Source organism: Camellia sinensis, chromosome 14 (genome assembly GCF_055761805.1).
Source record: "Camellia sinensis isolate YWXY chromosome 14, ASM5576180v1, whole genome shotgun sequence".
NCBI lineage: Eukaryota > Viridiplantae > Streptophyta > Magnoliopsida > Ericales > Theaceae > Camellia > Camellia sinensis.
Window position 1 is genome coordinate 108,270,132 of NC_138974.1, and position 144,179 is coordinate 108,414,310.

The 144,179-nt window shown below is 38.6% G+C and overlaps 2 protein-coding genes across 3 annotated transcripts; one reads left to right on the forward strand and one right to left on the reverse strand.

Moving 5' to 3' along the window:
- Nucleotides 1-42,341: 42,341 nt before the first annotated feature.
- LOC114284800 (uncharacterized) lies at nt 42,342-73,772 on the reverse strand. Of its 2 annotated transcripts, none has more exons than XM_028227749.2 (12): nt 72,526-73,772; nt 71,652-71,854; nt 71,381-71,578; nt 70,726-70,797; nt 62,159-62,254; nt 47,758-47,837; nt 47,493-47,568; nt 46,941-47,151; nt 46,334-46,527; nt 43,869-43,977; nt 43,550-43,639; nt 42,342-43,163 (listed from the first exon to the last, which is right to left on the reverse strand). In XM_028227749.2, the coding sequence occupies exons 1-12, from the start codon at nt 73,055-73,057 to the stop codon at nt 42,418-42,420; spliced, it is 2,607 nt and encodes an 868-aa protein (XP_028083550.2). In that variant the 5' UTR covers nt 73,058-73,772; the 3' UTR covers nt 42,342-42,417. The 2 variants fall into 2 exon arrangements, with proteins under 2 accessions (XP_028083550.2, XP_028083548.2); XM_028227747.2 differs by having other exon boundaries at nt 43,857-43,977; nt 72,526-73,221.
- A 2,192-nt stretch (nt 73,773-75,964) lies between these two features.
- Nucleotides 75,965-78,214, forward strand: LOC114284804 (uncharacterized). The gene is made up of 5 exons (XM_082905189.1): nt 75,965-76,296; nt 76,402-76,569; nt 76,854-77,007; nt 77,500-77,967; nt 78,041-78,214. Exons 1-5 carry the CDS (start codon nt 75,965-75,967, stop codon nt 78,212-78,214), a joined length of 1,296 nt encoding a protein of 431 aa, XP_082761315.1.
- Nucleotides 78,215-144,179: the final 65,965 nt, after the last annotated feature.

Below are 144,179 nucleotides of genomic sequence, written 5' to 3' on the forward strand. Positions count from 1 at the left end.
GTTTGGTTTTTATTTGTGTGTCACAGCTTGTTTAGGCTTGGTTTGTTTTTTTGGTAAGAGATTTATTTTATTAGACAAAGAATATGTACATTTAATGCAAAAATGGGGAAATTTTCCAACACATAGACTCTCCTAGGAGTTCAATATCTATTATCTTCTCTAAAATAGAGGATTAGTCAAATTTATTTGAAAAGTTTTTAAAAAAATTATCTCAAACTTCACGCAAGAGTATCAACAAAATTTCAATATATATGTATATATATGGTTGGAATTCATAGATTCTATTTTATTTGTAAAACTTTGGTGTATCAAATAGAGGCATTAGCATAAAATTAGGGATTAAATGGTTGGTGCGATTGCCCCCCCCCCCCTTTTTTTTCTTTCCTTCAATGGTTTATTATCATTTGTTACTTCAAGTTTTCATCGTCAAATGTTTTTTCTTTAACTATCACTATTTTTTTGCAGATTTCTGAACTTTTAAGCTTATAAGAGAGGAAGGAATCTAGGGAGTTAGGAAGAGATGCCTTCAAAATCAAAGAAACATTCGAAATCAATAACCAAGCTCTTACATGTTGACCAGTCTGTATCTCCTCAAAGTTCATCATGTTCAACACCACGTCCAAAATCAGAAGTTAGTGAAAACCGTGTATGTATTAAGCATACTACACTACTAGTTTTTTTATCATTAAACCATACCTACTGTAAGGGAATGTGTTTGATAGAGGATAGGGGTTTTGAATTACAACAAGGGAAATTTAAAAACAGTCACAGCCCCATACTACACTACCAATTTTCTGATCATTAAACCATACCTACTGTAAGGGAATGTGTTTGATGGAGGTTACTTTTTGGGGTTTGAATTGCAGCAAGGGAAATTCAAAAAGAGACACAGCCATAAGCCAAAAACAAAAACAGAGAGAGAATGGGAGAGGCAAAAGCAAAAACAACACAGCCGAGTTCTCAACAATTCTAAAATAATTCTCAGCCGAAAAAAAAACACTGAAAGACTGAAGTAATTCTCAATAGCACCTTACGATGAACAGCCAAGTCCGAAGGGTTGTAAGGGAAGTAGAAATCATTGATCTAAACCATTAATATAAATTTAGGATTCATCTTAGCCATTCAAACTGTAACACCCTAAAATAAATGCCATAAATCGGCCTCCAACAACATATGCACAATGACATAAACAAAGTATTAATCTTTCATAAATCAGAGTTAATTTACAAAAGTGACACATGTAATATACATTCATAAGCCCTACCCTGAATCTATAGCGTGTGATACCAACTTAATGCTCAATGAAATAAATACCCTACAGGCTTACATCTTTCCAAGACTGTGCTTGGTTATAAAAAAAGAGAGAAAGTTTTAAGATTCATACATATAAAGCCCTAGGCTTGTAAAAATATTAAATACAAAATGACAAAATAGAGCCTTCAGCTCCCACGTCCTCCCAAGCTAAGTCCTTGGAGGAGGCATGTCACCAGCACCTGAAAATGGTTTCCTAAGTAGGGTGAGCCAAAGCCCAGTAGAAATAATCTAACACAATATATGAATATTAACAAAGATATAAGTATGATGCACATATTCAATTCCCAAATGACAAATCTTTTACAACTTTTCCGAAACCATGTTCTGTCAAACTTACATCTAAATTCACTAGTTATACCCACTTCATTTAGTCAATCAAACAGAGGATACACATCATGGGCCTCCAACCAACATAATTATCATACAAAATGCATTCACTTGCCATTTTATGAAAATTTCGTCCGCGGGTATCGGTACCCATGTATATGTGCGGTTTTCGGGACATTCACGTTGGACACACATGCTAACTTACTTTAATGGAGTCCATCACTTTTCCCTTCCCAAACATGGAGTACATCCCTTTTCTCCTCCCAAACATCATACATATACAATGTATGTAAATCATAATCATATTCAATGATAATGGCTAAGAGATTCATTTCAATTTGCCTAATCCACATGCAATTTCTACAATAATCCTAACCATCCTCCACCAATAGCTCAAAATAGATATTTCTAAACAGATATACAATCTTTATAATAGGTAAATTGTCCAAATTTCCATAGGTGTGAGATAATACATTTCTAATTCCACCATTTATAAAACATCCATCCAATTTTATATTCCCAATACCAATTCCAATATTTATACAAAATAATTAATCAAAACATTTTAGTGTAAAATCCCATTTTTCCCAATGTCATCCCAAACACCAAAATCAACCATTTTAACACAACGTAAGCTCATATCTACTTCCATAACCATTTCCGATACGTTCATTCGAAAACCCTCTTTTGATTTTAACCCAAACCTTAGGCTTGTTCAAAATCACAATAAGTCTCAACATTTCTTACCCATCAACAAATAACCAAGTTAAAACTCATAGAAGAGTCGAGAAAATCCCTATTTCAAAGTCAGAAGATGAGCAAAGCAAAGGGGAACTTCAAAGACACTGAAACCCACTTTTATTTCGATGAAAAGAGAGCCCACAACATGCTCTATCATTTTCTCAAAGGCACTAGAGTAGAGAACCCAACGGATCTAGATGAAATAGTAGAGAGAAAATGAGTTTTAGAGAAAGACTCAAAATCAAGGGTTTTGGAGAGTTTTAGAGAGAGAAAGAGATGAAAAAGTGATGTAAAATGTGGTTGTTACGAATTAATATACGCACAGTCCACTCGAGCACAAGAGTTGACGCTCGAGCGCCAGACACAATAAGTTGTTCCGCTCGAGCACAAGAAGTGACGCTCAAGAGTAGAATACACACATCCAGTAGTTTTGCAGACAGAGGAACATCGCTTAAGCGCAAGAATGGCCGCTCGAGTGCACACCCGCTCGAGCGTAGAATACACTCTCCCAGCAGTTTTGCAGACATGCAAAGGTACTGAGAGTTTGCAAAGCCCGCTCAAGCGCAAGAAGTGTCGCTCGAGCGGAGGAGCAAATATCTAGGCAACAAAAGTTTGGAAACTAAGTAACCAACATGTCCCAAACGCAACCACAACAACTCAAAAGCCAAGTTTAAGGAGATATAAGAGAAGTAATACATATACAACAACATGGAACCAAGAAATCCGAGTCCAAGATGCAAAAAGGGTTAGGTTAAAATCGAAATCGCTATAACTTCCCCCCTTAAAGAATTTCATCGCCGAAATTACTAATTAAGTTTCAAAACCAAGCTTTAACCAATTACCATAATGATTGAAAATCAATTTCAACCTCATGACCTATCCACCCGTCATTTGATCCCATCACATGAAGAATGAATTCTTGATACTGAATACACAACTCCTTTTCCAAAACATATGCAATGTTTACATTAAATCCATGTTTTCAAAACATACACAACATACAACATGTTTTCATATCCTCGAAACATATACAACGCTTTCATATTTCATTAATATAATCAAAATTAAAATACATGTTCAAACATTAACGAACAAGTCTGAATACTTCTCATGGACTTCCAACTCACGTTTCCAAGTTGCTTCCTCAACCCCGTGATGTTTCCATAATACCTTAACCAAGGGGATCATCTTGTCTCGCAAGACTTGGTCTCGAGTACCCAAGACTCTCACTAGTCTCTCCTCATATGAGGCATCCTCATCTACCTCTAAGTCTGTCCAATCCAACACATGTAATGGATCCGGCTCATACTTTCGAAGCATGCTAATATGGAACACATCATGAACCCCGGAAAGATATGACGGGAAGGCCAAACGATAAGCTACCTCCCCAATCTGCTCAAGGATCTCAAAAGGCTTAATGAATCAAGGGGACAACTTCCTACTCTTTCCAAACCTCATCAAACCCCTACTAAGTGATATCTTCAAAAAGACATGATCTCCCACCTCAAAAGACAAGTGTCTCCTTCCACGATTGGCATAACTCTTTTGGCGACTCTGGGTTGTAGCCAACCTCTTACAAATAAGTGCAACCTTCTCCGTCATTTCTCGGACTAACTCTGGGCCCATCATTGATGCATCACCCACCCCGGCCCAATACATAGGAGATCTACACGGTCGGCCATACAAGGCCTCAAACGATGCCATACCAATGCATGATTGGAAGCTATTATTATAGGCAAACTCCACTAAGGGCAAGTGTCTCTCCCACGAACCCTTAAAGTCAATGACACAACCCTGAAGCATACCCTCTATTATCAAAATTGTGCACTCTAACTGCCCGTCAGTCTGAGGATGATACGCCGTGCTAAAGGTCAGTCTCGTGCCCAAGGCACTCTGTAAACTCTACCACAACCGGGCCGTAAAACATGGATCTCTATCCAAAACAATCGTCATTGGGACACCGTGCAACCTCACTATGTCCCTAATGTAAATATCGGCAAAATACTCTACCAAGTCACTTATGCACATTGGTATAAAGTGCATTGACTTAGTCAACTGGTCAACTACCACCCAAATGGAATTACTACCCCGTTGAGTCCTCGAAAGACCCACAACAAAGTCCATCGTGACATGCTCCTACTTCCACTCAGCTATAGGCAACAAGGGTTGTAACAAACCCACTAGCCTTTGATGCTCGGCCTTCACTTATTAACAAGTAAGGCATTTTGACACAAACATAACCACATCCTTATTCATTTCCTTTCACCAAAACTGGCAGTTAAAGTCGTGATACATCTTTGTGCCTCCTGGATGCACTGCAAGGCAAGAATTGTGAAACTCTTACAGTACTTCCTCTCTCAGTAAGACTCCGGCACGAAAAGACGGTCAAGATATCTAACACTCGAATCGGAATACACGTTCAAGCCTCTTTCTACCTTCCCATTGGAAATCTTTTCCCGGAGGGATTCTACCTCTAGGTCACCCTTTTGTGCTTCTATCACTCGGTTCACAAGTGTAGGTTATGCAATTATCAAAAACAAAGCTGCAGACTCAACAGACTCGCCAAGATGCAAGTCAAACTCCCCAATAATACCCAACATCTCCCATTTCTGGATGGTAATACTAGCTACACTGCTAATGGATTTCTTACTCAGTGTCAGCCACAACATTGGCCTTCTCCGGATGATAATGTAACTCAAAATCATAATCTTCTATAAACTCCGTCCACCTCCTCTACCTCAAATTCAATTCTTTCTATGTAAACAGATGTTTCAGATTCTTAAGATCAGAAAACACTTTGAACTTCTCACCATACAGATAATGCCTCCAAATCTTCAAAGCAAAGATCCCCACCGTTAAATCTAGGTCATGAGTAGGGTAGTTTCTCTCATGTGTTTTCAACTGCTGTGAGCCATATATTACTACCTTCCCCTCTTGCACCAAAACACAACCCAAGCCTTCCCGTGAGGCATCACAATACATAGAATAGCCCAAATCCCTCTCCGGAATAATCAATATTGGAGCAATGGTAAGTTTAATCTTAAGCTCTTGGAACAACTTCTCCCAGGTCTCGCTCCACACAAACTTAGCTCCTTTTCTCGTCAATCTAGTCAAAGGTGAAGCTAATCTAGAGAAATCCTTCCAAAATCTACGATAATACCTGGCCAACCCTAAAAAACTACGGATCTCAAAAGCATTCTTAGGTTGTTCCCAATCTTGCATTGCCTCTATCTTGGATGAATCTACAGTGACCCCTTCCTCGGATAACACATGGCCTAAGAACTTGACCTCTCTCAACAAGAATTCACATTTTCCAAACTTAGCATATAGCTTGTGGGCTCTAAGCAACTTGAGCACTACTCGCAAGTGTTCCTCGTGCTCCTCCTCAAAGGGTGAGTAAATCAAGATGTCGTCTACGAAGCGGTCTAGGAACTCGCAAAAGATCCGGTTCATCAAATCCATAAACACAACTGGTGCATTGGTTAGCCCAAAAGACATCACCAGAAACTCATAATGGCCATACTGTGTACGAAATACCATCGTCGGGATATCCTCCTCCCTTACTCTCAATTGGTGATAACCCGATCTTAGGTCTATCTTAGAGAAACAACAAGACCCCTTTAACTGATCAAACAAATCATCTATATAAGGCATTGGGTACTTGTTCTTGACAATTACCTGGTTCAACTTCCGGTAATCTATATAAAGTCGTAATGCACCATCTTTCTTTTTGGCAAAAAGAGTCGATGCTCCCCAAGGTGAAGTACTAGGACGAATAAAACCCTTATCTAACAATTCCTGGAGTTGAATCTTCAACTCACTCAACTCGGTAGGAGCAAATCGTTATGGTGCCATAGAAATCGGTGTCGTGCTAGGCACTAGATCAATAAAGAACTCGATCTCACGGTGAGGTGGTAAACTAGTAAGATCCTCCGAAAAAACATCCGGGTATTCATAAACTACCCTTGGCAACTCAACTTGGATTTCATCACACTCCGTGCTTAAGAAGTTGGCAAGAAGGAAACTAAGCTCGCTTCATCTACGCGGATCATACACCGTTGATAAGACTCTATCCACCCGATCCCCCAAGAAATAAAAGCAATCACTGCCCAAGGTACATACAGTAACCCTTTGGCAGTAGCAATCTATAATAGCCCGATATCATGACAACTAGTCTATACCCAATATAACATCAAAACTAGACATATCAATCAACACCAATGCAAAAGGAAGTCGGCTATCAGCAACCTCTATATCACAACCTCGACACCCCTGCTTCAAAACAACCTCACCACTAATAGGTGACTCTACACAGATAGGAGATGCTAACTGAGCCAACTCTAACCCCAAAACTGAAACAAATGCAGACGTCATAAAAGAATGGGATGCACTTGTATCAATCAACACATTAGCAATCGAATTACAAAACAAGAAGGTACCTCTCACTACCGAAGGCGCTGGTACTAGATCTGGCACGATAACAGCATACACACGCCCTGTAGGTCTCTGCTCAACCTGCTCACCCCTCGGAGCATAAGCCCGATGCACCGATTGAGTCGAAGAGGCTCCATGATTGGCCCTCGAGGCCTGTGTTGACTGTGTAGGCTGGTGGCTCTGTGTCTACCTCGAACCAGACGCACCGGGTGTACCACCCATTTATGGGCAAAACCTCTTCATATGCCCCACCTGCCCACACTGATAACAAGTGAGTGGCTAGCCTCTCCCCTGACTTTGGCTCTGAGAACGAGCCGAAGACGATGCAGATCATTGCCCTCCTCCCCTCTGCAGGAAAGTAGGAGACTTGTGGCCCAACATACCACACTTGTAACAAGTAAAATCTCCCTGACCACCTCTCCCAGAACTCAAACTCGGCACTGGAAAGGTGAACCTCGACTGAGCTCTCTGGGACAGCTGTGGGTTAGAACCCCTCTATCTCTTATTGTCCCCTTGAATATCCTGGCTCCTCTTAGAGCCCCTCATCATCTCCTCCTCTATCTACATCATGGTCTCCAGATGAGCCACCGCCTCCACAAGGCGTCCATAGTCCCTAATCATCGACCAAGCCACTTTAAACATGAGCCCGATCCTCAATCTCTTCTCAAACTCCAAACAACGGTGCTCCTCTGTCAACGCTAGCTCTGGTGCAAACCTAGAGAGGCTAATAAAGGTGATCTTAAACTCGGCTACCGAAATGTTCAACTGCACCAGCTTGGAAAATTGGTCCCTCAACTTCTCCCTAACCATGGGAGGTAGAAACTTGTCTTGGAAGGCGCTGACAAAAGCCTCCGAAGTCACTCCAATGCACCCATACGCATACTTCCACCAATAACCCGCGTCTCCCTTTAGCTGAAAGGATGCCATGGTCACTCTCAATTGGTCATCCTCGATGCCAAGCATCTCGAACGTCTTCACTATTTGCTCTAGCCACTCATCTGCCTTCAGTGGCTTCTTGGGATCACCCAAAACTCATCCGGGTTAGACAAGAAAAACTCCCACTTGAAAAAAGACGGTCCCGTTTCAATAACATGGGCCTGGACTTGACTCTCAGCTCTGAGAATGTCCATGGATTCCTGCAAAGCTCCGATCATTTCGCTGCTAAGGCGTCCATGGGCTGTTGACCAACTGGTTCGACCACATTGGCCTGACTAATTCTTTCTTCCTGTGCCAGAATCTCATCCTGTAAAGGTACCTCATGCCTTCTAGGCCTACCACGCATACCACCACCACGTACACGTCCTGACATCCTAATGAAGGTAACAAAATAAATTAGCACATTTACAAATGTGCCGAAGCTAACTCATTCGTGTTCTAATGCGGTGGACAACAGTAATTCACTCCGCATAAGCACGTAGTCACGTCAACACATACAAATTTCATTTCCAAATAATGACCATCCTAAGGCATTGCTAGAGTTCCAATTAGAAATAGCAGTGATCAAGTACTCTTCTAATAAGACTTCTAGAAACTCGTAGACTCAATTAACATCTTAGAAATTTAATCACATACCCTTATAACCACATAAACATGATATCATATAAGCACACATCGTTCATACTAAAGTCTCCAGCAAGCGAAACAAACCCATTGTGGTACTAACCACTTCCCACGTACCCAAAGTATTCAAACCCTGTACGCTCTGATACCAAGTTGTAACATCCTAAAATAAATGCCATAAATTGACCCCCAACGACATATGAACAATGACATAAACAAAGTAGTAATCTTTCATAAATCGTTGTTAATTTACAAAAGTGATACATGCAATATACATTCATAAGCTCTACCTTGAATCTATAGCATATGATACCAACTTAATGCTCAACGAAATAAATGCCCTAGAGGCTTACATCTTTCCAAGACTATGCTTGGTTACAACAAAAGAGAGAATTTTAAGCTCCATACATATAAAGCCCTAAGCTTGTACAAATATTAAATACAAAATGACAAAACAAAGCCTTCAGCTCCCAGGTCCTCCCAAGCTAAGTCCTTGGAGGAGTCATGTCACCAGCACCTGAAAATGGTTTCTCAAATAGGGTGAGCCAAAGCCCAATAGAAACAATCTAACACAATATATGAATATTAACAAAGATGTAAGTATGATGCACATATTCAATTCCCAAATGACAAATCTTTTACAACTTTTCTGAAACCATATTATGTCAAACTTACATATCAATTCACTAGTTATACCCACTTCATTTAGTCAATCAAACAGAGGATACACCCTATGGGCCTCCAACCAACATAATTATCATACAAAATACATTCACTTGCCATTTTATGAAAACTTTGTCCGCGGAAATCGACACCCATGTATACGCGTGGTTTTTGGGACTTTTACCCTAGACACATAGGCCAACTTAGTTTAATGAAGTCCATCCCCTTTCTCCTCCCAAACATGGAGTACATCCCCTTTTTTCTCTAAAACATCATACACATATAATGTATATAAATCATAATCATATTCAATGATAATGGCTAAGACATTCGTTTCAATTTGCCTAATCCACATGCAATTTCTACAACAATTATGGCTATCCTCCACCGATAGCCCAAAATAGATATACAATTTTTATAACTAGTAAATTGTCCAAATTTTCATAGGTACGGGATAATACATTTCTAATTCCACCATTTATATAAACATTCATCCAATTTCATATTCCCAATACCAATTCCATTATTTATATAAAATAATTATTCAAGACATTTTAGGGTAAAACCCCCGTTTTCCCAATCTCATCTCAAACACCAAAATCAACCATTTTAACACAACATAAGCTCATATATACTTCCATAACCATTTCTGATACGTTCATTCAAAAACCCCTTTTCTAATTTTAACCCAAACCCTAGGCTTGTTCAATATCACAACAAGTCTCAACATTTCTTACCCATCAACAAATAACCAAGTTAAAACTCATACGAAAGTGGAGAAAGTCCCTACTTCAAAGTTAGAAGACAGGCAAAGCAAAGGAGAACTTCAAAGACACTGAAACCCACTTTTGTTTGGATGAAAAAAGAGCCCACGACTTCTACCCAACGGATCTATGTGAAATAGTATAGAGAAGATGAGCTTTAGAAAGAGAAACTTAAGATCTAGGGTTTTGGAGAGTTTTAGAGAGACAAAGAGATGAAAAAGTGATGAAAATGTGGCTGTTATGAACTGATATATGCGCAGTCCACTCAAGCACAAGAGTTGACGCTTGAGCGTCAGACACAATAAGTTATTCTGCTCGAGCGCAAGAAGTGACTCTTGAGTGCAGAATACACACATCTAGTAGTTTTACAGATAGGAGAACGTCACTCGAGCGCACACCCACTCGAGCATAGAATACACTCTCCCAGTAGTTTTGCAGACCTGCAAAAGTACTGAGAGTTTACAAAACCCGCTCGAGCGCAAGAAGTGCTACTCGAGCGGAGGAGCGAAAATTTGGGCAACAAAAGTTTTGAAACCAAGTAACCAATTTGTCCTAAATGCAACCACAACAACTCAAAAGCCAAATTTAAGGAGATGCAAGAGAAGTAATACATATACAACAACACGGAACCAAGAAACCCGAGTCCAAGATGCAAAAAGGGTCGAGTTAAAACCGGAATCGCTATATAAATGAAATGTATCTCTTAAACATTTTGATACATTTAAAAAAAACAGCCCTGCTTTATTATCTAGATTTTTTTAGAATTGTTTGGAAATTATCAAAACTTAAACCCAACTCAATAATGCTTTTCCCCAACTATTCAGACAGCTATATGAAAATATACAAAACGTAAGATCCAAAAAAAAATTGGTAACTACATGATGGTTATGAATGTAGCATGTATTCAAATACATTAGTATGATGCAATATGCTTCCTTGCAATATTAACTTGTTGTGTTGACTAGGGGAAAAAATTTACGATGATGATATGACAATATTATGGATACATGATACATTACGCAGTAATTATTATATAAGTATAATTACAAATCTCAACCTATGTAAATGTGACAGGTACACATTATATTAAAATAGAAAATTTCATTTCAATAGTAAAATTCAAGATCTTACCGACACTCGATTGGGGGACTACCTCCCTGTGTGCCTCTATATCAGCATCAAGTGGCCGTGAGTGTTGGGTCTCCACATTGTCACATGAATCCCCATTCGAAACAAAAATTGCCTCGTGCGAAGGTTGAAGAGATGATTGTGCCAATCATTTTGGTGGCATTGGTAAGCTATAAAAAACATAATACAAAAGCATAAACCATAAATAAATAAAAATTGATAAGTAAAACATGTATATGGAAATATAAAGATAGTATTAACAAAGCATCATTAACGAATATATTGCTACCAGAAATAATAACAAAAATTAGATATTATACGTATAGTACCTCATCGTCAACACTTTCAAAGGACTCAGCATCAGTATCATCCTCATGATCTAATGGTATGTAGTCATCATCATCTACCTCAACCCTAATGTTCTTTCCCTTCTAATTAACAAGTTGGGCTGAGTAGAACCCATCAAAGAAGCTACTATATGCTTCAATTGTAGAGCATCAATTTTCTTATTATTCTTCTTGATTGTCTTATCGCTTTCCATTTCGTACTTTGTTCGCTTCTGTTTCTCTAGAAAACCTGGTTTGATCCATTGTTTCTCCCCTTTGGCCATTTTGGTAATTAAAAAGCATAAATTGATATAAAACATAAAATATAAAGCAGAATATTTACTTGAAGAGACAAAACAAAATATAGCATAACCATATAATGCATAAAAAACATATGTCCATATAGAAAATACAAAACAAAAACTACATGTCGTAATCCATATCAGGATCCATATCATCATCAAGTATGTCAATGTAAACACCCCATTTTTGACCGACCTTAAGACTCAGACGTCATCGACTGAGCGCTCGGTGATAGTGCATGTTGTGCTCATTTCGAGTCTCCGAAGTTTTTGGCTGAGTGCCTTGCCTCCGGGCCTCTGAACTCTTTGTGTTTTGGCTCGGTTTGTGGACCAAGCCTTATTGCTCTTCCCTGGAGGGAGGGAGTGGCCTTGGAGACCACCTCTTTGTGGTCGTAGACCACTTTTCGTGGTCGTAGACCATTTCTCCTGCTTGGAGACTAGTTTCTAATTTTCAGAGCCTTCGGTTGCGCGCCTTGTCTCGGGACTGCTTAACGTTCTCCGTTTGGCTTGGTTTTTGAACCATGCCTTGTTGCCTCTGCCTAAAGGGACACTGTGGTCTGGGAGACCACTTTTGTGGTCGTGAACCACTTTTGGTGCTCGTAGACTAGTTTTCGGGTCTCTCGGCTGCGCGCTTTGTCTCCCGAACTTTCGTCTTGCATCCTTTCTGGTTTGTTTTTGGTGAAAACCTTGTTTTCCTTGTTTGGAAGGTGGCACAAGGGTGGGAGACCAGTTCTTCCCCTTGGAGACCACTTTTCTTCCCGCTAGCCAGTTTTCTGGTCGGCCAACTGGTCTCCTTGGTCTTTAGGCCACCTTTTCTGGTCGGCCACCACACCACTGCATTGTTTTCATGATGTAGACCTTCTCCCCCATGGCCGACCACTTTTTGTCTTGGGAGACCACTTGTGGTGGTCGGCCGACCACTATAAGTAGCTGGCCGACCACTTCAAGTGGTCAGCTACTTTTCATCACCTTTTTGGAGATATTTTTAGGCCAGCTGTTACAGTTGGAAGGCACAGAAGCCATCTTCCATACACATCTATGGAGGAATGGCTTGTCCAACAAGCTTGTTGCTTGTTCTCTATAAGAGAGAATCCCCCCCTCCTCTTCCAGGTTCAGATTTTCTTGCTTGAGTTATACATATACACCTTTGTATTTATATTTCTCTTGTTCTTCATTTTTGTGTTCAAAAGTGCCTTTTTATCACACTTTAACACACAAACACACACTCAAACATCATCCTTTTGTTGCTAAGGCTTCTTGAGGTTTGTTTTGGAGTTTTTGGACTAGTTTGAGCTCAAAGAAGTTGCTGGAGTTACAGCTTTGAAGGTGTTCTTCAAGGGTGAGAAACTAGCCCTTTAAACCCTTGTTTTTCTTAAGCTTTTGGACCTATTTGCATGATGATTTAAGCTTAACTTTTTACTGCAAAAAGTTCTGATTTTTGGTCCTTAAAATGTTTGTTTAAGGTCACTTTTGTGTTGGGGGTAGTCTACCCCCTCTTATGCCTTGTTAGGCCTTGTTTTGAACCTTCCTTTTAAGCTTTGGGATCACCTTGTTTTGGCCTTCTCACCACTAAAACTCAGAGAAATTTTAGTGGTGGAAATGGTGTTTTGAGGTCCCAAAAAGGAGACGGTCATCCCCTCTCCTTGTGTCTTGAATACTTGCTTCATTTGCGTCATGTTTGAGCATGTTTGTTAAGCTTGTGTTGACTTGTTCTTAGCTTGTTTTGGGGTTATTTTGGCATGGCATACCACTATTTTGACTTGGTTTTGTCACCTCATGCATGCCTTATACACTTGTAGTGTATTTCTCACAAACTAGTCTTGTATGCTTCATGAAGTAGCATGTCTTTCTAGCTTGTTTTGAGTCCATTTCAGCATGTTCTTGGTGTTGTTTTACCATGTTATACCTCTGTTAAGGTTTGGTTTAATGGCCCCTTGCATGCTCCATACACTTGTAGTATAATTCCATGAACTAGCCTAATGTGTACCATGCTTTAGACTATCATTCTAGCATGTTTTTTTGGCTTAACTCTAAGAAGATTTTGTCCATGTTTTAGCATGCTTAAGCTCTGATTTGTGTTGTCTTGGTCATGCATGCCATGCTTTGTATAGCTATAGTGCATTCTAGCTTGTTAGCTTTGTGTTTTGAGTCCACTAGCATGCATTGCTTGGCCTCTTTGAATGATTTGGCATCATTTGTAATGTGATTTCAATCCATGTTTCATGTTCACACACTTGCACTTGTCACTTATTCCATGCTTTAAAGGGTTGGTCCTTTATGCCTTAAACATGGGTCATTGCATATGCCTTCATGCCTAAGCTTGCGAGCTATCATTTCAAAGTGTTTTTGGGGTTATTTTGCCATGATATAACTCTAATTTTTGTTAGTTAAGTCATCTCATGCGTGGTCTTGATAGGTGTAGTGTAATCCTCCCTTTTGGCCTTGTATACATCATGCCTTATGCCCTTTATCCTAGCTTGTTTTGGCTTCCTTCCATGCATGTTTTAGACTCATTTTGACATGTTCTAGGACTACTTTGGGTTGCCTCGACCATATGCTTCATGTTTTGTATAGCTATAGTTCAAGTGCTTATGCTAGCTTTGAGTTTTGAGCACCATAGCATGCTTCATTTGCATCGTGTGTATGATTTGGCATCATTTATCATGATATTTCAAAGCTTGTAGCATTGCTATGTTCCCACTTCTTTCATGCTTTGAATGCCTTTAAGGGTTATACATTGTTGCCTAACTTGTGGCTTAGCTTGTATGCTTGCATGCCTAAGTCCTTGAGCCTCCATCTCAGCATATTTTGGTCTTTGTTTAGACCCATTTGAGCTCTATCCATGATTGGTTCATGCATTTGTGCCATGTATTGCATGCCCCCTTTGTAGTCCTCTTTACTAGCTTTGTGCCTCAAGGACTTTTGCATGCCTTATTTGTGTTGTTTGAATGATTTGGCATAATTTCTTACCTTATTTCAGTGCATTTAGTGTTGTTACACTTCCATGTTTATCACTTCTTCAATGTGCTTGAGAGTTGTATTCTTAGGCCTACTTGATAGGCCAATGCATGTGCATGCTTGCCTTGCCCTTTTGTGCCTTAGTATCTTTTTTTATGGCCACTGATTTGGGCATGACTGAGGTCTGTCCATTTTGGTTTAAGTCCATCAAGCATGTTATGTGAATGGTGTTACATTGCATCATGTTGTTGCATGCTTATGTTGCCTTGCATTGTGTATGCATGCATTAGCATCGTTTGCATGTCATTAGCTTTGCTAAGTTGATTATGTCACATTGTATTGAGTATGCCATGTTATTGTTTGTATTGTGTATGCCATGTTACATTGCATGTTTGCATTTGTTTGGATTAGGTGTTAGTCCAAACACGAGAAGCTAGGGATGTTTCATACTTGAAGTGATGAAACGTGCTTCAATTCTCGGTCGCCGACGCTCTTGATCAAGCATGATAGAGTTTTAGGCTTTATGTGTTTATGTGTGCATTCATTTCATATTGATTGTGCAATTTGGCTTCTCGGCCATCATGAATTGAAATGCGCGATTGGTGGCCCGAGGGTCAAGAACCACACTCCTTTGAGCTTATGAAATGATAGGGAGGGTGATTGTGCACACATACCTTACAAATACATTGCCATGCCCTTTCTTGCTCTCTGTTGCAGCAAACTGGAGAAGTGCAGCAAAACTGGTCGGCCGGCCAGAAGAACTAGCTGGCCGACCACTTTTTTTGGTCTGCAGCAATGGAAAGTGGTCGGCCAGTGGCTGGAAACATCCCTAGGTGGTCGGCCATGCTCCTGTAGGTCCCTAAGGTGAGTTAGAAACTTTCTGGAGCTTGGTGCAAGGTTCTGAGAACAGTTGCAAACAGAGGCAAATCGAGGCATCGCGACGGATTTCCGAACGAGGTGACCGGGCATGCATACTCTTCTCCCTCTGAGGACATTGCTTTAATGCTTTCCTTAGCTAGTTTATGCTTTGGTTCTGTACCTAAGTAGTTAATGCATTTAGCTACTTATTTGTGTTGTAATAACTAGTTAGTTAACTTATAGGTTAATTAGCTTCGTTTTGTACTTAATTAGTCAACTTGTTAGTTAATTAGTTTTGTGATGTAATGAGTAGTTTAATTAGCTTAGATTAGGTAGTTAGCTTCTTATTCGGACCCTCCATCGAGAGGGCCAACTGTTGTAATAAGCGTGCGTGTGTGTGATGCATGTCTTCTAACCCCCATTTCGTTCTCCTTTTACTTAACCGCTTACGATGGTTAGTTTTAGGGCATATTTTGATTAGCATTCCTTATGCTTGCATGCGTGCATCCATTCATCTGTATTGCATGCACCTGGCTCGGCGCACCATACTAACTGCATTGTATTTCAATTCCAATTTGAATACATGTACCAAGTTGCATTTCACATGCCATTCTAGATAGCCGAGCTTATCTTAGCTGCATTTTGCCTGTGTTGCATTAGCCATCTTAACATGAACTAGGATCATGCATGATTTCTAACTAATTTTCTGTTTTGGCTCGGAGTATACTGTGAGTGTTTATGCTTTAGCATACTGCATGTGTGTTATTGATTGCCATGTTTAGCATGCTTTCCATGAAGCTACTTGCTTAGTTGATTAACTGCATGAATGCCTATGGATGAAGGTTGGATTACTTGAATTGGAACAATTCATTGAAATCCGCAATTTAGCCTACTTACGAGTAGCAAACTTCAAACCGTTTTTCAAACAAGCGAATATGTAATGTTTTGTTCCAACTTAGGCGATCTAGTCTATACTTGTATGCTGTGCGCATCACACAGTAAGGTTAGATTAATAACCGGAATAAGAACACATGTGTTTTCAAAAACAAAATATCATGTTAGTAAAGGCCGACCTTTGATCGGGCGAACGGGGGTGCACATTGCATGACCTTCCCCTCTCGTACCCAAGTTCCCGAGCCGAGGCAATTTTAGTGATGACGGACACATGGCCTTAGGCACGAGTCAGGGTTTCCTAAATTTCCCAAAATAAAACATTTAGGTGGCGACTCTATATTTGGCAAAGTAGTCCATGTTTGGCACTTCTTTATAAAAATCAGTTTTCCAAAACGATTTGCTGGATTTTGACTCTTTGGTGATTTATCGGTCTTGCATTGCACCTTGCGAGATTATATTCAGAACCGTGACATTAAGTCTGAACTTGTAGTAGCCTAGAACAAAATGAATTCACACCCTCGCATGCGGCGGGGAGTTCTCTGGGCGGTCTACAATCTAGTTCTTCATCTTCTTTATCATCTCTACCATCTCTCATTGTTTTATTCGAAATAACCTCAGCTTCAATATCATCCTTATGAAATCGAATAATATATTCAATGTTGATTGGGACAACTGAGTTAATGTTTTCTTGTTGGAATGCATCATTAAATTCTAGTTGATCCGGTGGTTCTCCATCACCAATCTCTGGTACATCAAACACACCCCTATGTTAGACCTGTTGCACGACTTGCCAAGGTTGCCCCCATTTGGTGTCATTCAGGTAGAACACTTGTTTAGCTTGACTAGGTAAGATAAAAGGGTCAGATTGATACCATCGACTTGTGACATCGATGCTTGTGCAATACGTGTTAGCTCGTACAGTTCTACTTCTACTAGTGTTGCCAGTGTTGTACCATTCACATTGGAACAAAACAACTTTATTTTGACACATGTACTCAAACTCCCAAATATTGCACAAGTGACCATAGAATTCGTGCATCTCTCTCTTGTAGTCCCCTTTGGTAAGCACACCACTATTTTGACTCTTATGACGATTGTCTAATTCCTTGGTATGGAATCTTACACCATTGATTATACAACCCGAGTACTAGAAAATTGGGACCATTCGCTAATGACCACAATTCTTTGGTTGCTTCTGGTGCCTCATCAACTCTGAATCTATTTACCTACATCCACATGCAATATGCAACACTTGAATTATGTTAGTAATGTTTGAATTTTATACAAGCCTAATAGTGTTTAGGCAATTGTGAAAATTCAAAAATGACTTACATATTCTTTGAACCACTTCGGAAATTCCTTCTATTGTATCTAAGTTATATCTTGTCCAATGGAAATTTGTAACAAATTATTGTGTTCCTTACTCAAATAGTTTTGGTTAATAAGTGAAATACTACTATTATTAATAACTAATAACATGAAAAATGTTAAAATATATATAATTATAATAAACATGTACTGAAGATACTTCTCAATCTTAGGGCTATTGTACAATAAGAACCAATGAGCAATATCACGAAGTTCCTGTGACATCTCAACATGCTTTCTGATTTGGCCAATAGGACGGGCAGTTTCGGTGAATATTGTCAAACCTTGATGACAGACTCAATAATCTTCATTTCGTGCATCTTGATTATGCACGGTTTCAATCCCTTCAAGATACATTGTGCAAAAAGTAATGTACTCCTTGACAATGTAAGCCTCTGTAATAGAACCTTCTGGTCGAGCTCGGTTGGTGACAAACTTTTTTAAAGCTCTAAGAAACCTTGAAGAGATAACCAATTAGGAGTAAGGTTAGGCACATAACATAATCTATACCTTTTATTTCAAAGAACAATTTTAGAAATTACCTTTCAATCGGGTACATCCACCGATATTGCACAGATCCTCCGAGAATAGTCTCACGTGGCAAGTGAATGGACAAATGAACCATCACATCAAAGAAGGCTAGAGGAAAGATCTTTTCAAACTTACATAGCATGAGTACTATGAGTTCCTCTAATTTCTCCATTTCACTTCGTTTCAGTGTCCTTAAGCATAGATATTAAAAGAAGCTACCTAACTCAAAAAGTGTTGTACTGATCTCTTTATCCACGTAACTACGCATCCCAATAGGAAGAATTCGTTGTATAAGTACATGGCAGTCATGGCTTTTCAATCTTGTTAATCTACCATTTTTTGCAGTCGCGTACCTATCTGGATACTTGACTGATTTTAAGAATTCAAAGAAACCCTCTCTCTCTCTCTCTCTCTCTCTCTCTCTCTCTCTTTTGGGGTCAGTGAGAAGCTGGCTCGAGGCATGACATTTGATCCATCGGGATTTTGTGTCAGCCACAATTCTTTCCTTATATTCATATCTTGCAATTCCATGCGTACCTTATATGTATCCCTGTTCTTCCCATCAATTCCCAACATAGTTCCAAAAACATTTTCACTAAAGTTCTTTACCACATGCATGACATCAATGTTGTGTTAAAGCCTCATTTTCTTCTAATACAGTAGCTCATATAAGATGCTTACCTTTGTCCAATTTGGGTTCTGATGAGATCTTTTCTTGTTGCTTGGATGCTTTCCATATGTGACACCCGTCAGGCAATCCAATTGTTCTTCAATCTTTTCTATCGGTATCACCAAAGATCTCTTCCGTTTTTCATGCTTGCCATTATATGCTCTACTCTTTCACCTTTCTGGGTGGTCTTCAGGCAAGTTGCATCGATGGTTAGTGTACGCAGTCTTACTTAAAGATTCAAAATATGGTTCATCATTACAAGTGTAACAAGAATAATGACCCTTTGTTCTCCATCTAGACATGTCACCAAATGTGGGCCAATCATGTATTGTCCACAACAAAGCTGCACGCATGCAAAAAGTTTCACCAGTTGAGGCATCATAGGTTAATGTACCATTTTTCCACAATTCATCCACTAAAGGTCTCATGTAGACATCAATATCAATTCCTGGTTGTGATTCACCATGAATAAGTAATGACAACATGAAAAATGGATCCTTCATAGCCAACCATAGTGGCGAGTTGTGCGAAATGAGTACGACAGGCCACAAACTATATGAGTTATTCATATTTCTAAAAAGGTTGAACCCATCAGTAGCCAACCCTAGCCACACATTTCGAGGCTCCAAGGCGAATTCAAGATGTTGTGAATCGAATTCCTTCCACTCATAACTATCTGTAGAATGCCTCAATACACCATCATCTAAACGTTTTTCCTTGAACCATTTCACATCCTCGGCTCTCTTCCTCGACATGTACAACCTTTTCAATCTCAGTGTTAACAGGAAGTATCGAAGGACCTTCCGAGAGATCTTCTTACCTCTGCCATGATTTGTCTTGTATCTAGAAGTCTTACAATTTGGACATTTATCCAGTGTTGCATTCTCCTTCTAAAAGAGCACATAATTGTTTACACAAGCATCAATGAGCTCGTATGAAAGACCCAATTCACATAGTATTTTTTTAGCTTCATAAGTTGACTTTGGAACCAAATTATCCTTTGGTAAAAGTTTTGTTAAAAACTCTAGCAGCATGTCAGTTGACTCATTACTCCAATGGTTTGTTACCTTCATATTACGTATCTCGATGACAAACTTTAATAAAGTATAATTTGTGCAACCTGGGAACACCTCACGTTTGGCATCATTCAACAATTTATCAAAATTGCGAACCTTCTCCTCCTGGGTTGTATTAGTTGATTCCCCTCTTATTTGATCTTCCACTAAGGCATCAATACCTCCCAAAACCACCTTGCCCTCAATGGGTATATCATGATGATGAGCCTCGTTTGATTCATGGGGTTCCCCATGCATGTGCCAGATAGTGTAAGTTGGAATAATCCCATGTTGCAGCAAATGAATTTGAACAATTTGAAAATTTTGTCGAACAACATTCACACACTTTCGATAAGGGCACAAATTTTTACCATCTGAATCGATAAATGCCATTCCAAAACGAAGAAATGATATTACCCCACCATAATATGACTGACTTATCCTTCCATGAACTATGCCACCTAGTGCAATCTAACTCTTGTCCATGTTTGACTATGCCGAGTTAAATAAAGTTAGGTGAATAGGACAAATTTTATATATATAAAAATAAAAAATAAATATTTTAATTAAAAAAAAAGTTGAAGTTCAATGATTATACCGAGTTAATAAATGACAACCACACGTAAATCACATGAGGAAATAGACAAAGCAATTTAGCATAAATAGGAGAGGTATTCAAAACCAAAACAGAACCCAGAGCAACATAACCTTCACTAAGAAGACAAATAACATAATTCAGAGAAAATTTAACCAATAAAGCAGTTAGCTAAGAGTAAAAAGCAGACAACATGGCACAGAAAGAAAACCCACAATATACCACATTGAGTTTCTAAAGCAGTCAATTTAAGTACTCAAATATCCAAATGCAAAACCTTATGATTGAACTGCACGTGTTTAGAAAAATATATATGCCCCAAACACCAAAGTTGACACATATATCAACAAATTGGGATATTGAAAAAAGAATACATTGGGAAACAATAAGTAATCTGGCTCACATTGCACTCGGGAAACAAAATGTGATTAAATTCTGCATAGGAACTCAATAATGTACTTAAGGAGCTATGCATATAAGAAATGAATGATGCCAATTGATAGCCACACGCAACAATTCCAATGAGTGCCCCGAGACTAAAATGTAGCACTTATGGCCTGTTACTGCAGTTCATACTCTGTTTGATTTTTTTCTTTACTCAACCATTAAAACTGAAGTTAAGAGGTTAAATCATTAAAACTCAACCATTAAAACTGAAAGCATTAGTTTAAGACTCATGAAAAATGTTTAATCTGAAGTTAAGAGGTTAAATCTTATTATTTTGGTGATAGAAACTGTAAATTTAGCTAAAAATAGAAACTTAACTCTAGAACAAGATAGATGGAGAAAATTTGATAAAAATAGAGGCTAGTCCCAATGCACGAGACTCTATTGTTGAGGGTCCCAAAGAGGGTCAAATGTGCGCAGTGTTATCCCTGCATGTCAAGAGGTTGTTTCCGTGGTTTGAATCAATGATGCCCAAATTGTAATGGAGCACCTTTACCATTACACTAAGGCCCACCCTATCAAAATTTAGGGTTAATAAAAAGGTTTCAAAATGCTTTTACAAAACCTATCAAATTCAGACAGCTTAACATACTGTAATGGCCATAAGTACTGGTGTGAAAGTGCCCTGGTCGACAATGCAAGCAATTTTTCATCACACTAATATATCAGCCTACTACAGATACTATTTCAATGATAGCGTTACATAACAATATCAGTGATTTTCTAAAGCCAGTCAAAACTTTCCAACATAACAAGGAAATTTCTCAAGAAAGAAAAAATAGGGAAACAAAACAGTTTGCACAATTACTTGGTATTAGTAAACATAATTAAATAGATAACAAATTTATGGAGTTGGAGTAGCATAATCAAGCCACGTCACCTAATGAACGTTCGCTAGAAATCTATTGACAATCCTTCTTTTTCCCATTCTATCTACAACAGATAATCAGTTAACTTCTTTGAGGGTTAACCCCCTCCCCCCCCCCCTCCCCAAGTCATTATTTCATCAATATGTTATTTAGAAACCTATTCAATAAGGAAAAACTATGAAAGCAACAGAAGTCAATCAATGTTGTGAAAACAACCAAGCAAATAAGTAATTGTCTACCTGCCTACCAAGGATAAACATTAACAATCAAATGAATCACGTCTCAATCTCAAATGGGTCAAAAGCCAAGCGACTATGAATCCACTCGTTAGGCCTCTCTGATCCTCCTCTTGATGGGCCTCGTCTCCTGTACAATGGTTTACATGTTTGCGTCAGTGGCTTTGAGACCCACCAAAGTTTCTTCAAATTTAGAGTCTTTGGCATTTGTTGGGGGTGATTTGGAGGGAGAAAGTGGGAAGTGTTGTAGAGGGATCGAGATTTTGGAGCTAAGTGGGGAGTGTTGTAGAGGGATCGAGATTTTGGAGCTGTGGGGGGCTGCTGTGAAGTGGTGTTCTGAATTCAAGTTCAATTCTTCTGAGAAATGCTGTAAGGCTTGTAAGGCCATGTGTACTAGGAATCATGGGCCTTGTTTGTGTGATTCTTGGGTGTTTTATGGGAATTGGGAGGCTTGTCGCAAGCAAATCGGTGAGGTGAGTTATAATTTGACGATTGCTTTCACAGATTTTTTAATGATTTGATTGAATTTGATCTTTTTGGGTGGATGATTTGATTGATTGAATTTGATCATTTGGTGTGTTATTGTGGTTACTCTGTTTGAATTGGTTTTTTATTCTAAATTGTTTGTGATGGTCAATTGATACAATTCGACAGTGCATTAGTCAGACTTCGATGAGAATTTAACTAGATTTAGTTGTATGAAAAGATTTCACAGCTTGGGCTTTAGTATTAGTTGTGGGCAACAATTCAGTTATGTGACTTAGAATTTGATGTTTGCTTTTATAGAGTTTTGAATAATTTGATGAATTTGATCATTTGGTTTATGTTTTTAGTGGTTGTGTTTGGTTTTTGATTTTGTTAAAATTGTTTGTGCTGGTCAATTGATACAATTTGGCAATGCACTAGTTAGATTTTGATGGCATTCAACTAGATTTAGTTGTCTAAAAATATTTCACAATATGTGATTTAGGCAGGATTCTTTGTTGTGGGATTGCCCTAAGGCTAAGGGGAAGTTTTCTATATCCTCATTTTATGGTGCGCTTGTTCATGTAGAGGTTGTTGTATTCCCTTGGAGATGTGTTTGGGTGTCAGGTACGTCATCCAAGGTTGCCTTTTTTGTGTGGACAACCATGTTAGGACGTATCTTGACCTTGGATAATTTGATTCGTAGTGGCCACATTTTGGTCAATTGGTGTTGTTTGTGTTGTGGTGCTGCGGAGTCAGTGGACCATTTGTTGGTTCATTGCCTAGTCATTTCCCGTCTTTTGATGTTGCTTGTTGCAACCTTTGGCTTGACTTGGGTGCAGCCGCATTCAGTTACGGCAGTTATGCAAAGCTGGGCTGGGGGGGTCGAGTTGGGAGGAGGCGTCAGAAGGCCTGGGTGCTCACTTCTCATTGTCTTCTATGATTGGTGTGGTTGGAGCGTAATAGGCTTGTTTTCCAAGGAGTGTCTCACTCAGTCCCTTGGTTAGAGAGTCATCTTCTTACAATTTTGTTTAGTTTGGTGACACACTTAGTCAATCTTGATGTTTTGGCTTTTTTAGATTTTGTGAAGGATTTGATTTGTTAATTCTTTGAGCCCTAGTGACTTTCAATTTTGTATCTTTTTGCATCTTCTTGATACTTTTCTAATAAAGTTTGGTTATTTATCAAAATAAATAAAATAAAAAATATATATATTTACAGACATTATACCGAGATTTTAAAATCATCCAAATGCTGTTTAGTAAAGTTCCTCCTTCGTTTGATTAGAAATGGACTTTTGGGACATATTTTAAGAAGTTGTTCACGATTTCATAAAATGCAGTATTCAGAATTTTTTTCCTAATAAAACATTGATAATGTCATTTCTTTCATGTTCTTGATGTAGTGCTGGTTGAAGAAAAAGAAGGATACCTTAGCCCCTGAAAGGCAACAAGTAGGAACCAAAGTCAGTTGGACTTCTGGCCTTATCTTTGGAAAAGGAGAGGTATACAAGATTAGGGAACTTTTTTGTCAGTTTCCATACCATTTTTCATTTTTTGTACATAAATGATAATATATTCCATTCTACACTACATATGAGATTCTACATATGGATTACATTTGTTTTTGATGTAGTGCTCCCATCATTCGGTACTCTTGTGTCCATTTTTCAAAAGAATGAACAAAAAAAGATTTACATACTTTTGACAAGCATGTGAATTGATTAGACTGGTTGCAATGACATTTAATTTAAGAAGATATTCACCAGTAAAAAGACGGAAATAAACTTGAGCAATTATTGGTTTCCCTATAGCAAAATTAGATATGTCAATAATTTGCGTATAGGATTTCATTATAATGTGTTGAAATGATACAATCTAGATTGAAATTTTGGAGGTATATCTAATATATTTGGAAATACCACACATTCATTTTACCATGTATTTAACCTATGTTTTGCCAAGGGAAAAAAAAAACAAGAGAGAGAGAGAGAGAGAGAGAGAGGAAAATCTTAATTTAGATGTAGTATAACAAAATTTATTGTCACTCTGACTTATTGATAAAGTTATCCTATATGAGTTGTTCTTTTATGAAAAACTTTGCATCTATGGGATGTGTTCTACTATTAAATGGAACACATTATAATTAAAAATATGCATCTATTGACGAAAATAAATTTCGTCACCTATCATTTTTATTTCTTTATTATACGTAACAAAATTTATAATTCTTCATGGATTATTCTTATTTAGTGATGAAATTTTTTTTTTCAATAATTTTCGTCACCATAGATATATATATTCACAATAAAAAGATTTACAAGAGAAATTCAGAAGAAGAAGAAAAAAAAAAAAAGCACAACAAACCAACCAGTACACTAACAACAATTCCACCAAATCACATAACAGAAGTAAAGATAATAACATCAACCAAGCACATATCTAAAAGGGTTGTTAATCTTCATAATTGATATCCAACAACCACAACAACAACTAACAATCATAAACCACCTAAACATATAGATATCCAGAGAGCAAGAAAGATTCAAACTTGCTTATGATAGATATAAACATAAGTAAGGCCACACTTTTACTACAGTAGTGACAGTTCCAGCACCCACACAAGATAAAATCTGTCTTCTTCTTCAAAGAACAGAATGAAACCAGAGCAAAATTCAACTCTCTCTCTCTCTCTCTCTCTCTTTCTCTCTCTCTGTCTATTCTCTTCCTCAAATCTTCGTTATTTTCTTTCATTTTTATTTCATTGTACTCACAAGACCAATGTCTTCCACTTTCTCAACTCAAATAAAGTAACCCAAATATATTTAAGAAATTTCTATTCAGATAAAACAACAAATTTTTTTATTCCAATTTTTTTTTTCCAAATATTTGTTCAATATAATGAAATGAAGCACAACTCAACAGAATCAAATCCCTATTTTATAAATCTAATCCCTGAACAGAGTATTAATGGCTAACAATTAACTACCAAAAAATACCCAAAAAATACATATAAACTTGAAAACCCAAATGATAAATCAAACCTTTTAAATTGCTCAATAAAGAAAACAATTCCAAATTTATTTACCAAATCAACAATAAAGCCAAATTATAAGCTAAAAAATTTGCGAAGATTGAAAACCCATAAAATCAAAAATGTTTGAAAACAACACTAGTTGTACCCATTTGTTTTGCTCAGACTACATTGCCAAACATATCGCAGTGAAAATTCAAGAGAATATATCAATGGTGAAGTGTCCAGAATTGAATTGTGAAGGGGTTTTACAGCCTGAGTCATGTCGTCTCATTATATCTAAATTTGTGTTTGATTGGTGGAAAATGCGCTGTGTGAATGGATCATTCTTGTTTCTCAGAATTTTTACTATCCTTTTAAGGACTGTTTGGCTGTGATGGTAGTGAGGTTGTGACTGTCTGAGTGCCCTAATTGTAACTCAAATAAATTGATGCAATACCAAAAAAAAAAATAGAGAAAAAAAGTACTGGGGTTTGATACAGAGAGGGGAGCCCTGTTTATACAAGACGGGCCGACTGTAGTGTCAACATTGAAGGTGGAGTAGCGAGGGCAAAGAGGGAGAGCAAAGAGGTATTACGTACATTTGTTTTGATATATATATATATATATAGAGAGAGAGAGAGAGAGATGATAAATAGGAAAGAGGCAAAACAAAAATTAAAACCCTATTTTGAGAGAGAGATGATAAACAGAAAAGGCGTAAAAAAAATTAATACGTTTTTTTTTTCATTTCCGCTCAATACATCAAAACTTTCCCATCAAAATTAGTGACAACATTATTTCCTTATCAAAAGATCTCAAAAATATTAAAAATTATTGGTGACGAAAATATATTCCTCACAAATAATTTTATAATTAGTGACAAATTTTTTTCTTACCAAAAGTTTCAAAAATTTGGCGCCACCCAAAAAATTAGCAGGAAAATTTTTGGTGATGAAACTTAATTTTTCCTCACCTAAAAGGAAGTAATTATTGACGAAAATAAATTCGTCACCTATTATTTTTATTTTTTTTTATTATATGTGACAAAATTTATAAATTCCTCACAAATTATTCTTATTTAGTGACAAAATTTATTTTCTTCACTAGTTTTCATCACCATAGGTTACTTTTGTTGTAGTGATCCCTTTTTTATCAAAACTGGCGACTAAGGTCGTGATCATCTTTGTGCCTCCAAGATGTACCACAAGGCGTGAATGGTAAAACTCTTAGAGTAGCTCCCCTCGACAAGACCCCAGAAGACAGTCAATGTATCTAACACTCGAGTCAAAATACACGTTCATGCCTTTCTCTACCTTCCCACTAGAGATCTTCTTTTGGAGGGTTTCTACCTCAAGATCACCCATCTGTGCTTCTATAGCCTGATTCACAATTGTAGGTTGTGCAACGCAGTAAACAAATTAGCTAACTCAACGAACGCGCCGAGATACAAGTCATGTCACACCCCAAATCCGGGCATGACCGGCCGTGGCCCATAGGGACTTAGCCCAAGGCACACGTACACCTAAACATGAACCCAAAACTATAAAGAATAAATGTGATGATAGCCCAGAAATAAATAAATCAAAACTCAATCCAATGGCATGCCACAAGTGCAAAACAAGTCATAACCAACTTCCTAAAAATATATATATATATATACTAAATGGGACACAAACCGCCCACAAAATAAAATAATTCTAAATAAAACCCAACCACAATGTATGCGCAAAACCCGACAAAGCAACCTAAAACAAATTAAATAAATGCCCTAGAGGTCCATGCAATTGAGTCCCTGTTACGCCATGAGTCCACTCTAAGTCCTCCTAACACCTGGAATTGGTAAATAACTAAGTCAGCTGATAGCTCAATGAGTAGCAACATGGATAGTATATATAGTTTTGAAAACAGGGTTCAATTCCAAAATAAGATATATATCACAGAAACTAGATTGACATACAGTTTTGATAAAGATAATTTGTTTCAAAAAGAAAGTTCCACAATTCAACAGTTAAACTACTCATGTCTCGCAAGAACGTGATAAATGACATTTTCCACTTAAAACAGATTACAACATGAACACCAATAATCTTTTGGGTACCAAGAAAAAAACAAATAATATGCCACACAGTTCTCAAGGCTATAAGCCTCGTTGGATCCAATGCCAAACTAAGAGTCATCCTCAAGGTGGCAACCTCAGCCTTTTCTCTAAGACGATCCGATTGAAGGTCACCTAGCTTTTTTTTAAGGTCTTTTCCTTACAATCGTTGAGCACTAGAGTCATCACGGTCCAATCCGAATCTATTCCCTAGTGACCAGAGTCACCACACACAGTGGAATAATTTTCCTGGACTAAATACACATATGGTCCCAATAATCAATACACATCAGTTTCGCAAAACATGGTAGTTCATCATTATAAACATGAGACCAAAACAAATAGTTTGCAGTATGCCAAGTTCACACATGTTTCAGAAATAATTTGATTCCATTGATATTATAATAATTTATCAAAACAGTTTAGTCCTAAAAACAACAATTTATTTTTCCAACAGTTCAAGGTAGGGGAACATTTATAAAAATACGTAGTATGAAACTACTCACCTAGAACGAAATAATGTAATCCTCGAATTGAGTATAAAAGTCCAACTAGTGCCCTGAACCAAGTATGAAGACTACACGTCACTACTAATTTGAAAATACTAAAGAGAATAATAAACTAAGTACCCCACACTAAAGCGCACTAACACAGCTCAACCCCACTCACCGTTACTCTTAAATAATACCTAAGTTAATGTTCTTCAAGGTCTAAAATCACCCAAGACATGGGTTCCGATCGAAACTTAACTAAAAGTGACTTTAAGATAAAACAGAGTTTTTCCAATCTATTTGCTAACTTTGAAAATTAAAAACCCACTCCACGTTGTTCGAAAAATTTTAAAACCCTCCAGATACCAACTAATATATCCTAAGTTTCAAACCCAATTGGTTTCACATGATTTCCCTATCAAAATAATTATTTACAATTAATTATGCCCAAACAGATTGTTTTCTGCAGCACTTTAAAGAAATTGACGGTTCTCTTAGTATGCATGAGCAATCAACGCAAGGCCAAAAATGTAGGAAACTAGACTCATAACCGGTTCTAATGACCCTAATTTGATAATTTTTGGATTTATACCCAAACAGAACAACACTCCTGAAATTACTGTTTAAAACCAGTTTTCTGGACAGATTTGAACGCATCAGATTATACGGATTTTGACTCCCAAAAATTATGAAAAAATTCAAATATGCAATTCAATATGTAATTAATCTACCGTAAAAATTTCAGTTCAAAATTCCTCCATTTGATATGATTCCTCAAAATTTAAAGTTTATGTTTTTAGGATCAAGAATTTCCATCCACCATTGCAACCCAAAACTTCCCAGCAACCCATTTACACAAGAAAATCCATTATTAAATACTAATACCTCTCTCTTTAACTCCTTCACAGCATAACCAAACCACCAATTCATTATAAAGAAATAAGAAAACACACACCTGCATGCCCAACAATATCTTTGCCACAGATGCACCACTCTTACGCACAAACCAACCGAGATACACATGTAATATATTTGACTACCCAATTAACTCTATTGTTACATTAGTATAAGTATGTATGTAGGCATATCTATATAAAATAATCCCAAAACCGACCAGCCACACAACCCTCACAACGGCACAAGGAATTAAATAAAGAAAATAAAAACAAAAAGAAAGGTAGTGAGGAAGATTACCTTGCTAATAGACACCACAAAACTGAAACAAGCAGTCTCTTTCCCTCTCCCATTTCTCTATATCTCATGGCTTCTACTAGGATAGTTAAGAAAAGGATTGATATCTCACCATTAGGGTTTTATCCACCTTAATAAATTTTCAAAATGACCCCTTACTAACTAGTTCATTATTATTATTATTGTTGTTACTATCATTAAGATTATTATCAATAGTCTTAAAAATTGTGGACTTCCATAAAAATTTATTTATAGTTTAAAAATTAATTAAAGATCCCCAAAATATTTAATTTGCACTTTAGGATTTACCATCAAAATATTTGAAATTGTAAAATTATTATTATTACTATTTAATTATTTACTTAAATTTTATTTTTTTTATATTCGGGTTCTCACAAGTCAAACTCACCAATGGCACCCAACATCTCTCATTCCCAGATGGCAATACTAGCTATACTGCTAAAGGATTTCCTACTTAATGTAGTGATCCCAGTTTTGATCCTTCTTTCATGTTTTGCCACTTCGACTGGGCTGATCGGAGATCGAGCTGCCCGATCAGCTCGCGGGTTCCAAGGGGTAGCGCCCCCTTGGCAGGTTCGAGGGCAGCGCCTTGGCGGGGTACAGGGGCAATGCCCTCGAAGCAAAAATACAAAATGCATTCAAAGTTGCTTGTCCGCTCGAGCAGCTGTTTATGCGCTCGAGCGAAAAATGCTTGGTTTCAAAAATTTGACATGTCTGCAAAAGTACTGGGAAGGTGTATTCGATGCTTGAGCAGGGCTTTCCATGCTCAAGCGGACCATGTTATATCAATTCGCGAATCTGATATTTCAGATCGCTTTTGTATGTCTCTCTCTCTCAAAACATTTCCTCTCCCTTCTCTATACTTTTCCCTACACCAAATTGGATCAAAACCTTGATTTCTCAAGATCCATTAGAGTTCTGTCATAGGTTCTTCATCAAAGTTGGTTAACTTCTCAAAGGCTTCGTTGTGTGCGGTGAAGATCGAGTATTAACACCGTTGATTTTGGAGATTTTATCTCATTTCTTCTTCAAAACTTGAGGTAGAGATTTTCTTAGAGTTATATATATGTTTTTGCAAGATCTATATGATTTTCGAAATCATCTTTCGATAGCTTTGAAAATTGATTGTTGATTCAAGAAGTTGAGCGATTTTGAAAGTGGGTTTGTCTTTCGTTCTTTTAAAATGATTTTATAGGTTTTGATCTTCGTTGATTGAAAAAAATATGATTTTGGAAAGTTTTCTTCCAAAGATTTGAGTTATATGGTTTTGGTGAGAAAACCTAGAATTTGGAGATTTTTTTTAAGAGACTGAAAATCCATGAATGATATTGTTATATTTATTTTGTGTGTCAAAATAAATGGATCTTTGAAAATTTTCTTATTTATATTTATATAAATGATGAATTTCAGGGAATATGAGAATTATTATTCATTTTGGAAATTATTATTCAAAACGTTGAAATAGTCTTCAAATGACTAATTGTTGAGGATACTTGAGAAGAGAGAATTGTGTTATTCTTTGGATAATGAATTGAAATAAAAGTATTTATATTCATCTTGTGTTGTTAGCATATCAATTCATTTGATTACATTAAACTTTGAAAGTTGATTTGAAAACTTGCATTGAGAAAAGAATATTGAGAAACAAGTTTTCATGGAATGGTTTTGGGGTAAATATGTTGGTAAGTCTTGATAGATGATGTAGATGATATTGAATAAGTTGGCCTGAGAGTCCGAGGTGAAAGACCGAAAACCCGTGCGGATAGGTGTCAGCCTTCCAGTTAATACCGGTAAAAATGACAAATTGGTAGCACTTGTATAGTCTACTTGTAGACACCAACCTAGGGATTACCAGAGTCGTATATACCACTCTTGAAATGAATTGTTAAGTTTTAAAGAATTGAAATTGCATGACATCATTGAGCATGATGGTTTTCAAAGATGAAGATGTGATTTTCTTTCAAAAGGGCATAGCATGGCATGTGCATTTCACCTCTTGAGACTTGCATAAAATGTATATACTTTGTTAAGGATTTCCTACTGGCCTTTATGCTCACCCTACGGGATTTTGTGCAGAAAAAGATGTGGTGATACCGCCTAACTAAAGGCGAGGAAATGTGTGTTGAGAGTACGAGGCTCTCATTTTGCTGTGACTTGTGTGTAAGCCAAGGGCTGTATGTGTGTGGATTTGAATAACCATTTTTTGTAACCAGGCTCAAGCCTAAGAAACTTGTAAACTCTTGGGGGTATTTATTTGTTTATTTACTTGTTGTTGGATTAATGTATTGTTACATGAAGAACTATTGTATCATGTAATGTAAGTTTGGAGGTTTATATTCAATTTTCCTTGAAAGAGCCATGATTGTTGTATTATCATTTGGGCTAGAAATTTGGGGCGTTACAACTTGGTATCAGAGCTACCGGGTTTGAACACTTGGAGCTCGTGGGAAGTGGTTGTTTAACCAGAATGGGTTCATTTAGCATGCTTAGGAAGTGTTATGCATTTTGTGACTATGTGATAACGTGCTTATGTGACTAAATGGGTGTGGGACTGGACTTTTGGGATGTTGTTTGTGCCTGTTAAATTCCTTGAGGTCTCATTAGAAGGGTACTTAATCAATACTCGTTCTACTAAGAATTCTTGGTTTTTCGTGGGACGGATTTCATTGTAGAAGAATAGTCCGTATGTGTTTACATGACTAAGTGCTTATGTGAAGTGAAATTGAATTGTGTATATGGTAGAGAAATAAATGGAATTGTTGTAGTTGAATGTGTGAGTCAAGTTACGAGTATATATGAGTTAATGTGCTAAATTATTTCTCTTGTGTCCTTTATTAGGATGTCAGGAAGGGGTCAACTCCATGGTGGTAGAGGCGGGAGGCATGGTAGGGCTTGCCGAGGTGTGCATAAGGTACCGGTCCATAGGGTTCTGGTGCAAGAAGAAGGGTTCGGCCAAGCTAATATGGTCGAGCAAGCAGGCCAAGCTAATGTGGTCGAGCAGGTGGGACAAGTGGGTCAAACCGCAATGGGGGCCCTGGCTCGAGAAATGGCAGGGGTTTTAAGGGACTCTATGAACTTGTTGAGGGTGGAGAATCAAGCCCGAGAGAACACCGTGGAGTCAAGGGCAAGTTTCCTTACTATAGAGTTTTTACGGGCCAAACCGGATGAGTTCCATGGTGGTCCTGAGCCTAAGAAAGCAGATAAGTGGCTCGAACAAACTATGAAGACATTTGCGATGCTTGACATCGAAGATAGTGAACTAAGAGTGACTCTAGTGAGTTACTACCTTAAGGGAGACGCGGGTCAATGGTGGAAATATGCCAAGGGTAGAGTGGAGCCGACATGGGAAGCCTTTGCGGTTGCTTTCCAAGATAAGTATATACCTCCCACTGGTAGGGAGAGATTAAGGCAAGAGTTTAAAGACCTCAAACAACTCGACATGCCCATGGCCGAGTTTGAGGCAGTCTTCTCTAGTTTATCCAGATTTGAGCTAGAGTTGGTGGCAATGGAAGAGCGCCGTTGCATTGAATTTGAAAAGAAATTGAAAACAAAAATTAAGTTCAAGCATGTCGGAAATATGATTCGGGAATATGACCGTCTTGTGGAGACAGCAACACACATAGAAATTTTCATACAAGCCGAGGAGGAGAGGCTTCAGAGTTCAAGGTCTAGGGGCCAAGAGTCTCAAGGAGACTATAGGCAAAACAAGAAGAGCAGGAACACCTATCCTTCCCAGTCCCAACCACAGCAATCTAGAACCACTTTTCCTTTGCCTAGTGCGAGTCCGATATAAAGTGCATCGAGAAGCTTCTCGTGTTTCAAGTGTGGCCAACTAGGTCACAAATCCTTCTCATGCCCACAGAAAGGAGAAGGGCAGTTAATGTTACCACCACCTAACCGATTTCAAAGTCAGTCTCAGTCTCAGAATAAAGGTCAAGGGTTTAATTGTTATCAGTGTGGTCAGCGGGGGCATATGAAGAGAACTTGCCCACAGTTGGGAGGCGTATCTAGCGCATCAGGGTTGAGGCAGACTCAGAGCCACCAGCAAGCTCAATCAGTCCAAGCTTTGCGAGTTAATCAGGGAGGCTCAATCAGTACAACAAGCCTATGCTCCGAGAGGGGAGCAAGTTAATCAGGGGCCACAGGGGCGAGTCTATGCTGTTACCGTGCCAGAGTAGTTGCCAAAATCCTCAGTTGTGAGAGGGATTTTTGTTATGTGTAATTATTTGGCTAATGTATTGATAGACACGGGTGCGTCCCATTCATTTATATCTACTGCATTTGCTTCTGCATTGGGGTTAGAGGTAGCACGGTTAGTGCCTCCACTCAGAGTAGAGTCACCTATTGGGGGTACGGTTGATTTAGACTGGGGTTGTCGTGATTGTGAAATAGAAGTTGCCGAGCATCGACTTCCGTTTGCTTTTGTATTGCTAGATATGTTGAGTTTTGATGACATTTTAGGCATGGACTGGTTGTGTTCTTACCAAGCTGTGATTGGTTGTTACCGTCAGAAAGTTACGGTGTGCACTTTGAGTGGTGATCGTTTCTATTTTCTGGGGAACCGAGTTGATAGAGCCTTGTCGCCAATTGTTGACCCTCGTAGTAGGAGAAAACTTAGTGGCCTTCTGGCAACTCTCTTGGATAGTGAGAGTGATGGGGCTCGTGTTGAGTTACCAAGGGTAGTTTGTGAATACCCGGATGTCTTTTCAGAAGATCTTACTAGTTTACCACCTCACCGGGAGATCGAGTTCTCCATTGAATTAGTGTCTAGCACGGCACCGATTTCCATGTCAGCGTATAGATTTACACCCGCCGAATTACATAAGTTGAAGATTCAACTTCAAGAGCTTTTAAATAAGGGCTTTATTCGTCCTAGTACATCACCTTGGGGAGCACCGGCTCTCTTTGCGAAGAAGCAGGGTGGATCGTTGCGGTTGTGTATTGATTATCGCTAGTTGAATAGAGTTACAGTTAAGAACAAGTATCCTCTACCCAGAATAGATGATTTGTTTGACCAACTTAGAGGGTCTCGTTGCTTCTCAAAAATAGATTTGATTTCGGGGTACCATCAGTTGAGAGTTCGGGATGAGGACATTCAAAAAATGGCCTTCCGTACGCGTTATGGCCACTATGAATTCCTTGTAATGCCTTTTAGGTTAACCAATGCGCCTGCTTCCTTTATGGATTTGATGAACAGAATTTTTCGGGAATACTTGGACCGTTTTGTGGTCGTCTTTGTGGACGACATATTGATTTATTCAACCTCCAAGGAGGAACACGAGACTCACTTGCGGGTAGTGCTGGGTTTATTTAGTGAGCACCAATTGTATGCCAAATTTGAGAAATGCGAGTTTTGGTTAACTGAGGTGAAGTTTTTGGGGCATGTAGTGTCTAGAGAGGGAGTAATTGTGGACTCCTCAAAGATAAATGTCGTACAGGATTAGGAACAACCCAAGAATGTTTTTGAAATTCGGAGTTTCTTGGGATTAGCAGGGTATTGTCGATGTTTTGTAAGGGACTTCTCTAGACTAGTTGCACCTCAAATTTGTGTGGAGTGAGGCTTGTGAAAAGTCATTCCAAGAGCTTAAGACTAGATTGACTACCGCACTGGTTTTGATTATTCCGAAAAGGGGTTTGAATTACACTGTCTATTGTGATGCCGGGGATGAACTTGGTTGTGTCTTGATGCAAGAGGGAAAAGTTGTGGCCTATGGATCACGACAATTGAAAACTCACGAGAAGAATTCCCCACCCATGATTTAGAACTAGCGGCGGTGATTTTTGCCTTGAAAATTTGAAGGCAATACTTGTATGGTGAGAAGTTTGAGGTTTTCTCCGATCATAAGAGTCTAAAGTATTTGTTTTCTCAGAAAGACTTGAATTTATGACAACGGAGGTGGATGGAATTTATGAAGGATTATGACTTTGAGTTACACTATCATCCCAGGAATGCCAATGTAGTGGCCGATGCTTTGAGTCAAAAATCTGTGAGTAGTTTGGCAAGTGTGGCCATTCGGGAATGGGATATGCTAGATGTTATTGGCAAGTTTGATTTGCACTTGGATGAGTCTGGAGAGAGTGCTACCTTATTTACTTTGAATGCTCAACCTACCTTGGTTAGTAAGGTTATAAAGGCACAACGAGGAGACCGTGATGTGGAATCAATCCGTGTTAAGATTTTCAATGGGAAGGAAGAAAAAGGTTTGAACATTCACTCGGATCTAAGTGCACATTACCTAGACTGTTTGTTTGTACCAAAATCTTGTAGAGAGGAAGCACTTCGGGAGTTCCATCACTCACACCTTGCAGTACACCTAGGAGGCACTAAAATGTATCATGATCTTAGTCGTCAATTTTGGTGGAGGGGTATGAAACGGGATGTCGCTTTATTTGTATCGAAGTGCCTTACTTGTCAACAAGTGAAGGCCGAACACCAAAGACCAGCGGGTTTGTTACAACCCTTACCGATAGCTGAGTGGAAATGGGAGCGTGTTACCATGGATTTTGTAGTTGGGCTTCCTAGAACACAGCGAGGCAATGATGCCATTTGGGTGATTGTTGATAGGTTGACTAAGTCTACACATTTCATTCCGATGTGCACCAATGACTCAGCTGAACGCTTGGCAGAATTGTGCATTAGAGAGATAGTTTGACTTCATGGAGTCCTTGCAACTATTGTGTCGGATAGGGATCCTCGTTTTACTGCACAGTTATGGCAAAGCCTTCAAGAGGCGTTGGGAACTAAGTTGACTCTTAGCACCGTTTATCATCCTCAAACCGATGGACAGTCGGAACGTACCATTTAGATTTTGGAGGACGTGCTTAGAGCTTGTGTCCTTGATTTTAAGGGACCTTAGGAAAAGCACTTACCATTGATTGAGTCTACTTACAACCATAGTTACCAAGCTAGTATTGGGATGGCACCATTTGAGGCCTTGCATGGCCGACCTTGTAGACTATCGGTTTGTTTGGCCGAAGAGGGTGATGTACCGTTACTGGGTCCAGAAATTGTTAGAGAGACAACCGAGAAAGTTGTTCTCATTTGGAAGAGGTTAGCTACGGCCCAAAGCCGACAAAAGAGTTATGCCGATAAGAGGAGATGACCTTTATCTTTTAAAGTTGGTGACTATGTGTTTCTAAAAATCTCACCAAGGTGAGGTTTGATGAGATTTGGTAAGAGTGGTAAATTATCTCCAAGGTTCATTGGGCCTTTTGAGAGCTTAGAGCGAATTGGGGAAGTGGCATACCAGTTAGCTTTACCGCCACAACTTTCAGGAGTTCACAACGTATTTCATATATCTATGCTTAGGAAGTATGAAACCGACCCTTCTCATGTTCTTGATTGGGTTAACTTGGAGGTAGATGAGAATGTCTCTTACGAAGAACGACCGGTTCAAATATTAGATACTCGGGAGCAAGTGCTACAGGGCAAAACTATACCGTTGGTAAAAGTGTTGTGGAGACACCATGGGGTTGAAGAAACGACATGGGAACGGGAGGCAGAAGTCCACTCCAAATATCTGGATTTGTTTGAAAATGCTTAAGTTGCTTTTCCTTGTAATATTCCCTAGTGTTGAGGAAAACGTATTTAAAGTTGTTAACCACATGTTGATATGTGTGTTGTTGTTTTAAGCATAAGATTGTTGCCAGTTGCCATTACTTTTTAGGAAATTTCAAGTTTACGCATATTTGGGAGGTTGTTGTTAATGAGATAACCATGGTGGAAATTGTGGAATTTGGTTGAGAGTTAGTATTGTGATTTGAAAATGAAATAATGTGGCTTTGATCGCTAGAAACCCCTTTGTTTGGGTAGTTTGATTTGAAATTTCGGGGACAAAATTCTTTAAGGGGGGAAGGTTGTAGCGATCCCAGTTTCGATCCTTCTTTCATGTTTTGCCACTTCGACTGGGCCGGTCGGGGATCGAGCTGCCCGGTCAGCTCGTGGGGGTCCAGGGGCAGCGCCCCTTGGCGGGTCCGAGGGCAGCGCCCTGGCGGGGTCAAGGGGCAGTGCCCCTGAAGCAAAAATACAAAATGCATTCGAAGTTGCTTGTTTGCTCAAGCGGCCGTTTATGCGCTCAAGCGGAGAATGTTTGGTTTCAGAAGTTTGACCTATCTGGAAAAGTACTGGGAAGGTGTATTCGACGCTCGAGCGAGGCTTTCCACGCTCAAGCGGACCATGTTATATCAATTCGTGAATCTGATATTTCAAATCACTTTTGTATATCTCTCTTTCTCTAAAAACATTTCCTCTCCCTTCTCTCTACTTTTCCCTACGCTAAATTAGATCAGAACCTTGATTTCTCAAGATCCATTAGAGTTCTGTCATAGATTCTTCATCAAAGTTGGTTAACTTCTCGAGGGCTTCGTTATGTGCGGTAAAGATCGAGTTTCGACACCATTGATTTTGGGGGTTTCATCTCATTTCTTCTCCAAAACTTGAGGTAGGGATTTTCTTAGAGTTATATATATGTTTTTGCAAGATCTATATGATTTTCGAAATCATCTTTCGATAGCTTTGAAAAATAATTGTTGATTCAAGAAGTTGAGTGATTTTGAAAGTGGGTTTGTTTCTTGTTCTTTTAAAATGATCTTATGGGTTTTGATCTTCATTGATTGAAGAAAAGATAATTTTGGAAAGTTTTCTTTCAAAAGATTTGAGTTGTATAATTTTGATGAGAAAACCTAGAATTTGTGGATTTTTTTTAAGAGACTGAAAATCCATGAATGATATTGTTATATTTATTTTGTGTGTCAAAATAAATGGATCTTTGGAAAAAATTTTATTTATATTTATATAAATGATGAATTTCAGGGAATATGAGAATTATTGTTCATTTTGGAAATTATTGTTCAAAACGTTGAAATAGTCTTAAAATGACTAATTGTTGAAGATACTTGAGAAGAGGGAATTGTGTTATTCTTTGAATGATGAACTGGAATAAAAGTATTTATAGTCATCTTGTGTTATTGGCATATCAATTCATTTGATTATATTAAACTTTGAAAGTTGATTTGAAAACTTGCATTGAGAAAAGAATGTTGAGAAACAAGTTTTCATGGAATGGTTTTGGGGTAAATAAATTAGTTGGCCTGAGAGTAGATGATATTGAATAAGTTGGTCTGAGAGTCCGGGGTGAAAAACCGAAAACCCGTGCGGATAGGTGTCGAGCCTTCCGATTAATACCGGTAAAAATGACAAATTGGTAGCACTTGTATAGTCTACTTGCAGACACCGACCTAGGGATTACCAGAGTCGTATTTACCGCTCTTGAAATGAATTGTTAAGTTTTGAAGAATTGAAATTGCATGACATCATTGAGCATGATGGTTTTCAAAGATGAAGATGTGATTTTCTTTCAAAAGGGCATAGCATGGCATGTGCATTTCATCTCTTGAGACTTGTATAAAATATATATCCTTTGTTAAGGATTTCCTATTGGGCTTTATGCTCACCCTACGGGATTTTGTGCAGGAAAAGATGTGGTGATGTCGCCTAACTAAAGGCGAGGAAATGTGTGTTGAAAGTACGAAACTCTCATTTTGCTATGACTCTGTGTGTAAGCCAAGGGTTGTATGTGTGTGGATTTGAATAACCGTTTTGTGTAACCAGGCTCAAGCCTTGGAAACTTGTAAACCCTTGGGGGCATTTATTTGTTTATTTACTTGTTGTTGGATTAATGTATTGTTGCATGTAGAACTATTGTATCATGTAATGTAAGTTTGGAGATTTATATTCGGTTTTTCTTGAAAGAGCCATGATTGTTGTATTATCATTTGGGTTAGAAATTTGGGACATTACACTTAAGGTATCGGCCACTACATTGGCCTTCCCCTGATGATAGTGTAACTCAAAATCGTAATCCTCTATCAACTCCATCCACCTCCTCTGCCTTAAATTCAAATCCTTCTATGAGAATAGATGCTTCAAACTCTAAGTAAATAAGAATTATATAGGAGTGTTTAGATATTAAAAATATCAAATATTATTATTTAGACAGTCACCTAAAAAATAATATATTTGTTGAGGATACTTTTATGCCACTTTAAATATTATTTTCTTTCTATCCAATTGATAGTAAAAACTAATTAAATTTTTTTTAGGGCATCCTAATCAAACATAATGCAATAATCTCCAATTCTTATTTGAGAGTAATGATATACAAATAGAATTGGAAAAATTATAATAAAAAATAAATAATAAATAAAAATACCTAGAGGTTGAACCTTGTAACAAAATATATTCTAAATTTTTAATTTTGTCAATTTAAGCCAAAAACTTTTGATTTTCTTTCAATCTAAATCATTTGCCTATTTTTGTTAAGTAAAATAAATGAAATATACATATATTAGTCATTAAATTATACATAAATTATATTTTAGATATTTTCTATACACTTAAGTTGAGTTTAATGACTAAATATAATTTTTTTTGTTTGTCCCTTTTATTTAACAAAAATAGACAAATAGTTTAGATTGAAAAGAAACGAAAAATTTAGAATTTAAATTAATGAAATTAAAAATTCAGAATTTATTTTGTTTCATGATTCAAACCTTGGGATTTTTCTTTTTCCAATAGAATTTTATACAAATTTATATATAGAACAGTATAACTTCTTCTGGTTATTTCATTTTCAATAAAAATACAATCTATCATTGTCTTCATAATTTAAAAAACGTCATTGACACTTCATTATTAATAATTTTTTTTCCCTTTATAAATTTTTTATTGTAGCTGTGAAATTTAAATTTACTACAAAAATTATTATATTTGTAAAACATAAATTTATTACAATAGTGTCCGGTGCAATTTTTTTCCAGTATATATATATTGTCAGGATGGGTACTTAAGGATGCATTAAATAAGAAGGTTATAATAATTTTATTTTTTAAATTTTGAGAATTTGTATAAAATTATTTTTACAACTTCTGTTTACAATTTATTAAGTAGAAGTAATTTAAACAAATTTTTAAAAAAAAAAAAGTTGACTACTTAAAAATGGAGAAAATAGTGTTGTTGATATCTATTTTCTGATTATTAATTTTCAATTTATAAAAATTGTACCAAAAATACCCTATATATCTAATATTTTCTTAATGGATAAAACTGTAACACATTGTTTTGAGGTTAACATGTGCAACCGGCTTAGTAATATCTATATATACATATTTACCAGCTCAAGTACATCAACCCTATTTTAAAACCTAAATTTTTTTGCAGAAGGCTGTAAGCATTCATTCTGAAGGGCTAGCGTGCAAGAGGAATATGATGTTTTGCTTGCTCAAGGAAATTGGTATCTATTCACCTCCTTCTCTAATGTCTATACTATAGGTTGTCAATGGGTGTTTAAGGTTAAAAAACACTCTATTTGGTTGTTTTTATTTTCTCAAGACTTTTTTGATCTTGTATTTATTTTTGATAGAACTTTTGTCCAAGCCTATATCTAGGTTTATAGCCTTTGGGAGAAAGATGCAAAATTTTGGCTGTATTGGTGTGTTAATTTTCTACAATGTCAAAATGTTAGGAAAGACTATGATGACTTTATGGTTTTGTTTGAAAGATGTGTACTCTAAATTGACTTTCAAACTAACATAATAAACAAGGTAAATTCTATCTATCTTCTTCGTTGCCTAACTTCTCATTGTTCTCTTTTTGTTGCTTAATTTGATAAAAATAGTAGAACAGAAATAGTATAAAGCTCCTTTCCTTCATCCGTTCTTCTTCTGTCTAAGGCAAAGGTGAATCCCTCATACTGTATCTGGTCGAGCTGCCTTGGCTGGTGGTACATTAAGTATATCAGCATATTGCTTGTTCGGTATGGTACACATCTGTCAAGGTCAATCAAGTAATAGAATTCATTCCCACTATCTAAGGAATAAGCAGATTGCATAGATTGATTTTACAAAATACTTTTAGTCCAATTGTGAAGTAACTAACTATTAGGACGTCTCTCACTTTTGCTCTTCAACATCAATTTTCTTTGAAGCAATTGGATGTCTAAAATGCTTTCTTGCATGGTGTAATTACTCAGGATGTTTATGTGACACAGCCACCTGGGTATATTGATTCTATCTTCTCCACGTTTCTGCAGCCTCTTGGTTTTGTTAATAATGAGGAAGACACAATTTTTTTTTCCCGATCAGGTTGAGATACTATTCTTCTTCCAATTTATGTGAATGATATCATACTGAATGGTAGTAACTCAATGTTTGTTTTCCTCACTATTAGTGGGATTGAAAGTGGAGGAAACTTGTGGAGTTCACTGAATTACTAGCCCGGTGTTGGATTGCAGGATAAGGATAAGGAGAAAGAGATTGGAGGGGGTGAGCATATAGATCTCACCGGATAATTCAATTCTGTGTTTGTTTTCCATGGTACTAAACTCTAGATCTAGATAATTTTAATACTAGTATGGAAGATTAAATAGAGGAAAATTGGAGGATTAAATAATATCATAGGTAATGTGATATCAGAAGAATGATGCCTCTCTGAATTATTTTTTTTCTTCATCCAACAATAAAAAATAATTATATATTTTTATTTCATTCTAATAAAATATAATATCTCACTCTTTCTATCCAATCATTTATCCCATCTATTATCACATGGTATAACTTATCTCTCATAATCCTATCATATATCCAATCTTTCATCCCATCTAATCTCACGGTATAGCTTATCACTCATAATCCTATTAATAATCTCTTCGTATCTAATCCCATAAAAAAATAATCCAGCAATCAAACAGAAGATTTAGCATATGTTAAACTCAACTTTGGGACAAAATTAGCTATGAAAGACCTAATTTAATAGGAATTGAAGTTCAGACTCATCCTGGTGGATTGTTTTCTTATCTCTAGTCTAAAAACACCAAAACCAAAAATCAAAATCAAAATAAAAAAAAAATGAAAGTGTCGAAAATAGTGAAGGATGGGTAATTCAATGATATTGTTAATCCCATGACATGAAGTCAAGACATTAATCTCATCCATAATCTTACAGTAAAATAAAATTATGATAACAGATAGCTATAAGAAGAAATTATATTAGTAGTTTTCCATCATTGCAATTCCAGTCTTCCCTACCTCCCACCCTATGTTTTCAAGATTGAAAATTAAAATACAGAGTATAAGATTCATCCCTTAAGCTAAGTAAAGGAGTAAGAAGAAAATTCCTTTTCACCCCTTTTGCCACAAAACTGATGGGATGATAGTTGCTAATTCCATCTTTCATTGAAAAGCTGGTTGCCTGTTCAAATTCAGCATCCGATGATTCAGGTTTGCAGCTGAGCTTGATGCTTGAACCAGGTTCATAGCCCACACCACTATACATAAAGCAACCCTGGTTGCTTTCGGACTCCATTGAAACTGTATCAGGCTTCCCATTTAGTCCAGCAACCAAACGGAAAACAGAACTGCTTCCATCAGCTGAATCTGCAACTACAAGGCTTTTTTCTGTTCCTTGGTGCGAAATAACCATACCAGGAAAATCAAACGGTTCAAGCATTACTGATTTCCCAACAGCATCTTTCGGTTCTGAAAATTCTGAGGATGTCGAGTCATTTAAGATGAGTCTAAAAGTGGCTCTCACGGAAGAATCAGTGCCCGGCTCAGGAAACTTCTCCATTGTAATTGACTGGTTCGAGTTTGTGAGGGCAAATGTTGAATTTCCAGAGTCTTGGGAAAGAGAAATCAAGTGAGAGTTGTAAGCAGCGGGAATTGGAGTTATCCAGTCCGAAAGGGAAGAAGATGACTCTGTTTTGACGTCCCAGTCTCCACTGGTCAGACCAGCAAGTAGGTAGGGCCCATAAAGAATTGCCTGAATAGAAGCATACTCCGGCCGTTCATCTGAAGTTTTATCAAAATAATTCTTCAATTATTGCCGATACAAAAGCTTCCAGAAATTTCTCTATGCATATATACACACTAGTGGTGGGCAAATACAATGAGCATGCACAATTTTAAATCTAATTTTTTGCACAGTTTGATGCATGAGGCAAACACAGCAATTTTGGGCAGTGTGATGACTGAGAAAAACCATTTAGCAGTTACTAGATGTGGAGGAAAATTTTGGAAAAAGCAAAAAGCGTGACGACATTCACATCAAATGGAGTGTGCGCTTTATATAATGGAATAGATAGAATAGATAAATATATACATATACATATAATCTCATGCATGTTGTAGCCTAGGAGTCCTATCGGTCATCTAATATTATGAGAGCATTGCAATACCTTTAATGGCCTCGGTTCTTAAACTTATTGGCAGTTCAAGAGTTATTTTGTCACCAGCGCTCCATTTTCTAGTGACTGATAAGAAGTTGCCTGCATCAGAAGTACGAAAATATGAGCTCTATGCTTCGCTTCAAAGTTGCAACAAGTGAAGTTAAATTGGAACTTGCTGTTAACTGAAGGTTTATTTCATCTATGTGGAATAATTGTCATAAGAAATGAAAAGATTCACGTCTCGGGAGAAAAGGACTTGAAAAAGTAGGAGCAAAATTCAGTAAGGAGTAAGGACTAAAGAGAGAGAGAGAGAGACCAAAGTTCACACCTGGAGCTGGTAGTGACAAATCCTGACCATTTAATACTGCCTTCGCATCATTTGAGTATGTCCAGAGCGGTATACGTAAATACAAGGTTGATGTTAGACCTGGCCCTTCCTGCATAAACCAGAATCAGATAACTCAGGTGAGCAAGCACTTGAACTAATAAAATAACATTAACTCAAATAGGATCTTAACAATTCTCTATTTGATTCCAAAAATTGGAAAAGTTTGGTATTTGACCAATCATGTTGTAAAGAATGTGAAATTCTGATATCTTCTTTTCTGTTTCCTCTTCTTTTTGGAACATAGAGAGTGGTAAAGAAAATTCTATATGGTCCATTTTATTCAGCTAGTTCTGCTTGGAATCACCTATCAAGTCCATTTATAAGCTACGTTATATGGACTTGGGTATTAGTGTCAGGTGGAGGTGTTAGAGGTCTGACCCATCAAACCTCAAATTTAAAAGAACACAGACTTGGTAAAAAGGATCATATTATTATACTTCTAATCCATTATGTGAGTCAAAATAATGTTAGATATAATATATAAGCTCAAAAAGGCATTTTACTCATTTTATAAAAATTATACCATAATATATACATATATGTTAGTGTTATATACAAATTTATAAAACGTGTCCAATGAAAGTCCTAGACACATTCCACACTCCTCCAACTTAGATGTCCAACACAGATATTTGATTTATTTTCAAAATTTCATGTAATATAGTTACTATGTGATTTACCCTGAATGAAGTACTAGAGGAATAAATCATTCCTACAACAAAAAGGGTAAATTACCAACATGTCCTAGTTTTAGGACTTATTACCCATTAAGTCCTATTAATAAATTTATCAAATCTCTCTTTTTTTATGAATAAATTTACAGTGATAAATTTATCAGTAAGGACTATAAAGTAAATAAGTCTAATTAATATGACTAATTAGTAAGTGCCCCTACCAAGAAAGTAGCAGGAACCATCACGTGACGAGTTCATTGCTTTTTATTAGGACTACATTTGGTTTAACATACTTTCAGTCATATCTATGTTTCCATAGCATAGATGCACCTTAATTCATGTTGGTGAAAAATGACCGCCTTTTGAGAGAACATGCCCAAACCTAAGTTTGCACTTCCTTTTTGCTTTAATATCCTAGTAACTAAGGTATAAATTAATATACTAATTGTTTGTTAAGATAATTGTATAAAGGGAGAGAAGACAAAAGAGAGAGAGAAAAGAAAATATCTGTATATTGAATAATGTTGTATAATATTGTTGTATTGAACTATTACAATACGTGGTCTATATATAGGACTTATATGAAATGCTAATCAAGAAATTTTGAGAATAAGGAAACCTATAGACATATGAAACCTAACAAATATGAAAAATAATATATTCTAGACATGCTTTAATAGCCCCCCTCAAACTCAAGTAGGTAAACTAACTTGAGTTTGAAAGAACAAAATAAAAAATAAATGAGAGTTTATTGTATGGCAAACGAAAGAGCTTGCCAAGGGAAATTGAGAAGAGTCTGTTGCTAGGGAAAACGATAAGGGTCTACTAAGGGCAATTGAGAAGAGTCCATTGCTAGGGAAAACGAAAGAGCCTACGAGGGGCGATTGAGAAGAGTCTACCGGTAGGGCAAACAATAAGGGCCTGCTAGGGGTGATTTTGAATGGCGTGTTTATTGTGAGAGGGGCCTTGGGAGGCAATTGATTTAATGGGCATTGGGAGACGCTTAAAAAGGAATGGATGTTGAACCAGCAGACGTGGCACACACGTAACTTATGACATGGTGCTGAACAATGATGACAACAGATGAAAGAGTGTGTTGAGGGCAGCTTATGACAGGGTGTGCCAGAGGAGGCTTAGGTGGTGCGCCAAGGGGTGGTTTAGATGGTTCATATGGTGTATCATGATATAGGTTTTAAGATAGAAACATATTTGAGGTTGAAAGGAAGAGAACTGAGAGAGAATGCAGCAGCACAAAAAAATAAATAAATCAATAAATAAATAAAAATAAATGGATTTTGATCCGGATTCAGATCTAGATTGAAGGAGTAGAAGATTGAGATTTGATGGCCGCAGTAGAGGTGATGGTTGGTTGGTTGGTTGCTGGAGATTGGGATTAACATCGGTATGTGTTGAGACTCCAGCTGGCAGCGAAGGTAAGGTTGCCAATCGGCCAGCCGCCGGTGAATCAAAAAGATGGGCCGGATCTTATAGCTTTGATACCATGTTAAGATAATTGTATATATATATATATAGAGAGAGAGAGAGGAGAATATTTGTATATTGAATAATGTTGTATAATATTGTTGTATTGAACTATTATAATACATATAGGATTTATATGGAGTGCTAATCAAAAAACCATCAGAATAAGGAAGCCTATAGAAATATAAAAACCTAACAGATATGGAAAATAATATATTCTAGATATGTTTTAACATTGTTAAAAGTTACCTGTGAAAGAATCGTCAACGTCACGTGAAGGTGAGGATTCCATGAAACAGCAGGCTCTACTTTCTGATTTAGCAAAATCTGTCCAGATGTCCAATTTAGTGAGCTCGATATGTACTGAATGATGTAAAGACCTGGAACTTTGCCTGCTTCTTCAAAGTATATTGAATCTCCCAACTTTGAGAATGACTCAATTCCTAAAGAAGCCAGGAAAAATAAACCATCAAATTGATAGAACACCATGGAAAACATTTGCAATAGATATAAAGGTAGAACACTAGGCTAGTTCAAAGAATCAAAACAACAACTGATTTAGAAATAAAATCATTTGTCATGGATATGAAAGATAAATAGCAAACCACAAAGGTACAAAGAAGCTCAAAAAGAATATCTGAACAATTTGGAATATCATGGTTCATGAAACAACCACAGAGACTTGCAGGAAAGAAAAAAGAAAAAGAGAAAAAGAAAATCTAAGGTTTCATGGTGCAGTTAAAAAAATTTCTGCCAAACTTTGGATTTTCTTTGAAACAACCAGAGATTTCAAAAATAATTAAAAAAATAATAATGAAAAATGTTGAAAAGAAATATTGAGGTTTCAATTCCACACCAGTCCCATAGCAGCACCAAAAAGTAATGAACTTTGTTCCCCATCCATGGTAGCTTCTGGCCTTGGAAGCTCCTTTGCCTTGTGGGAGCATGTAGATCATCACTCCAGGCTCCCTTCCTCTTTGGATGCTTAGCACACCATTCGTCAGAGCCCTCTCATAGTAATCTGCATATACCATTTCCTTGGTCCATCTAAACAAGTGGCGTGAAACCTACAATATAGCATGTCAATGCATGATCGAATACAGCAACACTATAATTTACATAATAATATGAAAACTTTCAGGTCAATGACTGATGGCAGTGCCCTGCCACTGACAAAAAAATGCATGATACTCCAAAGTTGGACAGAGATCGGTATGAACTCTCTTAGTCAAGATCTAAAAAGTTTCCAACCACCGTTCTAAATTATCATAACATGTAGATGTTGAAAAAATTAAAATTAAAATTCACTCCATTTGGTCCATAAAATATAATAATGTTGTCATAGAATAAACTCAAATCTAACTGCCACTTTCTCCCTCAACAATTGAAAGATAAAAAATCAGAATACCTTCAGCATATTATATGTTGTACAGGATTCTTCATTCTCAGCTTGTAGAGTGTTTGCTAGTCTCTTTGGATCTGACCTGTACATAGGTTGAGAAAGGAGAATAACACAACCCAGGATCAAAATGAGCATTAAAGGAAACAAGCAAACGGGTAGACATAAAAACTTGTCACTAATACAAATGTAACCAGAAAATGGCAGATTAAAGTAAGGGGAACAGAGCTTATTTATCAATATGCTATATTCAAAATGTCAGGCAGTCATATACCAGAACTCGCTGACTGACGTGCCTCCAGTTGCATAGCTGTGAGAAGAATTAACAATTTCCATGAAGAAAGTCCCTATTTCCTGGAAAAACAGCATTTTAAGTTTCAAAAGATGCTCTCTTTCAGAAAAACTTGAAAACAAAAAGCAATGAAACTACTACATACGTGCTCTCCAAACTAATTTCTACGGTTGCCCCATTTGGGAACCCAATTCAATTCAGAAAATGGTGGCATCTTTAGGAACTTTCAAGGGATTACATGCCTGTTTGGTATTGTTTTTCAAAGCCCAGGAGCAATTGGTGAATCTATGACCCCAATATGGCACAACATATTATGTGCTGAAAAGGGGCAAAAATGTTTTGGAAATTTTTTTGTTTTTACAAAGATTCTAAAAATGGGCAATTTTCAAGAAACTAAAAAAGGTCTAACCACATAGGGGCAACCTCTGGGGCTAGACCCTAAGGAGCCAAGGCCCCAGAGGTCACCATTTTGGGTGGTTGCTACAGAGCAGGGCCACTCAACCCTATAACAGTAAGTCACGGACTCGCACACAGTGTTAGGAAACCAATTATATTAGGAAGACCATTTCTTTTCAATTACTATCTAATCAATTTAGGAAGTCTAATTATATTAGGAAGTCTATGTTATTTTTCTTATATAAAGATGCTTATTGTAATGGTTTTGAGGAGATTGAATAATATTAAGAGTTTAGGTGGCTAATCCCCAATTCAAAGGATTGTTGGTGGCTGATCCCCAATCAAAGGATCAAATTCAGGGTCTAGGACCCCATCGTCTGGTATCAGAGCATTCGATCTTTGAGCTTTCATCTCTTCCTACTCTACCATTCATCATCATCAACATGACTGTTTAGGAACTTGAGGAACAAGTTGCTACTCTTACTACTAGGATGGACGTGATGTCTACCAATATGCAAGAGTCGATACGTGATAGACAAACCAATAATACCATTCTTCAAAATATCCAAGCATTGTTGCAGGATAGGCAATGTGAAGCTCGCCTTCCCCAACCTGGCATCAATCTTAATCTACCTATACAACGTGACGACGACGATCGGCGTGCTGGTCCAAATTTTCAGGGTCGAACTCTCCAAATTGATTTTCCAAAATTTAATGGTACTGATCCTAAAGGGTGGTTATTTCAAGTTGAACAATATCAAGAACTTAATGGTGTTTTAGACACACAGATGGTTCCTTTGGCTACAGTGCACCTTCAAGGCGATGCTATTTCTTGGTATCGCTAGATTAAACAGTCCCTTGGGGTTTTGACTTGGCAACAATTTTCTCAAGCCATATGCACCCGTTTTGGTTCTCGACAACACATCGATCCTTATAGTTCATTAGCCAAACTGTCTCAGATTGGCACTATTCGTGAATTTTTTACGGCGTTTGAGCGACTTGCTAATATGGTTCTAGGTTTGCTTGAGTCGCATCAAATTAGTATTCTTTCTGGACTTTGTGCCGACATAAGGGTTGGTGTTCGTTTGCTTTGTCCAATGAGTCTAACAGAGACCTTTGAATTAGCACTTGGCCAAGAGGATGCAATTATAGCAACCATCGCACATAATATGACCAAGACTATTTCTCGTCCATCTTCTTCACAGCCTTCTAACATATCTTATGTACCTAAGCTTGTTAACCAATTAACATCCTTACCTACTGGTGTTAAACATTTGTCATGGATTGAACAGAAGGAACGACGTGAGAAGGGTCTTTGTTTTAATCGCGATGAGATTTATAAGCCTAGTCATCGATGCTAAAAGCCACAATTATCTCTCTTGGAAGGTGAACTGGAGGTCGAAGTTGAGGACTTTGAATCTGAAACTGTAGTTGGTGGTGTCCCAGAACCCCCAACTTCTGAAATTTCGTTATATGCTCTTATGGGGTCAACTCGACCTGAAACAATGCGCATCAGCGGCACTCTAAAAAATTAACCTATTACAGTCCTCATCAACTCTGGTTCCACACATAATTTTATCCATCCTTCTATTGCTAAACAGTGTGGTTATTTTATTCAAAGGGACAAATCTTTACGAGTCATGGTGGCTGATGGTGGATTTTAAATAGCTTGGGTAAGTGTTCTGATGTTCAACTTAATTTACAAGGCTATATAGTTTCCACCGAAAATTTTCTTTTGACTATTAGTGGCTGTGAGGTGGTTTTGGGAGCACAATGGTTACATTCATTAGGCTTAATTGCTTGGGATTTTTGCAATTTAACCATGAAATTTCAAGTCGCAGATCAAGAGTTCACTTTGGTTGGTGATGGTTCTCCTACCGTCATGCTTATGGGTAATGGCTTGGTACATCTTTTATAGCGTGAGCGCCACGAGGTCCTTTTACAATTAAATTTTAATTTTCTGCTACCTCCAACTATACCTTCTAAAGTGCATGTTGATGTTGCAGCTATTCTTTCTTAATTTTTGGATATTTGGTACACCCACAACTCTTCCACCTGTCAGGTCTCATGATCATCATATTTCCCTTGTACCTGGGTCTTCACTGGTGATGTGCGTGCTTATCGGTATCCTCACTTCCAAAAAGATGATATCGAAAAAGTGGTTCAGGAGTTACGAGAGGCTAGCCTTATTCGTCATGGCTCAAGTCCATATTTGTCTCCAGTTTTGTTGGTTCGCAAAAAAGATGGTTCCTGGCGTATGTGTGTTGATTATCATGCACTTCATAAAATTACAATCAAAGATCGCTTCCCTATTCTAGTGGTAGAAGAGCTACTTGATGAGTTACATGGTGCGACTATATTTTCTAAGTTAGATCTTTGTTTTGGATATCATCAAATTAGGGTGCAAGAGCCAAATATTCCCAAGACAGCGTTTTGCACACATGATGGCCATTATGAATTTTTGGTCATGTCATTTGGCCTTTCTAATGTTCCTGCTACGTTCCAAAGTTTAATGAACGATCTCTTTCGTTCTTACTTATGTAAGTTTGTGCTTGTTTTTTTTTCGATGATATTTTGGTGTATAGTGCTTCCCTTTCAGATCATATTCCCCATTTATCGATCGTTTTTGGTATTTTGCGTGCTAATCACCTATTTGTGAAAGAATCAAAATGCTCCTTTACTGAAAGCTCAATTGGGTATCTTGGCCATATTATTTCAGCTCAGGGCGTGTCAGTTGACAGTGACAAAATTGCTAGTGTTTTCAAGTGGCCTATTCCATCCTTCATTAAGGGTATTCGTGGATTTCTTGGCTTAACCGGTTATTAAGGCAAATTTGTAAAAAACTATGGCAAAATCAGTGCACCTTTGACCCAACTACTAAAGATAGATTCTTTTGTTTGAAATGATGTCGATGCTGTTGCTTTTTCTAATTTGAAGTTGGCCTTAACAACAGCTCCAGTGTTAGCGTTGCCTAATTTCTCTAAAGAATTTTCTATTGAGTGTGATGCTTCGAGCAATGGTTTAGGCGCTATTCTCATGCAAGGATGTCATTCTATTGCATATTTTAGCAAGGCTCTTTCTAGTAGAAATTTGAATCTCTCAATTTATGATAAAGAGATGCTTGCTATTGTTTGTGCGGTCCAAAAATGGCATCCTCATTTATTAGGCCGTCACTTAAAAATTTATACAGATCGTCGAATTCTAAAATATTTTTTGGAACAACGAATTTCTTCCCTTGAACAACAAAATTCGTTGTCTAAATTATTGGGCTACAACTGTTGCCCAGGACTTGACAATAAGGCTGCCGATGCCTTATCTCGTGTCCATGAGCCATCAAGTCTTCTTGCCTTATCTTCCTCTATTTTTTCTGCTATTGATGATATTATTTGTGAGTGCCATGCGTGCTATTATTAATGGTCTTCAACACTCTTCTTCGCCTAAGAAGCACTATTCTTATGTTGATGGCATTCTTTACTATAAAGGTCGCATTGTGGTTGTTCCATCTTCTCCTTGGTGTTCTAAGTTACTGCATGAATTTCATGCAACTCCAACAAGAGGTCATTCTGGGTTCTTACGCACATACAAATGTCTACATCATAATTTTTATTGGCCTGGTATGAAAGGAGCAACAAAAACTTTTATTGCTCAATGTGATGTATGTCGACGCAACAAGACAGAAGCTATTTCGCCCCCTGGACTTCTTAGCCCTTTGCCAATCCCTAATGATGTGTGGCTTGATTTATCGATGGACTTTATTGAGGGATTGCCATCTTCACATTAGAAAATTACAATTTTAGTTGTTTTGTATCACCTCCAAATATGCTCACTTTAGTGCTCTTTCTCATCCTTAATCCACCACTACTATTGCTGATGTTTTTGTCAGAGATATTGTTCGCTTGCATGGCATGCCTCGTACAATTGTCAATGATAGAGACCCCATCTTTCTTAGTAATTTTTGGGAAGCCTTCTTCACTATGCAGGGTACGTAATTATGTCGGAGTTCGGCTTATCACCCTCAATCTGATGGTCAAACCAAGGTTGCTAACCGCACTTTAGAGTGTTATTTCGATGTTTTGTGGGTCAAAAAACTCACGATTGGTCCCGCTGGTTGCCTTGGGCTGAATGGTGGTACAATACCACTTATCATTCTGCTATTCAAATGACTTCATTTGAGGCTTTCTATAGCTGCCCTCCACCTTTAGTTTCGGCTTATCTTCCTGGTACGACTGATGTTCATACAGTTGACCTTGCTTTACGGCATCGCGATCGTACTTTGCAACTTTTAAAGGATCATCTGCAATCTGCTCAAGCTCGTATGAAATTCTATGCTGATGTCAATCGAACTGAACGCCGTTTTCCTATGAATGATTGGGTTTTTTTGTGGTTGCAAACTTATCGCCAGTCTACAGCTGCATCGTGTCATGATTCCAAGCTTTCTTCCCATTTTTATGGACCTTTTCGCATTATTGCGCAGGTTGGTTTTGTTGCTTACAAGTTGGACCTTCCTGAAGGGTGTCGCATACATCCCGTTTTTCATGTCTCTGCCTTTAAGTTAAAGTTGGGAGCAAATGTTACTTCCAACGCCTACTTACCTTCTCTTGCTGATGTTTCTAAATGGGTGCCTGAGAAAATTTTAGATCGCGACATCTTCAAGCAGAACAATCAAGCTGCCACACGTTGGCTCATTTAGTGGAATGGGTCATTCTGTTAATGAAGCTACTTGGGAAGACCATGCTGCTTTTTGTGTTCGTTATCCCGATTTTCCAGCTTGAGGACAAGTTGTGATTCTAGTGCGGTCGAATGTTATGAAACCAACTATGTTAGGAATTCTACTTCTTTTCAATTACTATCTAATCAATTTAGGAAGTCTAATTATATTAGGAAGTCTATGTTATTTTTCTTATATAAAGATGCTTATTGTAATGGTTTTGAGGAGATTGAATAATATTAAGAGTTTAGGTGGCTAATCCCTAATTGAAAGGATTATTGGTGGCTGATCCCCAATCAAAGGATCAAATTTAGGGTCTAGGACCCTATCACACAGGTGGGGATTCGAACCCACACTTCTGACACTTGGTACGATTCGCCCAGGCCTAGAAGGCTTGTCCTACCAATCATATGTGTTGTCGCCCTGGTGGCTAGCCACGGGGAGAGTAGAACTTGGGACCTCAGGGCTTTTACATGTTTTTCTAAATCAATCCAACATTCAAATGAGGCCTAATAAAATTATATATTATATGGTTTGAAATTTCACATGCCACTCAAGCAATTTCCGAGCAAGCTTCTCTGGATTTCTATCCTACAAAAAAGCACTCGAGTAGTTTTTGAGCGGCTCTCTGGACTGCTCTGCAGATGCCATCATTTGAGTGCCCTTATAGCAAGTTTTTCATGGGGCTTATTGTTTGTTCAGGCCAAGATCACTTGAGCACCCATCAGCCCTAATTTTTCGATAATTATGTGCCACGGGGATGGACTCCCCTCCATACCTCATCTCTCCATACTCTTCTTATTAGGTTTAATTCTCAATCCGTACTAATGATTCGAACCATCTATCTCGTAGGTTTCGCAATAAAGGTGATCCACACAAAAAATGAGTTTCATTGGACATTTACAAATACTAGTGGTTGGGCACGTGTTGCACATGGCACGTGATTTTTATCAATTGTTAGTACTGTAATTATACGTGTCTCTTAAATTGGTGTGTGATATGAATATAAAGTATGGAGACTTATATAGGTAAATTGATCTGTATCCAAAATACAATTAAGCAAGAAATGAATATATACTAGGCTAAAAATTTTAAATGGTAAATGAGAAATTTTATAAACATAAACATTAATTTATAGTTAGATTGTTGAGATCACAATATCATCTTAAAACAATAAGCAATAAACAGGTCTTTTAAATATATAGTATTACACAATTTTTTTTTCTATCAACTTCCCACTTCAATTTTCCTTAATCCGTACCTATAATACAATTGAAGGTATGAAATTAATTGCACAATTACACAATTTTGTTTAATAGTTCATCTCATAATACAAATTCATTTAACCCACTATTGTATATTATTTTTTTACTATTGGTGTAAGAATGCATTAATATCAATATGTAATATATTTTTATATATCAAAAGTTGTTGAGTCTCGTTTCTTATGTTACGAATATTTTGCATGATGAAAAATATAACATTAGTCATTAGTATACAATTGCTATACAATTGTCGTGAAAAAAATAAATAAATAAAGTACAATTATTATTGTGATGTAGGTGTTTTGCAAAGTTTTGGTTTATTATTGAAAGTGTTTATTGTGGACATTTGTTTGTACGACATATGTATATATATGTATTGAACATAAGTTGATAGGAGAACAATACACAATTCCGCAATTTTTTCCTAGCAAATATAAATATATTACTAAAGTGATACATGTTAGAAAATTAAAGTATCCAATGGTAATATAACATTACAGATTGACGATATATGAATACAGTAACATATATAAATTTATATTTATATTTTATTTATATGTATATATGTAGACATTGATATATATATAAGATATCACAAAACTAATATGTGAGATCTTTTGCAACAATATAATACAGGTAACAATGATAAGGTAATTATTCATAATCAAACAGTTGGTCATAATGTAGATGTTTAGCGTTACATTTTGTGTGTATGCACCATTTTTTAATTACATTATTAAATTCACATAAAAATTGAAAGGAATTTGTGAATAATTTGTGTAAAATTAGATATTAGTGAAGAAAGATTTTAAAAAAGAGAAGTTCATAGTTTTTGGTTTGGTTTTTCAAACTTTTGTTTTGAATTTTTTGGTTTTTATGTGTTTTTTTTTTTTTAACCTTTGATACTGTTTTTTTAATAACCCTTTTAATTTTCTTTTAGATTCACTTAATTTAATATTTTTTATTTTTTAATTTTACTTTTAGATTTAGATTCACTTAATCTAAACACACTTAGAAAATAATTTTTTGTGTATTCTTTTTGAAAATAATAATAATAATAATAATAATAATAATAATAATAATAATAATAATAATAATAATAATAATAACAAAAAAAATATAATATGTTTGAATTTATAAATTTTTTTTTACCAATATGTTACTTTTTAATTCTATTTAGATTATTAGATATTAGATTTTCATGTAAATGTATAATTTAAATATAAAATAAGAAGAAATTCCAGCATCTTTAACACTAAAACTGAGAAAATATGAAAAATCAAAAACTAAAAAACAGATTTAAAAAATAAAACTAACGAAAGTGGTTATTGTTTAGAATTTTGACATCATATCTTGGTTATTAAAGTACAATGTAAAATATTATAGTTCATAAAATATAATTTAAACAAACAGAAAGTGTGTGAAGATATCTTGCTAATTTTTGAGATGCAACACAAATCCCTGTTATAAAAATGCATGCGTTTTCCTCTGTTTAAATTCGAACGATTGCATACAACTTTAAGATTCAATCAAAATTATTCATAATGATTTGATCAATGATGGACAATTGTAAATATTATTTATATCAGTATAGAAGTAGACTCATAAAATAAAAAAGAGTAATTATTTTTTATTTTTCAATCATCATCGATGTAAAAAATATGGAGACTTTTTTTTTTTTTTTTTTTTTTTTTAAGGAAGGAGACAATTTGTTATAAGGCTCTTGGAAGTAGATATATTATTTTTGAGTGTTCAACTCTAAAAATAAAGAGATGGTTTGTTTATATAGGACTCTTCATGACTTTTAGAAAATATAGTAGGTTTGAGAGTGTAAAATTGGGATTTAAAAAAAGTAAAAAACATGATAAACTCTTCACACTTTTTTAATAGTAGTAGATAAGAAAAAAAAATCATATTTTGTTTTATAAAATGAAAGACAAATGTGATTGTAAACTTAAACCATTCATTTTTTAAAATAAAATGCCATTTACTCATATGCTCATAATTATCCGATGAAGTTAATTTTTTGCATGAATAACTTTTACTGTGATGTCTACATTACTGAATGGAAAAAAATTTATTGCTTGGGGTTGCTCCCTTAAACTCTATTTAGGGGGAAGGGAAAAGCCCATTAGCTCTCATCTTATACTACCCAGCTTGCAAAGACAGATCCTACACGTGCCCAGTGAGATATAGATAATTGCAATATTCTAGGATGGATGTTCAATTCCATGGAGGATCGTATTTACCATATGTTTCTTTATTACGACATAGTTCATAGTCTTTGGCGTTCCATGTCTCAAATATATACATATGGCTCATAATGATGTTCATATCTTTGAGCTCTATCAGGACATTACTTGTGCCTCTCAATCTACTTTAGGTTTCCCTATGGCAGAGTTCATTGGATACCTTCAAGCCTATTGGGATGAATTGGCTTAATATGAGCCTTTAACTAAATTACTAGCAGACGCTGCCGCTCTTATATCCACACACCTTGCTCACCAACACACTTATCAGTTTCTGATGGGTTAAACTCCGAGTTTGAATCTATTCGAACTCAGATTTTAAACACTTCACCCATGCCATCCCTATATGAGGCCTTCGCCACCATTGATAATAATGAGCGTCGTTGGCGTCTGGTTCAACCTACCACTACTCCAGTGACTCCTATCTTATTTGATCAAATGGCCCTTTTCGCAAACTCTAGTCCTCAGGGTTCTACTGGTTCAATTACCAGTCATCATTGTGGGGCTCCTGGTCATGTCAAGGCTCATTGCTTCAAACTTTATCTTGAATTAAGGCACCAATCTCCTTGCACTTATGGTTCTGGCACACCTCGCACTGCTACTTTAGTGGAGGCCACTCCTACTTCTGTGTCTCCGAGTATCCCTACTTTATAGCAATTACAGACTCAAATTTGGCCAACTTCAAACTCAGCTTGGGGATTTTATCACTCTTTCTTCTGGCCCATCATCCTTCACTGCTGCTATTCTTGCTACGGGTTCTTCTACTGCTTTCCATGTTCGTTTTGCTAGTCCCTCATGGGTTTTGGATTCTAGGGCTAATAATCATATGATGGGTGAGTTTTTCTTTCTTTTATCTCTCGTCCCTACTACTGTAGAACAATCTGTTTGTGTTGTCGATGGGTCTTTATCCTCTGTTCATAATAAGGATCTAGTGTCTTTATCTCCTGATATTACTCTATCCTCTGTATTGCATGCTCCTAATTTCGCATATAATCTCCTGTCAGTTAGTTGGCTTGCCAAGACCTTCAATTGTGCGGTTATTTTCTTACCTTCTTCATGTCTCTTACAGGACTTGAGTTCAAAGAGGATTTTTGGCAAAGGCTATGAGCGCGTGATGGACTTTACTACTTTAGGGATCCACCAGACCAACATTTTTCTACTTTAGCTAGTTTTCAAGTGTCTGTTTTGCCTACTTCTATATCTTTTGTTTTTAATGTTCAAACTTTAGAATTGTGGCATGCTCGTATGAGTCATATCAATTTTCCATACTTATGTCAAATTTTTCCTTTATTAAATAAAGGTTGCAAAGATTCTAAGTTCCATTATGTGGTTTGTTAATTATCCAAACATATTCGTACTAGTTACATACCTCGTATGACTCGTGCCCCTAGTGTTTTTAGCCTTATACATTCCGATGTTCAGTTTTTGCAATGGTTAAGAATCAATTTCGTACAATTGTTATGAATATCCTTTCTGATAATGGTGGGAAATATATTTCCAATGCATTTTGTTCCCATCTAAATCAGACTGGTACTCTTCAACAACTTACGTGTCCTCGGACTCCTGAGCAAAATGGTGTTGTCAAACATAAAAACCATCATATTATGTCTGTTGTGAGGTGTTTCCTTCATGGTATGAGTGTCCATAAGTCCTGTTGCCATATGACTATCTTCACCTTTGTCTATCTTATTAATAGGACCCCTAGTCGTGTGTTGTAGGGTCTTATCCCGTTTCATGTTCTTATGTCCCACACTAATCTATTTCCTCTCCTACATCATGTCTTTGGTTGTACCTATTTTGTTCAGGATCGGAATCCTGCTCGTACAAAGTTGGATGACACGTTTATTCATTGGGTCTTGTAGGGGTATTTTTCCATGTCAAAAGGGTATAAGTGTTTTGATCTTGTGTCTCGTCACTTCCACCACACCTTGGATGCTACTTTCTGTGAAGATCACCCATTTTTTAATACTAACCCTCCTTTGCAGGCTTCCACTCCCGTTAGTTCTAATGTTCACCCTATTCCTATTTTAGACGAGGTTACGGATAAGGTTGTTCCCCCTCCTCATTCTCCACCTTTGCCTCCTTCCCCTCCCTCCATTGTAGGTATCCTCTCGTCGCCCCTGGCTCTTAGCTACCCCCTACCACCTCTCTAGTCTTTGGGTCAGGTACTTCTTCTCATTTACATATGTCCCTTCTACCTCCTCGTCGTAATCTCTCCCAGGATCAACATCCTCCAGACCATTGGGGTTATTTGAGTAGTACTAATCATCCCATTTCCTAGTATCTTTCATATGACAGGGTCTCCCCTACATATCGTTCTTTTCTTGGCAAGCTTGATTCAGAGGCCATTCCTCGTTCTATGTCAGAGGCCTTTCAGAATCCAAAATGGGTGGAGGCTATGCAGGCTGAGATGAAAGCTTTAAAGCATAATCATATTTGGGATCTGGTTTCTTTACCTTCTACTGAGAGTACAGTGGGCTACAAATGGGTATTCACTATGACGTATCTAGCTGATGGCTCTACTGACTGCTAGCAAGCCCGCTTGGTGGTCAAGGGCTTCACCCAGGTTCCTAGCAAGGATTTTGGAGTCACTTTTGCTCCTGTTTCCAAGCTTACCTCCGTTCATCTTCTCATCAACATCCCATTCTTGGCCTCTTCATCAGGTTGATGTCAATAATACCTTTCTTCATGGGGATCTTCTTAAGACGATTTATATGGCATCTCCTCTTGGTTTTCAAGTAGAGGGAGAGTATTCAGGGAAAGTGTGTCGATTGCGCAAGTCTTTGTATGACTTGAAACAATCTCCATGAGCTTGGTTTGGTCATTTCAGTTTTGTCATCATCTCCATGGGGCTTGTTCAGTGCCAGTCATACCATACTTGCTTCATTCATAGTAATTCGGCAGGCCAGTGTATAGTCTTGCTGGTTTATGTGAACAATATTATTCTCACAAGTGATGATTCGGTAGGCATTGATCAAGTAAAAGGGGATTTGGGGCACACCTTTGATATTAAGGATTTGGGAAGTCTCAAGTATTTTCTAGGGATTGAGGTGACTCACTCACGGTAGGGGATTTTCTTATCTTAGAGAAAGTATACTTTTGACTTACTTGAGGATATTGATATGTTAGGATGTAAACCTGATTTTACTCCTATGGATCCCAATGTCAAGCTCACATCAAAGTCTGGCGAGTTGCTAGAGGACCCAAGTATGTATCAGCACAGCACCTTGTTAGGTATCTTATTTATTTGACCAACACTAGACCTGACTTGACATTTGCAGTCAGCGTTGTTAGTCAATTCATGCATGCACCTTGTACAAAACATCTTGATGCGGTTCATCACATTTTGAGATATTTGAAGATTTCTCCTGGCTTAGGATTATTCTTTACAGCCGATCCTCAATCTGGATTCTTTTGTTTCACTTATGCTAACTATGCAGGATCTAAAATTGATAGGCGTTCTACTTCTGGCTTCTGTACTTTTTATGGTGATCAGCTTATATCAGGGAAAAGTAAGAAGCATGCAGTTGTTTCTAGGTCTTCTGCAGAAGCTGAGTATCGGGCTATGGCACAGGGAACACGTGAGATTCTATGGCTTTGTTCTATTATAGCAGAGTTGGGATTTGAAGAGCCTACTCCTGCCTCTTTGTTTTTTGATAACAAGTATGCTATTATGTTGTCTTCTGATTTTGTCCTACATTAGCGTACTAAGAATATAGAGGTTAATATACATTTTATTCGAGAAAAGATTCTAACTGGTATTGTGAGTCCATCCTTTGTCTCTCCATCTCAGTAGTTAGCGAACATGTTCACAAAGTCTAAGGGAACGACATTGCTGTAGTCATCCATTGGCAAGCTGTGTTTGTTGAAAATCTTCACACTAGCTTAAGGGAGAGTATTGGATATAGGAATTAGAGTATATCGAATCTTTTTATTTTTAGTAGATTGTATAAAATCTGGGATTTTTTTATCATGGATTTAGTGTCTTGTTTATATTATTTTCTAAATTATATCAAATATCTATTATATACATGGCTTTTACCTTATTCACAGATAAACCAATTCATTCATTTTATTTTTTTCCACATTGTATGCAGGACAATTTATGTTAAATTAATTTTGCCATTAAAAGCTATCCTAGACTAATGCAATATGCTCAAACCTAAGAAGCACAAACACAAACACGGACACGGGATACGGTGATTTCCAAAAAAAAATGAAAATACAAACAATGCGGAGACTTGGCAATAAAATATTATTTCATATATTTTTATTTGCTATGTAGATTAATATTACATCCACAAACAATCAAAATTCACAAAAACTAATAGTACTTCGATATTAGGAAAAAAAATCATTTTTAATTAACACTTATCATTTATATATTTTTTTATGAATGATCTATTAAGTATTTAAATATAAGAAAAAAGAATAAACATTCAATATCCAACATTCATCAAAAGCACTACAGAAATGGGAAAAGAAAAGTTACTTGGCATGTCCCCGGAGTATCCCTAAAAAAAAAAAATTAAATAAAGGGACATGTCACATGGTGTGTCTCATATGTGTATGTGTTCCCGCCGTGTCCCTGTATCTGACATGACTGACACTTATTTTGAAGTGTTCATACTAAAAATATAACTTTAGTAGGAATGGAATCACAATTGCATACTCTGGTGATCTACAATCAATGACAATTGGTCACACTGACCGATACTATTAGTCTAGATAACCTAGCCCACGTTATCTATGAAAATCGCCAACAAACTACAATTAACGGCTATGTTTTCAAAAACTATCATTTCCATTTCCAGACATGCAAAGGAAAACCAAAAAAGAAATCTAAAACAATGGAAAATGATACGAAACAGACCCCTTTTTCCACTCAAGCCATATGAATTACTATCACATAAAAAATTCCGGCTCATTGAAACGCCTTGCAGATGAGGTTTCCTTGGATTTGCATCATTATTTTGACCGAAGGTAACTCTACTTGCGTGGTGTTGGAATGAATGAACAAATCGAAGTCTTGGTCCTTGCTCTTGCTCTAATTTGATGAAATAGATTTTGGTTTTCTTGGGTCTCCCAATAAGCATCAAGATATTCTAGCCAGAGACAGGTGGTTGTCAAATTTGAGTAGTTTAGAGGTCATTTTAGTCCTTGATATTGTTGCGGCTTATCTACTGTCAAGGACTGAAGAGTTGTATTCCTATCATTTTCTATTAGAGCATCTCCAATGCATTAGGCATATAATACTTATTAGTTAAACTGCCTAGTGTGATTCATTTTTTTTAATTCCAATGCACTAGGCATATGATTAGGCATTTTGGCTCAACTCATATTCACTAGCTACATGTAGCTAGCCTTCAACGCTAGGCAAAATGTATTCAATCATTAGGATCATTTCCTTCCATCTTTGTTGTTGACGTGGCATTCTATAAAATTAATAATATTTGGATCAATAGCTAAAATAAAGAGCGTGGTTGGAGTAAAAACATAAAACAGTTGATAGGCAAAATAAAATATATACTTTATAGTAATATTTAGATAGGTAAAATGCCTACTACCATTGGAGATGCTCTTAGCTAGTTGCACCATTTCTACTTTTAGAAAGTTTCTCATCCTTCTCCCTTTGTACCCACTCATAAGCTTCTACAACACTATTGTTTGGTGTTTCTTGTTTTTATCCACATCATTTGTAAAAAAATAAAATAAATAAATAAAAAAAGACAGACATGACATTGAAACAAATTACAGCTGTTTACCTTATAGAGTGAATCACCAGTAACTTCATATCGCATTTGAGATCCAATAACAATTGGAATATGAGTATTGGCATGAAATCCAGAAATATCATCAGCCTATATGTAAAAGACAAAAGAAAATAAGGAATATCGTTACAAAAAAAGGAAAAAAGAAAATCACATTTACTTAAGAGTTAGACATCATCAAAGATATTCAAACAAGGTTTCAAACTTTCACTTTGACACAGATATCAGTCTTATGAAGAAGCATAATTAGCATGTTGAATAAAGCCTGTTCATTTTGTGGGGCCAGGTGTTGGAACAACAGATCGTAACATGTGTCACTCTCTTACACATTTTCGTTCGTACAAAGATGTCTTTCTTATATAGCATACTGGCGTTAATAGTGAGCACTGGAAGGCCAAGTTTATTAATGGCCTACCGAATCTATTTTCAGAGAAAATCATAAAGAAGCTTAGGGATAAGCATGATGGATTGCAAATCCCTTAGCACCAGTACACATGTGGCCAATTAATTGCCATAGTTATCCAGGAAGGTCTAGCACTCTGTAATGATCTTAAATTTTAGTATCAAATGAAGAAATAGAATTTAACTAGATGTAAGTAATTAGGATAATTTTGTGATCAATTTGCCTATGACACCAAAATTCAATATCCTAAATCTAAAAAGAAACAACGAAAAATAAAACCTTATACAAAATCTTAGAAGGAAAAAAGCAGTATTTTCCCAACAAAAGATATTTTAGTCAGCAAATTAAATCATCAACCTCTACCTATCAGAAGACAGATAAATCTAAAGCAAAATGCTATAATTGTGGAGTACCAACAAATAGTGACTATGGAATTCTAAATTAGAATCTGACTCTGATAATACAACATCAGAAGATGAACATCACAATTGTCTTTGTTCATCAAATATTAATCAATTTTCTATTCCTAAAAACAATTATTGGAAAGCAATAGTTGAAATGAATAGTTTAAATTTTGGAGGGCCAAGTATTAATGTCTTAACCGATCAGCAGAAAGATTTAATTAAGCGCAAGACGACATATTCCGGATGTCGTCGGAGCCTTTTTGATTCATTGTTTCCTACTGCTAAAAATGGAAAGAGGTTGCCCAACCAATATTTCCAGTAAATCAACAGAGAAATGCTGCTAGTAGGGAGAGGCAACTAGACGACTGGATCAAGTAGCAGGGAGGCATGTCGAAACACAAATCCTTATGCCAAATCAACAATGTATAAGTGTTATAGATGCAAAAATCCTGGCCATCGCTCTCATGTGTGCCCAGAATGGAGAACAATTAATTTAGCCAAAAAGGAACATGAAATTGGGACTGATGAAGAAGCAGAGTATGAGGGTGATAAGTATAATGGGACTGAATTTGCAATAGAACAGGGAGAATGAGTCAACTGTGTAGTGCAAAGGGTTGTATTTGCACCAAAAACAGAGCACCTTAGTCAACATCATAGTATTTTTCAATATTGTTATTCTACAAATCAAAAGGTATGTGACCTTATCATGGACAACGAAAGCTGTGAAAATTTGGTGGCTATGTGATTGGTAGAGGACCTGAAGTTGTCACTTGAACCTGGCTAGATTTAAAAAAAAAAAGACCTTCTGCAAAGGTAACTGAAATATGTAAGGTACCTATTTCTATTGGCAAAAATTATAAATTAGATGTATTATGTGATGTAGTTGATATGGATGCTAGTCATGTATTGCTCGGCAAACCTTGGCAATTTGATGTGGATGTTACATTTAGGGAGCAAGAAAACACTTATGTGTTCAACTGGGGGTCTCATAAAATTGTTATGAGTCCTTTAAAGCAACACACAGTGCCTCTAAAAGTAGAATGGAAGTCTTTCCTCACTATGGCCAGTTCAAAGGCCGAGTTTGTGGTAGATACGAAAGCCTCACAAAGAGGTATATGCTATGGTGGAGAAAACAATGGTACTTGAGGTTAAGGAGAAAACAATAATCCTAAATCCTCAGAAAATTCAACCATTACTGGAGGAATTCAAGGAGCTTTGCTGCTGATGATTTGCTAGATGACCTTCCACCAGTGAGGGACATTCAGCATTAGATTGTTTTTGTACCAAGAGAAGGTTTACCGAACCTACCACTCTACAAAATGAGTCCAAAAGAGAGTGAGATTCTGCGAGAGAAAATCGAAGAGTTGCTATGAAATGCGTATTCATGAAAGCCTGAGTCCCTGTGCTATACTTGCATTATTAACGCCAAAGAAAGATGGAAGTTGGCGAATATGTGTAGACAGTTGAGCCATGAACAAGATTACCATCAAGTACAGATTTCTCATTCCCTAACTAGATGATATGTTGGACATACTGGAAGGATCAAAGTGGTTCTCAAAGATCGATCTGCGAAGTGAGTACCATCAAATTCGGATTCGTCTTGGAGATGAGTGGAAAACAACATTCAAGACAAATGATGCTTTGTATGAATGGTTGGGTTATGCCATTCGGCCTCTCCAATGCTCCCAGCACTTTTGTGAGAGTTATGCATCAGGTATTATGGCCTTTCACTAGAAAATTCAGAGTTTTTTTTATTTTTTATTTTTATTTTGATGACATCTTAATCTACAGTAAATCAAAGGACGACCACATAGCACATTTGCAAGATGTGTTCACAACACTGGAGGTAAGCAAGCTGTACATTAACCGTAAGAAGTGAAGTTTCTTAACAAGTATTTTGTTGTTCTTGGGTTATGTTGTTAGTTAGGAGGGCATTCATGTGGATCAAGAGAAGGTTCGAGCCATCCAAGAGTGGGCAACACCCAAGACTGTTAGTGATGTTTGGAGTTTCCATGGGTTGGCTACATTCTATGGGCATTTCATTCGGAGTTTCAGCACTATTGTATCACCAATAACAAAGTTCTTGAATAAAGGAAAATTTATGTGGGTTGATGATGCAGAGAAGAGCTTTTTGTTTATCAAAGAGAAGTTAGACACTGCACCAGTGCTAGCTTTGCCCAATTTTGAAAAGATCTTTGACGTAGAGTGTGATGCTAGTGGTGTGGGAATCGGGACTATCTTGTCTCAAGAACATAAGCTAGTGGCCTTTTTCAGTGAAAAATTAAGTGAAGCTCGGCAAAAATGGAGTATTTATGATCAAGAATTTTATGCAGTGGTTCGAGCTTTGAAGCATTGGGAACATTACCTGATACAGTGAGTTTGTTTTGCATACTGATCATCAAGCCTTAAAGTTTATTAACAACTAGAAGCACCTGGATAACATGCACGTAAGATGGCCTGCTTTCCTTCAGAAATTTCCTTTTACTATTCGACACAAATAAGGGGTTCTAAATCGAGTTACAGATGCATTGAGTCGATGGGCTAGCTTATTAGTCACGTTGACACATGAGATTGTGGGTTTTGAGTTCTTGAAAAGCCTTTATCAAGTTGACGATGACTTCAAGGAGATATGGGCCAAGTGTATTCAAAGACACCCAGTCACCAATTTCCACATAATTGAAGGATATCTATTTTGAGGAAATCGCTTGTGCATTCCCCGTGCCTCTTTGCGAGAGAAATTGATTTGGGATCTCCATGGCAGTCACTTAAGTGGACATTTGGGCAAGGACAAGACTGTTGCAAGTATGGAAGAATGATATTTCTAGCCTCAGTTGAAGCAAGATGTTGGCAATTTTGTGAGGAAGTGTTACATTTGCCAGGTATCCAAAGGATAATCTCAAAATACTGGCCTATAAATGCCTTTACTTGTTCCTAACAACATTTAGGAAGACTTGTCGATGGACTTTGTATTGGGACTTCCTTGTAACCAACATGGAGTTGATTCTATGTTCGTGGTGGTTGACAGGTTTTCAAAGATGGCACATTTTATTCCTTGTCGAAAGACTTCAGACGACTCTCATGTGGCTCAATTATTCTTTCGAGAAGTAGTTCGCTTGCATGGAGTACCTCTCAATCCATTACTTCAGATCATGGGTGACTTTGTGAAAGATATTTGACACTGCCTTGAATTATAGTTCAACCACGTATCCTCAAACAGATGATCAAACGAAGGTGACTAATAGAACTTTGGGAAATTTGGTTCACAGCATTTGTGGAGACAAACCAAAGCAATGGGATCTGGCTTTGCCTCAAGCAGAATTCGCATATAATAACGCAGTTCACAGTGCCATACAAAAGTCACCATTCTCTTTGGTGTATGTGACACCACCAAAGCATGCAGTGGACTTGCGACGCTTGTCTCTCGAGGTCCAGGAGTGAGTATTGTGGATGAAACCATGGCCAAACAAGCCCAAGCAATCCATGAAGAAGTAAAACAAAAGCTGGAGAAGACAAATGCCAAGTATAAGGAAGCTATAGACAACCATGGGTGCCCCAAACTATTCAAGGAAGAAGATTCAGTGATGGTATTTTTGCGCAAAGACAAGTTTTCAGTTGGTGCATACAACAAATTGAAGCCTCGGAAGTATGGTCTATATAAGGTGTTGAAGAAAATCAATTTATGTGATTGAGCTACCAGAAGACATGAAGATTTCCAAGATCTTTAATGTTGTTGATTTATATGAGTATCATGGTGAAGAACCTCTCTATCCAGAATCGAACTCGAGGTCGAGTTCTCTCCGAGAAGAAGGGTCTTATGTAGAACAAGTAGCGGAGGAATTCTAGGAACAACTGGATCGGCAAAAGACAAGGAATAAGCCATATTGAGAGTAGTAGTGACACTTTTGTGACGAAATTAGAATCATCTCAAATTTGATAGTCTGATCATAAACGGCATCTTAAATCAAATTTATTGTCGCCTCGATGATGATGAAGGGTGGATTTTAGCAAAATTCCTTCATTTAGGCCCTCAAATCAGTGATTTTGCCATTTTAGGAAAGTTTTGTTTTCGAAATAACTTTATTTTGAGAAGTCCATTTTTAGCGCCTTCTATTTTGGTGCATTTCTATTGTTTCCTAGTATTTATATTTGGGCTTAACTCAAAGTTTCTATTTTTGGCAATTTTCTGTTTATCTTCATGTCTAACAAGGAATTAGCCTAATTCCTTGTTTTCTTATTTAGTTAGGGTTTAGCTCATTATAAAAAAGGATATATGCCTTAGGGCAAATCAACTGTTATTCAATATAATTTTGTTTCTCTTTGAGCATTCTCTCCTCCTTGTGGATTCAAAGTGTTCTTCGTTTGCTAGAACAATATCTAGCCTCGTGTGACATATTCCGATGTGTTAGAAATCATTGGTAATTATTCAAAAGATTAAAAAGGGAAAAAATGATGAAAAGCAGAGAGACAAGAGCATTCCATACGTTGATTTCTCCTTTGATGTGGATGTCAATGGAGAATTAATGTTTAAAAAGGTTGCCAGACTAAATGAAAATTCCAAGGAGTTGATTATTAAAATGATAATGCTGATTTCCTTAGTAGTCATGATTAGATTGAACAAATGGTTACAAAGATTGGCGAGAGCCAGAAGGTTACAAATAAGGAGTGATTTATTAGCCTCCATGAGGATAGGGAGCTTAGAAGGCTTCATTGCTCAAGCAATGATTAGCATTTGAAGAGGGGATTGACTGTGGATAAGTGTTATGTTAAGGTTATTGGTGGAAGCTTGAGTGGGAAAAGTAAGGTTTCCAAGAACCCTCTTGGTGCCTTCTTTGTCTGTATGGAAGATTTTAGGACAAAGCTAAAGGAAGAGGGAAGAGCATCTTGATACACTTCAGTTGTGGTTATTGGCGAAGCCGGAGAGATTAATTGGAAATCCATGTATGACCCTGAAAAGGAACCCTTTGTGTAGTTGGCACTATATTGATGTATTTTCGTAGTTGGGTGTGGTTACTTACACTTCTTGGGACTTTGAAGTTATCTTATGTTCTATTCATTTATTATTACTTGGGATATGTCCCCCCAACAAGTTCTCTAATACAATCTTCTCTGTTGCTTATAAAAAATTTATGTATCAAATAGGTTATTGTTTAGGGCCCCTTAATGCACTCTTGTGTTTGATAAGTGTGCCCAATGAGTTTTCAGGTACTGAAAAACCGATAAACCATATTGATTAATATCAAATTAGTTTAAATAATCAAATTCCTATAAGAGAATTTCCCTTTTTGTATGACATATATATATGTAGAGCCGTCTCGAGGCCTAAGCCACTATGAGATATATACATATATATATTGACATGCAACTTCTCTTCTCCTTTTCTATGTCTCCCATCTCTCATCTTCCTTGTAGGTATCTAAATCAGCACTCAAAATTCCCAGAAGCGAGTTAGTTTAGAGAAATCTGACTAGAAGAGCTTGCTTTTTTCATGAGATTTACAGCAATAACTTCACACAAGAAATAATTCCATATGAAATAAGGCATTGAATGCTTGTTGTTCTGATGAAAAATTTAGATCAATAAATTAGAACAAAAAATGGACAGTTTTTGTGAGTCAATATTTAATAGATGATTATGCTTGCAATAACACTGTATATTATCATGATGGAGGTTACATTACAGTCAAAGAAAACAAACAAATTTATGATTAATGGAATATTACTAATCAACTAAAAAAACGAGCTTATGGAGAACTGATCCTACAATCTGTCACGAGAAGGTCAAGGACGACACAAATGAATCCAAGACCATATGTAAGTAGTTTTAGTCTTATACCCAAGCACTAGGAAAATAGGTTAAACATGGCAACTTTAAAGTCAAAATGGAAACAACGGAATTTGGATCTTATATTACCACATTAAAAAGGATCTTTTTGATTATTTTTGAGTGATCTAAAACTCTATAAATGGGTGGAGAGCTTTCTAAACCATACAATACATTATGGCTCTAAAACAGAGTATATCACTACTGAAGTACAAATTACAGAATTAATGTGAAGGGTCTTGTTCTCTCTTCGTGTGTGTTCTAGGAGATCTTCTTTCTTCTCTAGCTTTATTTAATTCTTCCTCTCTTGCCTTGTCCTTTCCAAGGATCAAAAATTCATTTTGGTATGTTTTTTGGTTAGCTTGGAAACGGAAATGATTCAAACATAAGAATATATTTCAAAACAAAAATTAGAGCCTTCATAAATGTTAATACGTTCTTAATAATTAAAAAAATTGAATGTATTTGAGGTCTATGAATATAACATGTTCATAACGGAAACAATTTAAAGGACTAATTTGGAAGGAATGGGGGGTTTTCCATTGTAAGAAAAAGTTTTTTTTAAAAAAAAAAAATTAAAAATTAGTAGCATTATGAATGAGAAGAAAAAAAAAAATACCAGCGACAATCTTTGTAAAGAAAAAGTACTTTACATTCACAAACAAGTAATTTTGTCTCACCCATTAACTTGTTTTTTCATTTTCAAATTTTTTAAAAATAATTAGTAAAATAGAGAAATTGAAATTCTATTAATAAATTTGTGATATGGTTAAAATTTTGGTAATGTTATACAATTTGAAATTAAAGGGAGGCCATTGTAATTGCGTTAAAATTGTGGGACTCGCTATAATTCTTCAAACCTTAGGGGAGGTCAATGTAATTTACCCATTTTAATATTTTCTTTCATCTCAAATCTTTTCTTGACAAAAAATTGCATATGGAAATGAGTATTGTTGGATAGGCTGATAGGTATCGAAACTTAAAACAACTCTCTATTTGGGTATTGTTATGTGGCGTTGCAGTATGTTTTGGTGGAAACATTGGACTTTTAGCATTCCACTAATGTTTCATTTGGTTTATGAGGAAACGGAAACATTTCTACCGTATTGATGGAAAAGAATTGAAATTTTGTTCCTTGGTCTCCTTTCCCTTTTCTCTTCTTCTCCCCTCTTTTATTTTTTTTTATTGTTTCTAGGAATGGTTTAGGCACAAGGGATAAGATCTCAAAGACTAAAACATGTCAAGTTTAATAGTGAACTGGTTTTAGGTTGTTCCATAATGGTCATTTTAGGTTGTTCCACAATGGTCATACATAATACGCATGCCTTTTGAGAAAGAGAAAAGTCATGATTTGATGCAACCTAGACCAATTATAGCATAGAAACAAGTAAGTCATTCAATCTAAGTTGAGGGTGCCAAATGACAAGAGGAAGGCAAAAGATTACATAGGTTGGGGCTGTGAGTTTGACTTCATTGAGAAACGATCTAGTTTTACATAGAGGTGACTAGAGAACTGATTGATGTAGTTGACATTAAGTAATTTGCTATCTAAGGAGCACTGTTTTCGCATCAATTTCCCATCAATTTTTCATGTTAGAATTGTTCAAGTAGTGCAATATTTCAATAATCAAGGGCAGCTGGTTTTATTACCGCATCCTTGCTATAAAGTTGGAATGTACACTACTCTCAACATCCAAAGTCCAACTCGATATCTATCTCCATTATTTCTATATCCGGCAAACTATGACATGTATGCATAACAAACTATTATTCCATGTTATCAATTTTATGCACAAATAGTTCAAGAATCTAGTGGCATCTTTGGACAGTCCTATTCACTGCTTGTATGCCATCACCACATTGATGCAAAAATTTAATACAATCTATTTACCAGTAGAAGTTTAAAGTAATTAAACAAAAAAAGTGATAATTACCTGTATTGCAAGCAATCCTAGAAAGCAGGGTTTGTCAAAAAGGTGAGCCAACAATAAATGTTTTGAATCTCCCTACACATAGTCACAACAAACAAACGGCCATGTCAAAAAATAAGTTTGAAATTATTAGAGAATTTGCAGATACAGAAAAAACACTATAGTGATAATCTACGAATGACTAACAACACTTCAGTATCCCTTCTTCCCAAACCCCCCAATCCCAATGAAAAAGAACTATTAAACCAAAATCCCTGACCAATTGTGACAATTTACAAAAATCTCATAAAGTGTTGCCATTTATCAAACCAGCTTTTACAGCTCTATATAGGGAATTTGGGATTGTTAAATGACATTAGTTTGTTCAATGCAATATTTGGTGGAATTAAGGGCATAATCGCACTACAGATATTCAAAGAAGATGCCAAATTCTTTGCAGAATTGCAGATTGGATGAAACTCCTTTTGCAGATTGCCATAATGCTATATAGGAAGTGAATATGTGATGTTTATGATTCCTTTTGCTATTACATGGAATTTCCAAATGCCTTATGAACCCAGTCATTCGGGCTGATATTTGATACAAAAAATATAACTGATAATTATGCTACTTTACCACAATGAAGAGCTAAGGAGGTTACTGGATGAGTTTTACGCACCGTTATTGTGTACAACCTATAAAGAACATCATTCATGCCTCCAGTTTCTTCATTTAATGATAGCCAGTGTCTTTCAATAGTGTACTTTACTATCACATTCTGAACACGGTTGTAAAAGTAGTCAACCATCCATGTCACCATCTTTAAAGCTTGATCATTATTGGCAAATATGTGTTGATCCAAAAGACCTGCCAGTATCTGTTGATGTAGGAAGTGTTAATATCAATGGTATATAATAAACAAATTAGTAAACAACTATAGTACTTTATACCTTGTGAATGGTGTAATATGGTGCCCAAACTGGTTTTATAGCTTCGAAACGATCAAATTGCTCAGGAGGAAAAGCAGAAAGATATCCTGTACCCATTTTATCTTGACAGGCAGACAAAGCAGAGACGAGTGCAGACATTTTCTCTCTGAGAGTATCATTGTGGGTGCTAGCCCACATCTGTGCTGAGGCACTCAAGTAATGGCCTTCAATACATCAAAAGTAAGTTGCTTGTTAAAATCATATAGAATTGATTCAATTCCAATGACCAAAACAGAGGTTCACAAGTTGAAGTCATACACTAGCCACAAAATAGGGACCAAAAGCTATAAAAATAAAAAATAGTAATAAAGAGATGAGCCTTGATCATAATAAAAAAGAAACTGTTAGATCATTGCAAATGTGGAACTACTGAATTTTAAGGGATCCATTATGAAATGGGATGACTCAAGGTTTGATACAAACAGAATTTAACAAAATTAACCCAAAGCAAATACACCAAGGTTGCTTGACCATTATCTTAGAAGTCCCCAGAAGAACCCTTCATAGAACCACAAAGCTAAATCACACAGCAATTTCACGCATATTACATTAGTAATTAAAAATTAAACCAAAATATGACAAATAACAGAAACAACATTTACAGCCAAAGAGGATTATTGCTTTGTAGTTGAGCAGTTCTTGATTTAAGAATTAATAAAGCAGAAGTTGAATGCCAATTTCATGCATGACTCAAAAATAAGACTTCATTGGCATAGATACTATAAAAGGAAAATAAAAGAAAGACCATGATAGAAACACATTGAAATGTAGCAAGAACAAAAGATATGAACATAAAACAGAAAAGGGATGTGATTAACAATGAAAAACTACCAACCTACAAAATGACCCCGAAGTTCGCAATTTGGGGCTTCCCAACCTCCATACGGCGTGCCAGGTGTCGGCAAATCAGCAGTCTTCCTAAAGCTCCAAACCAAGCTATCTACATCCAACATCAAAAGGTATTCCAAATTGGTCTGCTGAGCCCACCCGTGCAATGACTCCTGTTCCAACCTCACATCATGTAGGGAGACCTCCTTGAGGAAATCACCATTCACTTCCAACCCACCCGAATTCTTCATTTTTCGATACATCATTGCCCAATTGAATTCATCTCCCCCCTCACTCAAAATCTTTCTTGGAAGCAAATTCAACCACGCAGAGTCATCGGTAGGAATCAAATGGTAATGCGAAAACATCTCTTCTTTCCATGTTTCATTATTAGAAGACAATAGCTCGTACCGAACAGTATGTGATGATAATGCAGTAGGAACATTAGTACACTCCTTACACAATACACACCCACATAACAGAGACACACTAGTAACAATCAAAAGAAATAGCACATTGAAAAACCTGAAAGTCTTCATAATTTATCCCCCCCAAAAAAAAGAAGAAAAAAAAAAAAAGGAAAGCCCCTTGTTTCAATTAAATTCAACAAGACCAAAGATGAACAAACTTAAAAAAAAAAACACGCACACACACACACACTTTGATCTCAACATTCAACAACAAAAGAACTGCTCTAACTAAAACAAAACAACAATCCCAGAGCCTTTAATTTATAGCAATCCTATCAAAGAATACGACAGTTGAGAGTGTGACACCAAACAGTCCCGTGGAAGTTAAGAATGTTTTCTTGCGAAACAATCTTACACCCCACATTAATTACAGGAAAAGGTAAAAAGATGTCCTGCAGTGATGATGTATACATACATATATATATATATAGAGAGAGAGAGAGAGAGAGAGAGAGAGAGAGAGAGATGGGGGGTAAACAAGTAGTAGCTCTCAAAAGCTAAAATTCAGTAAATGCTTAGTGTTGAAGCACAGATATGATATGAGCTGAAAATTGAAACTCAGAAGAATAACGTCTAAGGCCCTGTATCTATTGTACATTACATTATGTACATCCAAATGAGATATTTTTTATGGATATATACATATGTAATCTGTACATATACGTGTGGATGGGGGAGAAGAGAGAGAGAGAGAGAGAGAGAGAGAGAGAGAGAGGGACAGATGAGATTCACGGATCGATGTCGTTAGTGAGATAGCAGTCAGTATGAGCGAGTCTAACGACACCCCAATATTTTCTTAACATTTTGACTATGAAGCACGGGTTGCGATACGATTGGTACGGTAAAATTTTAAAAAGATAAAGATAGGGATACGTATTGGTATATTTGCAAAAAAAAAAAATATTTATTTTTAATTTAAAATAATATAAAAATTGATTAAATGATTTAATTTGTTAAGATTTATTAACATTTAATGTCAAAAGTAATATAAAAAATAAAGGCATAAATTAAAATTAAATATCATTATATTAAGTAACTTACAAATTATAAATTAACTTTAAAATCATGTTAAGTATAAAATTAAAAATAAAAAAGAAATCTAATAAAAGAAATTTTATCTATGTAGTAGAAAAAAATATTGTTTTGGCTAAAATACAATATAGCTTGAGTATGTACTAGGTACGTCTAAGTACGTCAAAAATTTTAAAAAAAAATTTAAACATGTGTTTCATATATCCGGTACATATGCAGGAGTACCATACAAAGTATCATAAACTAGTAAATATCTGGTACGAATGCGACATATTTTTCAAATTACCCCTGCTTCATATCATTTTGATAGCTGAAAAAGCGACACGTTAATTTTTATTTATTTATTAAAGATTGGGTTAGTATGTCGGTATTAAAATTGAAGGATTTGCTGCCATTCCATCAACTTGAATTTCTAACCTCTCACTTATTGCATCTTAATGTATAATTACTGGACCATTGGATTACTCTCTAATGTCTAAGGCGTTAAGGTTGTGGACGGATTTTTCTGTTGAATTCGTGGATATGTATTTTGTTTGGGTGACTTCTCTGTCCATAATAATAATAAGCCATTTTATCCATAAATTCAAATTTAAATTTTCTTTGTCTAATGGTATGGAGTGATTCTATTTATACCACTCTTTTATCTCCTTATACCTTCATATAAGATTGTTTTTTTCTTCCAATTTTATCCATATGTGAAATTACTTAAAGGGACAAAACACTAAAATTAAATGTATTTGATTATCTCCTTACACCCCCTGACCTTTCAATTCCTACTTATCTTTTTCCTTTCTCAACTTTTATTTTCTCTTACACATCTCTTTTGAAAAACTGATAATCTTAGTATTTTGATCATCAAAAAAAGTAATGAATGAAAAACGGTAGTGAAAAACCATCAAAAAAGTGAAATGGTGAGTTTTTTTCTAGTTTGGTATGTTTTTTGTTTCGATTTTATGGGTTTTGTTCGATTTTTTGGGTTTTTGTTTCGATTTTTTGGATTGGTGTGCGACTTTTGTTTTGTGTTTTGAAATTGAACAAAATAGCATAGTCCGGTATCACAGTGCCAAAAAAAAAATATAAGTCTAGTATCAAATTGTCGAATAAAATATAAATTTCCGATAATATAAAGCCGGATTTTTTAAATTTGTTCGGCTACTCATTGTCATGTATTTTTCGTATAATTTTGTTTTTGTGGAAGGATTGTACTTATACTCATTGCAACAATGCAAGTACTGGATTATTAGTGGACTCCAATCATGAATTCATTACAGACGAGATTTGTTAAGTTTTTTTATGAATACAATTTTTTCTTATTTCTAATTTGTATTGAGTTTTATTAATAATTTGACGTACAAATGTATTTATTATGTTTAGATTTTTAGTAGTTGTCAAGCATTAATTAAATGGGCTTCTGACGTTGGAAAGAAGACTGGATTTGTCATTATTATAAAGACATCAGATGCAGGAGGTAATGGCAAAAAATCAAGACTTGCCCTTGCTTGTGAAAGAAGTGGTTATTATAGAGACAACAGGAAGATCAAGGGGGAACGATTGAGGTTGACAGGTTCTAAAAAGTGTAGATGTCCATTTCTATTAAGGGGGGAAAAATTACCTACAAATGATCAGTGGATGTTGTGTGTCTTATGTGGAGTGCACAATCATCCGTTTGCTGAACATCTTGAAGGGCACTCATTTGCTGGCAGATTATCTAAGGAGGAAACATCCTTATTAGTTGACATGTCGAAGAGTATGGTGTGACCAAAAGAGATATTGGTTACATTGAAACAAAGGGATGCCTTTAATGCGACAACAATCAAGACAATCTATAACGCACATCATCGACATCAAGTAGTACAGAGCGCGGGAAGATCACAGATGCAACAACTATTGGGGCAATTGTCGATTCAAAATTATGTTGAGTGGCATTGATGTGATGATAGAGAGATGGTGACTGACTTGTTCTGGGCACACCCAGTTAGTTTGGAGTTGTTACGTGCATTTCCACATGTGTTGATTATGGATTGCACATACAAGACTAATAGGTATCCACTCCCTCTCTTAGAGATTGTTGGGGTAACATCAACGGACTTGACTTTTTCAGTTGCTTTTGCTTATCTTAGTCATGAACGGGAGGACAACTATACATGGGGTTTAGGCGTATTGCGTACTGTTATGGAGAATACTGCTTTTCCAAAAGTCATTATTACAGACAGGGAGTTGGCTTTGATGAAAGGCATAGCAAAAGTTCTACTTATGGCCACTAATCTTTTATGTAGGTAGCATATTAGCAAGAATGTTATGATGAAATGCAAGAAGGTTTTTGAGACGAAAGATAAATGGGATAAGTTCATGCATAGTTGAAGTGCTTTGGTATTGGTTAGAACAGAAATAGAATTCAATGAACAGTTTTCCATTATGAAGACTGAATTTAGTACGTATCCTCAAGCTATTAAGTATGTTACTACTAATTGGTTAGAGCCATATAAAGAAAAATTTGTTGCAGCTTGGACAGATAGTAATATGCATTTTGGAAATACTACTACAAACAGGTAAATTATGATCATTGCATTTATGAATTGTTATAATTCTTTGATTTTTATATTAAATACCAAAATATACAAACTTGTAGGGCAGAGAGTTCTCATGCTAAATTGAAGAGGCAACTTAGATTGAGTCAAGGCAGTTTTGAGACATCTTGGACCAAAATACACAATTTGTTAGAGTTGCAGCATGCAGACATTAAAACCTCATTTCAGCAAAGTTTGATTGTAGTCCAACACAACTACACACCTACTGAGTTCACTGAGTTACATGGTTTTATTTCAATTTGTAGTTTGGACAAAATATTAGTAGAGTCAAAGAGATCGAATAGTGTGGGAATAGATGTTGCTGCATGTGGCTACATTTTGCGACGTACACATGGGTTGCCATGTGCACATGAAATAGCTGAGTATTTTCAACAAGGTCGACCAATTCCCCTCTCATGCGTAAATCCTCATTGGAGGAAGTTAGATATGCTTCCAGTTTCAGAAAGTGCTTTTGTGAAGTTGGATTGCAAAAACAGAGACTGATTTTTTTATTAAGAAATTCCAAACGATTAACGAGACACAACAAGTGATCATTTTGAAGAAATTGAGGGAGTTAATTAGTCCAGACAGTACATTTTTGATGGAACCTGAACTCAAGACTAACACGCGAGGGAGGAGCCGAGGTCGCGGCCATGGTCAATTCAAAATCGATACGTCTACTAAACACGAGCTATCTGCGTTTGAGTTTGTACTATCTGGGAAAGATAGTTGTTCATAGGGTGTTACCATCTCAACTACACCAGTTTGTAAGCAAGTGCAACGGAAGAAGGCAAAAAAAGATAATGTACGTAATTGCATAAAACTTGTAACTATGTACAAAATATATTTTAATAGTTTTCCAGCCTCATTTTAATTACTTCATATATCCATTGTTCTATATTTGTGATGTAGGTTTGTATGACGCAGTCAACAAATCGTATCTCTTACTTCGAACAATTTCCGAAGAAATTGAGACCATATATCCGTCACGTAAAAGATGTACAAGCAGATGGCAATTGTGGCTTCAGGGCAATAGCTGGATTGATTGGTTTAGGTGAAGATGATTGGCAACAAGTTAGGCGCAACTTGTTGACTGAGTTGCATTCGAATGTAGTGCACTACGTGCAACTATTTGGTTCACAAGAAAGGGTTGATGAACTTAACTCTATCTTATCCTACTTCGAACCTAGCCCTGGATTTAATCATTGGATGACTATGCCCGACATGGGCCATTTGATAGCATCATACTATCGAGTCGTTCTTTACCATTTATCCATGCAACAATGCTTTACGTTTTTACCACTTAGATCAGTACCAATTGCAACACCTGATCGAAGAGATATATGTATAGGATTTGTAAATGGAAACCATTTTGTGCAGGTAACTACCGGGCCTACTTACATCATTACCATGTCTTATTTTGTAATTATATTTATTGATTTCTTTGTTATAGGTTTATCTGCAACCTGGTCATCCAGTACCTCCGATAGCAAATAATTGGATTCGTTTTCATCACCCGTGTGCTATTGGATGGGAGAAAGCATATACTATCCATATTCAGCAATTCTGTACTCTTATCAGCCCTGACGTAATAACTACCGAAACAATCGATATAGAAGAATTGTGATAACATGTTTGATTGATGGATGCAAACAATGACAGATTTATGGATGCTTTCATGGATATTCGTACACTTGATTTTGCTATGAAATATTTTATGGAAACTTTTTATATTTGATTTTATAGATGCGTGTTTGATTTATGGATGTTTTTTATTGAACTAGATTAATTCAAATTCGTTAACATTCTATTACCGAACAGCCCCAAATTATTATTTATAGCAAAGTGGCTTTGTAAATGTATAGCAACAGAACGCTAAACAAATATATTTTTTCCAACAACATAACACCAGACAAATGTAATTTGTCTACTATTGTGTACCTGAACAGACACTTCACAGTGGGCTCCACTGACTTTGTTATGAAGCAACATAATGTTGGGAAAAACTAGTTTGTCTAGTAACACAACACTGGATTAATTAAAATTCACTAGCATTTTATTACCGAACAGTCCTAGCACAAATTATTACCACATCATTTAGGAGGAAGTGGCTCTGTAATTGTATAGCCACAAAAGGCTGGACAAAACCATTTATTTCGGCGTTATAGAACCGAATTTTTGTAAATTGTTTCGCATTGTGTGACCAAACAAGCACTTCAATGTGGACTCTATTGGCTTTGTTGGGAAGCGAACAAAAATTATCCAATTATATGGTAACATAATGCTGGGAAACAAAATTTTATCCGGTAACATGGAACTAGAGTAGTTCAAATTGTTTAGCATTGTATTACCGAACGAGCCCAGCACAAATAAAAAAAACATTGTTTAGGATAAAGTGGCTCTGGAAATATATAGCAAGTAAATGCTGGAGGGATCTATTGTTTCCGGCAACCAAACACCGGAATAATTCAAATTGTTTAGCAGTATGAAGCTAAATTGGCCCATAGCATTGAAAAAAACACTTTAATACCATTACAATGTTACTTCTAGCAAATGGTACCATATCCCTCCAAAACACTTTAATACCATTACAATGCATTATAAACAATAACAAGGATTCCACTATTGGTGTATGGTTTGGGGTGGTGCTATAGGGGAGTGCAATGTGGTTGAGATTGGTGCATCGTACATACTGTAGGGTTGTCAATTAGGCTAGCTTGAGTGTGAGATCATCCTGAAGAAGAAACACTGGTACTAGGGATTGGCTTAGCTTGTCACTAGAACATTCCCACTTCCAAAACTCAGCTCATTATCTTATATAAGTTACTTACTAAAAAGTTTGGGGTAACCCAAATCTATGAAACAATGAGACATTTATGAGAGATTCTGATTATAATTTTGAACACAAATTAAGATAAGTATTAAACAAAAATGGTAATCTTGAACTTAGTTTAATGTAACATTTTTATTATACATGATTCATTTTTAATGTGATGATGGAATGTTTTGTAGAGATGGTGCTCACTTGTGTATTCAAAGAAAGCTACGCATTTTGCTGCATTGAGAATTGGAAATAAAGTATCAACTTGGACAAAATTATGTCTTTCGGGATGGAGTTAGCTTTTGTTGCTCTTATATTGGCATGCTTGCATTCTTTTGTATCACCTGATGCACAAGGTATGATGTTCATCTAACATTTTAATTCATGATGTTTATGCATTGTTACTTCATTTTAATGGTATCTCCACTTTTCAAAGAAAGAGAAACAGAGATGGGGCTCATAACTGTTGGCCTCTAGGCATCATCGTTAATAAGATATTGTAATTTCTCGTACCATTACATGATAATTTGCTTCCTTGCTCTCTCTCTCTCTCTCTCCATGAAGGAATTTGATTACACTATGATGCAGAACATGCACGTTCTAAATTTGGCATAAAGATTTTATTTATTTTTTAATATTTATGTTTATTTATTTTTATTATAGTCTAATTAGGACCATAGTAATACTTGGTTTCTTATTTTTAGGATTTTAGTTTCTCTTTCTATTAGGATTTAGTTTCCTATTTTGCGGAACGTGCTCACACGTCTCTTTTGTTCTTTTCCAAGGTGCTGTTGCAAGCTGAGACCTACAATGAAAAGTTTTGTCCTCAAAATGGACATACTATCCATTTACTTTGCTGGAATTTGTTATTGAAATTAATACGTATAAGAATTAACTAGTGTATTCCTCTTATGTTTGCGGGGAATTGGCACCTCTTATGTTTGCTTGTACCCATTTTCCAGAAATTACTTTGTAATTCTCATTGGTTTTGGGTGATACATTGATTTGATGGTTTACAATCATGAGGTTTTGTTTCAGGGGATGCCCACTATGCATTGAGGAAATCACTGAATGCTTCAGTTGATTAGCTCAAGGATTGGAATCCAAATCAAGTTAGTCCATGCACTTGGTCCATCTGTGTTAGCCTTTAGCGATGAACTAATATTATTGAGAGGCTTGAAGATTCCATGTCTAAATTCCATAGAATAATATGGCATGTTTTATATTTAATTCATGTGGACTGTCTGAGATAACATTGCTGGACACATCAAGCCACTAATTCTAGTGGAAGTTAAGTCACAACTGAAGTTAAATGAAATAATAATTCAATTCATTTGACTCTTCGAGAATAACAATCTTGGTGGTTATTGCACCCTCATTTTAAGCGTTGTTATTATTAGTATCTCCATTGCTTTCTCATATGATTTTGTCCGCATTTTGTGTTTTACGCATTTTGGAGGTGGCTCTGTGAGACTCTGTTGAAGGATATGTCAACAGTGCATGGAATTTTTCTAGTAGAGTTACCTCAGTGAAATTGTTTTTGCACTTTTCTCTTGTATTCTTCTTTGAAGACCATTTTTCTTGGCATCCATTGTTCTGATATAGACTATTATAAACATCTCTAATACTTCAATACCATTACATTATTGTAATTTATAAATTGAAACTTTTTACAAAAAATGTGAATATTATGAGCCATGATGTTTGTCAAATAGTGCATATATATTTTTCACTAACCATCTACAGAACATGGATATGGATACAGGATATGGATATGAAACAATATGGTCACTATGACATGTCAATTGTAAAAAAAATCGGGAGGCAACATGGCAAGGACACAACAACAAATAAATAAATATTTTTATATGTATACATGAAAATAAGGCCAAACTTGATTGGAAACCAAGTTTATGATCTGTACATTTATACAACTAATGTATTGGCTCAATCCTCTAATAATCAGCAAGTTTGCTAACCCAATTAAATTGGCACCAAAAATTACAAATCCAATTAAATTAGAAGATCAAAACCACCAAAACTGTGTTGGGAATGTGTTATTCTTTGTTTATTCAAAAAAAATTATGATATAGATGATTGAGATACATATATATGTCTGTCAATATAGAGAGAGAAAGAAGAGTTTTTCACTTAGCTTGAGCGAATGAGAAGAATGAGTTTAATCGTCCACGCCGATACCACAGACCACAACGCCATTCAAATCCCTCCCGCCATCTGAAACACTCGCCTTCTCTACGTCGGACCCGTCGTTTTCCTTGCTCCTGCTTCTCTTTTTTCCCTCCAAAAGGTAAGTGGTGTAAAGAGATGAAAGGGTTAATTTAGGGTTACTATTGGTAATATAATGGGGGTGTAATGAGAGTTATATTTTTTTTTTAGTGGTGTAATGAGATGGAGGGTGTAAGGAGCTAAAAGAGTGGTGTAAGTAGAAACACCCAAAGGTATGGGCGCTGTAATATTATATCCATAAGAACAAACTCTCATAAAATGACCGAAATACCCCCTATATAAAAACATACAAACACGTACAATTTCTCAAAACCTTCTCTCTCTCTCTCTCTCTCTCTCTCTCTCTCTCTTTATCTTCTCTCTATCCTAGTGTTTCTATCCCCTCCGTCTGTCACACTCTCGCTACCACATACACCGTCACCGTCACCGTTACCGTCAGTGCCACTTTCTAATCTCCCACCTCTGTCCCTCCCACAATCTATCTCCCCCTGCTTGACGTAGAACGACGATGGAAATCGCCATTGTCGGTAGCTATTGAAGCCGGGAATAATGAAGATGTGGAGAAGTTAGATCTGGGCTCGTCGAACAAAGCTCCATGCTCTCTCTTTCTCCTCATCTTCTCTCTCAAGCTCGTCAAATAGAGCTTTGTAGCCCTCCTCATCGTCCGTTGCGCTGCCTAAGACGTCTTCTGTTAATTATAGTTGTGAGAGATCCACACCTCTCATTCTTCAAATTTGTTTGCATACATAGATATGCCCAGATCTGTGAGAGATCCACATACCTCTCTCTCCAAATCTGTTTGCATACACAGATCTGCCCAAATCTATTTCCAAATCACTTTCTTTCACCACAAACAAAGGTGATTTCACATATCTTTAGCCTTTTTCTTGGGGGGGAGGGGGGGCTGGGAACATATCTTTACTTTTAACATGCCTTTGTTATGTGCGACTGCAGCAGAGTTGGTGTTCTTGTTCTTCTGTTTACCTATTTTTGCTAGAAAGGAAAGACAAAAAAAAACAAAGTTGCTGGGAGAGAGTTGTGAACAAGAAAATCAAAAAGAAAATGGGTTTGCTTTGAGGGAAACCCAATCCTCCAATATCACACAAGTGTGGAATAAAATTTTGGATGATTATTTCCAACTGAGATCAGTACAATAAATAGGAATAAAGTAAACCACTCTACTAACGTTCAGCAGCCAATATCACACTAAAATAGGAACAAACCCACTATCTCACTACACTTGGAACAACCCAACAAAATAGGAACAACCTAACAGAAAATTTGATAAACATGGATATGAAATTTAAATTCTCCTAATGTCAAGTAAAAACTTATTCAACCAATTCATTGCAACTAAAGTTCTGCTCCAATGGAAACATAATATTCCTTCCCCCTAGACAACACCCTTGTCCTCAAGGGTAGCTTCAGGAAATCACAAATGAAGCTCAGCCAGATTTTCCCATGTGGCGTCGGAAGGTGACAATCCTTGCCAATGAACCAAAACTGTTTCTCTGTGTTTCTTCTTTCTTTGATTGAGGATGGCTTGAGGCAAAGGGGCAATTATATTACTCTCTTCAAGAATGATGGGAAGAGAATCCAAAGTTTCCACATTCATCCCCACCTTCTTTTTCAGCAAAGAGACATGGAACACTGGATGAAGCCTTAAGTTTTCTGGTAGTTTGAGCTTGTATGCCACTGGTCCAATTTTATCAAGAATTTCAAATGGTCCATAATATTTGGGTATAGCTTGAGATTTCTTCGAAGGGTTAAGGACACTTGCCTATATGGTTGCAACTTGAGATATACAAAATCTCCAATATTGAAATTTCTGTCAGTTCTATGAGCATCATAGAACTTCTTCATTTGCTGTTGAACCTCATTCAATCAGTCTCGTAACTCCTTGATAACTGGCTCCCTATCTCGCAACTCTTGATCTATAGCCTCTACTTGTGAAGTTCCTGGAACATACGATAGAAGTGTAGGTGGAGGTTTTCCAAACACGATCTCATAAGGGGTTCTCTTGGTAGAAGAATGTGTGCTGGTGTTGTAATAGTACTCAACCCAAGGAATCCAACGAACCCACTCTTTCGGCCTATGACTTGTGAAACAATGAAGATACATCTCGACTATTCGATTGACCACTTCGGTTTGCCCGTTAGTTTACTGGTGATAAGAAGAACTAAAGTTGAAGTTGGTTCCCTGCAAGTTAAAAAGCTCCCTCCAAAAAATGCTAGTGAAGGTGGCATCTCTATTGCATACGTTGCTTTTAGGCATGCCATACAATTTAAAGATTTGTTGAAAAAAAACCTTAGCTATTGCAGCAGCTGAATACAGATGAGAGACAGGAATAAAGTGTGCAAATTTGGAGAGCCAATCAACTACCACAAAATAACACACTTCCCCTTTGAGTTAGGCAGATCTTCCAAAAAGTCCATTGATATATTTGTCCATATTTGCGTAGGAATTGGAAGTGGTTGTAAGAATCCAGCAGGCTTGAGATTCTCTCCCTTGTGCCTTTGGCAAGTTTCACAACTCCTGATATACTGTAGACGCGCCCGCAAGGGGCCCTCGCTACTACAGTTCGGACTCGATTTTGTGTCACGGTTCTTAATCTGAACCAAAGAGTCCAAATCCGGCAAATCATTTTGAGAAACAGATTTTTAAAAAAGAAGTGCCAAACATGGACTGCTTTGCCAGATACAGAGTCGCCACCTAAATATTTTAAAATGGGGGAATTTAGGAAACTCTGACTCGGTGCCAAAGGCCATGTGTCCATCATCACCAAAGTTGCCTCGGCTCGGGAGCTTGGGTACGATTGGGGAAGGTCAGCTATGAGCACCCCCTCTCGCCCGGTCCGAAGACCGGCCTCTACTAACCGTGATATCCAATTTTGAAAACGTTATGTGTTCTTATTCCGGTTATGAGCCTAGATTTACTATGTTATGCGCACAGCAAACAAGTATAGACCAAATCGCCTAAATTGGAACAAAAACATTTCATGTTTGTTTTGAAAATGGTTTGCTACTCGCGAGTAGGCTAAAATGTAGGTTTTGCCACCCTCGAGTGGGCTTTTAGAAAAGATGGTTTTGCCACTATCTAGTGGGCTTAAAACTCACAGTTTTAATGCATTATTCCAATTTAGGTAATTCAACCTCCATCCACAGGCATCCAAGCAGTTATATCACATAAGCAGCTAGCCTCATGGTAATCATGCTGTTATGGCAACACTCACACGCATGCGGTATGCTAAAGCATAAATACTTACAATGTACTCCGTGCCAAAACAATAAACTAGTTAGCAAGCATGCGTGATCCTAGTTCATGTTAAAGTGGCTAATGCAACGCATACATAATGCGATTAAGATAGGCTCGGCTAATCTATAATGACATGTGAAATGCTACAACTAATCACGTATTCAATTTGGAATTGAAATGCAAATGCAGTTAGAATGATGCGCCGAGCCTTATGCATGTAAGACAAATGTATGGATGCACGCATGCATAGCATAAGGTATGCTAATTTAGATATGCCCTAATACTAACCATTGAAAGCAGGTAAATAAAAGGGAAGAAAGACGTGGGGTTGGAAGACAAACACACACGCACCCACACTTATTACACAATTGCTCTCGCTCAGAGGGTCCGAATAAATATTACAGTCCGAATAAATAATACTAAATTAAATATTACAAAATTTCTAATCTAATTAACAAATTAAATGCAAAGAGAAGATGGTCGTAGCCCCCCACCTCGGGATGCGTGAATGATGTATGCTCGAATTTATCTTGCCCCGAAAGCTCGTACCATACCACTGCTGCCTCTATTTACACTGCCCTGTCTCTCTGCAAATTGCCAAAATCCTGGGACAGGTTCCCTGAACACTGTAGGACACCATCGGCTGAAGGGAATACCCACCGGCCATGGAACTTATCCATCGGTTGGGGTTTCACATTATCGGCCACCAATCCATGGTCGATCGGCAGTCTACAGTGCCGGTCGGCAGAAACTCCCTGCAGAAACTGGTTTTTGACAGCAACAAGGACAAACAGTGTATGGCATGGAATTTCAACCAAATGTATGCGTGGGCACACTTCCTATCATGCAAGAGACTCAAGGGAGCATGACCCTCGACCCTCGGGCCATCAATTATGCATGATGGCCTAAGAGGCCAAGTTTTGCAACTTCGATATCAAATGAAATGCAAGCACAAACACATCAAAGGGCCCCCAACCCCTATCATGATTGATCAAGAGGCAAGGGATGCATGCTCAATGAAATGCAACCTAGGCATGGAGGCTAAGTATGCAACATGAACATGCAAATGAGCAATGTATACTAGGCGTGCAACCTAAACATGTAAGCAAACATGGCATGCAACAACATGCGATGATGGACTTAAACTAACATGGATAGCTCGCAAGCATGCCAAAATCGGTGGCCATTAGATGAAAATGAGACTCTCGAAACGCGTGCACGCAAACCGAGGACCAAACCTAAGGCATAGTATGAAACTCTAACAAGGCATGGCGAGGCATGAAATATGGCATACAAGCATGTAATTTCAGCACTGAAATGTGGTATAAAACAGCCCCGAATCACAGCAAAATAGCACCCGATGCATGAAATGAAACCGAAATGCAAAACTAGGCCCATGCATTGGCCTATAGCTATATAAAACATGCATTATTCGATAATGACATGTGAAGACAGATTCTAGGCAGCCCCAAAACAAGCATTTTTGCAGTTTTAAACAAGGCCAAACAGCAAACACACATAGGGAAAAACTAGCATGCAAAAATGGCCCTAAATGTGAGATAAAGAAGCAACTCACAGCTGCTGACCCCAAACAGATTAGGGCCCTTCAACAATGTTGAAGAGGGGCCCAAAATATGACCTTTTACAGTTTATGGCCAAGCCCAAAACAGTATACAAGTATGCTCAAAATACTATGCAAGATTAAGGCCAAAAAAGAGCTACAACATAAAGTATACAAAGGGTGTCTCAAAAAGCCATGGAACCTTAATGAAACATGAAGAAGGGGTCAAAATAGGGCTATTTTCAGTTTGGACCAAAGTCCAAAAACAGAGACACAATAGGCTAATAAATCATGCAAAAATGGGGACCAAAGAGGTGTATAATGACAAGTGGCACATGGAGGTCCCAAACAGTGATGAGCCCTTCTTCAATGTTGAAGAAGGGCTCAAAATAAGCCTATCTACAGTTTACATCATACTCCAAAACAGATCACACATAGGCCAAAAATACTATACAAGATTACGGCATATAAAGGGGTAAAGAAGCAAGTGCAAGATGGGGGTCCCAAACAGGGTAAGACCCTTAATGAAACAGAAAAATGAGCTCAAAAAAATGATATTTTCAGTTATGGTCGGAGCTCAAAACAGCAAGCAAAAGGGGCTAAGAAAACTTGCAAAAATGAGCTAGAAAGAGGGAGAAATCAACTCACCCTTGAAGACCAATCCTTTGCTACCTCTTGGACCAAGAAAAGCTGCCTCCTAGCCTCTGAGAAGGCCCTCCAAGCTGCTGGAATGGAGTGGTGGTGTGGTGCTGTAAGGTGTAGTGCAAATAGGCCAAGAACAAGGGTCTTTGAACACTCTAACACACCCAAATGTAGAGAGAGAGGGAGATATAGAGAGAGAGGGTGATATATATGTTATATGTATGTATTAGGTCTGATTTTGCTGAACCAGAACAATGGAGGAGGATGGGTTTCTTTTTATAGAGCAAGGAAATGGCATAAAGCTTCTCAAAGAAGCTATACAAAAGGGTCAAAGGGACCAAGCTTCTAAGAGAAGCTAATGTAAAGGTGCAAGCTTCTTGAGGAAGCCAAGACAAGGGGTCAAAGCTTCCTCAAGAAGCTTTGAGCAAAGGGTGCAAAAAAGAGGGTCAAAAGGGGTGCAAAGGGTGCAAAACAGCCACACACGTGCATGGGGAGCAGAGTCTGTGCATTCCAGCTGGCACAGCTGGCATCCATTCAATCTGTAGAATACTCCGGAAGGTCATCGGCTAGAAAAATTGGTCGGTTGGCAACTTTAACGAGCCGGTCGGCAATTTATTTGGCCATTCGGCCATCTGTTCTGGCCGGTCGGCAGAATGTTTGGTCGGCCGGCAGGAAAAATCTGCTCTGCAGGTCCAACTTCAAACGGGCATAACTTCTTCATATGAACTCCTTTTCAGGTCATTCTTGTGTCAAAATTGAAGCCCCGGAAGTAATATTTCCAATGGCACCAGCCTTGCATCAACATTCCAACTGTGCAAAAAGTTATTCCGGTTTTAGTGAAGGCTACTCAGTTTCGGTCCAACCGGAATGATGCCCAACTTCAACCAATCATATCTCCGCCCTCCGGTCTCGGATTTAAGAGATTCTTGAATGAAAAATGAAGCCCCGGAAGTCTTCTTTCCAACGGTGGTGGCCTCATACCTTAACTCAAAGTGTATAGACAAATAAGCTTGATTTAGCGAGGACTGCTCGTCCCTCTCTTAGCAATTCTTGCCTATCTTCTTCTCCAACTTGGCTTCTCCCCTCTTCTCCTCTTTTCTTCAACTTCAAACCCCTAAGCAAGGTGTTTTGAAAGATTTTTCAAAGATTTCATCTCTCTTTCATTCATTTTCGCTTTGTCCTTGCTCGGTTTATCGAAAAGCGCATTTTTTGACAAAATGTGAGCCTCGGAACATCGTAGAAACTTTATTTCAAAAATGCTTTGAAAGAGAGGGTTTTAAGGTCTAAAAACCATTCAAAATAGCTTTGGTCCAAAATGGGGTGTGAAGTTGGGATTTGACCCTCTCATTGCCGAAGAAATTGAACCTTTGCCCTGCACACCTTTCATCATCGACCAAACCATCAGTAGCGCCCAAGTCTTAAGGACGGTCAAAATGGGGTGTCTACAGTTGCCCCTCTTTGACAGAACTCGAAAGTCATAACAATGACGGGAGTGAATGTCAAAGCCCAGAGACGACCCATTTTTGACAAGGCCGAAGACTTGGACAAACAAACAAAATATCGATAAATAAATGGTTGTGCCCACATGTTGTCTACGTATCCCTTTGCAAGGAATCAAACAAGCGTAGTTCAGGGGCAGGATGCAAATGATATGTAGGAAGACTTTGATAATTGGACTTATACGCCACGCGAAGCCGGTTTGAAAATTGGACTTATACCCTGCGCGAAGCCGGTTTGAAAGTTGGACTTATACGCTGCGCGAAGCCGGTTTTGACAAGTAAAGTGCACAAAACAGTGCGATGCGCAAAATAGCGCGAATGAGATGTAATGCAAAATGCAATGAGACGCGCAAAATAGCGCGAATGAAATGTAATGCACAAGACAGTGTGATGCGTAAAATAGCATGATGCGCAAAATAGCGCGAATGAAATGTAATGCACAAGACAGTGCGATGTGCAAAATAGTGCGATTAAAATGCACTAAACAGTGCGATACGCTAAACAGCGCGAGTGATCTTGAAATGCACAAGACAGTGCGATACGCTAAACAGCGCGGTTGATTTGAAATGCACTAAACAGTGCGATACGCTAAACAGCGCGAGTGATTTTGAAATGCACAAGAAAGTGCGATACGCTAAACAGCGCGATTGATTTTGAAATGCACAAGACAGTGCGATACGCTAAACAGCGCGAGTGATTTTGAAATGCACAAGACAGTGCGATACGCTAAACAGCGCGAGTGATTTTGAAATGCACAAGACAGTGTGATACGCTAAACAGCGCGATTGATATGCAATGCACAAAATAGTGCGCTACGCTAAACAGCGTGATTGATTTTGAAATGCACAAGACAGTGCGATACGCTAAACAGCGCGATTGATATGCAATGCACAAAATAGTGCGAGTGAGATACAACCACAAGATGCACAAGACAGTGCTAGTGAGATAGAAAGTGTAAGTGCACAAGACAGTGCGAGTGAATGCATGTTCTATGAAAATGAGGTGCATTTTCTATGCAAGTATGGAAGAGTGCATTTTCTATGCAAAAGATACGAGCATTTTCTATGCAGGAAACAGGAGCATATTCTATGCAATATTGAAAGCATATTCTATGCAGAATCGAAAGCAAGCATATTCTATGCATGAATCATAACAATGCGCGGCACGCATATAACAGAAGTGTATATGAAAGTGCACATTCTATGCAATGGAAGGGCATCAAACACGTTCTCTGGTGCCTCCGATTTACCTTTCGGAGGACTTGGCAACACGCTTAGCTCAAAAGGGGACACCCTATTTATATTGGCGAGAGATAACATCTGCTGCTGCTCTAATTGCCATTCTGACTTGAAGCAGGCTTACACTTGGGGTCGAGATACACTCATACTCCAGAGAAATGGCGAGGTCTGGGAAGGTGCACCTGAAATGCAGTCTCGGATCTTGCCAAAGCTGGAACACCCTAAGATGCTCCAAATTTTCCTTTTTTCTTTTGCTTTGCAGTCTGGAACCTATATAGCTTCAGATAGGCCCTTGTTCTACTGTTCACACTTATCGGGGGTGGACCCTGCAGTTTTATGAAAGAACAAATACTGTTTTGCACAAATGTGGAGAATGGCACAGCACTCTGAGCACAAGATGATTTTTTGGAAATTGAGAAATGAGTTCGTAACCGGGTATTGAGCCGACGATTGGCCACAGCCAAAACAACTCGACAAGGGAAAAACAAAGGTAAACAACCTAAACACATCGAGTAACACTTGAAGCGACTCAAAACAAGAATCGAGACAGACAAAATAAAACACAAGACTCAAATGTGCACATGGAGCCTGTTTCCCCGGGTATTGTTTCCTACCCTTTCTCATTTGTGATTCTCACATCACTCTGGCACTCAATCTCTGTTTTTTTGAAAAAAAAAGCCATTTTCTCACTTTTTCTCTCAGCGCACATCTCTCTATTCTTCAATCTCTCATTTTTTATCCCTCCCCGGGTTGGTGGATAAATAGAAAGTTGCGGGGTCTTGCCCCTAGCATTCTGCTAGATTCTCTTCTTCTGCTCACAACAGCGAACTTTCTCCCACAGAGGGGTTGTGCTACAATCAGGTATGTAGCGAATCTGCAGCTGGCGTTGGTTGACGATGCTCTGCTGGGGAGCTTGGACGTGATCAGATTTGTCCATATGAGGGAGTGGAATATCTTGATCCATTCCAACTCGTGCTTCGCACTTGGCTTGATACCTCATTGCTTGGAGGATGTGAGAGCTTGCTACCCTTTGTTGTTAACTTCAGTTGTGCCCTTTCTAGCAAGTAGAGTGCCCTTTCTGGCAAATGCATTGACAACAGAGAAAAGACAGGAAGCCTGACTCAACTGTGCCCCTAGTTCATTATTTTGACCATTTTTTGTTTTGGTTTTCTACTAAAACAATTTTGGCCAACATGAGAGTTAGATTAACACACTTGTTCGATTTTTGATTGAAATCATGCAAGTCATGCTATGAGCACTGAAAATTTTCCTTTTTTGGGTCCAAGAAATGGTCCAATTTTTGGAAAAGATTGAACAATTTTCAAGAAAATTAGTCAACTTCAGTAAAAATTCTCAAAAACTATATTTGCAAATGGCCAATGCTTAACAAGCACGAAACCTACTCTTGAGACGCACAACCTCAGATCGGAGGCAATGGAAAATTGCCTTTGTCTAAAGGACACTGCAGCGCATTGAATGGCAACGGAAAGTTGCCCCTTGTTTGAATGACACCGCGGTGCATTGCAATCAGTCCTCAGAGTAACGATGACAACCGAACTCTCGGATACAGAGAAGGCAAAGATGATCAAAACCATTACATGGACACAGTTGATTTTGAAGTGTTTTACGGCTCGACTTCGGAATGAAGTTGCCTACGTATCCCAAAGATGAGAATCAAGCCTTACGTAGTTCGGGGTTAAGGTACACTCGGGTATTTAACCTCTCTTTTTGCGCTCTAACTTTTGCCAAGGCCGCCCTTCTGGGTTTTCAACCTTGCGAGCTCTGTTTTTCTTTTCTTTTCAATTCTTTTCATTTTTTTTCATCATTTCTTTTCTTTCTTTTTTTCTTTTCTCTTTTTTTTTTCATCTTTTCTTCGTTTCTTTTTTGTTCTTTGCATTTTTTTCTTCTTCTTTTTTGTTCTTTTCCTTTTTTTCTTTCTCTAACTTTTGCTTGGGTCGCCCTTCCGGGTTTTCGACCTAGCGAGCCCCTCAAGGGTAAAAGTGTAGCTTTGTCCATGTCAAATGGTTTTGAGATCTCGAATCCGTCTGAATCCAGGAGAGTGACTGTTGTTTGCTGACAATGTAGGAGTCCATCCCATGGGGGCCGGATTTGCCCCTAGTGTTGTGGATAGGAACTCAATAGTTCTTCAGTAATACTTTCTTCTTTCTTCTCTTCTGGGGTTTGGCATTCTTACCATTCTTCATTGATTTGCAGGACGACCAATCTTCGGCTCTTCGAGCACATCTGGCATTTTTGCCCCTAGTTCCAGGGATACTTCTGATCTAGCATTGCAAGCTTCTTTTGGCGACATTTGATCCCCTTGATCTGACTTTTCTTGCCCCTAGTTTGAGGGCTGCTTTAAATATGGCCACACAGGCCTCCTTTGATGGTTGACCATTGACCATTCTGAATTTAAGTCGAAGGTTTAAAAATGAGGGGTCAAGTCTCAAGGCTGAGAGCGATCCTAGGCTGCACAATCTCAAGAGCGATTCCACACAGGTCTTCGCAGGATCACGCAAAACATTTTTTTTTTTTGAAATCTTTTAAGAAAGCGACTAGTCGCTCGTGCTGAAGACAGCGTGAGACCAATCTGGATCAAGCCAGGATCCTTCTCAGTACTCACATTAACAAGCATGATCTCAATCATTAAAGGCTTAGCATGCCTCTCTTTCTCTCAAATGATCAAATTTTGCAAAACCCAAGGAATTCCTTCCTCTTCGTTTTCATCACAATGTTCAAAAACAGCTTCGAAAAACTTAGGTCAACGCAATGACTTAAAAGTACAGAGAAGCAGGTGAAATGCACTGTCGTTCCATTCGAATTTCTGGTACAACTGACACAAGGCAGAAGTAAGCACAAAAGCATGAAAAACCACTGCTGTTTCATTCGTAACTGTTGATGTAACTGGCTCCATGGCAGAAACAGACTCAAAAGAAAGCGAAAAGATAGACACAAAACAAAATAGTGATGCCCGAGGTAACACCCTCGGAATCACCTGACTCTAACAAAACAGGACTGACTCGATACAACAAGACAGACCCGAAACAAAAAGACTGACTCAAAACAAAGAGACAGACTCAAAACAACACAACAAAAATTGACCTAAGTACCCAAGTCAGAAACTAGCATTCGCAAATGCTCAAAACAGTGTGTGCCACATGCCACATTTGGAGTAAATCGAGCGCCACCCGCAGCTGGTTCATCCCCCGATCACATATTCACATCATCCCCCAAGTTCACTGATCCGATGACGATAGACTTTGCTGAGTTGGTGCGACGATGACCTTTATTGTCAATCAGATCTTGTATTTCATGGCGAAGACGGAAACAACCATCAGTGACATGGCCAACTTGCTGATGAAAGGCACAGTACTTGGTCGGATCATGGGAGGAAGGAAGTCTATCTGGCAGTGGTCGCGGCTCCAGGGGTTTTAGATCCCCCTCTCTAATCAGGACCCTCAAGGCCGCTGATAAAGACATGTACAGTGGTGCGAACACCCTCTGGCCTCGAGGTGGGTATTTTGAGGTTTGTGGAGTTTTGCTGGATGCACCAGCAAAGGGACTGGTAGGCGCTGCCTGGGTTTGCTGATCTCTTTCGAGCAAGGGTTTAGAGCTGAAAGGAACATTCCTGGTACAGCGGCCCTTCTCCTGGCTTGCCTCTTGATTCAGACTGCTCTCATTCTGAGTGGCGAAAGTGTCATTTACAATTTTTGCAACAACTGCGAGTACTTGCTGTTTGTTCAGCCCTTCGACTTTCAAAGCCTCAATATCCCACTGAAGGTGTTCATGGGGACCAATGCCTGCCCCTACCTTGTTCTTACCACTTGCTCCACTTTGCCAAGGGATTGGCCTTCTTCAAATGCAACCCGTCCCAAGGTTGGGGAGCCTTTAGATATGAATTCCCTGGTACGTGATGTGGTCGATGATGGGGCCAAAACCCCAAAGGCCAAATCTGCCACAGTTCTCTGAAGGTCTTCAATCATTTTCATCAGCTCAGAAGTAGTGGGTTCCTGGTTTGAGATGATTGGGGTTCAGATGCACCCATCATGCATAAGTCCAAGCTCTCTGGGATAAACACATTAGGCTTGGGTAGATGGACTGGGGTGATGTACATGCTGGGGTCGTAAGGGACGGCCAGTGTGTGGATTAGATTGAAATGTGGATGATGTACTTGGTCATTAGCCGGGGCCGGGGATCACACTCCCCGTCCCCGATCCCCGATTGTAAAAACCTCCCCGTCCCCGGCCCCGATCCCCGACGGGGAACCTATCAACGTCCCCATCCCCGCCCCCAACGGGGATCGGGTTTCCCCGACCCCGAAAATTCCCCGGCCCAAAAACATCATCATCAACAACAGATACACTATCAACAACATCATCAACAACAACAACAACATCACAAATAGAGACATATTCATACATACACCATCTGCATCTCCGATTAAAAAAAATGGAGCCATATACATACATACACTATCAACAGATCCACTATCACAGATCAAAAAAAAAAAAATTGGACAAACAGAGACATACCATTTTCAACATCACAGATCAAAAAACACAGATCTAGGGGTTCGAAACCCTAGATCTAGAGGGGGAAGGAGAGAGAGAATCTGGAGAGAGAGGCGAGAGAGTAGAGGGAAGACAGCAGCGGTGATGTCGCGGACAGCGACGTTGGCGTCGCCGACAGCGGGGTCGCGAACAGCGGCGGTGGACGGCGACAGTTCTGGCCCACTCTCTGCCCTCTTCTTCTCGCGAACAGCGGCGGTAGTGTGTTTGACGATGCTTACAACGGAGGGAGGGAGATCGATCGGAGGGAGGGAGATCGATCGGTGGTGGTGATGAGAGGGTTAGAGAGAGAGAGAGAGAGACCCAGAAAGAGATGAGAGAGGGGCATGACAGAGACGAAAGTGTTTTATGTTTTAGGATTTGATTTATATATATATATATATACAGAGGGGCATAACAGTAATTTCACATCGGGAAATGGGGCCGGGGCCGGGGCCGGGGTCGGGGGTCGGGGACGGGTCGGGTCTGGGGCTGTGAAAGCTATCCCCGTCCCCGGCCCGAAACTGATCGGGGGTTCAATTTTGAATACCATCCCCGTCCCCACGGGGATATTTTTCGGGGAAAAACCATTCTAATCGGGGTCGGGGGGTCGGGTCCCCGTCGGGCCGGGTTGAAATTGCCATCTCTAGTTCCTCCACTTCCGAGGGTTCATCCTCTAACACTTTGATTTTGGTTGTGAGAACTTTCTCCAGGGTCACTGTCATGACCCGAACCCGCCCCTATGGGTTAAGGCCATAACCGGCCAGTAATCACGAGATTATCTACGCCCTCAAACCAATAAAACAAAACTCATCAGAGTAAAGGGGCCAATCGGAAGCAAATTTAAAACTTTGTCCATAGAGTTGTGCTTATATGCACAACATAACATTCCAAACATTTGTATGTTAATAACTCACATTAAAATATGTACTAACACAAAACACTGTACATACAGGTTCATACAAGTTTAAGTCAGTCGAACCCAAGACTTATATACAAAAGTAGTCCAATGCTTTCGCCAACATAACAAAACTATGAACAAAGAACAAAGGTGCAGACAGTCTCGTGTGTGAGACGTTGGGGCTGACTCCATAAAACTTGGACTATTTCTTACAATTTCACCGAGGCTGGTTCTGGACGTCCCTTGGCTCACCTACATGTACATGAATGAGTGTGAGCAAAAGCCCAATGAATAATATCGAATAAGGAAGATACATAAGCAATCTTTGAAACAGTTACAGCAAACGGCCTTTGGCCCAATCATTGATGTCAATCGGCCTTCGGCCCAATCATTTATGTCAATCGGCCTTTGGACCAATCATTGATGTCAATCGGCCTTCGGCCCAATCATTTATGTCAATCGGCCTTCGGCCCAATCATTTATATCAAACGGCCTTCGGTCCAATCATTTATATCAATCGGCCTTTCGCCTAATCGTTTATATCAATCGTTGTCCACCATTCAAATCAATGAGCTTACAAAACGTTCATAGAAGTAAACAATTAGACAATAACATATCTCAAATATCTTGTTAAGACATTACTCACAGTGATTGGTTGATTGGTTTGCCTTGGAGCTCGACCCTATACATTCCATGAACACAAAAGGGTCACAAACAATTCAATCAGTTTTAAATTCACATTTTCCTCTTGAGGCTTCATTCTTATCTCTTTAACTCAATTACAATGCTCAATGTATGCCTAAGAGTACTTAGAAGTGAAAGAGAACAGAAAACGAAACACAAAATGTCTTTTCAAAATTTCAGAAAACAGGATCCCCGCTCGAGCGGACCCATGAGGTCTGCAAAAGTACTGGTTACATCAATTTCACGCTCGAGCGCGAACTCGGCCGCTCGAGCTGAAGATCTATCTACATAGCTCCCCGCTCGAGCGTGAACTTCCCCGCTCGAGCGGAAGCCATGTTTGCAAAATATGCTGGGAGCTCGTGTTTCACGCTCGAGCGGCGGTTTCCCCGCTCGAGTGGACATCAAGAATTCTAGGTTTTCCAGAATTTGTTCTTGAGCTCAATTCGACCTCCAAAGGTTCCAAACTCATAATTTTTGGCTCAAACTTCAAATATACTTGTACTAACATGGTATAAACCCCAAATTACAACCCAATGAAGCTCAATCTCATCATTTAATCACATGCATGTCCCAATCTACACCAAATTTACCTCCAACATAACCATTTCATGCATTCAAGCTCATACTCTTGTAAATTGTACATGCATGTGAGATATAGCTCTCCTTATCAACTCAAGTGGTGCAAATGGTGATCACAAGCATGAATTCTAACCAAAATCTTACATGGATCAAACATTTTGTGGTCAAACATGCAATTTCAAAGCAATTTCACACATGCATGCATACATTGACCTTCAATTCAACAAAACCAACTCAATTTCATCATACTCAATTAAACTCATGTTCTTGACCATTAATCAAACTTGGATTCACAAGATGATAACTTAAAACTCATGAATTCCCATACCTTGGAGCTTAATCTTCCAAACTATAGCAAATTCTTGAGTTTAATCTTCAAATATTCAAGCTTCAATGATCAACTTCAATTGTGAGCTCTCCCTCTCTCTCTAAGCCGACCTTCTCTCCTTTCCTTAGAGTTAAATCAGCCAAGTTGATTAAAAGAAAGAGGTTGAGTGTATATGCTTTTTTATGTATAAGCCCACTAATCAATATAACCAATATTTAAATAATTTGAGCACTATGCCAATAATTTAATCTAATTAATTCGATCCGAATCAATTTTCAATCAAATTTCACTGTAGGCTCTAAAAATTACGCTAATCACAATGACGCAATCAATTTCGGGTTCTGTGGTCGATAAGGCCTTCGATTTAATTTCCAAAGCAGATAATCAAACAGATATTCCTACGGTGAACAGATAGAAATTCGAAGCCACATATTTTCACATAATGGCACACAAAATCACATTAAACACATAATCATATTCATATTAAGGACCAATTAGCACAAAACGGAACAGGGTTATCACAGTCTTCCCCCCTTTAGGAAGTTTGGTCCCTCAAACTTATTTTACCTTCGTCAGGAAACAAATGTGGGTAGCGTAGTCGCATTTCATCCTCCTTTTCCCACGTGGCATCCGTCCCATAGTGTTCTTTCCATTCCACTTTCACCATCGGGATGGACTTGCTTCTCAACTGTTTCACTTGCCAGTCGACGATTCGCTCCGGCCATTCAGCGTACTCCATATTTTCATCAATAGCTACCCGGTGATAATCAATCACATGAAACGGGTCTCGGAGGTAACCCCTCAACATCAACACATGAAACACATTATGGATTTGTTCGAATCCCGGTGGCAAAGCAACTCTATGAGCAACTGGACCAAGCCTTTCCAGAATCTGAAACGGCCCAATGTAACGGGACGACAACTTGCCCTTCTTTCCAAACCTGACTTGGCCTTTCATTGGGGACACATGGATAAACACGTGGTCACCGACCTCATACTCAAGAGGTCTTCTTCGAACGTTTGCATAGTTCTTTTGTCGGTCCTGAGCTGTTTTGAGCCTTTGCCGAATAGTTTTGATTTTCTCAGAAGTATCTTGCACAATTTCAGGCCCAAGTAAAGCTCTATCCCCGACCTCTGTCCAACAAATTGGTGATCTACACTGCCTACCATACAAAGCCTCGTATGGTGCCATACCGATGCTGGAGTGGAAGCTGTTATTGTATGCAAATTCTACAAGTGGCAAATATTCTTCCCAACTCCCCTGAAAATCTAAAGCACACATTCGAAGCATATCTTCAAAAGTCTGTATTGTTCATTCTGATTGCCCATCTGTCTGTGGGTGGAATGCAGTACTGAACCTTAGTTTTGTCCCCATAGCTTCCTGCAAACTTTTCCACAATCTAGATACAAATTTCGGATCTCTATCCGACACAATAGATACAGGAACTCCGTGTAAACGGATAATCTCATCAACATATATGGTAGCTAATCTATAAGCAGTAAACATAGTTCTAACAGGTAGAAAATGTGCAGATTTAGTCAGTCTATCAACTACAACTCAAATAGAATCCATACCTCGAGGAGTCCGAGGTAGACCAACAACGAAATCCATAGTCACATGTTCCCACTTCCATTCAGGAATAGGGAGAGGTTGCAGTAGACCGCCTGGTTTCTGATGTTCAGCTTTAACTTACTGACACTGAAGGCATTTGGACACATATTCTACAATCTCCTTCTTCATTTTAGGCCACCAATAGGTTTGTTTCAAATCCCGATACATTTTATTATTGCCTGGATGTATAGCAAACACTGATTTGTGGGCTTCATCTAAAATCCTCTTTTTCAGTTCCGGTACATCTGGGACGCACATTCAGTTTCGGAACTTCAACATTTCATTTTCAATACTAAATTCTGCCTTTGGACATGTCTCAAATTCATCAATCACCATCTTGAGGAATTCATCCTCTTTCTGTTTCCGTTTGATTTCATCAATGATTGCCGGCTCGGCTGTAATAGCGGCTATCAATCCGCCATGTTCACATATTACCACTTCAATTTCAGACTTCTCAAAATCTTACAAGATCTCTTTCTGTTCAGTAAGCAAACAAGCCATACTCCCCGTTGATTTTCTGCTCAAGGCGTCAGCAACTGTGTTAGCTTTCCTGGGGTGATACTGAATCTCTAAATCATAATCCTTTATCAGTTCCAACCATCTCCTCTGTCGCATATTCAACTCCTTCTGCGTGAAGAAGTATTTCAGACTTTTGTGATCCGTGTAGACTTCACACTTTGCCCCGTACAAATAATGCCGCCAGATTTTCAAAACAAAAACAACTGTGGCCAATTCTAAGTCATGTGTTGGGTAGTTCTTCTTGTGCAGTCTCAACTGTCGGGAGGCATAAGCAATAACCTTTCTGTTCTGCATTAGCACACAACCCAAACCTTTAGAAGACGCATTACTAAAAATTACAAAATTTTCCATACCTGATGGTAGTGTCAAAATCGGTGCAGTGGTCAATCTTGTTTTCAATTCATGAAAAGCTGATTCTCTTTCATCGTTCCACTCAAAAGGTTGCCCTTTGCGCGTCAGTTGGGTAAGAGGCACAACTATTTTCGAAAAATCCTTCACAAACCTCCTGTGGTACCCAGCTAAACCCATAAAACTGCGGACTTCTATTACATTGGTCGGTGTAGGCCAATTCACAATTGCCTCTATTTTCTGTGGGTCCACTGAAATCCCTTCCTTGTTGATCACATGCCCTAAGAAAACAACTTCATCCAACCAAAACTCACATTTCTTTAGTTTAAAAAATAATTTCCTTTCCCTAAGTATTTGCAGGACAGTTCTCAAATGCTGTTCACGTTCAAGTCTATCTTTAGAGTATATCAAAATGTCATCAATAAAAACCACAACAAATTTGTCAAGGTAGGTTTTAAAAATTTGGTTCATTAGGTCCATAAAATGCTGCTAGAGCATTAGTCACTCCAAATGGCATAACAAGAAACTCAAAATGTCCATACCTCGTTCTGAATGCGGTCTTCTCAACATCTTCCGCCTTTACCTTCAATTGATGATACCCGGATCTCAAATCAATCTTGGAAAACACTTGTGATCCCTGTAACTGGTCAAACAGGTCATTAATACGGGGTAAGGGATATTTATTCTTTATTGTTACCTTGTTCAATTCCCGATAGTCAATGAGGGTAATTTGAAAACAAATTGGGCCGAGCTAGGAAGAGTCTTCTTTGGGAGTTGGACCGCGTAATGGGCCGAGATAAGGGCTGGTGTAGCTCGATCTTAGGCCAAGAAGACATCTCATATTTTGGGTTTGGGCCGAACTATAGACCGAGGTATCGGTAGAAAGAGGACCGAGCTAAACGATAGCTCTACAGGGCGTCATCTCGAAGTTAAGACTGGTGGTAGTACTTAAAGTATCACAGAGCCGAAATAACTTGGCTGACCGCAATGTTAGTCGAGGTAAAGATATCAGCCGAAATAAGTGGGCCTGGTGGTTAGCCGAGGTATTGGTGAAGGATGTCGGGCTTGGTATAGCTCGGCCGGTCTTGGTATAACTCAGCCGGGTGCCATCTACATCATTACTTAAGCGTGTGACCGAGACAACTTAGCTTGGTGTGGTTGCAGCAGCTTATTAAAAGGAGGTAGCATCAATGGCAAGGGCCGAGCTGTGTGTAGCTCGGCAAGGTGGCATCCGTTAGATCGACTTTCGATCACACGGTCCGAAGGGCAGGGGACCGAGATAAATCAGTTCAGGCAGGAATGTATAACCGAGATAAAAGGTTCAGCCATCTCACTTGGCTTGCAGTGATGAGACTCTTAGTAGGACTCTGCTAAGGAGAGTTAGAGTCCTATTGGGATTGTGTAAACCATCTCACTTGGTTGGCAGTGAGTAGGAGTATGACTCCTAGGAGGACTCTGCTAAGGAGAGTATAGTCCTACTAGGATTGTGCAAAACCATCTCACTTGGTTGGTGGTGAGTAGGGTGTGTGATTCCTAGGAGGACTCTCATAGGGAGAGTTGGAATCCTACTAGGATTGTGCCAAAGTAAAGTCTATAAAAGCTCATGACCAGACCTTTGTACAGGTATCCCAATTCTTACTCTAGAATACACAGAGCTTATTGTCTATTGTCTAATTGCTGACTTAGGCATCGGAGGGGTTTCCGGCGCACACCCGCCGGTTAGCTCACGTTTGTGTTTTCAGGTGGCAAAGCAACATTGTTTGGAGGAGCGCAGACTTGATCAACAGGATTATACGAGAAGATTTATTTCTTTCTCGTACAATTGGCGCCGTCTGTGGGAATTGAGACAAGAACAAAATCTCTTGATTAAGCTTCTCCTCTTTAGAAGCAATGGCGCACAATGAAGATTTACCGCAGTTCGCCATCGATGGGCAAACACCAGATGGGGGTGCAAGGCGTGAAGGACTACCTTCTATCCCTCCCATAGCAGATTTGGAGCCCCAACGACATAACACCAGGAGGGATACTAGGGGGAGGCAGACTAACAGCCCCCGTCACTCTCGTTCGCAAAGTTCTGACAGGCAAAGGCGGAGGATTGATCCTCAAGCTCTGGAAGACCGCGTAAAGGAGCAAGATGAATTAATAAGGAAGATGGCGGCGAACATGGAGGCCTTGAAGCGCCAGATGAAGAGAAAAGAAGTGGCGACAAGATAGGGGCGCAAAAACAAGACGCCCCCTCGCCACTCAGAAAATCGTAGTAGGAATACCACACCCTTGCAAGGAGAAAGAAGAAGCCTCAGGACAGGCGATACTCAATCTAGGTCTTCCAGAACTCGTCACTCCAGGTCTGAGAGGACGAGATCTGAAAGATCATACATTGAAGGAAGCACGTATTGGCCCTCACATACGCACCAAACCAGATCTAGACAGACGGAGTTACCCAGATCATCTGACTTACGAACCGTTCTCGAAGAAAAGGCACGATGCAAGGAGGATGCCAGGGCACGGGATCCACACAGAGTTTCTGCCTTACAGCGGTTGGCTCCTTGGACGCATGGAAGCGTCGAGGATGGAATGCTAATACCGCGCCTTGCCTACGAACCAATGGACAAAGCATTAGTAAGGCTGCAGACTTCGCCGTTTGTTACCATCAGGCTTCCTTCAGCCCAAATTCACTACATATGAAGGGAAGACGGACCCCTACTCACACTTGAGCCACTTGAGCCACTTTCGCTAGGTCATGGCTATATACAGGCGAAACGAGGCCTTAATGTGCATACTTTTCCCATCTAGCCTTGGCGACCTAGGCTTGACTTGGTTCCAGAAACTTCCAGAGGGTAGCATAGCCTCTTGGGCGCAATTGGCAGAGGCATTCGTAACACGGTTCCGAACAAACACTAAAACCCCGGTGGAGATCGACCAGCTACTCTCCATCGACATGGGCGATAAAGAGACCCTAAGATCCAACAATAGTCGCTACTGGGAGACATTCAACCAGATTGGGGACTGCCCCACCAATCTCGACATTGCGCAGTATAAAAGAGGCCTTCCAATCGGGAACAGACTAAGGGACTCGATCACCATGACGCCTCCCCTTACCTTGGAAGCCTTGATGGAAAGAGTGCATCAGTACATCAGGGTGGAAGAGGATGGCGCACATGCCAAAGCAAAATCTGGCGCGACCACAGTACCAGAAAAGAAGACCTCAGCGAAGGTTAATACGGTAGATCGACCGAACAGAAACGGATGTGGCAGACGAGATAACGGAGAAGACCCGGATAAAAGATGGTTGAGAATCTGCACCGCAATAACCACAGTGTTCAAGAAACCGATATATCAGATTCTGAGCGAAATAAGAGACGAGCCTTTCGTCAAGTGGCCAGCTAAGCTTGGAGAAGCACAGAAAGACTACGACGAAAGATCGCGGTGCACCTTCTATAAAGAAAAGGCGCACCGCACTGAGAATTGCACACCATTGAGACAACACCTGGAGGAGTTGGTGGCGGCAGGTCACTTGGATAAATACATTGAAGGAGGGACGCAACCAGCCCCCCAGGACCATAATAACCCTAATGGGATGCCAATCGACGCCCCACCTCAAGGCATTATCAATGTGATACATGGAGTTTTCGAACCTGAGCGTGTATGCGAGCTCAGGGGATCAATAAAAAAGGTCGAGCATTTAAGAGAGGTTCTAAGTACCCAACCTGCCATCAAGAAGGGGAAGACAGAAGCCACAAACGTCATGTCCTTTTCAGATAAAGACTTAGAACGGATATATTGCCCTCACAATGATGCCCTGGTCGTCACTCTCCGAGTCAAGAATTTTGACGTCAAGCGGATTCTGATTGACCAGGGTAGTTCATGTGAAATCATGTACTACGAAACATTTAAACAACTGAAGCTACAAGACAAAGACTTGGAGCCTGCTGTATCTCCCCTAATTGGATTCAACTCCATGCTAGAATGGCCCGTCGGCAAAATAATTCTTCCAGTCAAAGCAGGAAGCGTGACGAAAGAAGTGGAGTTCTGGGTATTGAAGGTCCCCTCCACTTACAACATCATCTTGGGCAGAACATGGCTGCATGCCATGCGATCGGTGGAGTCATCCTACCACCAAGTAATGCGGTTCCCCAACGACACCGGTATAATTGAAGAGGTCTACGGAGATCAGATTATGTCCAAGCAATGCTTTGTCACGGTAAACGGCAGCCGCGCTGCCAAAGGATATGTTCATTCGGTGGAAGAACTTGAGAGTAATGAACTGTTCGCAGATGTAGGCAAAGCGGCTAATCAAAAAGCGGTGGAAAACTTGGTAGAGGTGAGAATAGATGAAGAGAACCCGGATAAGTTCTTTTTGCTCGGTTCATCATTGTCCAGCACTGAGAGATTAGAGGTCTTGGAATTTTTGACCTCCAATATCGAAGTGTTTGCTTGGACACCGTACGACATGCCAGGCATTGATCCCAACTTCATCTATCACCAACTCAATGTCCATCCATCCGCCAGACCAATAATCCAACGCACCCGAAGATCGACACTCCATCATGCCAAGATAGTGGCAGAAGAAGTAGGACACCTGCTAGAGGCAGGAGCAATTAGAGAAGTACACTACCCAAGATGGATCTCCAACACAGTCGTAGTGCCAAAGAAGAATGGCAAGTGGCGTGTCTGCGTCAACTACAAAACAGTCAACAAAGCGTGCCCAAAAGACAACTTTCCTCTACCAAGGATAGATCAACTGGTAGACCTAATGGCGGGGCACAACCGACTTAGCTTTCTGGATGCCTACAGAGGCTACCACCAGATCGCCATGCATGAACCAGACCAGGAGGTCACATCGTTTACAACTCCAAGAGGACTGTACTGTTACAAGGTCATGCCCTTTGGCCTAAAGAACGCAGGGGCGACATTCCAACGGATGGTCACCAAGATGTTTGAACCATTGTTAGGCAGAACAACGGAGGCTTACATCGACGACATGGTGGTCAAGAGCAAGGATGAGAATGACCATCTCAAGGACCTAGGTGAGATGTTTGGTATTCTGAAGAAGCAAAAGTTACGCCTCAATGCATCCAAATGTGCATTCGGAGTAGGATCTGGCAAATTCCTGGGCTTCCTTGTGACCAACCGGGGTATAGAAGTAGACCCCTTTCAGATCAAAGCAATCCAGGATTTGGAGAGACCAAACTCGGTAAAGGAAGTGCAGCATCTCACTGGCATGGCAGCTGCGCTCAATCGGTTCATAAGCCGGTCGTCAGATAGACTACGACCATTTTTTCATGCCTTGAAGGCCAAGTTTGAGTGGGACGAAGAATGTGACCACCCCCTGGAAAGCTTAAAAGAATACATGTCTTCCCCACCACTTCTTGTCACCCCAGTACCTGGAGAAGAACTCTTCCTATACCTGGCAGTCTCCCAGCACGCAATTAGCGCAGTGTTGGTCCGCGCAGATGGAATCCAACATCTGCCCATCTATTATGTCAGCAAGACATTACTGGGCGCCGAAACAAGGTACTTGCCGCTGGAAAAACTGGCATTGGCCTTGATGATGGCCTCAAGGAAGCTGTCACACTACTTTCACGCCCACACCATAGTCGTCCTCACGGCCTTTCCACTAAAAGCTTTGTTTGAGAGGGCGAACTTTTCTGGACGAATTCTGAAGTGGGCAGTAGAGTTGGGGCAATACGACATCAAGTTCCAACCCAGGACCGCAATAAAAGCTCAAGCATTGGCGGATTTTGTCGCAGAATTCACACCAGGAAGTCATCACATCTGCCCAGTCGATCTTACTGAAACGGCCAAACTAGGGATAGAAGTTGACACAGGAAAAGCGCAACCCCTGGTACAGGATACTCAATCAGACGCCAAGACAGATCAAAGCAAAGCAAGGAAGGAAGAGGCAAACCATGCTACACCAACTCAAGACTCACCAACAAATAAAGACTTGGAACAATTAGATAGCAAGGGACAGACAACAAGCATGAACCTTGAAGAGGACACCAGCAACATGGAAGACCCCAAGGCATCTTCTGATCCCTCCACTTGCTGGAAGTTGTTCGTTGGAGAGATGTGGAAGCTCTTCATGGATGGAGCATCCAACCGGCATGGAGCAGGGCTCGGCATAGTCCTCATCTCTCCAGACGGCCTAGTAGTGGAGCAGGCAATCAACCTTGGCTTCCCAGCATCAAACAACGAAGCAGAGTATGAAGCGCTTCTTGCAGGCCTCAAATTAGTATTCTATATGAAGGCCACCGAACTAATGGTCTACAGTGACTCACAGCTAGTGGTAAACCAAATTTCTGGCGACTATGAAGCAAAGGATGACAGGATGGCCAAGTACCAAGAATTGGTCAGAATAGAGATCGAGAAATTCGAAGTAGTAAGGATAGAACAAATTGGCAGGGAGGAAAATAGCAGAGCAGACGAACTAGCAGGCTTCGCCTCAATGGCAGATACCTCCATCCCTCATCCACTACTGATCGACTACCTACCTAGACCAAGCATTGAAAACCCCAAAGCAGAAGATGTATGTTGCGCAGAACTAGGCCCCTCTTGGATGGATCCCATCATCATGTTCTTAAAAGACGGCATCTTACCAGAAGAGAAAAAGAAGCCAACAGAATAAGAGCGAAGTCGCAGCGATTTTGGCTCTCCCCATCTTTGGCATTATACAAAAATTCATTCTCAGGACCTTACCTAAAGTGTGTTCATCCCAGCAAAGTGGAAGCATTCTTGTTCGAAATACACAAAGGGGTGTGCGGAAGCCATCAAGGTGGAAGACCGCTAGCTTACAGGGCCATTTCGCAAGGATACTGGTGGCCATACATGCAGGAAGACTCGGAGAAATATGTGAAGAAGTGCGAGAAATGCCAGAAATTCGCACACCAAATACATCAACCAGCTAGAGAACTCCTACCATTGACTAGCCCATGGCCTTTCGCAATGTGGGGCTTAGACATATTAGGACCACTTCCAACAGCACCCGGAAACAGGAAGTTCTTTCTCGCAGCAACAGACTACTTCACAAAGTGGGTGGAAGCAGAAGCATTGGCATCAATCAAAGAGAAAGATGTGAAAAAGTTTGTTTGGCAGAATATCATCACTCGGTTTGGCATACCAAAAGCCCTAATTTCAGACAACGGCACTCAGTTCAACGGCAGAATCTTCAGAGGCTTTCGTGAAGAGTACAAGATAGAGTTCTACAATTCTACGCCGGCATATCCCCAAGCAAATGGTCAGGCAAAAGCATCAAACAAGGTAGTATTGGATGGACTGAAGAAACGGTTAGAAAAAGCCAAAGGCAAGTGGGCGGAGGAACTCCCTCATGTTTTATGGGCTTACCGTACTACACCACGACGATCAACTAGAGAAACACCATTCTCCTTAGCTTATGGCATGGAAGCAGTGATCCCAATGGAAGTTGGTCTCCCCACAATTCGAAGCGAAAATTTTGATCCTGACTTGAATGGCGAAGCCATAATTTTGGAACTTGACCTTGCGGAGGAAAGAAGAGAAAGAGCACTGGTTCACATTGCCTCGTATCAACAAGAGTTATCCAGGAAATACAATAAAACAGTTCATCCAAGACAATTCAAGGTTGGAGATTGGGTACTGCGCAAAGTGATGGGAAACACCTTGGTGCCCGGAGATGGCAAGTTAGGGCCTAATGGGGAAGGACCTTATAAAGTGGTTGGATTAGCAGGCAAAGGGGCATACCACTTAGAAGACGAGGACGGCAAGACAAATCCCAGGCCGTGGAATACTGCTAATCTCAAATTATTTTATTTTTAGCTTTTTCTTTTAAAAATTGGTGTAAATTTTTTTCCTCTGATCAATAAAATAAAGTCAGTTCTTTTCAGCATAGTTATTTTCTGTAAAAGAAAGTTTTAGCAAGTTAGAAACATTGTAAACATTTTATTCTAAGTTGGCAGGAAAAACCAACTTATAGGTTGGCTGGATTAAACCAACACCCCTCCTAAGCCCAGGATAAGGATCCAGGCTGCAGGACGTTTGGTCGGAACAACCAAACAACTTTACTTTAGGTTGGCTGGAAAAACCAATCTAAAGGTTGGCTGGATTAAACCAGCACCCCTTCTAAGCCCAGGATAAGGATCCAGGCTGCAGGACGTTTGGACGGAATAACCAAACATTTTACTCTAGGTTGGCCGAAATAACCAACTTAGAGGTTGGCTGGAAAAACCAACACCCTTCCTAAGCCCAGGATAAGGATCCAGGCTGCAGGACACTTGGTCGGAATAACCAAACACTTTACTCTAGGTTGGCTGGAATAACCAACTTAGAGGTTGGCTGGAAAAACCAACACCCTTCCTAAGCCCAGGATAAGGATCCAGGCTGCAGGGCGTTTGGTCGAAATAACCAAACACTTTAGGTTGGCTGGAAAAACCAATCTAGAGGTTGGCTGGATTAAACCAACACATGGTACTCTTTAGTCGAAGTAAGGATATCGGCTAAAGAGTGGTTGGCTGGATTAAACCAAGTCTTGGTACTCTTCAGCCGAAGTAAGGACATCGGCTAAAGAGTGGTTGGCTGGATTAAACCAACACTTGGTACTCTTTAGCCGAAGTAAGGATATCAGCTAAAGAGTGGTTGGCTGGATTAAACCAACACTTGGTACTCTTTAGCCGAAGTAAGGATATCGGCTAAAGAGTGGTTGGCTGGATTAAACCAACACTTGGTACTCTTTAGCTGAAGTAAGGATATCAGCTAAAAAGTGATTAGCTGGAAAAACCAACACTTACTTCTCCTAAGCTGAGATAAGGATCTAGGCTGCAGGAAGTTGGCAGGTTTGTCCAACAAAATTTCTGAAACTCTTTGGCCGGGATGATGGTTACCTCGGCCAAAGCAGGTTGGCAGGTTTGACCAACAAATTTTTGGAACTCTTTAGCCAGGATGATGGTTACCTCGGCCAAAATAGGTTGGCAAGGTTCGTATAAACCGAGTTAGTCTATTCGGCAAGACACAGAAAGAACGACTCGACGTATACAAACTCGAAGGATACTGTAGACACCCCATTTTTGACCATCCTCAAGACTTAGACGTCACTGTTTGAACACTCGGTGATTATCCATGTTTGTGTTCGTTTGGAGTTCCTGGAGGCCTCGGCTCGCGCGCCTTGCCTCAAGATCTCCGAACCCGACCGTTTAGTGTCTGGTTTTGCACCAAACACTGACATCTTGCCTTTGAGAGGCAGGGTAGGGCTTGTAGACCATCCCCACCCACCACCGGCAGTGGCTAGAGGCCACCAGCTGGTTTTTGCTGCCACCAGCAATGTATATTGCCGGCCGGCACTATTTGTTGCCGGTCAGCACTATTTAGTGCCGGTCGGCACTCTTCTTGGCCAAGATGGCATTTTTGGCCGGCCGACTACTGTGCATCTGCTTTTGCAGATATTTTAAGACAGCTGTCTTGCTTTTGCTCCCCTCCATACACGTGTATGGAGGGATCTCCCTCTTATGAAGCTTGTCTTGTAAGCTTTACAAGACAAGAAGTTCCATAAAGGGAGGGGCTGGTCTCTTGGCTTGAGAGGGTTAGAGACTTGAGATATTTTGAGAGCTTAGACAGCCATTGTTAGGGTTTGAGTTCTAGGGTTAGGGTTAGATGTACATCCTATCTCTATTTCCCTCTCTTTTGTGCTCTAGGTGTTTTGTGTCTTACTATTGCACATAAACACCTAGTGTTTCACCTTTGTCTAGCTATTGAGGTTCTAAGGGACTGATTTTAGTACTTTGGTGTTGGATTCAAGCCAAGGAAGGCCATTGGAGCATCATTGTTGAAGAAGGCTTCAAGGGTAAGAATCTCACCCCTTTATTCCCTATTTTTGCACCTTATTTCTACCTATCTTAAATTCGTTTTTGAGCTTGGTGTATAATACAAAAAAGTTCTGTTTTTAGACCCTCTTGATTGTTTATTAAGGGTGTTTTGTGATTTGAGGGTGTTTGACCCCTCTTAGGCCTTGAAAGGCCTCATTTTGTGCTATTTTGTGCTAGTTTCGGGACTTTGGTGTTTGGGCCTCTTCACCACTGAAATCTTGAGGGATTTCAGTGGTGGAGATGGTGCCTTGAAGTCTCTAAAAGGGGAGGGCCACCCCCTCTCCTTGTTGTCCTTGAAAAGGGCATGTTTTGGCCTCTTGAGGAGCCTATGTTTGAGTGTGTTTTTGAGCATGTGTAGACTGTTTTTCATGCTTATATTTCCATAATATAACATGATTTTAAATTGGTTTTGGTACTCCATGCATGCTTAGCATAGTTGCCATGTAATGCCTTGTGATCCCTTAACATGCCTTAGGTTGTGTGCCTTTGTTTCTAGCATGTTTTAGGCTTATATTTGTGAAGGTTTTGTGCTCACTTTACCATGTTTTAGCTCTGTCCATAGTCGTTTGGGTTGATCTTGGCATGCATCATATAGCCTCTTTGCATTTTGGCTTGTTGGCCTTAAGTATGTGCATGTATAGCATGACATCTTTGCATTGATTTGGTGATTTGAGGCCATCCACCATGTCATTTCAGTCCTATTTGCATGCCTATATGTTTACCTTGGATGCATCTTTAACGCCTCATAAGCTTGTGTAGCAATGCTCCTTGTTTTGGCACTTGTGCATGCCTTTGTTTTTGAGTCATTTGGATGCCATCTAAGTGATCCTTAGGCCTTGTATTAATGTGCTAAAACTCTGTTTTTGGTCAATAAGTTCATGCCATGTTTGGTCTTGCTTAGTGTAGTTCAATGCTCCATTGGTTTGCTTTGAGCACCTAGGCCATTTGTTGCATGCTTGGCTTGATTTATTGCTTGATTGGGCATCATTTTATAGCATGATTTTAGAGCTTATAATGCATGCTAATTTGTCCATGATTGTCCCTTTCAAGTGTGCTTGAGGGTTGTCTAATTTGTGCCTAAGTGTTGGGCCTTAACATGTGCATGTGTGTATATGTGTTTTGGTCTCTTCTTTTGGTCGTTTTAGCCACTGTTTTGGGCCTTATTAGAGCCGCCCAAATCATGCTTTAGACCACCTTTTCATTGGCTAGCATTGCCTCATGTTTTCTTGCATGCTTGCATAAGTGTATCACCATGCCACGTTGCACCCTTAGCTTGCATGCCTAGGTTGCATTGCATTTTGCATGCATGCCTTGTTCCTTGACTTAGTGATGGGAATTGGGCCTTGGTTTGTTTGATTGGCTTGCATTTCATTTGACATGAAAGTTGCACACTTGGTCACTTGGGCCATCATGCATGGAAATACGTGATTGGTGGTCCAAGAGCCGAGAAATATGTCCCTTTGAGTCATTACAATGATAAGAGACATGATTGGTGCATATATGCCTTGAATTGTGCTGCCATGCTTTGCCTTGCCCTCTGTTGCTGTCATTTGCAGATTCTGCAGGAACACTCTGCCGACCGGCAGTGTAAAGTGCCGACCGGCAATCATTTCCCAGCCGACAGCTTCACTTTGTGCCGATGGCCACATCCCACTGCCGGTGGCAATTCCATGCAGCCGGTGATGTCTCCCAGCATCCAAGGAAGCAGTCCTGAGGTTTTGGCAACCTCCAGAGGAGTGAAGGAAGGAAAACAGAGGCAGCCTATGCATGGCGGCGCGTTTCCCGAGGCGATTTTCTTGTTTTCTTAGTTTTAGTTAATTTGCTTAGTTGATTAATTAATTTGTAATATTTAATTAGCTTGCGTAGTTAATTATTTGTAATATTTATTTGGTTCCTCCGAGTGAGGGCAATTATGTAATAAGTGTGCGTGAGTGTGTGTATGTCTTCCAACCTCACGTCTTTCTTCCCTTTTATTTACCTGCTTATGATGGTAGATTAGGGCACGTTTAATTTAGCATACCTTATGCTATGCATGCGTGCATCTATGCATTTGTATTGCATGCATTAGGCCCGGTACATCACGCTAACTGCATTTGTACTTCAATTCAAAAATTGAATATGTGATAGTTGATCGCATTTCATATGCCATGCTTAGGTTAGCCGAGCCCATCTAATTGCATCCTGTATGTGTTGCATTAGGCAATTTAACATGAACTAGGACACGCATGTTTGCTAACTAGTTTATTGTTTTGGCACGGAGTACGATGTAAATATTTATGCTTCAGCATCTCGCATGCGTGTGAATGTTAACATGACAGTATGCTTGCCATGCGGCTAAATGCTTATATGATAAACTGATTGAATGCCTGTGGGTGAAGGTTGGATTGTTTGAGTTGGAAAAACTCGTTGAAATCCATGTTTTATCCTACTTGCGAGTAGCAAAACCCAAAGCGTTTTTCAAAACAAACGGATATGCAATGCTTGTTTCCAAATTAGGCAATCTAGTCTATACTTGTTTGCTGCGCGCATAACATAGTAATTCTAGGCTAATAAATGGAATAAGAACACATGACGTTTTCAAAAACGGATATCATGGTTAGTAGAGGCCGGTCTTCGGACCGGGCGAAAGGGGGTGCTCATAGCTGACCTTCCCCGATCGTACCCAAGCTCCCGAGCCGAGACAACTCCGGTGATGACGGACATGTGGCCTTCGGTACCGAGTCAGGGTTTCGTAAATTTCTCAATTTTAAAAATATTTAGGTGGCGACTCTGTATCTGGCAAAGCAGTCCATGTTTGGCACTACTTTTTCAAAAATCTGTTTCTCAAAACGATTTGCCAGATTTGGACTCTTTGGTTCAGATTAAGAACCGCGACAACAAAATCGCGAGTTCGAACTGTAGTAGCATAAGGCCCCCCTCCGCGGGCGCGTCTACAGATACATTCGTTAAAGGCAAAAAATCAGGGCTATTCAAATTTTTGGCATGACGATGGTAACAAGGAGAACGAGGATGTTGGGGGCACGCCATGTATCCTGGGAATAACGTCGTACCAGATTAGTGAAAGGACATGCTAAGCAACTGACAGGGCTTATTGGGACCAAACAAGCCGAAGGGGTTTCCAGCACACAGAGCTTATTGTCTATTGTCTAATTCCTGACTTAGGCATCGGAGGGGTTTCCAGCACACACCCGCCGGTTAGCTCACGCTTGTATTTTCAGGTGGCAAAGCAACATTGTTTGGAGGAGCACAGACTTGATCAACAGGATTATACGAGAAGATTTATTTCTTTCCCGTACAGGTTCCATCTTTCTTTTTTACAAACAACACCGGTGCACCCCATGGTGAAGTGCTAGGTCTGATAAATCCTTTGTCTAGCAGGTCTTGTAATTGTTCTTTTAATTCTTTTATTTCAGCTGTAGCCATTCTGTAGGGAGTTTTAGAAATAGGCTGGGTGCCTGATGCAGTTTCAATAGTGAACTCTATCTCCCTATCCACCAATTCCCCTGGTAGTTCATTTGGAAACACATCCGGAAATTCTCTAACAATAGGGATATCATTTAATTCAGCATTTACAGATTGTTCAGACAACACATAGCACAAATAACTCTGACACCCTTTCCTGATCAATTTACATGCTGTCATTGCAGATATCAAATAAGGTAGAGGCACTACCCCGTTACTCATAAACACAATTTTTTCTTGTTCTGGTGGTCTAAACACAACCCGTTTTGTCACACAGTCAATGGTGGCACAATATTTAGTTAACCAGTCCATGCCCAGAATTATGTCAAAGTGCCTGAAGTTCAAGGGTAACAAGTCCACATATAGAATGGCATTCCGAATTCGCATGTCACAAAAATGATAGACAGATTCACACAATACCGATTCCCCAGATGGAGCAGACACACATAGTAGATATGGCAATAATTCTAGAGGTCTACTTAGTCTAGATGCAAATGCACATGTTACAAATGAGTGTGTTGATCCAAAGTCAATTAAAACAAAAGCATCCTGATTACATATAGAAATGGTACCTCAGACATATGTGTTGGCATTCCGGGTATCGCCTGGAACAAGCGCAAAAACTCTCCCTTGTCTCACGGTATCTTCAGCGGGAGTAGATCTCGTAGCATTTCCTGGTTTTGGGATTGATGCTATCGAACTAGCAACAAATTTTCCACTGTTCTGTTTGCAATCTCTGGCCATATGCCCCTGTTTACCACAATTAAAACAAGCTCCTGACACACGATAACAAACCCCACAATGCCTGTTACCACAAGTAGTACACAACGGGGTTGTATCTCGGGAAGAATTAGAAGTATTCGAGGAGCCCGTATTTTGCTTCTTTGAAAACTTCTTCTTCGAAAAGAAGCCCTGCCTTTTACTACCCTTCCAGTCAGTTGTCGGTTTAGTTTGTCTAGCTATATTAGCTTCTGATATTATTTTCCTGTCTAGTACCCCGATGTAGGTTTCCAGCTTCAAGACATTCACCCTCTCCAGAATGTCACTTCGAAGCCCGCCTTAAAAATGTCTCGCCTTCTTATAGTCTGTATCAATCACGTGTGGTGCAAACCTTGCCAATTTAGTGAATTTGGTCTCATACTTGGCTACAGTCATACTGTCTTGCCTCAGTTCCATGAATTCTGCCACCTTCCTATCCTGGACACACTGCGGGAAATACTTGTCATAGAAAATTTCTAGAAATTTTGCCCAATCAGCATCTTTGTAATTCTCACGCATTAACATCCACCATCTTCTTGCTTCGTCTTCTAGCATAAAGGTGGCTAGAAGCACTTTCTGTGTCTCCAAACATGGGAACACTTCAAACAGTTTGTCGATGCCGAGGACCTAAGCTTCAGCTTTCAAAAGACCTAATCCACCGTAGAATTATGGTGGTTTCATTTTCTTGAACTCTTTGGTGAGACTATGATTCGGTCATCATTCTGATTATCTGGCACAGGAGGTGCCGGAGGTGGAGGTGGAGGATGTGGCTGCTGCCACTGTTGTTGCCACAATGTCTCTGCCATTTCCTGAATCAGTTTTTCCATTCTATCCAATTTGGCAGTAGAAGATTCCTCTATCTTATCACCTCTTGTTCTCACCATCTGATTAAACTTACATTATACTTTATACAAAAGATACACAGGTATGCATATACTAAAGAGCATATATAATCAAATAATTTGAAATGCAAGAAGTTCACAAACATATAACACATAGTTGTTCACATTTAACAGTTAAGCGTATTCTTGATGCTTTCAGATTCATACCTATCACATGAATGCATCCTAGATCTTTTCTAGATGCTCGTTGCTCTTTTGGACAAGTGTGTGAGTTATTAACTCGTGCTCTGATACCACTTTGTCATGACCCGAACCCGCCCCTATGGGTTAAGGCCATAGCTGGCCAGTAATCACGAGATTACCTATGCCCTCAAACCAATAAAACAAAACTCATCAAAGTAAAGGGGAATCAGAAGCAAATTTAAAACTTTGTCCATAGAGCTGTGCTTATATGCACAACATAACATTCCAAACATTTGTATGTTAATAACTCACATTAAAATATGTACTAACACAGAACACTGTACATATAGGATCATACAAGTTTAATTCAGTCGAACCCAAGACTTATATACAAAAGTAGTCCAATGCTTTCGCCAACATAACAAAACTATGAACAAAGGACAAAGGCGCAGACAGTCTCGTGCGTGAGACGTTTGGGCTGACTCCTCAAAACTTGGACTGTTTCTCACAATTTCACTGAGGCTGGTTCTGGACGTCCCTTGGCTCACCTACATGTACATGAATGAGCGTGAGCAAAAGCCCAGTGAATAATATCGAATAAGGAAGATACATAAGCAATCTTTGAAACAGTTACAGCAAACAGCCTTTGGCCCAATCACTTGTATCAATCGGCCTTCGGCCCAATCATTTATGTCAATCGGCCTTCGGCCCAATCATTGATGTCAATCGGCCTTCGGCCCAATCATTGATGTCAATCGGCATTTGGCCCAATCATTTATATCAATCGGCCTTCGGCACAATCATTTATATCAATCGGCCTTTGGCCCAATCATTTATATCAATCGTTGTCCACCATTCAAATCAATGAACTTACAAAACTTTCATAGAAGTAAACAATTGGAGAATAACATATCTCAAATATCTTGTTAAGACATTACTCACAGTGATCAGTTGGTTGGTTTGCCCTGGAGCTCGACCCTACACATTCCATGAACACAAAAGGGTCACAAACAATTTAATCCGTTCTAAATTCACATTTTCCTCTTAAGGCTTCATTCTTATCTCTTTAACTCAATTACAATGCTCAATGTATGCCTAAGAGTACTTAGAAGTGAAAGAGAACAGAAAACGAAACACAAAATGTATTTTCAAAATTTCAGAAAACAGGGTCCCTGCTCGAGCGTGGACTTCCCCGCTCGAGCGGACCCATAAGGTCTGCAAAAGTACTGGTTACATCAATTTCACGCTCGAGCGTGAACTCGGCCGCTTAAGCTGAAGATCTGTCTGCATAGCTCCCCGCTCGAGCGGAAGCCATGTCTGCAAAATATGCTGAGAGCTCATATTTCACGCTCGAGCGGCGATTTCCCCGCTCGAGTTGACATCAAGAATTCTGGGTTTTCCAGAATTTGTTCTTGAGCTCAATTCGACCTCCAAAGGTTCCAAACTCATAATTTTTGGCTCAAACGTCAAATATACTTGTACTAACATGGTATAAACCCCAAATTACAACCCAATGAAGCTCAATCTCATCATTTAATCACATGCATGTCCCAATCTACACCGAATTCACCTCCAACATAACCATTTCATGCATTCAAGCTCATACTCTTGTAAATTGTACATGCATGTGAGATATATCTCTCCTTATTAACTCAAATGGTGCAAATGGTGACCACAAGCATGAATTCTAACCAAAATATTACATGGATCAAACATTTTGTGGTTAAACATGCAATTTCAAAGCAATTTCACACATGCATGCATACATTGACCTTCAATTCAACAAAACCAACTCAATTTCATCATACTCAATTAAACTCATGTTCTTGACCATTAATCAAACTTGGATTCACAAGATGATAACTTAAAATTCATGAATTCCCTTACCTAGGAGCTTAATCTTCCAAACTATAGCAAATTCTTGAGTTTAATCTTCAAATATTCAAGCTTCAATGATCAACTTCAATTGTGAGCTCTCCCTCTCTCTCTAAGCCGACCCTCTCCTCTTTTCTTAAAGTTAAATCAGCCAAGTTGATTAAAAGAGAGAGGTTGAGTGTATATACCCTTTTATGTATAAGCCCACTAATCAATATAACCAATATTTAAATAATTTGAGCACTATGCCAATAATTTAATCTAATTAATTCGATCCGAATCAATTTTTAATCAAATTTCACCATAGGCTCTAAAAATTACGCTAATCACAATGGCGCAATCAATTTCAAGTTCTGTGGCCGATAAGGCCTTCAATTTAATTTTCAAAGCAGATAATCAAATAGATATTTCTACGGTGAACAGATAGAAATTCGAAGCCACATTTTCACATAATGGCACACAAAATCACATTAAACACATAATCATATTCATATTAAGGACCAATTAGCACAAAATGGAACAAGGTTATAACAGTCACGAACTTGGTTAGTTGTGATGTGGTCTAACCTGGTATTCATAGCTGCCAACATCTCTTGTATCTCTTTCATCATTGTTTCTTATCCAGTTGCTAAAGTGTAAGAAACCAACCCTTTCATATGCTTAAATCTCTCATTAGATGTGTGATTATATGTGTGTTATATGTTTAATATGAAATTTCATGTTAGGATGAGGGTATTACATGTTTATCAAATTGTATCTGTCGGTTATGAGAAAATCTTGGCTAAAACTCTTACTAAAGCCCACTTAGGCTCAACAAGCTTGACTTCGGTTAGTATAGATATATACTTGAGCCAACACTTAGACTCAAACATAAAAATATCTCCCTGGAAGGGCTTTAGAGAAGAAAAGAAGAGAAGAGAGGAAATGGGGAGAGAACTCAACCTAGGGCTTGAAGATTGAAGGATTGAAGAGGGGTTTCAAGGAATCTAGCTTAAGGTATGTTCAACTCACCAAGATTACTCTATATCGTCCCTTAATTGATTAGAATCAAGACTTAGAATGAAGCTTTGACACCCATGGAAGTTAGGGTTTTGAGACTAATGATCTTGCTTGAGTTCACATCATGGAATTCATAAGGAGTCTTTACAATGGTTTGATTTGAGAGTTAATTCTTTCATTTTGAGTTGGTCTTGAGTTAGATTGAGAAAATGACCCTTAAATCTTTGGTCTTTGCATGTTGTGAACTCATAAATGTATAAATATGTTTGTATATGTCTAAATACACCATGAAAATAGAAGAAATGAAAGAGATATGGAAATTTGAGTTGTATGTGTGCAATTAAGGTGAGCTATGATCTAAGTGAGTTGTATTTATGTTTATTATGGTCACATGTTATGGTTTTGGGAATGAAATTGCCTGAAATAGAGCCTTGAAACTATCTTTAGAGAGTTTGAAATGTGTTGAATTTTCAGACTACACAGCAGAGCACAAGACCGCACGTGCAAGGCTTATGGCCGTACGTGCGGGATGCACAGCCGTACGGGCGGAAAATAGGGGAGGCAAAGTTCATATTTTGAAATAAAAGCACGTGCGGGCCGTACGTACGTGCCACGACCAAAACCCGCCCCTATTGGTTTAGTACCGTAACCGGCCAGTAATCTGAGATTACCGAAGGCCTGCTTAACAGTAATACAGTAAGACAGAGTACAGGGGCTTGGCGGAAGCCAATACAGTAATTAAACAATGTCCAATGAGCTGTGACAGTCTGTATGCCAAAAAGATTTTTCATGCATTCATATGTTCACAACAGTACAGGCTATACAAGCATTTACAGACATTCAGTACAGGGACCTAATCCCTTGATAACAGTACAGTACAGTGGATAACAGTCTATACAGTAATACAAAACAGTAACAGGGACTAGCGGGGGAAAAAGACACCCCAAGCCATAGCATGGCGAACTCGGAACCTCGCAGTGAGGCACGGTGGTTGGCTTGACAAAACTGGAATAACCCTGACGCCTCTAGCTTTGATCCGGTGCCTGTACACCTACATATATATATGAGCAGTGAGCTAAAGCCCAGTGAATAACATAAAGCGTAAAGGGGTTTAGAATGAATGTCCTTACAGTAATGAAAACAGTTCATTTCAATTAGTATTTTAGTTGCTCAATACAGTAAACAGTCATATATGGTACATCCATTAGCATATCAGTAACAGTAGGTCTTACAAGACCGAACAGTAATGATGGCCATCAGTCAGTAAACAGTAGTGGCTCCACGAGGGAACTGACAGAGATCTCTGTAACAGTAACAGTAAACAGTAGGTGCTAAGGATGCCACAGTACAGTTCATAAATAAAGGACATACATTCATTCAGTAATACCAGTTCAGTAAACAGTTCAGTTCAGTATTCAGAAGATAATCAGTTGAAAATATCTTTACACAATTGTTACTCACAGAGTTCTGGGCTACAGTAGGCTAGAGCGTCTCCTCGAAATGCCAACCCTATACAGTTAACAGATTGAACACACTCTAAGTTTCACAGTTGGGAAAGGTAATAATTAAATCCCTAAATTTGCCTCGGTGTGTTCTACATCTATATCCTCACTAAGATGTCTAAAACTAGGCCTAAGAATGCCTAGGATGAAATGAGGATGCGAAGATGCACTTAGAAAACATTTTCAGAAATTTCCGTAAAACAGGGTCCCGCTCGAGCGCAGGTTTCCCCCGCTCGAACGTACAGGCAAACAAAGGTCCCCGCTCGAGCGTCCATTATACCGCTCGAGCGGACCAAAAAGTACTGGATAGGGGAAATCCCTGCTCGACGCCCGCTCGAGCGTGTCACCCAGTCCTCCGCTCGAACGCCCAATACTCCGCTCGAGCGGACTGTTCTACAGTGCAAGATGCTGGAAGCTCGATTTTCCCGCTCGAGCGGCACTTCCACCGCTCGAGCGGACGATTGAAATCTGGAAATCCTAGATTCGAGCTCCAGGTTCAAAACCAAGCTTAGATGCATAAAATTCGATCCTCTTGGGCCAATTTTTTAGAAAACTCTTTTAAACACATAGAATACCATGTTTCAAAACTCAATTTAGGAAATCAAAGCCCAAGGGTGTTTAATTCAAACCCAATTTCCAACCATTCTTCAAGAACAACATTCAAACATGTCATGCATGAGTTTTAAACCAAATTAAAGCTCCAAAGCTTGTTCAAATGAGCTCATTTCTTTTCAAAACCAGATGAAAACATGGTCTATAACAACAATATGAGCATGCATGTACTAATGTCCATGTAATCAACCTCAAAATGCAACAATACTAAAATGAATGCGTGAATTATGTTCTATTTCAACATGCTAGAACTAATTCATGGCTCAACTTTCAATTTTGACAATTCTGTTACCTAAGTCTTGTATTAGGATAGGGAAGCTCAATTGTACAGAACTCCTTCAATTCTTCAAGATCTCAAGCTAAATCAACAAGAACAATTCTCTCTCTCTCTAACTCTCTTCTTTGGTCGGTTGAGGCAACACAAAGGCTGATAAAATGTTGTTTTAATCAAATGCATTAAGTGTAATAAGCCTCAAAAGGTTTGAGGTAGTGGGCCACTACAAGGCTAGTTTGGTAAATAAGTCCAACTTGGCCAATTAGCTTATTTTAATCTAATTTAATCATACCAAATCATTTTTTCAATGAATATACCATAAAATTACATAAATTATGTTGATCATAAAACACCAATCAATTTTGGAAACATATAAGCATGAACAGATAATCATACAGTCAAACAGATAGAATGCAATTTAACTAACATATACTCAATCAATTCGGTTTCCAATTTCAGTCAGCCAGTTCCGTAGTTTATTCAGTTCAATTATCAGTCATAATCAGTCTCGATTAACAGTAATTAGCTGTTAATCAGTCATTAATCGGTAAACAGTATGAGGGTTGTTACAGTCTCCCCTACTTATAAAGAGTTTAGTCCTCTAAACTCGAGTTACCTTCAGTCTGGAAGAAAACAGGGTTCAGTGGGAACAGTTCAGGATATCTTTTAGCCATGTCATCTTCCCTTTCCCAAGTGGCATACACACCACCATGGTTCTGCCAGTCAATTTTCACTAGCGGAATCTCTTTGTTTCTCAGTTTCTTGATCCGTCTATTTACAATCTGTATAGGCCGTTCCTCGTAAGTGTAGTCATCACTCAACACTACCCGAGTAGGCTCAATTACATGGAAGGGATCCCGGAGATAATCTCTTAACATCGAAATGTGGAAAACATTATGCATGTGCTCCATTTCAGGAGAGAGCGCAACTTGATACGCCACCGGATTAATTTTCTCAATAATCTCATACGGTCCGACGTATCTTGGCGCTAACTTGCCCTTGACTCCAAAACGAGTCTGGCCCTTCATTGGTGTCACTTTCACAAAAACGTGATCACCCACTTTATACTCTCTGTCCCGTCTTCTGACATCCGCATAGCTTTTCTGTCTACTCTGTGCAGTTTTCAGTCTCTGTTGTATCAGTTTTATCTTTCCAGTCGTCTCATATACGATCTCGGGCCCAAGCAAAGGCCCATCTCCAACTTCTACCCAGCAAATCGGAGATCTACATTTTCTGCCATACAATGCCTCGAAAGGCGCCATACCAATACTCGAATGGTAGCTGTTGTTGTAGGCGAATTCAGCCAATGGTAAATGGCTTTCCCAGTTTCCCTGAAAATCAAGGACACACATTCTCAGTAAATCCTCCAGAGTCTGGATGGTCCTTTCTGACTGGCCATCTGTCTGAGGATGATAGGCACTACTCAGTCTCAGTTCAGTACCCAGTGCAGTCTGTAGGCTTTGACAAAATCTCGATGTAAACTTCGAATCCTTGTCAGAAACAATGGACACAGGCACTCCATGCAGTCTAACAATTTCGTCAATATAGAGTATAGCCAATTTGTCCGCATTATAAATTGTCTTAACAGGTAAGAAGTGAGCAGATTTAGTCAGTCTATCAACAATAACCCAAATCGAGTCCATACCTTTACTGGAGCGAGGCAATCCCACAATAAAATCCATAGTGATATGTTCCCATTTCCACTCCGGTATTGGTAAGGGCTGCAATAAGCCTGCGGGTCGTTGATGTTCGGCTTTAACTTGTTGGCAATGAAGACATTTCGATACAAATTCTGCGATTTCTTTCTTTATTCCCGGCCACCAGAAATTCAATTTCAGGTCTTGGTACATTTTCGTGTTCCCTGGATGGATAGACAGTTTTGAATTGTGGCCCTCTTGCAGAACTCTTCTTCTCAATTCAGTATCATTCGGTACACACAGTCTTTCTTGAAATTTCAGTACATCATTCTCAACCTTGAAACCCGGTCTAGGTTTAGTTTCCCTTTCTTCGATGATCTTCTTCAAGAAGTCATCCAGTTGCTGTTTCTCTTTAATTTCTTCGATCAGTGCTGGTTGAGCAGAAATAACAGTTAAGGTCCCACCTTGTTCTCGCAAAACAATTTCAATTTCAGATTTTTCAAGGTCACAAAGCAGCTCTTTTTGTCCAGCGAGTAAACAGGCTAAGTTTCCAATTGATTTCCGACTCAATGCATCGGCAACGGTATTGGCTTTTCCTGGATGGTACAAAATCTGTAGGTCATAGTCTTTAATCAGTTCTAGCCATCTCCGCTGTCTCATGTTCAGTTCTTTCTGTGTGAAGAAATATTTCAAACTCTTGTGGTCGGTATATACTTCACATGTCACCCCGTACAGATAGTGACGCCAAATTTTCAAGGCAAATACCACTGCAGCAAGTTCCAGATCATGGGTCGGGTAGTTCCTTTCATGCGGTCTCAGTTGTCAGGAAGCATAGGCAATTACTCTCCCATTCTGCATTAAAACACATCCCAAACCCTTATGAGAAGCATCACTAAAGACAGTATAACCATCCGTACCTGAAGGTAAGGTCAGAACAGGTGCAGTCACTAATCGAGTTTTCAACTCCTGAAAATCAGATTCTCTTTGGTCAGTCCAGTCAATTGATATCCCCTTCTGAGTCAGTTGAGTCAACGGTAAAGCAATTTTGGAGAAATCTCTGACAAATCTTCTGTAATATCCAGCCAAACCCAAAAAGCTTCGGACTTCAGTCACGTTTGTTGGTCTAGGCCAGTTCACTACAGCTTCAATTTTCTGCGGATCAACAGAAATTCCATCTTTGCTAACAACATGCCCCAAAAACATAACATGGTCAAGCCAAAATTCATATTTAGACAGTTTAGCATACAGTTTCTGTTCTCTTAAGGTTTGTAGGGCAAGTCTCAGATGATGTTGATGTTCTTCTATATTCTTGGAGTAAATCAATATGTCATCAATAAATACAACAATAAAATTGTCAAGGTATGGTTTAAAAATTCTGTTCATGAGGTCCATAAATGCAGCTGGTGCGTTCGTGACTCCGAAAGGCATAACTAAAAATTCGTAATGTCCATACCTCGTTCTAAAAGCAGTTTTATCAATGTCATCTGATTTAACTTTCAACTGATGGTATCCGGATCTGAGATCAATCTTCGAAAATACTTTAGCACCCTGTAACTGATCAAACAGGTCATCAATACGCGGTAATGGGTATTTATTCTTTACAGTTACCTTAATCAGTTCACGATAGTCAATGCACAGTCTTAGTGAGCCGTCTTTCTTCTTTACAAACAAAACAGGTGCACCCCATGGTGAGGTACTAGGTCTGATGAACTTTTTTGTCTAACAGTTCTTGCAGTTGCACTTTCAGTTCTTTCAATTCAGTTGGAGACATTCGGTACGGAGCTTTAGAAACTGGCTGTGTTCCGGGAACCACATCAACAGTAAACTCAATCTCCCTGTCAATCATATCTCCTGGAAAATTGTCTGGAAAAACATCTGGGAATTCTCTGACTATAGGAATACAGTTCACATTAGCATTATCATCAGTAGATACAGTTAGTACAGAACACAGATATCCCTTACAGCCCTTTCTAATCAGTTTAACAGCTTTCACAGATGAAATCAGATACGGGGGAGGTACTACTCTAACCCCATTAAACACAAATTTAGGCAAACCAGGTGGATGGAAAACTACTTGTTTTGTTACACAGTCTATGGTGGCATGATATTTCGTTAACCAGTCCATCCCCAATATAACATCAAAATGATCAATATTCAATGGCAGTAAATCAATAAACAGATGTGCATCTCCAACAATGATTTCACGAGCAGGGTACATGTATGCACAAGTCATAGATCCCCCAACGGGTGATGATACAGCTAACAGATAATTCAGAGGTTCTAAGGGTCTATTCAATTTTCGAGAAAAGGCATGCGACACATAAGAATGCGTAGACCCCGAATCAATCAGGACATAAGCATTTTGAGTACAAATAGAGAGAATACCTGACACAACGGTCTCGGTATTCTGGACGTCTCCCGGTACTAGGGCGAACACTCGGCCTTGCCTCCTAGGCTCTTTCTCGGTAGCTTTGGGGTTCGGTTTTGGTGTAACAGTTGATGCCGCTACGCTTGGTGTGGCTTTACTACTAGCTTGTGGAGTAGAGGGGCAGTCTTTAACCATGTGGCCCACCTTGCCACACCTGTAACAGGCTCCTGATATCTTGTAACAGACTCCCTTGTGATTTTTACCACATTCAGAACAGGGCAGTATTGTACGGTTTCCTTGACTAGACGTAGTCGTTGACCCCGTATTCTGTTTCTTGTTCAATGGACTATGCTTGCCTTTCTTAAACTTGAAACTCTGTCTTTTGCCCCGCCATTCAGACAATGGTGTTTCAGTTTTCAGTGCTTCAATGTTCGATTCAGCCATCAAGTCTCGGTCAAGGACATTCACATAGTTCGGTAGTTTCAAAACATTTATTCGGTCAAGAATTGCAACATTAAGGCCGCCTTCAAATTTTCTGGCCTTCTTATACTCAGTATCCACCATATGCGGTGCATATCTAGCAAGCTCGGTGAATTTCGTCTCATATTCAGCCACAGACATTGCTCATTGTCTCAGCTGTTCAAACTCAGTTACTTTTCTGTCCCTAACACACTGAGGGAAGTATTTTTGAAAGAAGGCTCCCTTGAATTGAGCCCAAGTCAGAACGGTATTTTCATCACGGATGAGCATCCACCACCTTCTAGCTTCTTCTTGAAACGTGAAGGTGGCCAACAGTACCTTATGTGCTTCAGAGCACGGAAAAACCTCAAATAATTTTTCGGTTTCCAGAACCCAAGCTTCAGCTTTTAACGGTTCAAGGCCTCCCTGAAAGGATGGCAGTTTCATTTTGCTGAACTTCTGGGTCAGAGCAATTATATCCCCATCATTAGCATTCACATTCACATTTTGTTCCGGTACAACCAGAGGAGGATGTGGGGGCTGTTGATTCAGTTGTTGGTCCAGTCTTGCAGTTATCAGTTCCATCATGTGTTCCAGTCTGGCCATTCTGGCCTTAGAGGATGAGGTTTCAGTTTCGTTTGCAGTGTTTGCATTATCCATTTCACTATAAGCAGTTATAACAGTTTTAAACATAAGTAGTCATTTGTTTAACAGTTTACCACATTAGCATATATTCAGTCAGTCATATCACACACTTATCATGCTCATAAGATGCCCTAATTACTTTTCTAGGACACCCTATAGCTCATTTGGACACGTGTGTGCGGTATAACTCGTGGTAAGTATCGCTCTGATACCACTCTGTCACGACCCAAACCCGCCCCTATGGGTTTAGTACCGTAACCGGCCAGTAATCCGAGATTACCGAAGGCCTGCTTAACAGTAATACAGTAAGACAGAGTACAGGGGCTTGACAGAAGCCAATACAGTAATTAAACAATGTCCAATGAGCTGTGACAGTTTGTATGCCAAAAAGATTTTTCATGCATTCATATATTCACAACAGTACAGGCTATACAAGCATTTACAGACATTCAGTACAGGGACCTAATCCCTTGATAACAGTACAGTACAGTGGATAACAGTCTATACAGTAATACAAAACAGTAACAGGGACTAGCGGGGGAAAAAGACACCCCAAGCCATAGCATGGCGAACTCGGAACCTCGCAGTGAGGCACGGTGGTTGGCTTGACAAAACTGGAATAACCCTGACGCCTCTAGCTTTGATCCGGTGCCTGTACACCTACATATATATATGAGCAGTGAGCTAAAGCCCAGTGAATAACATAAAGCGTAAAGGGGTTTAGAATGAATGTCCTTACAGTAATGAAAACAGTTCATTTCAATCAGTATTTTAGTTGCTCAGTACAGTAAACAGTCATGTGTGGTACATCCATTAGCATATCAGTAACAGTAGGTCTTACAAGACTGAACAGTAATGATGGCCATCAGTCAGTAAACAGTAGTGGCTCCACGAGGGAACCGACAGAGATCTCTGTAACAGTAACAGTAAACAGTAGGTGCTAAGGATGCCACAGTACAGTTCAAAAATAAAGGACATACATTCATTCAGTAATACCAGTTCAGTAAACAGTTCAGTTCAGTTCAGTATTCAAAAGATAATCAGTTGAACATATCTTTACACAATTGTTACTCACAGAGTTCTAGGCTATAGTAGGCTAGAGCGTCTTCTCGAAATGCCAACCCTATACAGTTAACAGATTGAACACACTCTAAGTTTCACAGTTGGGAAAGGTAATAATTAAATCCCTAAATTTGCCTCGGCGTGTTCTACATCTATATCCTCATTAAGATGTCTAAAACTAGGCCTAAGAATGCCTAGGATGAAATGAGGATGCGAAGATGCACTTAGAAAACATTTTCAGAAATTTCCGTGAAACAGGGTCCCGCTCGAGCGCAAGTTTCCCCCGATCGAACATACAGGCAAACAAAGGTCCCCGCTCGAGCGTCCATTATACCGCTCGAGCGGACCAAAAAGTACTGGATAGGTGAAATCCCTGCTCGACGCCCGCTCGAGCGTGTCACCCAGTCCTCCGTTGGAGCGCCCAATACTCCGCTCGAGCGGACTGTTCTACAGTGCAAGATGCTGGAAGCTCGATTTTCCCGCTCGAGCGGCACTTCCCCCGCTCGAGCGGACGACTGAAATCTGGAAATCCCAGATTCGAGCTCCAGGTTCAAAACCAAGCTTAGATGCATAAAATTCGATCCTCTTGGGCCAATTTTTTAGAAAACTCTTTTAAACACATAGAATACCATGTTTCAAAACTCAATTTAGGAAATCAAAGCCCAAGGGTGTTTAATTCAAACCCAATTTCCAACCATTCTTCAAGAACAACATTCAAACATGTCATGCATGAGTTTTAAACCAAATTAAAGCTCCAAAGCTTGTTCAAATGAGCTCATTTCTTTTCAAAACCAGATGAAAACATGGTCTATAACAACAATATGAGCATGCATGTACTAATGTCCATGTAATCAACCTCAAAATGCAACAATACTAACATGCATGCATGAATTATGCTCTATTTCAACATGCTAGAACTAGTTCATGGCTCAACTTTCAATTTTGACATAAACCATGCAAGAATCAAGCTCAAATACATCAATAAAGGTTGAATTCTCTTACCTAAGTCTTGTATTAGGATAGGGAAGCTCAATTGTACAGAACTCCTTCAATTTTTCAAGATCTCAAGCTAAATCAACAAGAACAATTCTCTCTCTCTCCAACTCTCTTCTTTGGTCGGTTGAGGCAACACAAAGGCTGATGAAATGTTGTTTTAATCAAATGCATTAAGTGTAATAAGCCTCAAAAGGTTTGAGGTAGTGGGCCACTACAAGGCTACTTTGGTAAATAAGTCCAACTTGGCCAATTAGCTTATTTTAATCTAATTTAATCATACCAAATCACTTTTTCAATGAATATACCATAAAATTACATAAATTATGTTGATCATAAAACACCAATCAATTTTGGAAACATATAAGCATGAACAGATAATCATACAGTCAAACAGATAGAATGCAATTTAACTAACATATACTCAATCAATTCGGTTTCCAATTTCGGTCAGCCAGTTCCGTAGTTTATTCAGTTCAATTATCAGTCATAATCAGTCTCAGTTAACAGTAATTAGCAGTTAATCAGTCATTAATCTGTAAACAGTATGAGGGTTGTTACAGTACGGCACACCCTTTCGCACGTGCGGTAAGGGGCCTCCGCATGTGCGGGAACTGAGGAATAATTCTGTTATTTTCTATTACCCTTTTGACCCTCTAAATCTATTAATGTGTATATTTAATCCCTCTGAAAGGCTTAAAACTGATTAATAAGTGAACGAAATGGGAGAATGATGAAAAACAAGAAGCTAAGAAAAGAATGCATCGCTTATTGGTTTGTGTGTGATGTATAGGTCACTCACCTGAAGGGACCACTGCACGACCGGATCACTGTGAGTAATAGTAGTGTAATAACACGTTGAAAGTTACGAATTATATATTTTTGTTCATGAATGATATGGTTTGTACAACTTGTGCTTTGGTTAAACTGATTGATTACTTGACCGCAATGACATATGAATTGGGTCCGAGGCCGTTCTGTTATTATTGGGCCGAGGCCATTCTGCTATTATTGGGCCAGAGGCCGTTTTGTTATTATTGGGCCTGAGGCCGTTCTGTTATCATTGGGCCCGACGCCATTCTGTTATTATGTTGGGCCCGAGCTCGTTTTGGAATGTATTGACAAAAAGGACATACATGTATTACGTACATATTTTGCAAGACACATGCTCATTTATATGCTTTCTTACATTATCATTATTCACTGAGCCTGGCTTATTCCGTATTTATGTATGTTTTGTAGGTGGTCAGCTTAGAGGTCAGCCCCAGGTCAGCTTCAAGCGCCTTTTGAGGACTTCTTTTGCTAAATCCAAAGTTGGAGTCTTTTACCTTTATTGCCACTTTCTTTTTGTTATGTTCTTGGTGGCTTTTGTTCAACGCTTTATGATCATGCAATTTCTGGGTTATGAACTCTTTGTATATAAACATGACTTGGATTGTAGCTATATGAACTATGCGTGTAGACTCCTCCATCTACACTTAGATGTGCTATGATCCTGGCATATCTGCACTACTCAATGGACATTGTTTTACGTAATTGCTTCCGTTTTGGCCCCATTAGTTAATAAATATTTTTGGAAATTTTCTTTTGAGGCCTAAGTACAGGCTGGTCATGTCCTAAACTTTTAAGGGTAGGTTTAGGTCGTGACATTAGTCTCCAATTGCCCCAACCACTGCTCCTCCATGCCTAGCTCTGATACCAAGCTGTTGTGTGCAGTTGCAGTAGAGCTGGTGTTCTTGTTCTTCTGTTTACCTATTTTTGCTAGAAAGGAAAGGCAAGAAAAACAGAGATGCTGGAAAATCAAAAAGAAAATGGGTTTGCTTCGAGGGAAACGCAATCCTCTAATATCACAGAAGTGTGGAATAAAATTTTGGATAATTATTTCCAACTGAGATCAATACAATAAATAAGAATAAAGTGAACCACTCTGCCAAAGTTCAGTAGCCAATATCACACTAAAACAGGAACAAACCCACTATTTCACTACACTTGGAACAACCCAACAAAATAAGAACAACCTAACTAAAAATCTGATAAACATGAATATGAAATTTAAATTCTCCTAATGTAAAGTAAAGACTTATTCAACTAATTTATTGCAACTAAAGTCATGTTCCAATGGAAACATAACAACCTTATGGTTGTTTTCTAATGTATACTAGAAAAAAAAATGGAGATATAAGAGTCAAAATAATATTATTGAAACTGAAATTCAATATATGTGATGTAACTTTACTGAACTGTGTGTACAAATGAGAGAGTGGTTAAAGCATGATGAAAATTAGGTACTCAGCAGTAGTTGGTTTCTCTCTCTCTTTTTTTTGTGATGAAGTTAGATTTGGATTTATGGAGATCTTAGATCAGAATCTTATTATTTTTTTAGTTGATTGCTGTTATTGTTAATGATGATGATAATGATGATGATGATGATGAAGAAACAAATTGCAATAGATAATTAAATTTGGCCAGATGTTTGAACAGATAAGGGGAAAAAATTAAACAGAGTCAAAAAATTTGAACAGATAATAAATTTCAAATGAGAGAGAGAGAGAGAGAGTGGTCAAAGGATGATGAAAATTAGGTACTCAACAGTGGTTGGTTTCTCTCTCTCTCTCTTTGTGTGTGTGATGAAGTTAGATTCGGATCTATGGATATCTTAGATCAAATTGTTATTATTTTTTTAGTTGATTGTTGTTGTTAATGATGATGATGAAGAAACAAGTTGCAACAGATAATTAAATTTGATCAGATATTTGAACAAATAAGGGAAAAATTAAACAGATAGTCAAAAATTTGAACAATAATAAATTTGGCTAGATAGATTTTTTTGGGAAAATATTTAAACAGATAAGGAAAATTTGAAGTGAAAATATTAAAAAATTAAACAAATAGGGTTAAAAAAAAATAATAAACAAGAAAAAATTGAAAAGATAGGGAAATTTTTGAATAGATAAGGAAAATTTTTTATAGATAGGAAAAAATTTGAACAGATAGTCAACAAAGTCAACAAATAAATTAAAAGATAAAATTAGAAACAAAATTTCTTTCGAAACAACTAAAAGGACTTTTTACGAAATTATTTTTCAAATGGTGGATGTTTCACTAATAAAAAAATATTCACTGAACTCAATGTTTTATACTTTCTTTAGCTTAGATTTTTCAATAATTATCTCTAATAATAATACAGTCATGTATAACTCTTACCAGTAGGAGTTTATTCAATTATCAACTATACTGCAGACCCCCAGTGAGGTGGCAAGCCCCCACTGGCTGAAACTCAAAATAAATAAATAAATAAATAAAACAGTTTTTTTTTTGTTCAATCACGGCGCGCCACCTCACTGGGGGTCGACCCCCAGTGGGGGCCCGAAGCATTTTTCTTCAATTATTTTGTAATATTAAAATCATACCAATTAAAGCCTGTAACAATGTGCTTTTATGAATGTTTTTTTTTGGAGAGATCTCAAATATTTTCCATAATAATAATATACTCTCAACTCAACCAGGAGGGTTTCCAAGGGGAGGGGACCAGATAATATTGTGTGTTTGGTTTTAATTTTTTGAGAATTGAATTTTTTATTTTTCGTATTTTTATTCTTATTTTTATTTTTAGTGAATATTTTTAAAATTTTAAATAATTTTTTTTTATTTTGTTAGATGCACATTAATTAGATATATCTAAATAGTAAAATATTTGTGAAAAAATATTTTAAAAAATTAATAAATATATAAAAATACAAAAAATATATTGAATTTTCATTTTTTTTTTTGATTTTTTGGAATTTAGTTTTAAATTTTTTTTCACAAATATTATACTTTTTAAGTGTATTTATGTTACATGTATCTAAAAATTAAAAAAAATTACTTAAAATATTAAAAAAATTACTTACAATATTAAAAAAATTCGGCGAAAATAAAAAAATATGGAAAACAAAAAAGTAGAAATTTTTGAAAAATGAATTCTGAAAATTGAAACCAAACAGACTCCAAGCTCACCTCGGTTCTTCTCTTCATATTTTGATTTTTAAGTAATAAATAATTCTATTGTACACACCTCCATATCACATGCACATTTAAATATGTGATTTTTTTTTAGTTATGACCTTTTTTTTATTTAATTATGAGACATTATTTTAAAATATTTAGTTATGACCCTTTTTATTTTTTTTATTTTTTTTATATTTAGTTATAACTTCTTTTTTATTTTATTTTAATTATAACTAAAAAATAAAAAATTATACCATTTTTTCTATAATTATAAAATACATATAATTCACATATTTTAAGGTGTACCATAATTTTTTCCTTAACCAACAAACACCCAAATTATAAAGCACAAATTAACTGCTCTTATATGAATGTATCAATGCCTGCCCCCAATAGCGAACATTAAATCTATTCAATCTTTATAAGTTATTGCTAGTTTTTAATTAATTAAGAGTTATGCTAGGGATTCCAAATAAATTATCAAACCTCTCACATGGGTGTGGAACCCACACAAATTAGATGTGAGTGGATCCCATATTGGTAATCTATTTTATAATTTATTTAGGATTCATAGCATTTTCCATTCATTAATTGCACTCGTCTTGGTCAAAGATTTTGTTGCTTTGTTCTTTTTTCTCATCTCCTATTCTCTATTTCGGTAATTTAAATAATTTATCCTAAATATATATTATTTATAAAGAAATTTAGATGGATTTGATAGTTATAATTTTTTTTTAAAAAAATTTTATCAAGTTTGTTTTGAAAAAATAAATGACAAATATATTTTCAAAAATAAACCATTTAATTTTTTTTTAAACAAACATGATAAAATAAAAATTTTATAATTATTAAATTAAATTAATTTTTTTTTCAATGACATACTCTAAAAATATATAAAATAAATAATTTAAATCATCAAAACGGAATCATGTAATCCATCATCGTCAAAACATCCTCCAATCCAGAGGCAAGCCTAACTTTAAAAGAAAAAAAAACAAAAGGAAAATGTCTCGTAACTCAAATTTTGTGACTCAAAAGTGGCTCAAATGGCCAAAACGACGTCGTTTTGGCCATTTTTATGTTGTTCTGTACTCAAAACGACGTCGTTTTGGCCATTTGAGCCACTTTTGAGCCACAAAATTTGAGCTACGTAGCATTGTCGAAAACAAAAATATCTTTTGTTAGCAAGTGCGCATTATGAGGACTGCTAAATGCCGTTACATTTTTTTTGGACCCTCATCTCTTCTATTTTTCTTATTACAATTTTATCCTTAACACCAATTTCTATTATTGACTCCATCTCTATCCTCCCAACCCTTACCCGAACCCTACGCATCCACTCTACTCTGGCTTGCAACCTCCCTGCCATCACTAGATCCCATCCACTCTACCCTGCTACCGCCTCCTCCTCTTTTCTTATTCAGCTATTTCCAGCGCTACCAACCTTGTAGCACCATCGTGACCACCACCACCTTCATAGCCCTTCACCGCTACCACTTCGAGAGAGAGAGAGAGAGAGAGAGAGAATCGTCAATAGGCACGAAAGAGAGTTGCAGAAATGAGCTTCGAACTACAATTCGTCAACTCAGCAATTGTTGTCTCTACTATCCCTTCAAATAGTACTCTCAAATCCCTCAAAACCCTAAACCCCCATTCTCATCTCTCTCTCTCATTCTCTCTCTCTTCCCCCCTCATCACAAATCTTCAATCTTTGATTTCTTTTTCTATTTCGATTTCATTCGTAGGCCATTCGAACAGTTGGTGGGAATCGAGCAAGATCCAGCGAAGGTCACTGCCTCGCACAATCGATTTCAGTGAGGAAGTTTCAGTATTCGCCAACGATTTCGCACCAATGAGATCGCTTCGACGCCAATCACCGAAGTGTCGTATGTGTCCACTCTGGTGCTGGAGGATGATAACAATGTTACTGCCTCTGCCGTCACCGATTTCTGAAAACCCTAGGTCTAGGCTACGAAACGGTGAAAAGGGATTGTATGTTGGCCACCCTAGGTAGCAGCGGTGGTTGCTGGAGTTGGTGGGGCTGGGATTAGGGTTGAGGGCAAGGATTTGGGTTTAGGTTTGAGTTTAGGGTTAGGGGTATAGTTGATATTAAGGTGAGGGTTGAAAGAGAAAAAATTGAGGGAATTCATTTTTCTGGATAGAGTGGGGGACAAAGTAAAAAGATAGGGACACAGTGACCCTCCAAACTATATCACTACTATAGAAACTAGAATAACGATTTATTTATTTTTTTAAAATTTTTATTTATATGTTTATTTAAATGAGACCAAAATACACTCTTTTGTTTTTGACATTTGCATCTATTTTACCTATTCAGCCAACTTTCCACTCACCCGTGCACTATCTACATATACTTTCAAATTATTGTAACTTTTCCAATAACAATGTTGTAAGTTAAAAAAATAGAGTAAGTTATAAATGCATTTTTAAGATTTATTTATAATACAAATTATTTTTATGTTTAAAAAATTATAAATATTCCTTATTAGAATTTTTTTATTAAAGATAATTAATTGAAAAAATAAAATTTTTAACTGCTCTCCTATACAATGATAAAATTACCTGAATTCTTAATTGAAATAAATTTCTAACATTAATAAAAATTGTTAATTGACTTGATAGTTTATTAATAAAATGAGTCATTTGTTATGAAATTATAAATTTTAAACGGAGGGATGTGATTTCTAAAATCGCGGGAGGTAAATCATATTTTAAGCAAACCTTAGGGGGTGCATTTGTAATTTATCCCAAAATATAAAAAAAAGGATAAATTACAAATACACATTGCAGGTGTCCCGTGGGTATCCGAGTTTGCCCAACAATTCAAACTCCTGATTTTTGATTTGATATCACTAGTGTAGTGTAAAATAGAAAATGAGAGTCCAAATCTGACAACTTTACAAAAAATTCATTTGTTTTTGCAAAAATATGCTTGAAATGGACTGCATCACCAAATCTTAGAGTCGTCACCTAATCTTTTTGAGAAGTTAGGAAACCTGTGACTCGTGCCAAAGGCCACTATTCGTCATAACAAAAGATGACTCGGTTTGGAACCTTAGGTATGAGGGGGAAAGGTCATGAATTGAGCACCTCCGCTCACCTGATCAAAATATTTGCCTCTAGTAAGCCATGATATGAGTTTTGTAAACAATATATGCTCATGTTTCGATTATTAATAATGCTAACATTACTATGTGAAGCAAATAAGTATAGATCATGTCACTTATTTTGGTATGATTCGGTTTTATGCATTTTGTAAGGTTTTTGAATAAATGTACAACTCACAGAGAAACTGAGCTCACATGCATCAATCAACATCATCCCAACCCAAACAACACAACCTTTATCCACTGGCATTCAAGGAGATATATCACTTAAGCACGTAGCCATATGATAGGTTGCTAGACATAGTAAAATAGCATACATAACCGGGATGCTAAAACTTTAAATGCTCACCTAGTAGTCCTCCGTGGTAAGCCACAAAAGTAATATGCAATACATACGTATAGGATCCTATATACAGATATCTAATGCAATACATACATAGAATGCAACAAGAGATTCAACTACTCAAATTTTATACATAAATCATCTCAAGACATGAATTAGTGCACAAAGGCACATAAGAATTGATGAAACCCATAGATGCAAATTAGTCGAATCTTAATACATGAAAGATAGATGTAAAACATGAATATAATAAATAAGATGTGATGCTATATACAACATACACGGAAAGCATGTAAATAAAAGAGATAGAAAGACGTGGGGTTTGAAGTTATTACAATAATTCAAATGAAAAGAAAGAAAGATGGGGGACCGGGGAGGAGAGAAGGAATTATTACAACAATTGAATGAAATAAAAAAAGAAAGAAAAGGCGTTGCGTTGGAGGAATTATTACAATAATGAATTGATTCAGGCTAATTATTGCTGAATCTAAGAAATCATACTATATAAACAAAAGAATTTAACCAGCAGTTTCGAAAACACTCGGAAGAGCACTCCATAGAAACTGTCTGTTCTGCTCTAGAAAAATTATCCGGCCACACATAAGTTGGTCCGACCGACCATAAAGATATCAGGCCGAACATGACCTTCAAGGAAACTCAACTTGGTGCAGAAAGGTCCAGAATAGAAGCGAAGCACATCTTCCAAATGGTACTCATTCATTCTACCTCTCCCTCTCACAGAAAACACTTAAGGAAGAGGTAGATGGGCCTCAACCCTTAATAATAGTATATTATAGTCGTATACAATAGATATTTTACAACAATTCAACGGATCAAATGAATCAAAGCAAGAAGAAATTCAAGCCTAAGAACTAGATGGGAACCTACATCATCTCTTTGTGAATGAGGGTAGGTTACTACCCAAATCCACACTATTAATTTAGAGAGAGTAAATTAATGCTCACTATTTCTTAGTGGAAGCTTTGCCTTGAAAGTAAGAGATCCATAAAAAATTATTGAAGACTCATCTTCATCTCATGGAAAAAGGATGTTTCCATCGCTTTCCATGTTCAAAATGGTTGAGAAGAGAATTTTCAACATTTTGGACCCAAAAACCTGTTACTTTACTTCCAAGAGAAATATCAACAAAATGGAAGCAAACAACCTTCTTAACACCAAATCCCAAGAATCATCCAAATAGCTCCATGCAATAACCACCATAACACATTAGAGTTGAGAATGGATTGAAGCAGATGAGCCAACATGTTTGGATGATGAGATGGATAATGAGAAAGTGTATAAAATGGAAAGCAATTACATTACATAATCAACTTGTGGATGGGTGGCTACTTTCTACTCCCTCCACATCCACAAGGTTTCAATTAACAGATCTATATACAACAATAATGAATTATAGCACCAGAAAGTAAGAAAAGTGTGCAAAGCACAATAAAGTAAAGAGAACAATCAACTCAATGGATGGGTGACTACATCCTAGTTCCATTCATATCCATGAGGACCCATCACATGATTGTGTAGACACCCCATTTTTGACCGACCTTAAGACTCAGACGTCACCGTTTGAGCGCTCGGTGATGGTGCATATTGTGCTCATTCTGAGGTTTTAGAGTCTCAGCTGCGAGCCTTGCCCCCGGACTTCGGGGCTCTTTTGTGCTTTGCTTCAGTTTGCGAACCAGGTCCTGTTTTCTCCATTTTCTTTTCCCGAAGGGAGGGAGAGGTCTCGTAGACCATCTTTCAGGGGCCGTAGGTTACGTTTCGTGGTCGTAGGCCATTTTTCTCGTTTGGAGACCAGTTACTGGTTTTCAGAGCCGTCGGCCGTGTGCCTCGGTTCGGGACCGCTTAACTACCTTCGTTTGCTCCGATTTTTGGTACACACCTTGTTTCCTCTCTTTTGAGGGACACTGTGGCCCGAGAGACCACCTTCGTGGTCACACGCCACTTTCGGTACCTAGCAGCCTATTTTTGGGGCCCCGGGCCGCGTGTTTTGGCCCCCGAACCCTCGTTTTGCATCGGTTAGGGTTCATTTTTGGTATGGACCCTATTTTCATTGTTTAGAAGGTGGTACTATAGTGGGAGACCAGCAATTCTTTTGAAAATCATTTTCTCTCTCCTCCAGCCGATTTTCTTGACAGAAAACTGGTTTTCCTCACTTTTGGGCCATAATTTCTGGTCTCCCATACCACCATTGTGTTGTGCTCATCTGGGAGGCCACCAATATGGGTAGGCCGACCAGCTTTTCTTCCTGACCCTTTTGAACCTTGCTAGAAAGCTGGTTTTCCTCTCTCTTGGGCCACAATTTCTGGTCTCCCACCATACAGCTGTGTTGTACTCATCTGGGAGGCCACCTTTCTGGTATGGCAGACCAACATTTCGCCTTGATCCTTTTGAACCCTGGTCGGCCGACCAGGGTAAGTGATCGGCCGACCACTTGAATTGGTCGGCCTACCTTCTGCTTTTTGGCCCTCTTGAGTGTAACACAGTTGTGCCAGCTGTGAAGCACTTGACCTTTCCTTCGAGATTTTGAGCCTTTTGTTTGTCTTCTTAAGGAAGATTTGATCCTTTTGCTTAGCTTCAAGGAGAAGCTTGACCCTTTTTTCAAGCTTCTTGAGGAAGCTTGACCCCTTTGGTCTAGCTTCCTCAAGAAGCTTGACCCTTTTGGTTAAGCTTCTTTGAGAAGATTTGACCCTCTCTTGAGGCTTCTCCAAGAAGCCGAGGCTTCTCCAAGAAGCCTTGGCTCTCTTCCTCTATAAAACAAACCTTCCCCCTCCATTTGCAAGGGTTAGAAACATTTGGCTAAGATAGATACACCCCACCCTCTATAGCTCTCTTCTTCAAGCTCCAAACCCTAATATTCATGGCCATTTACACTACACCTCATAGCCTACCACCTCCACCATCCATTCAATCACCCCAGAGCTATTTTTCAGAGGTTGAAGGCTCACCTTCTTGGTCCAGAACTTGCTACATTGCTGTGCTACAAGGGTAAGTCATCATTTTTCCCATTTTTGTATTATTTTGCTTCATAACTTATCCCTATTTGCAAGCATTTTTGGGTTTCGTATTAAACTGAAAAGTGTCTTATTTTGGACTCCTCTTGAAGTTTGATTAAGGACACTTTTCTGTTTGAGGTCATCTACCTCCTTGTATGCTCCATCCCTCTTTGTAGGCTTATTTTGCTTCCTATCTTAGCCTTGCTTGAAAGTATTTTCGAGGTTTGTCATAAACTGAAAAGAGTCTTTTTTTGAGTCCCTCTTGAAGTTTGGTTAAGGGCATTTTTTCTGTTGGGGGTCATCTACCCCCTTGTATTCTTGTTTGCATCTTGTTTTGAGCCTTGCATCTAGGCCTTTGTTGCATGCTTTGTTTGGCCTTCTAACCACTAAAATCCATTGGATTTTCAGTGGCTATCACACTATTTTGAGAGCCAAAATCAGAGGGGGGTGACCCCCTCTCTCCTTATCTTGTTTGTTGGCCCTTTTGGCCTTCCAAAGGACCCCCATTTTGCATGCTTTGAAGTCTTGTTTCAGGCCATTATTTGTGAGTTTTTAGGTCTACCTTAACTCTGTTCGGAGCCCCTTTGGCCATATTTTGTGTCTATCATGCATGTGTGGAGCAATCCTCCTCAAGGCCTTTCAAAGGGACCTTTCATTGCATGCTTCATTGACCCATTCCAGGCCCTTTTCAGTGAATTTTAGGGATGTCATAATCTCTTTCCAGAGGTAGTCTTTCCACTTTGCATGTCCATCATGTATGTGTAGAGTAATCCACCTCATGGCCTTCCAAAGGAACACTTCATTCTTGCATGCATTGACTGAGTTTCAGTGGTTATTTGAGCATATTTTGGCATGGCAAACTTCTGTTTTTGGCTGGTTTGGTGAGCCCTCACGTGCTTCACATACTTGTAGTGTAAATCATGGTTCACTAGCTTATTTCGCATGCTTTGTTGACCCTTGATTTCAGCTCTTTTTGGCCTTGCCTTAAACTGATGTTGTGCATATTTTGGATTTCCCTAGCTCTATTTTCAGGTCTCGTGGTCGAATGATGTTTGTTTTGCATGCTTGTAGTTCAATACCCATGCTTAACTTCGAGTTTTGAGGCTCATTACATGCATATACTGAGGTGTGTTCATGTTTTGGGTCCATTATATATCATATTTCAGAGCTTGTATCAATGCCATATTACCATGTTTTATACTCCTTAAGTGTGCTTGAGAGTTGTCCATGAATGCCTTGTTTACCGACCATTGAATGAGTTCCATTTCGTTGCATCCCGAGCCATCATTTCAGGCCATTTCCCCACTGTTTCAGACCTGCCTAGAGTCTGTTTTGGGTTGATTTTGCCATTAGTGCATTGTTTTGGGTACCTCTGGAGTAACGCACTTTACTAGTTTCGGTACCCGGGCCCCCTAGCTTGCATTGTGTGCCATGTTTTCATGTTTCGGGACCATTTTGTATCATGTTTCAGAGCTGGAATTTGTGTGTTTGTATGCCATATTTCATCCTCTTCCATGCTTAGTTAGAGTTGCATGTTATGCCTTAGGATCAATACTTTGCATCCGTGCATGTCTGCATGTGTTTCGGTTGTTTCATTTCCATTATATGGCCACTGACGTGAGTGTGGCTGAGGTCCACTCATGTTGGTGTAAGTCCATCGTACATCGTGTATGCCATTTTAGTCCATAGCATTGCGTATGCTAGGATTGCATGTTAGAGCATTGTGTATGCCGTGCTACATCACGTGCATCGTATATGCCATTTTAGTCCATAGCATTGCGTATGCTAGGTTACATGTTAGTCGCATTGTGTATGCCATCTCATTCTCATTTGCATTGCGTTTGGGATAGGAGCTAGCCCGAGCACAGGAAACTAGGGACGTTTTGTACTCCAAGTGACGGAACGTGTCTCAATTTCCCATCGCCGACACTCCGGATTAACCATGATGGAGTCTAGCCTTGTTGTGTTTATGTGTGCATTCATTTCACATCGAGTCGTGCAATTCAACTCCTCGACCATGGTGCATCGAGATGCGTGATTGATGGCACGAGGATCGAGGTGTGCATACATATGTGAAAATACTTTGCCATGCCCCTTTCTTGCTCTCTGTTGCAGCAAATCAGAAATCAGCAACTTTCTAAAGCCTTGCACAACATTCTGGGATTAATTGCAAATAGAGGCGAATCGGGGCATCGCAAGGGATTTCTGCGCAAGGCAACCTAAGCATGCATTTTTCATCATTCGAAACAGAGCTGAGGTGGTCCATGAATTTGCATGCTAGTTTATTCGCTTTCCTAGTTAATTTGTTAATTAATTAGGGTTTTTGTAATATTTAATCATTCATTCGGACTGTAATTATTTATTCGGACTGTATTATTTATTCGGACCCTCCGAACGAGGGCAATGTTGTAATAAGTGTGCGTGAGTGTGATGCATGTCTTCCAACCCCACTTCTTTCTCCCTTCTATTTACTAGCTTATGATGGTTAGATTAGGGCATGTTTCAATTAGCATACTTATGCTCGCATGTTTGCATCCATTCATCTGTCTTGCATGCACTAGGCTCGGCGCATCATACTAACTACATCGTATTTCAATTCCAAGTTGTACTAACTGCATAGTATTTCAATTCCAAGTTGAATATGTGTTAGCTGTAGCATCTCATATGCCATTCTTAGAATAGCCGAGTCTATTATAGTTACATATTTTTGCATGTGTAGCATTAGGCCTCTCAGCATAGTTAGGATCCATGCATGTTTTCTAATTAGCTTCTTTCTTTGGCTTGGAGTACTCGGTAAGTATTTATGCTTCAGCATCCTTACATGTGTGTGAGTGAATGCCATGATAGCATGTTTACCATGAGGCTAATTGCTTATGTGATATATCTGCCTGAGTGCCTGTGGGTGAAGGTTGGGTTATCTAAATTGGAATAATGCGTTGACTGTGAGTTTTAAGCCCACTAGATAGTGGCAAAACCATGTTTTCTAAGCCCACCTGAGGGTGGAAAAATCTACATTTTAAGCCTACTTATGAGTAGCAAACCGCTTTAAAAAACAAACATGAAATGTTTTGTTCCAATTCAGGCGATCCAGTCTATACTTGTATGCTGTGCGCATCACATAGTAAATCTAGGCTAATAACCGGAATAAGAGCACACAATGTTTTCAAAATTCGATATCATGGTTAGTAGAGGCCGATCTTTGATCGGGCGAACGGGGGTGCTCACGAAGTGATCTTCCCCAATCGTACCCAAGTTCCCGAGCCGAGGCAACTTTGGTGATGACGGACACGTGGCCTTAGGCAAACGAGTCAGGGTTTCCTAAATTCCCTAAAATAAAATATTTAGGTGGCGACTCTGTATCTGGCAAAGCAGTCCATGTTTGGTACTTCTTTTAAAAAAATCTGTTTTCAAAAACGATTTGCCGGATTTGGACTCTTTGATGATTCATTGTTCTTGCATTGCACTCTGCAAGATTAGATACAGGACTGTGACATTTGAGTCCTGAACTGTAGTGAGCCCCAAATGAACAAAACGAGGGATTTCCCTTCCGGGACGTTCGGGGACGTCTACAAATTGCAACACAACAATAATGAAAAACAGAGCTTAGAGATGAAGAAGGAGAGAAGAAAAGTTAAAAAAAAAATTAAAAAAAGAGAGGCAAAGGTTCAACTCTTGAAGAGAGGATAAGCTTTATTGTTCACAAACTCTCTCCTAGCACCCTTAAGGCTCTTGGAGATGGCTTGAACACTTAGCAATGAGCCTTAAGATCAAGCTTTGATGGAGTTTAGGTGGTGTATGTAAGAGGGGAGAGATGAAATAGTGAGAAGTTTTTAAGTGGAAGGTAGTTTTTTGCTCTCAAACCTTTGAGAATCATTTTCTAACCCTTTCAAATGAGTTTGAGAGGCTATATATATATAGACTTTTGTACCAAAGCTTACATAGGAAGCCAAATGCAAAATATCTAAGATATTTGCATGAAGCTTACATAGGAAACTAAGACAAATATCTAAGATATTTGCATGAAACTTACATAGGAAGCCATTGCAAATATCTAAGATATTTGTACAAAGCTTGCAGAGGAAGCCAAATGTAAAAATATTTTAGATATTTGCAAAAAAGTTAAAATTCCTAAAATGCTTTGTATCTGTGCAATTTAGCCCGCCGTACCATTATTTACCCTGCCAACTACATTTTCATCCGACCATAAATTGTTGTATGGCCAGATGAAAAATATACCGTTAGATCAATAAGGTAAAGTTTACATGATTTGAAATGAGAAACAAGTGTTTTAGAGGATTCCATTCCTTCTATTCATTCCCACTATATCCCTTACTCGACCTACTGAAAAAAAGACAATATTTGGAGTTTGAATAGGTGAGCCTCGGGACATTTGTAGAAATGTTAGGAATTGCACCACCAAAGTGTTTTAAAAAGGTTTTAGGTGGCCTAAAATAGTTTATCCAAAATGGGTGTGAGGTTGGGACTAAAGCTTTAACCTGGCTCTCCTGTTGAAGAATTCAAAGGATAGCACATTCCAACTTTCATCATCGGGTGTTTGGAAGAAAACGCCCAATTCTTAAGGCCGGTCAAAATAGGGTGTCTACAGTTGCCCCTCTTTGATAGAGCTTAATGCGTCATTTCATGACGTGAGTGAATGTCAAAGCTCGTAGACAACCCTTTTGACGAGGTCGTAAGATTTGGGCAAACAAAAAAAATGCAGATACAGTTGGTTGAACCTGAGGGTTACTTATGTATCCCCTTGCAAGGAATCAAACCAGCATAGTTCAGGAGTAGGATGCAGATGAAATGCAACTGAGAATTGGACTTACACGCTACACGAAGTCGATTTTGCTTGAAAGTTGGGTTTATGTGTACCACACCGTTGGTTTGAACATTGATGGTATGTGATTTAATAATAATAAAGATACAAATATGGCACATGAGAGAGGCGAACCTCGTGCAAATGACATGAAGCTTGGTAACAGTTGCAAAGGCAATAAAGAATGCCATTCAAACTTATTCTTTGCACGAGTGATATAAAACGAGATGCACAAACATGTTTTCTACATGAAAGAAAGAAATGCAAATCCAAATGCACTTTGTGCAAGAGGAGAAAGGGTGGTCGAGGCCAAACACATTCCAAACACGTTGCGACGTAAGAGAAGGAACACACTCTAATCACGCTAAAATCGCGAGAAAAGGAACACACTCTAATTGTGCTGAAATCACGGGAAGAGGAACACACTCTAACCGTGCTGAATCCCAGGAAGAGGAACACACCCTAACCGTACTGAAATCGCAGGAAGAGGAACATACTCTAACCGCGCTAGAATCGCGAGAAGAGGAATACACTTTAACTGCGCTGAAATCGCAAGAAGAGGAACACACTCTAACCGTGCTAAAATCGCGAGAAGAGGAACACACTCTAACCATGTTGAAATTGCAGAAAGAGGAACATGCCCTAACCATGCTGAAATCGTGGGAAAATGAACACACTCTAACCGCGCTGAAATCACGAGAAGAGGAACACACGCTAACCGCGCTAAAATCACGAGAAAAGGAGAAAAAGAACACACTCTAAGCGTATTGAAATCACAAGAAGAGGAACACACTCTAACTGTGTTGGAATCGCACAAAGAGGAACACACTCTAATCATGCTAGAATCGTATGAAGAGGAACACACTCTAATCGCAGTGAAATTGTGAAAATAGGAAGGGTGTTGACTAAGAGAAAACAAAGGTGGTGTTAATCGACAACCCTAACCATACTTTCATACGAGAACATGACAATATTAACCAAGGAAAAACAAACCAAGCACCCTTTACGTACAAAGGGCGAAGGCAATACGATAAAGAATGCAATGCATGAAATACAACATGCGGTAGACGCAAAAAGCGGTATACCTCTTAGCTTCAGAAATAGGCATAGAAGCTGATTGAGAGTTGGACTTCCATGCTTTTGCACTGCCTTGAGAGCTGTTAATCTATGCAATGTAGTGCAATAGAATGATGATAAAATGCAAAGATGGCAATATGTGAGGCAAGCCTCGTGCTAATGATGATGAAGTGTAACAAAAGATGCAGATATGAGGAACGTAACCCTTTTGAATGCAAAAAGGATCGTGCAAGGGGATGCACTTTATTCAAAAAAAATACTAAAAGTGAAAAGGGTGCAAGATGCATATCTCAAGGCATGAAAAGTAGTGTGCGATAAGCGATGTGAGATATGCATAGTGTATGGAACGATGCATGATGCAACTTATGAGATAAGCAATATGGAGAGTGGTACACCACATATCTCATGGAATGAATGCAAGGCAGTGTGTAGGTCATACCATATTATGTGACAGAGCATGACAATTTGTGCAACTTATTGAAGCAAAACCAACTCCCTGGGTTAAACCTAAACACAAATAGAGGCAACTCAATACAACTCAATTATTGATAGTTACAAGTACAGAACAAAGTTGAGAGCTAGAGCAACCAATCATGTAGTTCAAAGCCACTAAAGTGTGTGAGCATGCATGCATGAGTCAAAGCACATATATCAATCTGAGGAAAAAAGGAAACCAAAGAGAGTCTTGAATTGGTCAGGGATAATTGTCAAAGTTTGAATCATATCAGAATCATCATGGGGGTGAACCCACCCTTACTAAGAGGAAAGTGCTTGACAGATAGCTAAGATAAAAGTATGGTTCATGCCCTTTGTTTAGCTAATAGCAAAGTCAGATGTACTCTTGCCTCTGGTGTCAAACCATTGTTTGTAGTTTTTCAACATTATGTAGGCTCTTGTGATGGGGATCATCAGATCATAAAACAGCTGCCAACCAATCCGAC

Excerpts from the sequence above, each read along its gene's own strand:
- LOC114284804 (XM_082905189.1), top strand. The coding sequence starts at position 75,965 with ATGGTGACTGACTTGTTCTGGGCACACCCAGTTAGTTTGGAGTTGTTA. Across the intron at positions 76,297-76,401 it reads GCCACTAATCTTTTATGTAG|AACAGAAATAGAATTCAATG; the intron begins GTAGCATATTAG and ends GGTATTGGTTAG. Across the intron at positions 76,570-76,853 it reads GGAAATACTACTACAAACAG|TTTGGACAAAATATTAGTAG; the intron begins GTAAATTATGAT and ends TTCAATTTGTAG.
- LOC114284800 (XM_028227747.2), bottom strand. The coding sequence starts at position 73,057 with ATGAAGACTTTCAGGTTTTTCAATGTGCTATTTCTTTTGATTGTTACT. Across the intron at positions 46,528-46,940 it reads TTGGTGCTGCTATGGGACTG|GAATTGAGTCATTCTCAAAG; the intron begins GTGTGGAATTGA and ends TGGCTTCTTTAG. Across the intron at positions 43,978-46,333 it reads CGTTGACGATTCTTTCACAG|GAAGGGCCAGGTCTAACATC; the intron begins GTAACTTTTAAC and ends TGGTTTATGCAG.